Here is a 144,179-nt window from a genome sequence, read left to right as displayed (position 1 = left end):
GGTTGTCTGGGGGTGACTGCCATGGTTCATTATAAGTAGGCTTGGCTTCTCCTTTGCAGGAATAAGTTTCATAAGGGCAAACCTCAAGGGCCTGGCCCATCAATGGGCAGTCCCCAGTGCTTGCAAGAATGTCAGGTCTTCCCCAGGAGGGGAGCTTTAATATTTTCACTTTTTCCTCAGTCCCTCAGGAGGAGTTTGCAAATACTTTTTCACCTTCTGCTCAGATTACTCTGGGATATATCAGGGCATCACACCAACCTGTACACACCAACAGTATCTCACTCCCTATTCAATGTTGCATGTACTCATAGTGTTCGAATAAGCTGACCATAGAAGTTAAATTAGACATTGTGCTAACAAAAATATAAATTTGCACCAAATAAGTATCTTTTCCTTTAGTCTCACACAGAAGTTGAAGTTTTAATATATAGCCAAGTCATCCATAAACATTTAGTCTGATTTACCTTTGTCTTGACTGGATCAGCTTCATTCATATCTTTAATGGAAGTCTGATCACTTTTTCACTATTTTTAACTGTTGCATATGGGGTAATGCTGACATTCATAGCTGCAGAACTCTAGCTCTGAGTAGCAGGTGTCACACAGATACCTGAAGTTCCAAGGAACGACCAGGTTTTACACAAGGAGTATGAATTCAGCCTCTCAGAATTCAGAAGTGACAGTTACAACTTCAGAATAGATGTGCCTGCTGTAACAGCTCACAATCTAGAAGCATTTACAATAAGCCTTCCCCTGAGTTCTCAGAGTTTGCACATATTAGTGAGGCATTATAATATTTGCCTTTTTGTTTCTGGCTTTGCCCCCAGTCCTCCTTCCTCAACCATACTCACACTCAGCTTCACTCAGTGTACTTACAATAATGTGCTACCATCAGATAGTACTGGGCTATCCATTTCTGGGTCTTTATAATCAGTCTTGTTGAGCATTCTGTGCTCCTTCAGCATCAAACGCCCATTCTCAACCCTCTTTCTATCTCCTGATGGTGTATGGTCTCAACTTTAACTTCCACAATTCACTCATGAGTGTTAGTTCATTTTAGTCAAAACTTTACAGTATTTGTCCTTTTATATCTAGCTAATTTCACTCAGCATAATATACTCAAGGTTCATCCACACTGTTGCATATGCCGTGACTTTATTCTTTCTTAGCTGTACAATATTCCATCCTATGTACATGCCACAGTTTAGCCATTGACCATTGATGGACACTTGGGCTACTTCCATCTCTTGGCAATAGTGAATAATGCCAGTATAAATATTAGTGTGCAAATGTCTGTTTGTGACCTTCCCTTCAGTTCCTCTAAATATATACCTAGTAGTGGAACTGCTGGATCATATGGCAATTCTACACTTAACTTCCTCAGAAACCATCAAACTACTTTACAAAGAGGTTGCACTATTCTACATTCCCACCAAGAGTGAATGTGTGCCTCTTTCTCCATATCCTCTCCAGCACTTACAGCTTTTTTGTTTGTGGTTTTTTTTTTATAATGGCCACTCTAGTAGGGATGAGATAATAGCTCACTGTAGTGAGCTGTTAGGGATTTGCATTTCCCTAATAGACAGTGAGGTTGAGCATCTTTTCATATGTTTTTGAACATATGAAATTTGGATTTCTTCTTCAGAAAAGTGTCTGTCCATGTCTTTTGCCCATTTTTTAATTAAGTTGTTTGACTTTTCATTGTTGAGTTGTGGAATCTTTTTATATATTCTGGCTATTAAACCCTTATCTGATGTGTGATTGCCAAATATTGTCTCACATTGTGCAGGCTGCCTTTTCACTTTCCTGACAATGTCCTTTGATGCACAAAAGTGTATAATTTTGAGGAAATCCCATTTATCTATTTCTTTTTTCATTGCTTGTGCTTTTAGAAAGGTCTAGGAAACCACCTCCTATTACAAAGTCAGCAGGATATTTCCCTACATTTTCTTCAAAAGGTGTTATGCTCTAATATTTAGGTCTTTGATTGATTTTGAGTTAATTTTTGGATGAGGTGTGAAATACAGGTCTTTTTTCATTCTTTCGCTATGGTTATACAGTTCTACAAGCATGATTTATTAAAGAGGCTGCTTTTTCCCAGTTGAGTTTGCTTCACTGCTTTATCAAAGATCAACTGTCCACAGATAAGAGGGTCTATTTATGAACATTCAGTTAGATTCCATTGGTCAGTAGATCTACCTTTATCCTATTACTATGCTGTTTTTACCACTGTAGCTTTGTGATATGCTTTAAAAGTCAGGTAGTGTAAATTCTTCCACTGCCCTCTTTCTCAAGATATTTTTATCTATTCTGGGCACCCTGCCTTTCCAAATAAATTTGTTCATTGATTTTTCTATTTCTGCAAAGTAAGTTGTTGGATTTTAATTGCTATTGCATTGAATCTCTATAGAAATTAATTTCAACAGACTTAACGTCTTAACTATATTTAGTCTTCCAATCCATGAACATGATATGTACTTCCATTTATTTAGGACTTCTCTGATTTCTTGTACTTTTCTATGTGTAGGTCTTTTGTGTCCTTAGTTAAATTTGTTCCAAATATTTTATTTTTGGGTTGCTATTGTAAATGCAATTTTTTCTTGAATTCCTTCTCAGATTGCTCATTACTAATGTATAGAAACACTTCTAATTTAGGGGTATTGATCTTCTAGCTGCCACATTGCTGAACTCATTTATAAGCTCTAGAAGCTTTGTTATAGATTTTTTGGAATTTTCAACAGATATCATTGTGTCATCTGCAAACAGTGAAAGTTTTGTCTTTTTCCTTTCCAATTTGGATACCTTTTATTGCTTTTTCTTGCCTAATTGCTCTAGCTAGAATTTTCAGCACAATGTTGAATAACAGTGATGACAGTGGACTTCCTTGTCTTGTTTGTTATCTTAGAGGGAAAGCTTTCAGTCTTTCTCAATTGAGCATGATGTTAGCTGTGGGGTTTTTCATATATTCCTTTTATAGTGTTGAGGAAGTTCCCTTCTATTCCTGTCCTTTGAAGTGTTTTCATCAAGAAAGAATGTTGAATTTTGTCAAATGCCTTGTCTGACTCAATCGAGATGATCATGTAGTTTTTCTGCTTTTATCTAACGATGTGGTATATTAAATTAATTGATTTTCTTGTGATGAGCCAGCCTTGCATACCTGGAATAAATCCCATTTGGTCATGGTATATAATTCTTTTAATGTGCTGCTGGATTTGATTTGTGAGTATTTTGTTGAGGATTTTTGCATCTGTATTCATTAGAGAGATAGTTTGTAATTTTCTCTTCTTGTAGTATCTTTGCCTGGCTTTGGTGTTAGGCTAATGTTGACTTCATAGAATGCATTAAGTAGCTTTCCCTCCTCTTCAATTTTTAAAGAGTTTGAGCAGGACTGGTACTAATTCTTTCTTGAATGATTGGTAAAATTCACATGTGAAGCCATCTGGTCCAGGACTTTTCTTTTGGGGGATCTTCTTCATAGCAGATCTGATCTCTTTTCTTTGATTGGTTTGTTAAGGTCATCTATTTCTTCTCAAGTCAATTTGTTTGTTCATGCTTTTCTAGGAAGTTATCCATTTCATCCACGTTGTCTAGTTTATTAGCATGTAGTTGCTCATGGTAGCCTCTCATTATTTCCTTTATTTCTGTGGATTCAGTAATTATGCCCCCTCTCCCATTTCTGATTTTATTTATTTGCATCCTCTCTCTCTCTCGGTTTGTGTTTGTTGGTTTGGTTTGGTTTGGTTTTTGTCAGCCTAGTTAAGAGTCCATTGAATTTGTTGATTTTTCTCAAAGAACCAACTTCTGGTTTTGTTCTCTCTGTAATTTTCATGTTCTTAATTTCATTTTTTCTGTTTTAATCTTTATTTCATTCCTTCTGTTTGCTTTTGGATTAATTTGCTGTTCTTTCTCTAGTTCCTCTAGGTGAGCAGGTAAGTCCTTGATTTTTGCTCTTTCTTCATTTTAATTATAAGCATTTAGGGCAATAAATTCCCCTTTCACACTGCCTTTGCTGCAACCCATAAGTTTTGATATGTTATGTTTTCATTTTCATTTGTCTCAAGATATTTACGAATTCTCTTGTAATTTCTTCCTTGGTCCACTGGTTGTTGAAGAGTGTGTTGTTTAGCTTACATATATTTGTGAATTTTCCAGCTTTCCACCTGTTATTGATTTCCAACTTCATGTCATTATGATTCTGGGAAGACCTTTGTATAACTTCAGTTATTTTTAATTTATTCAGATTTGATTTGTGAACCAACATGTGGTCTGTCCTGGGGAATGATCCTTGAGCAATTGAGAAAAATGTGTATCCTGCTGTTGTGAGGTGTCATGTTCTATAAATGTCTATTAAATATAGTTTATTAATTGTACTGTTCAAAATCTGTTTCCTTATTGATCTTCTGTCTAGTTGTTGTATCCATTGATGAGAGTGGTGTATTGAAGTTTCCAACTATTACTGTAGAAATGTTTACTCTCCCTTCAGAGTTGTCAGTGCATGCCTCATGTGTTTTTGGACATTCTGGCTAGGTGCATAAATATTTATGATTGTTATGTCTTATTGATGAATTGTTCGTTTTATTAATACATATTGACTTTCTTTGTCTTTTTAAATTGTTTTACATTTGAAATATAATTTTACAAATATTAGTATAGCTACTCCCATGCTTTTCTGGTTGTTATCTGTGTGAAATATCTTTTCCTAACCTTTCACTTTCAACCTATATTTGTCTATGAGTCTAGAGTGAATCTCCTGGAGATAGTATATAGGATGGATCCTGTTTTTTAATCTATTCTGCCAGTCTATATATTTTTATTGGGAAGTTTAATCCATTAGCATTGAATATTCTTGCTGTTATTACTTCTACCATTTTATTTTTTTAATTTTGTATGTAACATTTTATTTATTTTCTTTTTTTACCCTTACTGATAGTCTCCATTTCTATACTTTTCTCCAGACTTCTCTCTCTACTGTCTTTTCCTACCTGCCTGTAGTACTCCCTTTAGTATTTCTTGTAGAACAGTTTTCTTATTCGCAAACTTTCTCAGTGACTGTTTGTCTGAAAGTATTTTAAACTTGCCTTCTTTTTTTTTCTTTTTTTTTTTTACATGGGCAGGCACCAGGAATCGAACCTGGGTCCTCTGGCATGGCAGGCAAGCATCCTTGCCTGCTGAGCCACCGTGGCCCGCCCTGCCTTCATTTTTGAAGGACAGTTTTTCCAGATACAGAATTCTTCATTGGCAGTTTTTCTCTTTCAATATTTTAAATATATCATACCACTACCTTCTCACCTCCATGGTTTCTTCTTAGAAATCCACATGTAGACTTGTTAAGCTTCTCCTATATGTGATGGATCACTTTTCTTTTGCTGCTCTCAGAATTCTCTCTTTGTCTTTGACATTTGACAATCTTATTAGTAAGTGTCTTGGAGTAGGTCCATGCAGATCTATTCTGTAGGGGTACGCTATGCTTCTTGGATCTGTGATTTTATGTCTTTCATAAGAGATGGGAAATTTTCAGTTATTACATCTTCCATTATGCTTTATGCCTCTTTTCCCTTTTCTTCTCCTTCTGGGACACCCACAACGTGTATATCTGTGTGCTTCATGTTGTCATTCAGTCCACTGAGATCCTGCTCATATTTTTTCATTCTTTTCTCTATCTGTTCTTTTGTGGGCAGAATTTCAGGTGTCCTATCCTCTAGTTCACTATCCTTTCTTCTGCCTCTTGAAATCTGCTGTTGTAAGTCTCCATTGTGTTTTTCATCTCGTCTAATGTGCCTTTCATTCCTGTAAATTCTGTCATTTGGTTTTCAAAGCTTTTGAGGTTTTATGTCTGCCCAATGTCTTCTTTCTGTCCTTCACATCTTTTGCCATATCTTCCCTCAACTCATTGGCTTGAATTTTGACTTGATTTAGCATGTTTGCTTGGACATTAATTAGTTGTTTCAATTCCTGTATCTCATTGGAAGTGTTACTTTGTCCCTTTGACTAGGCCATATCATTATTTTACCTATGTAATGCATAGTTTTTTTTGGTGTCTTGGCATCTGATTTTCTTGATTAGTTTATACTGGAGGTCATTTTCACTCTTTCCCCTATGGTTTCTTGCTGCTTAGCTTTGTTCTCTATCTGTTCTTTGGCATTCAGTCCAACTTATTCTAGACATATTGCATAGCTTCTATTTAACTAATCAGAATTATCAGCTCTTGTTTTTCTGGGTCTTGCCCTGCCTAAATGGAGACTTTTTTTGATGAGAGTCTCCCCAGATACAGTCAACTCCAATCAGATCTTCCCAGAGAAGACAGATCCAGATCTCAGGAAGAGGATGTAATCAGTATCAAGCTTCCCTGAAGATGAAACTCAGCAGATTGTCAAAGATTTCTGTGAAGTGTCTAGACTATGGTCTTGTCATAGCCTTCCCAGCAGTTTGGGCTTCTCAGCCTGAAGCTCCCCACCAGGGTAAATTGGTGTAATATCTTTAATTCTGAGCAGATCCTATACTTGCCAAAGGCATGGTAGAGACAGAGTTTGTTGTAGGAGGTGGACCTCAGCCTTAGCCTTTGGGCTCTGAATTTTCTGATTGAGGGCTGCCACTTGAGCTGGCTCCAACCCATCCCCCCTTTAATGGGGAAAATAAACCCTTTAGCTCACTTTCTCTAGTGAGCTACTTTAAAAAAGTATAATAAGAGGAAAAGAAAATCCATTTTCAGAGCCAGTCCCCAGCCCCCAAGGTTCATCTGTCAAGAACTGGAGCTGGTCACAGCTCAATTTGTCCTTTTCTTGGGGCACAGCCCTTTTCCAGTTTTCTGATCTCAGTTGACTCCAAAAGTCTCAGGGTTTTTTGTTTTTTGTTTTTCCATCAGCCTCACCTCTTCTTTGCTGGAGACACTTCAGGGTTCCTTTCCTGCTTGCTCTCAGTTTACCTGTACCTTGGACTTGTGTTCAGCAGTCCAACTTTGTTCATTAAAACCACAATTGGAACTTGGCTGAGCTGACCTCCCTTGCTCCCAGTAGACACTGCTTCTTTTTTCCCATGGAGAGGTGTCTCCAAATGAGCCTTCCATGCTGATGGAGAAGAGGTGCCAGCCTCTGGAGCTTGGGTTCTTTACTTACATATCTGTGCTTTCATCTTGGCTCTGCCACCCATTCCAAAATGGTGTATAATGTGTGTCCAGTCACAAAATGTCCCCCAAACAGTTGTTCCAGACACTTCTGGCTATACATTAGCTACTCTAAAGGAATAACTAAACTTCACACTTCCCTACATTGCCATCTTGTCCCTTTAATTAGTTTTTAAATTCAAATAATTGACTTCAACAAGTAAAAATATTTTGACATATGCATAAACCTGTGAACAAACCCCACAACCAAAAAAAAAAAAAATGAAATTATCAATTCCCCCCCCAATATTTTCTCATGTTCCTTTGTAGTCCTCCCTCCCTTTCTTCTCCATTCCCAGGCAACTACCGATATGGTTTATGTCACTATTGATTAATTTGTGCTTTCTAATTTTTATATCAATTGAATTCTACAGGCTGTACTTTGGCTGGCTTCTTTTGCTTAGCATGATTATTTTGAGATGCATCCATATTGTTGTGGTTATCAATAGCTTGTTCTGTGTTATTGTAGAATAATATCCCTTTGTTAGATATTCCACAATTTGTTTCTCCATTCAGATGCTGATATATATTTGCACCGTTTATGGTTAATGGCTATTACAAGCGAAGTTACTATGAACATTTGGCGTGGATATTAGTTTTGGTGTGGATGTGCAGTTTCCTTTCTCTTGGATAAATGCCCAGAAGAACAGTTACTTGTTTATGCAACAAATGTATGTTTAGTTGTTAAGAAACTGGCATACATTTTTCCAGAATGACTGCACCATTTTACATTCCCATCTGCATTCTGTAAGTAATTCATTTTATCTACATCCTTCCAGCATTTTGGTGCTATCACTATTTATTTTAATTTTAGTCTTTCTGATAAATATGTGTCATTGTAGTTTTAATTTACATTCCCCTACTGGCTGATGATGGTAAACATATTTTCATGTGCCTATTTGACATTTGTATATCCTCTTCAGTGAAATGTCTATTCATGTCTTGTACAACATTTCTAATTGGATTTTGCTTTTTATTGTTGATTTTTGAGAGTGCTTTACATTTTCTATATAGAAGTAATTGTCATATCAGTTATCTTTAAAAGAGAGTTAAATAATAAGAAAATATTATTCATGAGATAACCATTTATAATGCCCTTCATTTCCATCTGTCGTAGCTTTTTTCTTCTTTAATGGCTTCCTTTAGCATTTCTTATAGTACAGGTGTGTAGGTGAGAGACTTTTCCAGCTTTTGTGTGTCTGAAATGTGTTTATCTTTGAAAGTTATTTTTGCTTTGTATGGGATTCTAGGTTGACAGTTTTTTTGTCTTTTAGTGCTGCCAAGGAGCCTCTCCACTGTCTTCTCCCTTGAATTGTTTTCAGTGAAGAATCTGCTGTTATCCTTACAATTCTTCCTCTGAGAATAATATGTCTTTTTTTCCTCTGGCTGCATTTAATTTTTTCTTTTTAACATTGGTTTTGAACAATTTGATTACGACATGCCTTACTGAAGTTTTCTCATTTTTCTTGTGATTAAGACTCATTGAGGTCCTTGGATATGTAGGTTTACAGTTTTCATCATCTTAGAAAATATCCAGCACTTAGATTTTCAATTCTTTATTAACATCCGCCTTCCTTAGGGCCACTACATAGATTAAGTGTCTTAAAATGTCCCATAGATCATCAACTTTCTTTAAATATTTTAATTCATTTTTCACTGTATTTCATTTTGAATAGGTTCTATTGCCATGTGAAGGACATCAGTGTTGTCTTCTGTAATGTCTAATCTGCAATTAATCCCATCCAATATAGTTTTCATCCCAGACTTGTTGATTTTATATCTGTACGTTTGATTTGTTTTTGTTTCTTTGTTTGTTATCTTCTTATCACTCTTAACTTTTGGAATATCTGGAAAACAGTTATACCAGCTGTTTTAATGTCTTGTCTGCTGACCCTAACATCCCTGACAATTCTAGGTTGGTTTGAATTGGCTGACTTTCTCTTTGTTATGGATTGTATTTCTTGCTTTTGGCACACCTAGTAATTTTTTTATTCTATGAAAGCTATTATTAGTTTTCCTTTGTTGGGTGCTGGATATTTTTGTGTCCTGAAAATATCCTTCAACTTTGATCTGGAATGCAGTAAATGCCCTGGAAACAGTTTGACTCTTTTGGATCTTGTTTTTAAGACTTGTTACACAGGAACAGAGCAACATTTAGTCTTTGAGCTTTATTCTTAACTCCTGACAGAAGACCCTTCTGAGTGCTCAAATATCCATCAACCCAATATCCTATTAAAACTCTGCTGAATACTTGAGAAGAACACTGTGGATCTCCAGAGTTCTCTCTTGTGTATAATAGTATAGTTTCTCCTCCCTGGTATTCTATCTCATTGCACTCTACTGCCTTCATATCCCCAGTCTCTCACCTTCATCTCCTCAACACTGGGGGTCTGGACTTTGTCTCAGTTACTACTTCTTATGATGTGACCTGGAAACTATCCCAAGGCATTAAGGTGGGGCCATCATTGGATCCACCTCATCTAATTTTCTCCCATCTCTCAGGGATCTTTGATTTTCAATTCCTGACGTCCAGTGTCTTGAAAACTGTTGTTTCAAATATTTTAATGGGATTTTTTTTGTTTGTTTCAGGAAGGAGGATGATTCTAATTCTTGTTACTAAAACCTTGGCCACAGAAGAATCACTCTACCTCTTTATGGGAGAAATGTCACAGAATTTGTCAGCCATTTTCAAAGCAATATCATATAGTCATTATAAGAATGTATCTTTGAGACAAGGCAAAGGGAATTTATATTTTTTCAATATTATTATTCTTTATAAGCTTTTGGTCTCCCTCATATCAGTCCTACCAGGAACTCTGAGAAATAGCCCTTATTATACATTTCACTCCCATTTGACACATCCCTATAATGTAAACTCTTTGAAGGCTGTGAGCTTGTTGTATTAATAACTGTTAGCATACTCACAGCATAGATACATATGAGTAAATGCATGAAAAAGTGAAGGTGAGAGAACTAAGGCTCAGGCAGTTAAGTGAGTTATACAGTGTCACTGCTAACAATTGGCATATCTGGGGTTCAAACACAAGTAGTTTAACTCCAAAGTCTATTCTGTTGTCGCTAGTAGCCCTGTACTCAGCAAACGCACTAGGGACATTAAAATAAACAGAGCTGTCTTATGAGTTTAAACTCTGTTCAACTCTGTTGATGGTAGTGGCTTCTGGAAGAGTTGCTACAATAACTGTCTCGAGAAATTGCTGCTCAATATACCTCACATTAAAATAACAAAATCAGTGTTATGCAGGGACTGTGAGCCCAGAGCACAAAGAAATGATCCAGGACCTGCTTGGCCTTATAGACCAAGGGATAAAGAGCAGCACATCACTTCCTCTCTTCCTTATCACAGTTCTACCTCATTGCTCACCACTCTTTGAACATGACACAGAGCTTGTGTGATCTAGGAATCAGTGCTGTGTTTCCCGCTTTTGGAAAAGGTGCTATGGATATATTTGAGCAACTCATGTCTCATGTGCATCTTGTGCAGATATTAGGTTTGAATATATTCTTAGCAAATTGTATATATTTTATATACCTAAAATTAGGACTTTTTGAACTCAATATACAAATTGCACAAAAAGATGTGGATTTTATTAAACAAATTTTGAAGTAAGAAATCTTAATTCCTGGAAAAGTATGACATATGATCTTCCTAAGAGGCCAAGAAAATCTCCTGTGTTGATAAAGTCTCCTTGACAGATTGTGTGTGTGTTAGCTTTACCCATCTTTTTGTAGAAAGGTTCATCTATGTACTTTAAATGCAAAATAAGCAGTGCATTTATTTTTAACAGACTACTGCTGGAGTGAGAGGGTGCGATACAGTAGGGGAGTTGGACAAAATAGTAGTGGAGAAAAGACTTAACTGGAATTCATATTAACGAAATTCTAATTTATTTCTGCCATGAGTTATCTGTGTGGCCTTAGGTCACTATTGCTTTTCGAGCCTCAGTTTCTCCAACTGTCAATTAAATAAATTAGATTAGGTAATCTCTACAGTCCTTTCCAGCTACAAAAGTCTGAACCCTATTATCTTATAAAGCTGATTGAAAGGAGCTAGAGAGATTGTGCACCAAGAAAAGAAAAACTGGAAAAAAATAAAGGTGAGAATTCAGTTAACGTGCCTTGGGCTGCAAGTAACAGGACTCCCAACTAAGAAAGACACAAACAACAGGGACTTATTTTCATGGAAGAAGTCCAGGTGTGGGCAGTTTCCAGGTTGGTTAATTCACATCTCAGCAATATAATGGCTCTGGGTCAGCTTTTCTGAGATTCTCCTTGCTTTCTTGTCATTGCTATCACAAGTCCTAGCCCCAATCATTATAAAATAACATTAAAAACAGGGAGAAGGATGGGCTTCTCATCATGAGTCTTCTTTTATTGAGGAAAAACTTCCTTTCCCTGTATGTTTCAATGGCTGAAATGAGTTACATGTCTATCCTTAAACTAATCCTTGGCAAAGAGAATGGAATTATCATGGAAAGACTAGACCAATTGTGTCCCATCTCCCAGGAATATGCTCACCTACTTTTGTATGTCACCAGGATTTTGTTTAACAAGTAAAATAGGAAAGAAAAACATGGAAAACTTTAATATGTCAAAGAACAAACTAGAAGCCAATTAAGAAATCTTGTACTTCTAAATGTAATCACCATGTAATAAGAAATAAACTCCTGGGGTAAGAAATACTTATTTAGTTGCCTTGAGACTAGGGTCAGGATAGCGTATGTAGATAAAATAAATGTCTTGGGCATCCAGGCAGAATTAGGCCTGAGAAGGAAAGGAGTTAACTCCGCCTGCATAACTATTGTGGGCCTCAGTTTACATGGTTTGTATAAAGAGATTTTTCTACTCTAGGGAAGGGAAGTTGTTGTTTTGTCTGTTTTTTTTGTTTGTTTGTTTGTTTTTTGTTTTTGGCATTCTAAAGATGATAGAGGGTGATGAAGTGGGTAAGAGGGAATATGATAGAGCAAAGCAAGGGGCAGAATTTTAATCTCAAACCAGAGACTAAAGTGGCACTCTGACCCTCTTCGGCTCCTCAAATGGTGCCAGTGGACAAGATGAGGTCAGTATATTCATGGATGTCTCCTTCTGTGTGTCCCTAGGAATTCATTAAAGAGCCTCAGGGTTGAAGAGACAGCCAATCTGAGAGTCCCAAGGGCCAGTGTATTGAAATATCCTGTTCATAGCCAGTAAAAAGCAGAGTCCTTCACAAATATGGTCGTTTAATAGCCAGATCCATCACCATAACATAAGAAAACTGATGTCACCACAGCATTCTTTCAATTAGAATGACTCACCTTGGTCTTAATTACACTTCTTCATTGTAATAATATTACATGAATGAGAATGTAAGCGTTCATCAGATTGTGAGCCATTGATTGCACACCATGTATGGAATGTTTGTATGTTAAGAATGTTTGTGCTTGTATGTTGTTTTGTCAATAAAAATATTTTTTTAAAAAAAGGGTATATCAGAAGACATCTTTCATGGAATCATCAGATTCCACTCTGATTTCATTTCTGGAAGAGTCATCTAAAAAGGGATAAAATACATGAGTAAAGATTAAGCCTAGATGTGGTAGTTTCACCAAAGGACTTCTGTGTTCCTCTACGAAAATATTAAGGTAGAATCACAATTCTAATGTGCTTATCCTTCTGGTCCTTGAAAATGGACTAAAAACAGATTTTATGGTCTTGCTATAGTTATTTCAAAGCTGGTAAATCAGAAGTCCATTTATTCCATATGTTTTCTGGAATAAACAACATCTCCTCAATGGTCCAATCAGTAGAGAGTTCTCTGCCTACGGATATTACACATCTTTCAGTTAACTCAGTTAACCCAATGCAAAATGCATCCCCTAGAAACACTTCCTATAGATTTTTAACGGTCTCTGAGACACTTTGGTTCTATAACCCAAGGATGGATTACACTCACCTGTGTGAGAGTTTGGATGAAGAATGCAATCTAGATATAGGATGCCGCTTCCACATGTTACCTTCTGTATTAAGAAGATCAAAACACTAGAATGAACATGATGAACGGAATACCTCCTATCAATTTAGCATATTCTTCACTTAACCATTTGAAAACATCAAAGCAACAGAAAGGACGTTATTTCAAAGATGGCACGGAATTTTCAGCTGTCCAATGAAGTTTGTTGCTGTGGTTCATGGTGAGAACCATCGCCCAGCTGAAGGAGCATGTCGCAGTTAAAATCTGGTTTGCAATGTGTCTTTCATTTCAGCAAATAACCTCCTTCCTGCCACTGTCAAAGAAGCTGTATAGAGTCAACTGACCTCTTAAAAGCGGGCAAGACAAAAGACAAGGCTAAAAAATAAAATAAAAAGGGTGGTGAGACAGTGAGTCAGTGGCAGAATTCTTGCCTGTCATGCCGGAGACCCGGGTTCGATTCCCGGTGCCTGCCCATGCAAAAATAAAAATCAGTACTGATACACTGGCAGCAAGGTTTCCAAGTTTGAGTCTTTCTACTAGACTGGAATGGTGTAAATCAATCTTCAGCCACCTGGCTAAGGGACAGCCCACCCTTTGATTTGTCTATGTCAATTTAGGCAGTTTAAATAGCAAAAAAAATATGGGCTTAGTAAATTGCTCATTGAATTTTTTTGTCAGATCAGGACTTTTAAGAATGAAAGAGAGCACTATTAATAATTATGGAAAGACAAGAAGCATAAATGAGACCTGTGCTGAGCAAACAGACACTAGGTCACTCTACTCAAATTAAAAATACAGACAGGATTGTAAGAAACACAAACAAATATACAAAGCGAATGTACTAAAACTCTGCATTTTATGGCCATTATGTCCTCTTGGAAACACAAATGAGCTAGCATGTGGAAATCCCCTTTCGGGCAGCAGTGGTTCATGTCACGTGCGTCCTTTCCACAGGAGGTGGAAAGTGTAGATGGGAGACAGCACTTCTCCAAATTATAGCTACAGCTAATAATTATAATCTAAGTACTGCTCTGGGGTAGAATGATACTTAGAAAGGATAGGACAGGTTAGGAGGTTTTGACTTGCAGCCTTCTATTTTGGTCACTCGTTCCTTCTTTGATGAGTGCGAGTACCGACGAGAAAAGACAACCTGTTCAGAACAAGTTGGGGCCCCCCCTTGTTCCAGCTGTGAGTCTGTCGTGGGAATGAAAGCTTCTCAGACTCCCCCAGCCGAACAGGGCATCTTTGTGGGGTTCCCACCAGAGTTGTTTGAGTGAGCTCACGCTTTTTTATAACTAAAACCATTTCCAAAGAGGAGAAATCCAGGAGCTCGTTCTGTTTTAAACCCTTTCAATGTAAAGCACAAGCTGACGCTAATTGAGAAATCTATTTAGCAAATATTTGGGGAAGAAAAAAACACAATGTTTTGTTGTTGTTGTTGTTTTGTTGTTGTTGAAATGTTTCCCACTCCTCAATTCCTCAAAAAAAAAAAAAAAAGGTGGGCGGGGGGTAGGTGCGGGCGTGGAGACAGAGCAGAGAAAAGGAGAAAAGTGGCTGCAGCTCAGTGAAACACCAAAAAATGCACATGAATCAATTATGAAAAAGAGAGGGTCCCTTTGAATGAGGAAAAGCTGATTGGAATTAAGATAGGCTTTGTTCCTATCTGCAAGGTACAAGGAGGGGACTTTTCAGCAGAACAGAAAAGGGGGATTTGGGACTGTTTGGCTGCTAATGCCATAGTGCTTCAGAGCCCATGTGAAAATTTGCTTCTGGCTATTAATCATCATTGTGCCCCTGCAAAGAAGCTGTTACAATGATGACTATATGTCGTTCTATTCCCACTGTAAGTAACGAATCAGAGAGCTGGGAAAGTTGGCTAAGAGCGGCTGGCGAACTTTTAAGCGGTCGAATCTATTTAAATAAATTTACATCACATTTGCTACTTTCTCTGGTATGGGAATCATACTTTAAAATGAAACAATATGCTGTGTTCATGGGGCCTGGTCTTTTATTCCCCTGTCTCTGAGCCTACTTTCCAGGTCAGCCTTTGCCAGTGCTGACAGCACGCTTTTCTCATAGCCTCTCCTTCTCATAGCCTTTGGTTGCTTTCAAGTTCAATTTAGCACAATAAAGTTGTTATGCATGACAGTTTGGAGAGCAGAATAGGTGGTGTCTGAGCCCGCTGTGTCGCTACAAAGTGGGTCCATTCTCTGTGGGCCGGCTCAGTTACTGGAGCCTTGCTGGTGGGATACAGCCTGGACTTCCAGACATTCCCATCCTGACGAAAACAATTAGCTTCAAACTGCACGAAGCGGTGGGGTCAGCCTCTTTTTGACTGAGACTGCGCCATTTAATATGCCGCAGTGGATTTCAAATTTCTGTTGATTTATCCTGTTGTGCTCCTCTTTTATGCGCTTTATTTACAGATGTGTAAAGAACAGGGAAAGTTGGAGTCCCACACGATTCAAGAGTTTTATTAGAAATCGAAACCATTGTTTTATGTTTATTTTTAAAAGAAATAGAGTTGAAACATGTCAGACTTAATTCCATTAGGCTGAACTGCCCAGAACAGAGCCCTGGGGTTTGGAAGACAGAATCTGAAAGGAAGTGTCTCCTTGGCTAAGCATCATCAACAAGCCAAACAACAAACAACCCTAAAACACCACTGCTGTCAAGCTAGTTTGCTATTGTGGTAGATTACCTAACCAAAAATTCCGCTCGGACTTAAAAGCGGCAGACCGTTTCATAGAAACGAAATGTAAGTTTTCAACCATTGCAGGCCACCATGCGTATTTGTGTATGTGTGTGTGCATATAGATGGATCAGATCAATTAGTGTTTAGTATTCACTGTTGTCCATCCAAGTGCTTACTGTCTTTAGAAATATCGTACAAAATTGTGTTGCCGCAAAACGCATATTTTTGTGATTTTGATACTACGGATGTGTCCTAATGCACAGACTATAACAACTTCTCTCATCCTTCCAAAGAGAATCCATGTAACAAAACGAATGTACATGTATTTTGAATTTTGCATCAGTCATCTGTGCCAGATTTATTCAATCTCTTAGTAAAATAAATCACAGTTGTCTTGTTTACTGATCTTGCTAATTATAGGGAGCAACCATCAAAGAAGCTTCCTCCTAGATTAGAAATTATCTGAAAGGCTATCTCAAAAGCATATTCCACTTCCCAAAAAGAGTTTATTATTTTACTGTAAGTTATTTGCAACATTTAAAATATTTTTTCACCAAAAAGGGTAAAATGCAAATTGTAGCCATGTCACATAATGTTTGTTCTGTGTGCCACTAGAGAAAGGTAAAAAATAAAAATCACACATAGAGAGAGTTTCTCAAAGTCCATTTTGTTTTCTAGCATACAGTTTAAAATAATTCTGAAATGTTTTTGACTAAGTAATATCATTAAAAGTGGAAATCTGTATGTAGCTTCAGAAGAAAAGTCAATTGTTCGCCCTGGTCATCTCTCTGCTTCTGCTATTACTTGGATATTATTTGGTATCATTAATAGAAAGACATTTTAAAAGACCCCATTTAGGGTAGTTTTTGGAAATAGAGCTGGACAGACAAGGAAAAATTGTGTCGGCAACGAAAGCATTACTACCCTTCTTAATTTTCAAATGGGAGTAATTTCTTTGCCATTCAAATGAATGAATACTCCAAAAATTGACCAGACTATTTAAGCAATAGCATGCATTTAAACAGTCTTTTGTTTTTCTTGAAGAAAGATTTCATAAGCACATAAAACAGTTTCTCCATATGAAAGCAGTGAGGACAGAGAGTGGTTAAATGTTGGGCAAGGAGGGTATGCCTAGAATTCACACACATGCACACACAGACACATGTGTGCCGAAGGGCCGCTGGAGTACAGGCTATAAAACTTAGCATATTATCTCCTCACTGGAATCTCCAGTGCAACTGACCCTAAAAATGGTTGTTTCCTCACCTCAGAAGAAATTCCCTAGAAAAAATTGCCAATTAATAAAGGAAATCAATGCTGGCTTGGGAGGGAAGTTTGAAGGATCGTAAAATGTTAAAATGATTTTATATAACTTTTACACAGAACCTGCATTTTGGACCGATGTATTTACATTTGTAGTCTCTACTTGAGAAATAAAATCACAGAAGCAGTTGTGAATAGGTTGATCATCTTCACTTGTTTGGCATTGAAAGCTGCTTTTCCCAAGTCAGATATGGAAGCCGATCTATGTTCAATTGCCCTAAGAGCAAAGGAAAAGAGAGAAGAGAAAAAAAGGCAGAATGGAAAGCTCACTATAGGAAGTGAAGTTGAAAAAAAGAAACAATACAACATAAAGGAGAAAGAAAAAAAACATTACTTTGTATAAAATAAGGCTATCATTAAGAATTCAATTAGGCAAGAGAATGCTTGAAAATGTAATTTTGGCAAATCGTTTGGTCAAGATTTGGTGCTGTTGCACCAAAAATAGCAACAGCAACATTAGCCAAATTTTACTAAAATTTTTGCTTTAACATGTCTTTTAAGTGTTTTTGTAAAAATACTTAATAAAATAAAATTTGTGATAGAATAAGCTTGGGATAACATGAGTTTATATCATAGCTTTTGCCATTTGCCTGCTTTATAGTCTCAGTTTTTAAAGGTCTTGAGGCTTCTTTCTTCCCATCCGTAAAATGGAATAATCCTCCCAAATACATGAGATTGCTGCGCAGCATCGGTGGAATGTTCAGTACAGGAATGTAGTATTCTATAAATATTCATTCTCTTTACCTCCGCAACCCTTTGATATAGCACTTGCAATTCTCATCCTCAGATCCCTCTGTTGGTTAATTATGAGTCAAATTTCCCGAAATTAAATTTCATGGAAATAGAGACATTCTTGGTAACAAATTTTTATCATAATGGATTCCTGTGTTTTAGACTTGAAGAAAACTGAGCCCATATAACTAGCTTTTATTTGGTTGTGTTTGGCCTTTACTCATGCTAGTTTGCTCACTGAAGCAAAGGAAAAAAGAGCTGACCAGAGGTTGCTCCATACCATTGCAGTGTTAGCTTCCCTTACGTAGACATGTGAAAAAAGAGAAAAAGTCTCCTCGGGCCTTAGTTAGAAACTTGAGATGTCAAAGCTAAAAAGACTCTTGGCATTATACAAAAGGAGAATTCTGCATCACAGTTAGTCTTGTTGCCCCAGGAGAGTGTGCTTTGGGGGAATAATGCTTTAGTGCATATGAAAAATACGAGAGAATGTGTTGAAGTACACACTCATTTCTTTACAAAACATGTTATCAGAGGCAGAGAAATCATGCTTCTCAAGTAAGAGACTTCATTCTAGTTAAAAAGTCTTGGGCCCTGGGTGAGCTGGCAGTGGGGGAAGGGGTGGGCAGGGTGCATCTCTTCTCACGCCTTGTTTGAACTTTGCTTCACCGATGTAACACTTGAACGTATTTGGGCAAACTTAGGGCAAAATTTTCAAAAGCATCTGTTCTCTTTCTACTTATTATACTTCATAAGTTTTCCAGGTACTAACAAAGAACTTGACCAAATGATTTGCCAAAATTACATTTTCTAGCATTCTCCTGCCTAATTGAATTCTTAATGATAGCCTTATTTTATACAGAGTAATGTTTTTAGTAGAATCAAATAGGCATATGTAAATCAGTACTATCAAACTGCAAAAACAGAAGCTTTTCTGTTGGAAATGCCACATATGATAGAAACATGGTGAACACTTTTTACTATATACGGTACATGGGGCATATTATCCTTTTTTCCAAAGTCCATTATTTTTAATGTCAGTTGATTATACGCCTTAATGAAGTGATTTTTGCATATTTTAAATATACAAGTCATGAAACAGCCTTTTAACTTGACTTTTAAACTCACTCTTCTTCCCAAATATTGGTATTAACCAAAAGAGATAAGCTACATTATATTCTGCTGATTTTCTTGTTTGTTTTTTTAAGAATAAAAGAGGACATATTTTCTTATATCTCCTCATCATTTAGCTGATTTTTTTCAAGACCTGTGAATATTGAATTAAACATATACATGTTAAATAAGCTATTCGTACAATATACAATCTTTAAACATTTTTTTTTTGTTTTTATGGGCAAGCTGTTAATACAGAGACATATGTGATGTTTTATATAGCCACATGCTTTACTACCATTTTTTAGATACGCACCATAACTTAAGTTGTCTTCCACACGAAGTTCTGGCAAGCTTCAATAGATTCATTAGTGGGTTTTTCTATACAACCAACGAAGCTCAAAGAGCTCCTAACAATGGAGCTAATCACTACCTCTTCCCTGACCCAAGCTGAGGTTTTCCCTCCTTTCACTCCAGACTCTTATTTCATTTCTGAGCAATTGGATTTCCGTGGCACTCCCAGAACAAATAAATATCTCCCTTTTCCCCTGCTTACATCTTTTGTGTATATTTTTTCTATACGACTGCCCGTATTTAAACTGGTGTGGTAATGGCAGGGTTCTTCAGGTAATCTTTCATTGGACATAAATGGTGCAGCATTAAAATGCAGATAATGTTACCTCAATTAGAGAATGCTGTGCAAAACTTGAAAAAGACGTAGCCAAATGTTTGGACTAAACAAGTAAGCCCATGTTGTTAAGAGTGGGGCTGGGCCAGTTGCATTGACAATAGATCCCTTAATGAATAAATGTTAGACTGTATCAACAGCCCTGAACAGACTTGTGGTTTGTGTGTGCATGAAGTGTAATGGTATCAATTGACTGGCTCTTTGTGGTTGCTATAAAGTACTCTTGAATGTGTCAATGAAGAGAAGGCCTGCAGACAATGAAGCCATGACAGCTGAATGTCAGCAGTGACCTTGAACCTAAACTGGTTTCGCCATTCCAGTGACTCCAGCTACAGTGAAGACATGCACTGGAGCCGGACCTTCGGCATTGCCTGTCATTTTCTGTGTTCAGATTCCAAGCACTTAAGTGACAATTTCACCACATTGCTAGACCCTGCTAATATGCATCAGTGAACGTTCACTTATTAGTGATGGGGCAAACAATACGTTCAGCATTTTAATCAGACATGCACTGGCATTTAAAAATACAAAACACAAAGCAAAACAAAGCTTCATTCTCGAACAAATGTTTCATATAAGCAAACGCATACAGAGAAGACACCCAAAGCATGTCTCTTCTGTCGCAATGGATTCTTTGATATCGATCTTGCACTATATGGCATTACTGCACATACATTAGTGCACTCTTTATTGCTGCAAATAGCACATGATTAGGTAATTAAAATATGGCATCAAGGAATAATTAATATTTGTAATGCAGGGGTTCTTTAATGAAAAACAAAAGAATTCTTCTAAAGGTCACATTTACAGAATAAATGTGTCTTTAACATAAATGGAATGTTATTAAGCTAGGCTCAATATTCAGGAGAGAACTACAAAGCCTTTTGTGGCAAAACACTATTAATGAATTCAAGAAACTGAATCCCTTTGCTAATGCTGGAGTTGAGCAAGGTTAGAGCCCAACCACAACTGAATGCTCTGAATATATTCACTGTACTCTGCAGTGAAGACCTGAGGGCGGAGAGGAAGGGAACTGGCTAGGGGGAGGGAAAGATCGGAGGAAATAAAGGGGGGAAAGGAAGAGGGAAATGGTAGAGAAAGAAGAAGAGAAAAGATTTTGGTTGGTGAGAAACAGGTTCACAGCAGAGAGCAGAAATCCTGGCAGTTGGCATGCATTAATGTAGGAAGGGTGGCTGATAGAGTTTTTGGTGTTAAAATATGTTCTTAATATATAACACTGTAAGTTGATCACAATTCATTCTAAAGAAAATGTAATATTTGCTAAAAGTGGTCAACGTAAAGACAAACATTAACTTTGAGATTATGAAGGTTGGCAAATGCAAATTTCAGAAGTCATTGTGGATTGATGTGAGATATAATATAAGCACATATTAGAAGAATTCCATCTAAATAGCACATCTTGGAGTCCTATTCATCAATAAAATTGCTTTATGATTCATTATTTTTCATAGTAAATAAAAGTTTGTCACAACTATCCTCTTGTTTCTCTGGGGGTATCTCAAATCTTTATATCCTTTAAATAGTGGACTGCCTGACTGAATTTGTTCTTGTAAGTCCTTTTTACAGCATCAAGGGGGAAGAGAAGGATATATCTGAGTCTTTTATTTGGAAAAGCTGAATGTTGGCAAGGTTTTTTCAATAAATTTCCAAAAAGATAAGGTCACATATGTTGTAAATAAAATAAGAAGGTATCTTGGAAATAAACATGCTACTCTGAAAAATGTTTGTTTTCCAAAACACTGGACATAAGGTTTACTGTTTATTTATTTAGTAGAATAATTAGTAAAAGTGAATTTTGTCATATGATACAGTAGCACAGAACCAAAGATAAGCACATCATCCTGATTTCATATTTCAGTTATAACATTCATTATGTGAAAAATAACTGTAGAAAGATTATTAAACCACCCAAAATAATCAACTGAGCATCAAATATACATTCAAATATGACCAGGGATGATCAACATAAATTTTCCTAGGATAAAAAACGGACAGCAAAAAAATTTGGTAGGCAGGGAGGTTCTCTTTTGGCCTTAAAATCAAAGCACAATAAGGAAAATCAATACTGACATTGAAACATTTTCTTGCACTAACTTTTATGTACATGTGTCCTAGAAAGAAAATCCTTTGATGGATAGATTCAAAGATAATTTCCTGTCTACTCCTTATGTATTTGCAAAGGTGAGCATTCAATGTACACCTTTTTATATTAGTATTATCATTGATAGTTGATGTCATTAGCTGGAACCTGTAACAAGATCCTCTGCTTCATATGTTTATTTTTAATTGCAGGTGGCTCTGTAGTTTCATAGTTTTTCCAAGCGATAAGTTTTATACCAGGAAAAATAAATCAGTATCATCCAGTTTCATTTTGAATCATAGAGATTTGTATGAACTATATCCACTAGGAAAACACTGTTTAAAAAGTTTTATATTTCTATTGGCACTTAAAATGTATATAGATTCATAATTTTTCTGAATGCCAGAGAAATAAAGGAACTCTGCCAAGATGTTACATTCATCATGAAGCTACATCTCTGCAAACTTCTCCTATTGATATCAAAGCTTGACTTGCCTATTCACTTCCCTATAAGGCGGAGCTTTCAAAGATCTTGAAAAAGTTGAGGGTTAGAATGAACACCTATTTTTACTGCTACAGATATTTAAAGTAGGATGGCAATTCTCAAATGAGAATTAATATCCCATGCATGTAGGTTATGGAATTTAAGTTTAAATACGAAAGTAGTCAGAAATGAAATTCAGGTTAACAGGTCAACACAATGCCTACAGCTGAGACCCTCATTTTGTTGGCCTACATACATCAGCAAACCTGATTAAGCCAAATGTATGTGGTGATGTCTGAAAATATATCCTTCTTCATGAAATAGCTAAAGGGCTTATTTAGTAAACATCTGACTAGATTATTTAAGAAAATATTCTAAATAAATGTTTGTACTGATGAAGAAACGATATGTGAATATGATAGGATTTGTGATTTAAAAAATGTGCAGAAAGCATGTATTAATATGAATTAATCTTGTACTTAAAGGTGCACCCCATAAAGATGTATATCAAGTAGATTCTTCTCCAAAATATATGACATAAAGATGGATCATTTTACAGTATTCGTCACTCCCTTAAAGTCCCCTTAGCTTTTTGTTTTCCAAAAGATAAAGGGCAGGTGGAGAATTTGGAATTATTTGTTTTCAAATTTCAGCGGCCTGCATATTTAAAATTATCTTGACTTATTTAGCAAATATTTACTGAGTTTGTTATATGTCAGGTTCCATATCAAAAAGAAAAGAAAAAAGAACACTTTGCATTTCTATGGCAACTTTCATTCTTTCTGCTTGTTTTTAAACATCTGGTTTTGAACTCCTGCCTGAGTTGTAGCTCTGGGGAAAGCCTTAGAATGTGGATGAGTTCAATGTGGACCCCCGACCTGAGAGTCAAGCAGAAGCCTCTCACCCAGACACGGGGTCTCATCATTTTCCACAGATGGTAAAAGGCTCTGTGCCCCCTCCGTGCTCTTCTGAGGATGAAACAACCAATCTTAAGAACTATGTTCGCCCAGCTTTGAATTGATCTTGGACTCTGTCTATATATTCGAATTTAGATTCAAACGCTGGTCTAGGGCACCTCATGTTGCAGACACAGTCCTAGTTACTTTGTCATATGATGTTTTATGACACCTGTAGAACCGCTGTGTCAGGAAATGACTGACGCTCTGTCAGACCATCTCATTGTCTCCACGTGGAGAAAGCTGCAGTTCTAATACAGATGTCCTCACTCCATCCAGCCTTCGCACGGATTCTGCTGTGCCCAAATAACCTTCTGATTCTCAGTCAGCCCAAGCAGTGCCCAAATTCGATGAAAATATTTGTCAAACTAGAGTTTGGCTGAATGCATCGGGTGTGGGTTTGAGTCTTTGTTCTTCTCTTTTGAAGGCTCCTAGATGTAGAAGCCTGGAGAGAGTGGGTAAGGCAAGCTACACACAGCCTTGCACACAAGCAAAGGCTCCAACTCCCCCCTTTGGTTAATTCCCCTTCTAAGAAAATGGTACTTTTCTTCTCTGCAACAGAGGTGGAGGCTGGAAGGGACTCTTAGTGGGATTGAGCCCCTAATTTTAGTAAAGGCTTTGGTTAGGATGGCCGAGCAGAATTCGGGTTGGAACTGGGCTCAGCCAAGACCCAGTTCCCAGACACACCCGCTTCCCTCTGCATCCTCACCTCATGCGACGTCAGAGGGCAGGGGAAAGCAGTGCAGCAATTCCCGCCATGACACTTCCCGTCGAGGAGCCTATCTTTCTAAAAAGAGAATAAGTCAGAATAAAAGTTGAGCCAGTGCCCCGATATTCAATATGCTTATATGTTTAATTCGCTAGTTAACATTTGAATTGTTCTATCCTTCTTACTAAACAAAAGTTTTCAACATTTTAGAAAGGTAAGTTGGTTTCTCATATTGTAGCTCATGTTTCCCGCGAAATCAATCCACTTTAAAGGCAAGTTGGATTAAATTCATGGTGGATATTTTCCAGTATAACTGAAAGAATATTTACTCTTTTATTTTTGTTTATCTTAGTGCTGAATTACACAAGTTAATATTAAGCTTTATAAAAGTATATGCTTCTCTAAGTAATGTTTGGTACTTAGAGATGGAGGCAGATCGCTATCAATTAAATGTACATAATAGCAATATTCATAACACTACCTATTCTCACCTAAACTACACATTTTCAATCTGGCTTCATACATTTTCAAACAGAAAACTTACCTGCATTCCCTTTTGTTAGCAGAATATCTAAATCTAGCTTATATTTATATGTGATGGTTGCAGTATAATAAATATAAGTATTTTAGTCAAATTTTGATTTTGAGATTTTTATTCTGCAGGTGAACTTCTTTTATCATATTCTATCATGCTGTTCTTTAAAAATAATCCAAATAAACACATATATCTTCTATAAAATTCTACTTAAGATGCAATGAATTCCAAAGATAAAGATTCTCTTGAAAATGCTCTACCTGCATGTTTTGTCCAGTTAGTACCTAATTGATTGCATCAGCTAAAATTGGATACACAGTTTTAGAAATGGAGGTCATAGCATAACCACATAATGCTGAAGAGTAATTATTAGCAAAATCCTAAAGAGGGTTCTATTGTTCAGAAAGAAAAATGTAGTCTCATTTTACTTGCTATCACAAAAGTTGTATTAACACCATTGTATAGCAAAACACATTTGGAGACATCATGCAAATCTATGTGTCAGGTTTAATTATAAGCTACTGAGGAGACGTCTAATAAATTAATAAATAAAAATAGCAAAATTTAGCATTTAACTGCTTTTGGTCTAAACACACATGAGAATCACTGCTTATAAATATCAAGTGCCACTTAAATTATTAATCAATGAATTTATTGTAACAAGTTCTCTGAGAAGTATATGTGATGAGGTCAACTCCCTACAACGTGACCCCACCTTGAGGCATTCATCTGAAAACAGTGACACCCGTGATTTCAAAGTACTGAGAAATATGTGCATTAGGAAATATGAGATACTTTTGAGTAATTCAGGACACACTGTCGCTTGGGTGAGTATATACCATAGACCAAATCATGTCACCCAAACATAATGACAGCATACAGTAAAAGTTCAGTGAGACTCATCACATTAACACTAAGTCAGTGATGGCTCAGCCATAACAGAGTAGCAGGGGCTGCTGTGCTTCTGCCTTACTGGAACCACTGTTTTCCTTTGGGGCATAAAAAGGGGAAAAGGAAGGTCTCATGCCGATCAGGTCAATATAAATTCAAATAAATCGTCCCTCAGAAACTAAGAGAAGATGGGGCTTTAATGGTTGAGACATGGAGTCTTACTTTAACTGCAATTATAAAGTTTTCTACTTGTACAGTACCAAACCTAACTTACAACATTTTTGTTTGTCATGTTTACATGAGTATACGTACAAATGTATCTCAGGCAAACTCAATTTAAAAAAAAAAAAACCTTCTTGGCCTTTGGGCTATTTCTATAGTGTGTTTTCTTTGAATTGTTCTTCTCATAAAATAGCTTATTTATTAATTAGGCTGCATTGTGTTTGGGTATAAATATATATATTTATATATATATATATCTTTTCAAATGTCTGCGGAAAGTTTCTTTCTAAAATAGTACCTCGCTGCCCTCATTGCTGTGTTCTCTATCATAGGTAAGGCAAAATATATGAAAGGTCTCCTCATTGAGCTTGCATCTATAATGTGTGAAAATTTGCAAAACTCAAATATTTCAGACCCCGCACAGGTATTGCAGATTCTTCTTCTCCAGAGTCCGCAATAAATAGCGTCTTTTTCAATGTGTATGAAGTTTAAGAGCCAGAGGTACCTTACGAGCCTTTCCTGGGTAGGGCCTACACACGAAGTGGAGAGTAGAAAAGTACATCATTCCATCAAAGGGTTCTTGTTTCCTTTGGAATACTGTCATTTGGCATGCACCTTAGCCACATTAAGTCACTGACAGATAGCATAAACAAAAGTAGGTTTTACATTGCAGCCATACACAATACAGCTTTGTACAGCCGACTGAATGCATACAACAAACAAAAAATAATTGCAGCATTCTGTTGTCAAACTTTCTGGCTAGTTTATGGTGAACTCCAAACATATGGTTCCTTTTTCTCAAATGCAATTAACTTGAAGATAAAAGTAATGTGGTGCCATGAAACATACATGTTTCACCCCAAAAAGGAGATTGTGTGTTATCCAATAACAATGGATAAAGTCTCACATCCCAATTTTTCAAAAGAATGCAGTGATACCACTCAAGTATGCAAGGAAATGCTTGATGTGGCAAGAAGTACAATATTATTAATATAAAAAATGAAAAGTATTTATTTACCAATTTTGACAGTTGTCATGGACATCAATGTTTCAAGTGGCACTTTTGCAAAACAATTTGCTGACAGGGAACAGAAAGATTTCTTCCCCCTGTGCATTTACAATTTTTAAAAAAAGCATCTTCAATGTAACTTTTCTGCTTAAGAGAAAAAGAATGAGTTCTATAAAACAGCCCATCCAGTGCAGTTTCTATAAGAACAAATGAATGCAAGTGTTAACAAGGCTTAATCTTCCCTTTTGTATTTGTTTCTTCATTAAGCTCTAACTATGCTCTCGCTCTTGTACCCTGAAGATTTGATGTGAAGATGGTATGACAGGCTTGGCTTCTCCCGATGCAGCTGGCACTTCTGATGCCAAAAGCCAGAGCTTGTGGTAGTGGGACCGGGACAGAGTCGCTTAGAGCACAGTTTGCCCGTCAGTTTCCCATCCGCCTTGCAGTACAGGGCTCCCTCCCCGAATCCCCTTAATGAGAAGTGGAGGACAATACCAGTATTGTTGTTTCTACTTGCAATCTTGTGGAAAGAACAATCGCTGTTTACCCAAGCATTTGTATTGCCCAAATTCTGTCGATAATTACTTCTAGGGTCCCTGATTAACTCTGCTCTCTGCCTCAGCACAAAAAAGCTATTGAGATAGACACCAGACAACTTCTCTATCTCTTAGAGCCTCCTGAGCCTTTTAACAGTTTACCGAATATGTCTCAGTCTTCATATTTATCAGAAGAGAAGAATTGTATCTACATGATTTGCACTCAACTCATCTAGGGCTTGCGAACCATTTAAGACACCCGTGTACTTTGCAAGGCTTGAAAATCCTCCATCTACCCCATCTTCTCCCCTCTCTCCCCACCTCAAAATGAAGTTAAAAAGCACTCTCTCTTTTCAACTAATCGAGCCCTGAACGCAGGAGTCTGCCATAAATGAAAGCACATTTCAAGCATCAGTGTTTTTTCTAGTCAGTTTACCGCTGTTAACTTTTTATGGTGAAATACGTAGGAGAAAAATTTCTAGTTATTTAATTATTATGTGATTTTATGATATGCTTTTGTTTTTCAAGACCTAACAAAATGGAACTGTTGCCATGTCTATTTCCATGATACTGGTAATGATTTTAATCTGTCACTTCACTCCTGCCCCCCCTTCACGTCCCACCCCACACGCAGTCTGCTGTTAGCACTATGCAAAACACCATCATGAATATGCGTAATTATGGAGATTCATGGTAATTTTTCAGGGTTATCCGATGTGACGTTTATAGGACAGCAGCATACATCAATTTAAACGAGAGTGACAAATATCTTATCCTTTATATTTCTACAGTATTTTTAATATTGTCTTGGTCCCTCTCCAGGGAGTAGTGTGAAATGGGAGGAACTTGAAAAATAAAAAAATAAAAAATATTAAATCATCAAATGCTTTCCTAGAATACTTTTTAAAGACAAGTTTAAAAATGATTCCCTACCTGTTGAAGTTTAACAAGTATACTGCACGGAAATTTTTCTTAAACGGTACTTTATCAAGCATCTTACACATTTCCAAACTCACAACAGCAAAGACATGTGCCTGTGCCATCCTAAGATGAGACGGAATTGCCTAATTACTTTTAAACTGTGACTGCTTGCCTGACAGAATTCTTTGGCAAACATGGCCCACCAACTTTATCAAGCACAGGCATTTGAAACAATAATTTAATTGTGGCATATCTGAATTTTGTTCTAAGTCTGTTGCACTTCTTAGGGACTTGTATATTATCTTTATCCTAGAGACTAATTAGGACTAGCTTGACAATTTCATATTTACAATGTTTACCAAATAGGACCCCTTTTCCTTGTTCGGCATATTTGTGGTGAGCTCTGTACCATACTAATTACATTGAAGAAATAAAAAGCTCCACAATTTGATTGAGAGACGTCTTGAGTTTAAAAGTGAGTGAATGTGAATTGTATCAAGAATTTTAAATGGAGGGGCAATTAATACTTATTTCATATGCAGTCACTAAAAAAGACGAAATAACTGTGTGAGCTCAAGTCATTACAGCAGCCATATTTTTAAGAGTATTAACAATAAAGCCATTAAAAATTAGTTTGATTGAAAATGACCCACCCCATGCCGACCAACTGGATTCAGAATTCCTTTTTCTCAAGCATATACTTTCCAGATTTCGGGTTGGGGGTCAAACCTTCACAATTAAATGTTCCCCACCACTGCATTCATTGGTAGCACACCATCCTGAATACTCTCGGTACAATTAACAGGACCAACTGTGGAAATATACTGCTAATAGAAATAATAATGAAGGGTACTGGGGCATTAGTATGCCAGAGTAGGTTGGAGAAACCTAGTTTGCATGATGCATATATAATTGTATGTTACATCTAAATATCACTGTATGTTGCTTTAGAAATGATTACTTAGGAAAATACATTTAACCTCTCCCTTTTTTAAGGTTTCCATTTGATTAATAAATATGCTCAGTGGTGTATTAAGCTTGCAAGGTAGTGTCGTAAATGAATTTGTGTATTTGCATGTTTTTTAAAGGGGCACCTTTGAAGACACACAATTGCTATGTCTATATACACATAGAAAGCGAAGTGACGAATTGACTCAATCATCCAGATAATTCAAGGGAAAAACACTTTTGTCTCAATTATCTATTGCGAGCAAAAGTGAGGGGTTTAGCCTGAATTGTTCAAATAATTGCCTTGAGTCTCTTCGCTTTGCATGTGTAGACACATTTTACAATAATATTTATGTTAATATTTGCAGTTTCATACATATAAAGCAGAAATATTTCTACACGCGAGATGACCAAAATCTTTGCACAAGAACAATTTTTACTCCTTGGTTTTACCTGATTTTTGGTGAAGAGTCTGATTATTCATGTGCATGTTTAAATGTATGGTAATTGAATCAAGGCAAAAACTAGTTGGACATGTTGTGTTCATTTATTAAATGCTTGGTTAATAATCTGATTTGTATATATGAAACTGATATCTCACTATGAAAAGTTCATTGATAGAATCTGTCTAAAACTTCCATAATATATATTTCTAACCTGGGCATAGTCGTAAATTTATTTGGATAAGTAAATGCAATTCATATGTACACATAGAATAAAATGCAACATTAAAGCAAACAAACAAAAATTTCCAAGGAATGTATCCTAGACTGTCCATGTTTAAGATGTGTCATGGATAAGTTAATATTCATAAAGAAATCAAGTATGGGAGCACGTTTTCAGAAGTTCCATTGACACATTAAAATTTCAAATATGCAGCAGATTTTACAATGTTTTCTCCATCTGCACTGCCAGAAACAATAATAGATCTAATCACTGACATTTGTATTATTTTACCTTAATGTATAAAGGTAAAATAAACTTATAAACTTTAAATGTATAAAGTCTATTTTGAATGCATTTGGAAAATCTGTTGTGTTTATTAATACATGAAGGGTCCTAAATTTCTTCTGGGTCTGCTTAATCACTATTTGCTTGTCCTTATTCTGGTCCACAGAGGAAATGCATTCAAGAAAATGTAAAGCACTCTACTGTGTGTCTTCATATTGGCACTGTGTCAAAATATGTTTTGTTTGAACATTAGAAACTAAATCTGGGTTTAGTTTGAAAATTGTGAAAGTATTGGATTATGAGTGTCTGTCTGTAAAAACAATTAATACCTAAATGTTAAAAGACACTGGAATATTTTATGGATCTATTTGTCAATGAAAATGAAGTATCTATGTTATAAATTTAGTAGATGGGGCTCAGGTATAGCACTCATCTATAATTTCCATGTTTTATATAAAAGTACGTAATTGATGCTTACAGTTAAACCAAAATCTTCTCTGTCCTCATAAAAACACCTGGAGCAGATATAAAATCAAGCCTCTCAGAGTATTTTAATGCTCCAATATTGTTTTAATTTGTTCTAAAAAATCATGTGTCCGCCTCTAAATTTTACTGATGAAAAAAATCAACTTCCAGAATTAAATGGATCCATTTTATAAATACTGAGCGGGACCTTAATAGATATTTTTCTTTAGAATTGCTAAAGAGCACAATATAACAATTTGGTGGCAAACATCTGTCTGGTAATCATAGAAGATAAATTCATAAGAAATACAGGAAAGATATTTATTTACTGTTACTGCTAAGCCAGTCTTTATTTATTTTAGGAGATTTTTCATCTATGAGTGGAAAACAAACTTTCCTTCAAGAGGTCTGTGAACCGAATAATAAATGTCAGGTCTAAATCCTGTATGAAAATCAGACCGGTTTAATCCTGGATATTCTTCAGCATGCAAATGAAAACTAGAGGCTTCCCCGGGCTGGTTGTCGTACAGGCAGCCAATTTACAGACCCTGGCACAGTGAGTGTGTTATGGGGTTGCCGGCTGCCCCTCCCCCCTATCCTAAGTCTTGGTCTCAGCTGCCTGCCTTTCACAGAAAACCACAAACCAAGGAAACATATCAGTAATAGCACCCTGTAAATTAACTTGACATTTGATGCAGAAAAAACCTTAAAAGCTTACAAAAGACATTGAAAACAAAAGCACTCAGAACCCACACTACATATATTGTGGATTTAAGAGATCTAGAAGATGGTTATTCTATTGTAACCAACACATACAGCCTTCATCGTCTTTGTTAAGACACAATTCAGTTATTCTTTGTTACAGGCGTAATATCCACCTACCAAGAAAACAGTATTTTCCACCAAAAAAAAAAAAAAAAAAATCCTAAAAGTCCAACTGGTATTATAATAACAATTCAATCAATGGGTCTTCTTTACATTAAAAAAATAACATTATACATGCCTAGTGTTAAAAAAAAAAACACTAATAATATGACTGTATGCTTTCTTGGTAAATAAGGCATGTTGACATTCCTAAGATGTAAATACTGTAAGGTACGCTGGAGAATGGTGTGAATCTTGCTGAACATGAGATATTTACAAATACTGGTGTGTCTTAAAATTTTGCCATTCAAGAAATTTAATTTTTCTCCTGCTTGGAAGCCTCTGAATCCCTTTTATGGGGAAAAAAATGGTTCAAAGGGGGACTATTGATAAAATATTAAATGGTTCTTTGACATCAGCTGCACTGTGGGGCTAAAGTGAGGCACATGGCATATTTAAGCCATTAGACATGCAGGAATGCTAACATTATTATGCGTTATTGTGTCTGCCTCTGTGTAGCCCACCCCTCCTTTCCTCTCTCTCCTCTCTCTCTCTCTCTCTCTCTCTCTCTGCCTCTCGCTCACTTTCCCTCCCTTCTTCCCTCCTCCCCACCTTTCTCCATGTCTCTCCTTCTCCCTCCCTCTTCAGGGCCTGCTACACTGCAGCTTACAAATGTCTGGCCTTATAGTTTACAAGCACAGAACTGTACTGGTAAAAATGCATAATCTTAGCATCTGTGCTTCTTGATATTCATGGATTTATTTACAAGTCCCTGTGTTCTACTTTTTTTTGCCTGTTTCTATGGTTTATATTACTGTCATGCCCATATTCTTGTGGGAATTTCAAATAAGAATCAAGATATAACTGGCGAATATTCTGTAATGCAGTCTGCATTTCCATAATTTAGCTGTTTTTTAAAAGAGACCATTTAAAGAGGTTTATGGACTTAAGGATATATGAAGAGTATTTTGATTGGCTTTTTTAGTACTTCAACTGCTTAAGGTTCAGTTTGTGTAAAATGGATGTAATAAAATAAATTTATGTACATATATGTTCTTGTGTATATGTAAATGCCTTTAGAATGAAAAGTTCATAAATCTCAATCAAATTTACTGATTAAGCTCACTATATTCATATTTGGCAACATTAAGATATTTTACAAAAGGGTTCAAAGGTAAAAGGCTAGCATTTTATTTCTTCTTTTTTGCCTGCCAAACATAAATATTTACAAAGCAAGTACTCAGACTCCTGACTCCCCCACCCTCCACATACATACCCCTCCCGTAAGTAAAATTAGTTTAGCAGATGCCTTTTAGTATACATTACCAGTGCCAAAGAAATGGTCTTCTCTTTTAAGCTGTGAAGACACAAATTCTTTTGAATCATTTAATTAACATTAAAGCTAGGAATTTAACTTACATTACAATCATTTTCAATTCATTTCTCACCTATCTACCCCCTGCCCCCCAAAACAGAATTCCACCTTCAGATTATCAATGCATTTGTTTTTCAGGATTAATATTCACTGTTTCAACTTACTATTAAAACCACAGAAATCCATGTATATGCTTTGCTATTTGTAGCTCCCATTTTAATTAGTGCGTGTTAAACTGCCTAGACAGTGAAAGGAATGTATGAAAATCTTTCAAGACAGCTCATGGGAGAAATGGAATGGCGGAGGGACACTGCCTTAAATGGCCTTTTTTTACCAGTGTTCTTGAAAATTCTCCCTCTATGTAGGAAAATGTTAAATATGGGAACATTTTGATAAAGGCTTGTTATAGCCATAAAGTGTAGGGTAGGTGAAATACTCAGATTTTCATATGTACAGTTATAACACATGCTAAGCAGCATAGATTATTAAGCAAGATTCACTCCTTCATTGGAGCGGGAGGGGAGAAATTCACAGACAAGAGCTAAGCAATTCTGTTTAACACAACTCTGTCTAGTTGATTGTAAGGCACGTGTAGTATTTTTCCAAAGCTAGTCATCAATAGTAAAGCAATTTACAGCTCAGGATATTTTTTGGAAGATGCTCAGTTTATTAAGAGTCAATAAGATAGGTTGTGCAGAAAGATATACATGTATTTGCAATTCATATTTTCGCTGTGTTCCTATTGTGTTCTGAGCTTCGATCATGTCTGGGAGATGGGAAGCTGGCATGCTGTACAGGAGGGTAAGAGAGAAAGCCTCACATAAATACTTTTAGCATTTTCTAATTATCTCTATTTATGACCACATTTCTTTCCTTCTTTCTTCCTGTTCTTTTTTTTAACCCCAAGGAGGGGGGAGTGTGATTATAAGCGCAGATCATATACGTGCTATTAAACGATATTAATAATTCTTTTGGTCCAGAGGATGATGTTTTCATCCTGGACTTTTTAACACCTCAGTCCACCCATTCAAAGCAATAACAGAAAAATGAATCTGAATGTGTAGGCATTAAACATTTACATTCTCTACTCCCTGGTCATTATATACAGACTGCCATATTTTACACCTTCCCCTCCCCCACTAGGCTTTTGCTGATTTGACTTCATTTACATTAGCTCATTATGCATCAGGTCTTTGTTCTACTGAACGGAATACAGTACAGTGACAAAGCAAAACTTACAGGTCGGCTGGGACATTTTTCAGATTTAAGAATTAGGTTTCCCTACTTTAATTTACATTTAACTTCCCAACATTGTTTAAATTGGAGGCAAGGCTTTTCTTATACGATAACTATAGTCTATATGCAATTATTTTAAAAGTGGTTAAAATCACCTCAAAATGTCATTGGGAAATGACATTTAAGACCTTTTATAACAAATATTCTACTGCTACCTTGGCAATATTATCAGATTAGAAGTATTAAGGTGTTCTTTCCATGCCTCTGTCTGAATTTCTATGCAAGCCCAAGGAGGAAGCTTTTATCTATTTTATATGAAGTTCATTGTTTAGAGCTGTCCCTTATGGGTCTTTTTTTAAGGCATCAAACAACAAAGGTAATGTCAGTCTTTAAAAAAAAAAAGATTCCTTCTTTGCATTTTTTGCAATTAACAGGATTTTCTGATTTACAAACCAAATTTTCATTAAATTAGAAGAAAGTCCTAGCTGACCGATCACATGGAAAAATATGAAAGTTATATTGCGCTTTAAATGTCTAGCCCCATGGCAGTGCACAGTATCTTTTCATTTGTTGCAACCAATGGAGACATGAGATTAATCTAATAGAGCCTAAACACCCATTCACACATGAGAGTTTTTAACGGTACTAGTGGCTTAAATGCTACTTTGTATCACAGTTATATTTGCATTTATTTGAATTTACACAGTAGATATTCTTTTGAATACACAGAAAATGGGGAAAAATAAAATATTGGGGAACAAGCTTTTGAAAGTGGAAGCAATTTCTTGTTTCCTACTAAGATAATTGCCGTGTATGTTCAATTTAAGTTTCATTCCAGAGATTTTGACCAATTCACTTTTCTAATTTGTGTTACTTATCAAAATCTATAATCATGGATCCAGTGGCTACATGTCTGGACCAGTCTGTGGAAGAAAACCGCCTCATCTCATCATCTAGGTTCTGTTAAAGACTCATTATGTGACCTCTGGCTTCTCCCTTCACCTATTTGTGCCTTGGTTTTTGCATCTATGAAAAGGGAGCAGTTGTCCCTTACCTATTCCATTGGGCTATTGCAAAGCTTAATTACAATAAAATATTGCTCCTAGGGAAAAAGTGTTCTTTGACTGCAAGCTCTTATCTGTTTTTCATTGATTACTTTTTACTATACTGTGGGAAAATGTGAGGTTGTTTATTTGTCTATATTCAATCTCTTTAACTTAACTTTGGGACTTTTGGTTCTAAAGTTAATGAAAATAAAACATAAATGTTTAATTGGATTTCTTAGAGCTGGGATGAATCATCCAGATTTTGGCAATTTATATTATGTAACTTTGTTATCATCTACAAGATACTCTCTATGAGAAAAATTAGTTTCAGAAAATGGCTCCTGCAAAAGAGGTAGTACACAATAGCATTCAAAATGAGCCCAAGCCTTTAGGAGATTCAGCAAAGAATTATTACCCCAGTGGTACCTCAAGGGAAGCTAAATAAATAAAAACTTTATAGATTTCGCTGCTTTGAGAGTATCTTAATTTTTTCTTTTGAGTGGCCAGAAGTTGTACATAAGTAGTATAGGACAAAATACAACTCTGTTGCAAAAACCTGTAAGACGATGTATGAATGTTTACCCAAACTCAGTACCACTTCCAAAAAACATGCTGGACGCAATGAAGTCTATTTCCATTATAGGACTAGAATAATGTTTAATTTTTTTACATTCCCACTGAAACATCAGTTAAATTTCAGATTGATCAAAATTACCTGCAGACTCCCCGGATACAAAGTTAATCTACGCAATATTTGGACATACAGTGCTTGGAAATTTAGGCACATGAATATCATGCTCAAATCTAAATTACATTTTTTCAGACGTTCCCTTTTGTTTATTTGGTGAATGTTTATCGGACACTGAATATATGGCAGATATTTTTTAAGTTCTTGAAGCCTGGAAAAGGAGTGGATTCGAAAGCAAAGACAGTGATTACTTAAAAGTCCAACCAAGATCAAAGTCTATAGGTATTTAATGACTTGACACAACAGAACAGGATGAGCTTAAAAAATGTTCATGCATATGGTAAGCAGGATAACTGTTAACTAATATCCTGTCTCTCCCCAAGAGAGGCCATACCCCCTTGCCTTGCAGTAGGCTAGGCTATGTGAATGGCTTTGGCTAATGAAATATGAGCAGAAGTAATGGTATCATTTCCAGGGGGGAGCTTTAATAACCCATCCATATTTCACCATGCTTTCTTTGCCCTTTGCCAGTGTTCTAGATAGTTTCCGCTCCACCAGCCCGAGTCTCAGAATGAGGGCTACAGTGATAAGAGCAGAATATCCAAATGATCCACGAAGGATATTAGGATGAGAGAGAGAAAAAAGGAACTTTGCTGTTTAAGCCACTGGAATTTGAGGATTGTGTATTATCATAGTATAACTTAGGCTGGTAGTTCCCAGAGTATAGTTTGGGGACCCCTAGGGTTCCCGAAACTTTTTCAAGAGGTCCATGAGGTTGCCATTATTGTCATAATAATACAAAGACATTTTTTCCCCTTTTTTTTTACTCTGATTCCCTCCCAAATGTAAAGTGGAGTTTTCCAAAGACTATGTGGTGTGTGCTATTGTAAGAGATTGAAGCAAAATTGATCTAGGAATTCATCATCAAAAATATTTAGGAAATGAGGTCACTCATTATACATTTTTTTTGTTTCAGGAAATATAGTCATTTTATATAAAATTGTGTTATTTATGTTAACATGTGATAGATGTATCTTTATTTTAATTTAATACATATGTTAATTTTTTCTTAGTTTTAGCCCTTCATATGAAAAAAAAGCCAATAGATATAAACCACATCAAAATCTCTTTGGGAGTCCTAATAAATTCTAAAAGTATACAGGAACCAAAGACAAAAGTTGTACAATCACCAGCCTGCCCTGTCTACACTGACTGATACAGTAAGTCCCACCAGGAGTGTCTTATTATAACTAATTAAACCCTGTCGTTTGTGGAGCAATTTGGATAGACAAGCGATATATATAACCTTAAAAGTCAGTGACATTATTTAGTTATTTAACAGAATCAAATGGAATTTTTTCATGCAGTGTTAAAAAACCCAAAACAGTCCCTGCCATGCATCTGCCATAATAATTAGTCTTAATATAATTATCCATCTCAATTTCAGGAATTTTGTTAGCATTTGACAAAGTGAATTTTCCTCTTCATTCTTAAGAAGAGAGCGGATGTAATTTTTTGCAATAAAAATGAAAATAGATGAGCAAAACTGCAAGCCACCTTACAGATGGACAATTCGTTCAATTTATACAACAAAGAGAACGGAAGGGAGGTGAGCTGTGAGATGCTGCGAAAGAGTTTTTGGTGGCAACTCAGACGCATCCTGACTGACTACAGGCCATACCAGTGCAGAAAAATAATCTGAATTTAAAATGTTTGGGCTCGTCACGACTTTGTTGGGTCAGAAGATTTCCTATATCAGTCTACTGTTACTTACGTTTTCATCCATTAATGGGTTTCCCATCGTTTCAAGTGTTGATGTGCCTTTCTTCACAATAAGCTCTTGAGAGTAGTTTTATCTTCTATAGAATTTGCCTCCACCCCATCCCGGTGCCTCTGCCTAGTGCCCCGTGCAAGCCTGGGACTGCAGAGATGGGACTCTATAAATGCTGACATGGTAAATAAAACAAGATAACATCTCTAATTTCATAGCTATTGGCAGGCAATAAAATAATGAAAAAACTGGTAGGTGTAAAAAAAAAAGGTTGACTATCATTTCCTATTAAATTAAACATACCTATCGTTACATAATCTGTATTTTATGAAGTTTTAAATGGTTATCCAAGATAAGAATGAGCAGATCAAATCTGGCACCCATTTCCCTTTAATCTTGCTGAGCAGTAAAATTCCTTAAGCTGTGTTTTATTGTGACTGTTACACAGCGGTATTTTCAGTTGACTATGTCCCCCTCCCTGTATTACTGAGTTGAAGAAACTCAAAAAAAGGAGTCTATTCTCTCAAAGCATAAGATATCTTTTCTTCTGTAATTATCAACTCACTGGATTTTTCCTACAAATTCACTTCACTGGTCTCAAAAAAAAAAGCAGTTATCAGTGGGTATAAAGTTTGTATAGGAGTTCCTAGTTTATATATGTTATCTATGCTGTTTACATAATCTTGTCTGATCTTCTCAATAGACTTGTAAGATTATTATTATGCTTACCCCCATTTTATCAATGAGAGAGCTAAGCTTTGCTAGGTGAAGAGATGTGTTCAAGAACATATGTTTCGTAAGGGATGGAGAGAGAATTCAAACCCTGAATCAAATCTAGGGTCACACTGCTTTTTAAGCTAAGATATAAACATAACTGAAATTTCCTTTTAATTCTTCTATTAAGGAAGACAGTACTGTTTCCGTCAAGTGATTTCTAAATTGTATATACAGACAAACTAATCGTTATCCCACTGCTTGAATGAACGTGGACATAGGTGAATATTTTTAGGGTAAATATAGACAAGTAGAATTTTTGCATGACATTCCTGAGACGAATCACCTTTTTTAAAGTTCAAAATATTTATTTTTCATTTGATTCTTTATCCCATCTCTTCATTGAATTTCTTCTTTTTAAAAATGATTCCAATTATAAATTTGAACAAGAATAAATGTTAACTCAAATAGCTTGCCCTGGAAATAACCTGCACCTACTTACACTCGTACAAATAAAAAGAAAGGAAGAGTGTGGAAGCTCTTACCTTAAGATTTCTAGAAGGTTTACTGATGGCGATTCTTAACACAATAGTTAATCCTTTTGTATTTTCAGCAGGTATTACCATAAAAATAATTAATGGACCTTCCATTCAGATATTCTAGAAAATTATTTTAAAAATATTTTGTATATCATGATAATTCTCTAGGAAATCAGTTAAAACCCTGATGCCAAATCTAGAGCACAGAGTAATTTAAAGTTATAAGAAATGATAAATTCTATACCATGATTAATAAAAAGCAATAGATAAGAAAATGATAGATTATCTGATTACTAAAGGTAGTATGATAAAAGCAGAAGTTTCCATTCTTCTTTATTCCCAAAGAATTGGATATTTAAAAAGTGAAACCCAAACTCTCCAGATGATTTAGAGGCCATTTTGGAAGGTTTGAATGGTTTTAGAAGACAAGCATAGATGAGGTCAATGGAATCAACACCTTAGAATGAATTGCTATTCCTCTCCCTTTTTCTCTGAGAGTTTGAAATTATACCTCAGGTTTCTAAAGAAGTGTTCAAAAATTGTCAGTGTACTCTACCTCTTACCTTATAGGAGAATACAAACTGAGGACACTTAGTCATTTGATATTATTTCCTTACTATCTAAAAATTCATAGCATAACATTTCTTGGCATGATTTCTTTTTCTTCCAACTAACATGTCCTCGTGGTGCTTCCATCTGGTTAGGACGGCTGCTCTCAGGCATTCCAGCCTTTCCAAAATGAAATCCCTTAGTCTTTAGTAATGTCCTACATTAACTTCTTCTCCCAGTTTAAAAGATGCCTTATTAGTTTGAATGGCCGCTATACCCTTATCACCTTTGCATGTATATGAAGACCACATAGCAACCTACCACGAACTCTTGATATTATAAATTTATCATTCCTGGTTTACCCCCATGAGACTGTAGACTCTGTGAAGACAAGGACCTTGTCTTTGTCATCAGTAAATCTTCAGGTGCTCAATATTTGACAAATAAATTAAACAGATGACAACTAAGGAACTCAATGGTCTATAATGTGCAATCTGTAATGTTGTTAGGTATGGATTTGAATTTGGTGGGTGATGAGGTTAATCTGTAGGAGAATCAGCAAGCTCTTGAGTAAGTTTAGGAAACTACCTGCTGTTCACAGGGTAAATGGTTTCCTGTGGTGGGATTGTGAATCTTAGCTCTAGATGCAATAGATTTGCTCTAGAGCAAATGTGCTCTAGATTTGGCATCAGGGTTTTAACTGATTTCCTAGAGAATTATCATGATATACAAAATATTTTTAAAATAATTTTCTAGAATATCTGAATGGAAGGTCCATTAATTATTTTTATGGTAATACCTGCTGAAAATACAAAAGGATTAACTATTGTGTTAAGAATCACCATCAGTAAACCTTCTAGAAATCTTAAGGTAAGAGCTTCCACACTATTCCTTTCTTTTTATTTGTACGAGTGTAAGTAGGTGCAGGTTATTTCCAGGGCCTCATTATACTTAGTATTCTCAAGGCCTCAAAGGCCTCTGTGAAATGCAAGGGTTTATTATATACAGTTCTTCTCTCAGGAGACTGTGTGGTGCAGGAGTGAGGGCAGGGCTCTATAGCCAGACTGCTTGGGTTCCAGTTGCAGTTTGGGAGCTTTCTACCAATTTGACCTTGGGGATATAACTGTCCCTCACTTTCCGAGATCATGAGGCTTAAAGGAGTAATGCACAGAGAATTTAACACAATGCCACACAAAGTAGGTGCTCACAAAATTTCTAATTGATAGCCATCCTGCTGAATTTGGGCCTCTAATTTAAGAGAAATGCATTAGTTGATGAAAGAATGGAAGAGTGGCTGATGGAGAGTTACTTATATTTAGAAATCAACTTAGAAAAAATACTTTTTGTTACTAGAGAAAAATCAGAACTATTAGAAGTTACAATATAGATATCTATAATCAAGGGTAAGTTAAGTGAAGATTTTAATACTTTTTTACTATGCAACTCTGTGCTGTGTGACTCAACCCCACTAAAAGCCAGCAGAAAGAAAGTACATACATTTCTGTTTGCGAAAATGTCGAACAGAAAAGGTTATCACCATCAGTGCCTGAATAATCAGTGTAACTTCAAAGCAGGAACTGTTTATTTTTATTTTCAAGGCATTAAATACTTCAAAACAATGAATTACCCACCTCCAGCTTCAACTAGAATGTGAGCAATTTGCTTGCCTACATTTAAAAATAGGCACAGAGTATGTCTAAAATTTTAGTTCGATTCTTCCCTTCAAGTTCAATTACAGTGGGTCATAAAATCCTCAATGTAAAGGGACTATTGCTTGAGCAGGAATTTATTGAGTTAAGTAAAATAATCTTTTCACATTAAAAGAGTCAAATCCTAGAGCATATCTGTGAATTTGTAAGAAATTTAGGCAAGTCTGCCATGGGTGATTTAAATTCACTTCCAGTGAAAAGAAATACAGAGATATGACCTTCCCAAAGAAGTAAACAGCTTCTATGAGACAGAGGACTGTGAAAATGGACGTATCTCTGGGCCTCATTCCACAAAGCACATCCAGAAGTAGGAGCTCTCCTTAAGTGGGAATCACAGTTGTGGAAGGAAAGATCGCAACCTTAAACCTTATCAGTGAACTAATGACCATATCCAATGAGTACTTTCTTGTCCTTATCTAACCTGTCTTGCCTTTGCATGTCATATTACTGTCTTCTCCAATTTTTCTCCTCTTCCATGATAGCACTCTTTTGAAGTTTACCTCCAACTTCTCCAGCCATTTCTTTTCACTCATTTTCATAGGTTTCTGCTCTATGCTTCCTTCTTCAGATCTTTTTTCTTTCTATTCTCAAGTTAATCAAAATAGGCTTATTAGCTGCAACACAGCAATATCCTTAATGTGAAAAATTCAAATTCCTAATCCCAACTTGCAGTCTCCCGTTTAAAAATTTCTGGGTCTGGGAGAAGGGCAGATGGTTTCCTGTGGTGGTGTTGTGAATCTCAAAGACCTCATTATTCTCCTCTGTGAAATTCAAGGGCCTATTATATGCCTCTATCTAGAGGCAACATGGTGGAGGAGTAAGGGCAGGGCTTTACAGCCAGACTGCTTGGGTTCAAGTCTCAGTTTTGGCAAGTGAGAGTTATGTGACCTGGAGGATAAAAATACCACTACTCACTTTCTGAGACCGTGAGCTTAAGAGTTAATATATATAAAGGAGATAATATATGGAAAGATTTTAGCACAATGCTACATACTGTATGTGCATTTTAAGAAGTTTCTTGGGTGATTCTGATGTAGATCACAGCTTGAGAACCACTGCTGTGTTCTCTCCCTGGATGGGCTCATCCACTCCAAGGTCTCCAATCCACTTGTAGTTTGATTATTTAAATTCTCCAGTGGCTTCCCTTTGCAGAAGGTGCTGCATCATCTCACCCTTGTTTGCTTCTCCAGCCTTCTGCTTCTCTTCATTATCACTAGGAACCAGTCCTATTGAAATTCCTACAGGTATTCTCTTTGGGCTCCCAGCTTTCCAACTCCTCACTCTTCCTAAACCATCCTTTTTCTTCATGCCTCTTTGTCGGACTCAGCCAGTGTCAGCCTGGATGTCAGTTCCTTACCTGATCGTGCATGCTTCTCCTCTAAGTCCCCATAGCACTCTGAATATCCCACATCTTTGTACTTATCATACTTTAGTGTAGTTGTTTGTTAATTTATTTCTATCCTCTATCAGATATCCCCAGTACCATGTTCTGACATATATTAAGAAAGTGCTTAATACATGTAAATTGATGAATAAACAAACAAATGATAAATAAACTCACAGAAATGTGCTTCCACTTCAGACCTCTTCCCTAGGCCTTCATACCAAACTGGACATGTAAAAATGAATTCATTATCTTTCCCCAGCAAAATTGTTTCCTCTCCCTCTATTCTTTTCAGCAATACACATAAAAATCTGCCCAACTGCTACTCCCAGAGAGCTGGTTATCTAAGACTGCTGGATTTCCTTTATCCGCATTTGCAGTGTGTCCACAGACTTTGCACATTAGGGATAGCCTAACCCAGGAGATTTTTCCAAAGTGTGATTATTGAGGTTTGATTCAAAGATGCTATTTTGAGTGCACATGTTTACTTTCCCTCCTTACTTAAACGCTATTGCAAAACCAGTAAATAAGCACAAAAAGGATTGAACTCATAACAGTCCTGAAAATTGGTAGTCCAAGTGACTATCTGAACTATGGGAAGCAGGTGGAATCTCTTACATTAATAGGCAAGCAAAAGTCAGGGGCTCCATCTTAAACAAACACAGGAGAAAGCTGTAGGAGAAGGAGAAAGGGAGAACTGCTGATACTCACTATGGAACTGCAGAAAGAATCCAAGGGAGCAGGTTCAGAGAGCGGAAGTGAGAAGTAGGATGGGTGGGTGGATGGCAAAAGTGATTGATTGAAAGATTGTCTTGGGGCAGTATGAGCAATCTCGACTGATCATAAGTTTAACTTGGATTTCTTGTTAAACTTAGAGACTCTAAGTCCCTTCCCTGGACACTCTGGCTCAGTAAATATGGCAACATAACCCAGGAATCTGGATTTTTAACAAAGGTCCCAGGTGATTTGTATGTAAACAAGTTTGGGTAATATTGGAATATGGGCAGCTCTTTGTTCAGGAACCCCACCCCCACACGGATCTATATGGCTACAGGATCAGCATTTACCACCAGGCGTGAAATCAGATAATTTCTAAAGAAATTTAAAAATTATCCAGGTGCCTAGCAGAGATAGTAATGCCGCAGAAGAAGGATATCTTCATTCAGGCATTTCTGGAATGCCAGATAGTCTCCTACCTGAGCATCTTAAAATGAGTCCTGCCCGACTACCTGCTCCAACCACACACATAGAGATCTCTATTAATCTCCCATTCAGGGAGATCCATTCATGTAACATTCATTCCCATTCATGTAACATAAAATCCCATTCATGTAACAGGGAAGATATTTATAGAGAAATAGATAGGGACTTAGTCATATCAATGCCTAGACCTTCAATCTCACATATAAATGAAAACAGAAACTCACCAAGCATTCGAGGAAAAAATGGACAGCATATAAGAGCAAGGCAAAGATGAATAAGTACAGTAAAACCAAACAAATCACCCTGAAAAAAAAAACTAACAGAAATGTGGTAGATGCCGAAATGAGTCACCTAGATCCCCCTTCAGGAATGAATGATTGCTCCTCAGCTGCTGGGAGAACAGTCAGCACAAAGCCCAAAGGAAATTGAAAAAAAGCCACCTCCCCTAAGGTCAAGCCCCCTCCTAATGAAGACCACATCCAGTGACTGTCAGCATGGAGGTGTACAGTCCTGGCCTCCCCACTCTACCTTGGGTATCTCTGGAGGGTCATCCCAGCCTCAGAACTCTCTGAAAAGTCAGCTGAGATTTTCTTTGCGATTTCACTGCAGCTCAACTTATTGCTCCGGTCAATTTTGCTTCCTTCTCTTCTCTTCCATCAGTGTTGGGCCCAAGGACATTCCCTAGTAAAACTTCATCATGCTAATCTGCAATGAGAGATTATTTAGTGAATTTAAGAGAAGTATTAAAAACTAGTAATTGACATCCTCGGGAAGATTTATTAAATGCATGTATAAAACAAAAACAGTCAGCTAGGGAAAGGATGAGAAGGAAAATAAAGCATTATTGGAAATTAAAAATATGATATTTGACGCAAAAAATTCAGTAAAAAAGCTAAAACCAAGTTGAGAACACATCATACAAAGAGAGGAACTATAGATGACAAAATAAGAAAAACTTATGAGACACAAAGCATTACTTTAGGAGGTCTATTATTCATATAAATACACCTGAAAGATAAAAAAGTGGTTTTTCTAAATGAGCGGAGTATAAACAATCAATAAATAAAATGATTTTAGAATAAAATGCAAGAGCTGGAGAAAGGCTGTCTACAAATCACAAGCACCACCATATGCTAAGCAGAATGAATACAAAACACCTGTAACATATATATCTTATAGAATTTTCTGAACACCAAAATTCAAGATACATTCTTAAAAGTTTCCAATATGAAACAGCATGAGTTTAAAAAGTGTTTGAATGAGAATGGCATCTCAATACTGGATGTTAGGAAAAAATCACATAGCGCCTTCGAAATTTTGGAGTTAAATATTATTGAATTAAAAATTTTTATACCCAGCCAAACTATAAATCAAATGCAATGGGGGATAAAAGGTAATTTCAGTATGCAAAGATCCGGAAAAAGGTCCTGATAGTCTTTCTGAAGAAAACATACTTGAAGATATACTCCAGTAAAATTAGGGAAAAATAAAAAATAAAAAAATAGAGGGTTATAGGATCTAAAAAGTTGATGCCATAACCCCAAGTGCAATGAAAAGAAATGTAGGATGACAGGCATGCAGCACGTGCAGAAGGCAATAATGTACCTATCTAAGTACAAACACGTGTGGGTATAGGATAAGGTAAGGAAGAGGAAAGAGAACCAAAAGACCTAGGCCAACATAGCAGCAGTCTTGGTCCACCACCAAGTGGTCAGTCAGTATAGATTCCCAGGAGGCATTCAGAGATCAGTTTACAGCATTCCCTGAGAAGAATCAGGTGTGAACCCTCTGTGCCTCCCAAACTACAAGGGAAGTGTTTCTAAGTTCTCCAAGTAATGCTCTTGATGCGCTCCTCACTAGGCTGTGGTTAGAAAGTAGTCCCTCCCGAGGGCCATGTCTCTAATTATCTATCTATAGAAGTTGGGAGATGGTGTCTTACCCTCACTTTTTTTTAATTTTTTTTTAAATGCCGAAAAACACCAAGCAAACGCTTTTGATCATTCCCTTCTACATATATAATCAGTAATTCACAATGTCATCACATAGTTGCATATTCATCATCATGATCATTTCTTGGAACATTTGCATCTAATCAGGAAAAGAAATAAAATGAAAACAGAAAAAAATATTATACATACCATACCCTTACCCTTCCCTTTCACTGATCACTAGCATTTCAAACTAAATTTATTTTAACATTTGTTCCCCTATTATTTATTTTTATTCCATATGTTCTACTCATCTGTTGACAAGGTAGATAAAAGGAGAATCAGACACAAGGTTTTCACAATCACACAGTCACACTGTGAAAGCTATATCATTATACAATCATCATCAAGAAACATGGCTACCGGAACACAGCTCTACATTTTCAGGCAATTCCCTCCAGCCTCTCCATTACATCTTGACTAACAAGGTGATATCTACTTAATGCGTAAGAATAACCTCCCAGATAACTTTTTGACTCTGTTTGGAATCTCTCAGTCACTGACACTGTCTCATTTCACTCTTCCCCTTTTTGGTCGAGAAGGTTTTCTCAATCCCTTGATGCTGAGTCTCAGCTCATTCTAGGATTTCTGTCCCACATTGCCAGGAAGGTCCACAACCCTGGGAGTCATGTCCCACGTAGATAGGGCGAGGGTGGTGAGTTTGCTTGTTGTGTTGGCTGGAGAGAGAGACCACATCTGAGCAACAAAAGAGGTTCTCTTGGAGATGACTTTTAGGCCTAATTTTAAGTAGGCTTGACCCATCCTTTCACACTCACTTTTGTACTCTGGTATCTAGTCGACCTGCCTCTCCCTTGATTCTGTGGCAGGAAAAGCTGCTGTTTTAGCTTTCTATTGCCACTGTAACACATTACCACAAATTTAGAGGCTCCAAACAACAGAAATTTATTCTCTTGGAGTTCTAGAGATCAGTAGTCTAGAATCAAGTTGTTGACAGGGCTTTTCTCCTTCCAGAGGCCTCAAGAGAGACTATACTTCCTTGCCTTTTTTGGCATCTAGAGGCTACCTGATTCTTTGGCTTATGGTCCCTTTTTGTATCACTCTTGCTTCTATCAGCGCACCTCCTACCGCTCTCTCTGATCTTCCTGCCTCCCTCTTATAAGAACCCTTGTGATGGACTACTTGGGCAGACCCAGATAATCTAGAATAATCTCCCCATTTCAAGATCATTAACTTAATCACATCTGCAAAGCCCTTTTAACCATTTAAGGTCACATACGCTCAGATTCCAAGGATTACGACATGGACATCTTTGGGAGACTATTATTCTGTGTCCCAAGTCCCATTTTAACATCCTGTTACTCATGTGTTGGTTTTGTAAGGGAAAAATATGTTTACTCTGTCTGTGATGAGCCTGTTGCTGATTATTTTGATCCTACTCTCCTAAATGGCTCAGTCTGTTAAACTACCCCTTCTTCCTACTGCAATTCTCCTTAATTCAGCCCCTTATCATTTTTTGCCTGGACCACATCAATGGTAAACTGTTTTGGTCTCTCACTATGTAGTCCATCTCCCTCCACCCCCCACGGTTACTGGAAAGAGTCTACCAAAAAGTACATAAAATGAAATGCATCCCCATGGCCTTTAGAATAAATTACAAGTGACTTGTTTTTGGCCCCTGGCTATTGTCTCCCAGCCTCAGCCACTACCAACTTTCAAAATGCACCCTAATGTACAGTCACTAAAATGACATACACTTTCCTAAATAGGCCATGTTCTCTCACTTCTCAACCTCCACTTTTCCCTCTACCTGGAAGACTGTCCCCTCTTCCTCCAGCTAACCTATTTCTATGTGTTCCTGAAGACTCAGGTCATACCTTCCATCTTTTCACATGCCTACCTGACTTCCCCATGCCCTTCACTTTTCTCCTACAAACTTCTTCAGAATGACTGAAAAATCTTCAGTTACAGCATTCATGCCTCTGTATTATAAGTGTTGGTTTGCTTGTCTGTCATTGTTAATAGCTTGTGAATTCCTTGAGGGTGTATCCATTTCTATGTCTTGGCAGAAGCAAAGCACACATTTATTGCTCAAAAGAATATTTGCTGGATGAGTGAATAAACTGTGACATGCTTTGTTTGGCCAATCGCCTTCTTATATCTGTTTCTCACTACTTAAATCTGCCAAGAGAATTTTCCCCACATATCTCAGCGGACAAACTTGTACACATGCACGTGCACAAATCACAGTGTCCCACATTCTGTTCTTACTGTTCAGTTGACACAAGCCAATTAACAATGCTCAAGGGCACAGCATATACTCAAGTAAAAATAGACTGAAATTTTGTCAAGGAACCAATCTAGAAAGGAAAATGGAAATGTATGAGAAGGGGGTGCAATTTTCCCAGGAAAATTTCTTTAAATTTTACTCTTTTAAATTATGAGAAAGCTAATGTCATCATCATCATCATCATCATCATGTCTCACAACTGTATGGCATGTTATAGTGTTCACAAGTTTTAAAATCCTCACTCCATTTGATCCTTACACCCGGGTGTGATAAACAGGTTAGAAACTTGTTGCCCCAATTTTAGAGACAAGAATACAGAAACCTGGGATGAAGGGGACAGGACATGGGGGATGCAGGAGTATGTGTTGAGTTCTGGAAAGGACTTCACACGGGGTCTCTGAAAAAATGGTCTCTGAAAAAAATGAGACCATTGCTAGCTTAATGTAAAAACTACATGTTGTAAAAATGGAACAGTGGGCTCATCTGAGAGTTTGTAAAAGAACTGATGCCCAAACTTCACTATATACCAATTAAATTAGAATATTCACAGTGTTGGGATGTACCTCTAGCATCTGTATTTTTTCAAAGCTCTTCAGATGTTTCTAATGGGCAGCCTGAGTTGGGAAGCGGAGAGTAAGAACCCAGGTGTTCCAACTTTAGCTCAATGGTTTTTACACTACCTAATGCCAAATCACAATAGGTTGTCTGTATTATATCACACCACCAATATTGGCTTTGATTTGTTATTTCTGTTATGTTGCTTCAGGGGGAGACGAGGGTGAAGGTTTGTATTTGGTTCCACTGAACTAATTAATATTTTTTTATGGTTTTTAAGGGAAAGGGTGGGCTAGTCAACATTTAAATAGAATTCAAAATTGAAGTTAAAGATTCCTGAGTTCTAAGCATATTTTCTTGGCACTTTGCTAACTAGACAGGGAAAATGCAAGAAATAGAGATAACAAGGATGATTGTGGAGGGAAGGGGAGTAAGGTGGAAGGATGGGGAGGCAGGTGTGGTATTTGACAACAAATGTGCTCCACGTCTCTGAGACAACACGATAGAGTGATTCCTTATGAAATCCAATCCAGATGCTGCCACTCAAGTTATTTGACTAAAGTTCTTAATCCTCCCCCCTTAAGCTTCAGCTCTCTCATTTGCACAAGGGTATACCCATGTAGCTTAGTTGATCACTTAAAATATTAGATCCTAGAAACTGAGTGATGAATGTGTTTCCAGGTCACTGCCTTAACAGACTGATTGGTAGGAAATGTGCAGCTCACAAGGACAGTCCGGGGGATAAGCAATCGTTACACAGCTCTTTGAAATATTAATAGCACTCGTAAAAAATGTTGCCATGCACATGCTTTCTGCCAAGGTAAACTGTAATTTACACTTTTACCCTAGGCATAATTGTTAGTTTATCCTTTTTTCTGTCCACACCCATCTATTCCTCCTTTGGGCCTCAAAGCCACAAGAGTTTCCACAAAAGTAATCTTTAAAACATATATTTACCCTCTTATTGACCCCTTAAACTAGCTCTTTATTACTCCAGGGCATTTTAAATTGTTCTAAACTTGTTTTGGTGAGTGTGTTCCTCCCTCTGTAGGTATTCATAACCCCCATTAACTTCCACAGGAATCAGTGCACATATATCAAAGTTGAAACCAGGCCCTCATAGGTTTAAAGCATGATGAAAATCTGTGTATGATAAAATAGAAAGTAAGAACTGAATTCTGGGAAAAAGTATATGAAAAAATGAGACCATCTCTAGCTTAGTTAAAGAAGTTTGCGCTTATGGATAACTAAAATGGCATACCAGCCTCGTGGCACTATGTCCAATATATCTTTGGTCTCAGGTTATTTAGTGTGAAGTGCCCACGTTATGAAATGTGTGTGGGTAACTGTCTCACAGACTATGCTTGGCCCATATTTCTTGGCTCTGTGTTATAGATCCAGAGGCACAGTCACTCTTTTGACCAATATTCTACCTCTGGGTAGAATCTGATCTTACCTGTTTATTGTCAGGTTTTTAAGCTATGTCATAAACACTTGCAAAATTTGCATATATAAGTCTTCCGACAAATATGCCCGTGAAAATTGGGTAACAGAGTTCCAAACAGCCCAATTTTTTTCTTATAAACCCAGATCTGTGTAGTGCATATCCTCTCTATGAATATCACTAGCAGGCAAATACAAGCTCTACATACATATTTCGGTGATCCTTTGAAATGCTTGCTTTGAAATACCAATATATCATACATACAAATAAATACACTAATTCATGCATGCATTTAATGATATGAAGTCAACTCTAAACCCCACAGCAGTAAGAAGGGCGGTATTAAAATTCATTTCCTTTTTAAAAAATAAGTGTTGTGCACTTCTCAGATAAAACGTGAGAAAATATGAACCTAGGTGATCTTCAAACATAGTTTTAAATAAATGGATTTTTACTGAAACATAGATCAGAATGGTCATTCTGAGGAAATTTGGTAAGGTATTTCTTTAATTGCACTAAGGTAGTGTTTAGTCATTAGCTAAGAGAAGAATATGGTATGAATAAGACATTCTTGATGGCAAAGTTTCAAATGTAGCTATCAGAATCACCCAAGGAGCCTCTAGAAAGTTGATAATTTGGGAGAATATTTATTTCCTTTATGTAGGAAATTACACTGAAACTAGATTTGAAATAAGAATTGTAAAATTTATCAGCTATGTATGATAGCACATAGATGCTTTAATAATATGATTTTAAGCACATGTGATTTGATTTTCCATCCCTCAGCCTGTTCAAATGGAGCAGAATTGGGCTATTTGAAAATCTTAAAGTGTGTCACCTTTCTGCATTCTCTTGAATTTCCACCGCACATTCTCCTTTCGAGCAGCTACAACCTCTCTCTCCTCCAATGAGCGGAGCCACCCAGCCCCAAGTACAGAGCGTTTAATTAAAGTGGCTAGTCAGTGGCAACTGCTTAATGAAAATTTAAGATGCCTTTCTTAATATTTTGCAATAACCATAATATTTGATACCATTTATTCTGCTCCTATCATAATCCAAGACCTATGCCAAATCTTTTTAAAGCAATATGGCTAATCTTCAAAAGGATTTTGCAAAATCATGAATTTTACAAGTTAAAAAAAAGTTTAAACAAGCAGATGGTCAGATGGAGAGTATGTGTGTGAAGGAGTCAAATTCACACTCAGGACCACTAGCCTCTGGCAGTGGCTCTGTTTTTCACCCCCTCCTAGACCCACAAACCTCACAAAGAGGATACCTGCATCCAGGCCTTGCCTTTGATTGGGAAAAGTCCCATGGCAAAGGACTAAGTCATCAAATTCTCTAATTTAGCCCAAACTATAGAGCCAGTTGAAAGCTACGCAGTCAGCAGGTGCTGGGATGCAACTGAGTGAAATGAGGTCACATGAGTTGTACCAGAAACCAAACTCAGATACCTAAAAATGAAATTTAGTGTGCACAACTCCTCTCTTTCTTCAAAATGTGAATATAGACACTTCGGTGAAAAGAAGATAAAACTCTATAGTGAAGAGCATGACGGCATCCCAGGGGAAGGGTTGATTGTGATATAGGAGCCATCTATGAAAAACAGGAAAAATCACATCTTCTCTAAGTAACAATCTATTTATAAACTGTTCAGTGTCCTTAAATTATACTTAATAGACTCCTAAACCAATATCGTGGCATTGAACGTCATAACATGTTTTTGTTTTTGAGCTAAAAGAGACTTTGGGGAATCGTTTAGCCCAATCTCTCGTTGAATACAAGGAGAAAACAGTTATTTGTATTTTGTGTAGATAGGACAGGATTACCATGACACCTAATTGTAAATTTTTCCATTTCACCCAACATAAGAAGATTGTGTTGGGAATTACCTTTTAAAAAAAGCAATTATTGTGAAAAGGTACCTCCTTTGTCACCCCACATCTTCTGGTCTGTGTCTGGCATACATACAGTATAATGACTACTCTGGGTCCAATGTAAAATAAGTAAATCTTCTTTTTACTAATTTCTTCTATTTTGTGGCATTCAATTTAGAATGCAAATTGCACTTACAAATTACAATTTGTCCTCATTTCCCTGCTAAGTATAATTTCTGAAAAGAAACAACCCTGTCTTACTTGCCACTGTCACCAGAACTTAGGAGAGTGCCTAACACATACTGGATGGTCAATGAATACCAACGCTTCTGCAAAAAACAAGAAAAGATGAATCTTGAAACTGAGACCTGCTTCTCCTCACTATCTTGGTAAATAGTCCATTCCCTAGTCTTCTCAATTTTACCTCCTAAATGGCCCTTCAATCCATTTCCACACCATCCCCTGGTCCAAGCAATCTACTGTTAACTCTTGCCAGAAATAAAGTGAAAACCTCCTCCTGGGCCCAGCCCATGCACTCTGACTTGACTCGGAGGAACTCTCCATGTATCTGCAGCTGAGGCATCCATGCCAAAGTAAGAATCAGATTAGGTCACCCGTTTTCTCAAAACACTTGCACTTGCTCTTGGGATAAAGACCAAAGTTTAGAAAAATCCCTGGGTAGTTTGCCTCCTAATTCATCGTGTGTTTCTCTCCCACTTGCTCTCTGAACATCTACAATACTGGCTTTCATTCAATCCCTCCTACTCCAGCTTCCTCCCTCCAGGGTCTTTTCTAAATGCTTTTCCTTCTCCAAAGTTCTCCAGAGGGGAACTTCCTCATAGTCCATCCTACTCAGCCTTGTTCTGTCCATTCTTGTCACCCCTACCTCACCCCAGACAAAACTTGGTGGCTTTGTTATGCTGAGTATTGAGTTGCTGCCCATAAAATAACATAGCTGTTTTAATCATACATTTGTTAGTACAATGATTTAAGTAATGCCTGCCTCCTCCACTTTTTCTGAAACTTTGTGAGAGGAGGGAATCACAGCAGTTTATTTAGATTTTTTCAATTGGTTTTTAGTTTCTCACTCCCCAGTATGTTTTAGAAGCTAGCACAAGTCCTAGCACATATTAGGAAGGCAGCAAAGATTTTTTAATGAATGAAAAGAAAAATGATTTGATGAATGACTGTGTTTAAAATCAACCCTCCTCTGACCTCTGGGGGTCATCCTAGTAGAATTAATGAATTAATATTGATGGAATATTGCTATAAATCTAATAAAAATCAATAAGTTTACATGTACACTGATATATTGACAATTTAAGCGGAGAACTGAATCATTAACTCTGAATAAAACTGCACTTGTATTGACCAAATCTCCAAATAACCTAAAATATCTATTCTTCAACTTATTGTTTTTTTAAAATGTGGATAGCCCACAGTTCAAGTGAAGACTTAGAGACTCCCAGGCACCAGACTTGCATTGATAGGACTGAATAGGCTCCACTCTCTCGAAATCTGCTATGAAGTAGCAAACCATTTTCTCAATTGCAGAATAGTGACAGATTTCATATAAAATATAGCTCTCAGCTTTTCTGAGTCAGGGAACTCTATTTTAACAATGGTTTTAGTGGGAAAAACTGACTCATGTTAAATCCAAAGCCATGCAATATCTGTGCTATAGCAGGGGTACATTTTATTTTATGATTTAAATAAAAACATTTCTAAAATCACGTATCCTATGATAACAAGATTCAAGAAAGAGCCTGGGGTTATTGGAACACGTGAAATTCAAGCTCAAAAAGAATTTAGTTGATTTAAAATTATTTGAAGACTATATGAAAGTAAGGAATCTCCTTCTAGCTTCAGTTTAATACCCGCTGTTACTATGGGGATACAAGGAGCTCATGAAAAATCTTTGTATGAGATGATTCATATTCTTATATAGAATTCTGCCTAAACTCTATGTTCACTGCATGAATGACTGTGACTAAAGGATACTTAGTTATTCATTAGTTCTTGTATAACAAACATCACAAAGATTTTTCAAAGTTATGCTAAAGCAAAGCTGTGCGTATTATGGTTCATCTTAAAATGAGGAAATGAAACTACTAGTGTAACATATATAATCACATTTACATCTCCCAAATAATTAAAACACTATATCCAGCCACTATGTATAGACCACCAGTTATTATACACAGTTAATTTTGGATACTTCTTAAATGAAAATAATTTTAAATGCTAAAATCAAGGGAATAGTTAGTGAAAGTTATTTTCATGTTAAATGATCTTTGGAAGTTCCAATTTATTTAAAGACTGGACACAATTTTACAACCATAATCAAATAATCTAAATGATGCAAAATGTTTCACTATATTTTCAGATGCTATGCATGTAAAGGATGTTATGGTGATCTTGAAATGAATTTTTTACATCTGGACCTCCATTTTACTGATCACTAAACTAACACTGTTAGGAATTAGCTTTTGAAAACAGCAAGGTTTCTAGATCTAAATGATATAATCAATGGAAAAGAGTACATGCCCCAACAATATAGCATAATAAGTATGAATTTTCTGTTATTTTATTTCCTTCACCTCATCAGGGAGATATTCTCAGTGTGACAGTCTCCAGGTTCGAGCGTCAATAAATTCCATTTGTTACTGGAGGCCATGAGGAAGGTCAGAAATTTTGATATCACATCTGACCCCATTGACTCAAAGTCCTTTAAATGCCATGCTCCATAGAGAGGTGACATCCCCAGACTTGCTGATCCTCTGACTTTCTGGGCTTCAGCTTTGGCTCTTTTACCGGATGGACGTTGTCCATTTAGAGTGACCCGGCCGTATCTACTAGGCAGTTTCTGCCTTTCAGCAATGTTGCCATAACCTGGCAGATAGGACGTCCTGCTGGTCTAATTTCTAGCATTATTCCCAATAGCCATTTTGGTAGTAAGTCAATAAGTTCTCTTCTTTCTAAAATGCGCATTTTAATAGTATTATAGAAGAGTTTTCTACTGTCAGATGAACAGGCTCATTGGTGGATCACCAAACAGTTTTACAGGAGAAGCTTCTTTTGGTTCGCACAGCAAACCTCTAATGCAAAGCGATCCATGCAGATGGAGGGATATCTGTATTTCTCTATTTGTAAAAGACGTGATAAAATGAATAGTCTAATTTTAGCATTGTTGTTTCCAAATGGGTTTGGAGTGAATTCTACTTAAACCTTTACTGTTGATTCAAATATTCTTCAGTGCCTTTACTGAGCAAAGATTCAAGTATCCTTGTCCCGAGAGTATAGTGGCTTAAATAAATAGATACTAACAAGGAAAAGGACTCTAAAGAGATGGGATATACTGCAAAATTATTATTTAATAAGAAGAATACCTTAATTATTCTAGTTCAAACCACCCTAGCTTTTAAAAAAGAAATTGAGGGAGGGAGGAGGGATGAAATAGAGCTTCATCTTTATATAAGGAAAACTTACTTTAAATCTGGAGCCTTGTCATCAACATTATTATGTAAAGAAGATGTAGGTTTTAAGAAAAAATAAATAAAACTAAAGAGGCAGTATGTGTAGTGGTTTAAACACCTGACTCAGGAGTTTAACTGCCTGGATCTGAACCTTCCTGGATCTACGCCACCTGTTTGCTGTGTGACCTTGGGCAAGTTACTTAACCTCTCTGTTTTTGGTTTTCTCATATAAAATAGAGATAAGAAGAGTGCCTACATTGTAGGATTCTTATAAGAATTAAATTAGCTAAAACATGAACTACACTCTAACTGACAGTACTGACATAGAATAAGCACTATGTATTAACTATTATTGTTAACAATTTCTTAATTATAGATGTGGCTCCTCAGGATATGGGGGTGGGGGCAGGAATATAAGAAAATATTATAGATAAGTGCCTTTCTCCACTGGCCAAATTCTCCTCAGTGTCACAGTTCAGGGTTTTAAAAGACAGCAAAAAGGGAATCACAACATAGTAGGAGAAAAAACAAAATTTCTAGTGCTTGGGTAATAGTTACAAACTCTGACTGTAAATTCAGAGATGCACATTTAAATCCTGCTCTGCCGCTTACTAACTGTGCTACCTTGGAAAAGTAATATAGCCTCTCTATGCCTGTTTCTTAATTGGCAAACTAAGGATAAGGATACCCAATGGTACCTACCTCATAATGGTGTTGTGAGAATCAAAGGAGAGAATACACGTAAGGCACTTGGGACATAGTAGCAACTCCATATGATACCTATTATTAGGTCACAATATAGCACATTAGAGAAGACATGGCCTATGTAACAAATATTTATATTATCATTAATTTTTTAAGTGGAAGTAACCAAGTACATACTTAATAAAATTGTTATGCAGTACATATAAAATTACAGCCACAAAAAAATTACAACCACATTTTATATCATCTTCATTTATATGTCTTGCAGATAAGCAGGTATGTACATGTATTTTCTGCACAATTGTCCTCAAATGATTTATAAGTGGGAGAGGAAATCAGTGGTATAATGGAACAATGCAACAAACGGCATATCTAATTTCAATTTTTAACTGAATTCCTAGCCTCCATATTTTTCTCTGAAAGCAGAGAACTGAATAAAAATAATACATTCTGTATTACGACATTTATTTAAATGTTTCGGTTTCTATTTCTTTGGCTAAATTGTGAGCGGTCTCCATGGCATGGGCCACAGTTTGGAGCCAAGCATTGTCTCCAATAGGATGGCTCATGCAACTTATATGAGCCATCTCAGGCCTACCTTGGTAATTCAGCAAAACAAAGCAGTGGTTTTAAAAATATAAACGTTTTTAAGTGGAAAAACTTCCTTACACCTCCTCAGTGAATTCCTGAAAGTAATTCCTCTGTCAACAGTTCTCATTTATGTATGTATTGGATTCTTAGAAAACTATTCATTGTCTCTGGAAATTGCCTTTATGATGTCAGTCAACACTAAGAAAATATTTCTGTCCTAAATTTTTAATCTTCTGTGCTTGTGCTGATCCGACCTTAATATGAAGTCCTTTTGATAAGAACAAAGTTGATTCACCATTTAAGGCCAGTGTGCTGGTTTGAAAGGAAGTATGCCCCCTAAGAAAAGCCATGTTTTAATATAAATCCCATTTCAAAAAGGTAGAATAATCTCTATTCAATACTGTATGTTTGAAACTGTGATTGGATCATCTCCCTGGTTGATGTGATTTAATCAAGAATGGTTGTTAAACTGGATTAAGGGACGACATGTCTCCACCCATTTGGGTGGGTCTTGATTAGTTTCTGAAGGCCTATAAAAGAGGAAATATTTTGGAGAATGAGAGATTCAGAGAGACCAGAGGAGAACGATGTAGCCATGAGATGCAGAGTCCACAAGCCAGCAACCTTTGGAGATGAAGAAGGAAAACGCCTCCCAGGGAGCTTCATGAAGCCAGAAGCCAGGAGAGAAAACTAGCAGATGACGACGCCATGTTCGCCATGTGCCCTTCCAGCTGAGAGAGATGCCCTGACTGTGTTCACCATGTGCCTTCCCACTTGAGAGAGAGACCCTGAACTTCATCGGCCTTCTTGAATCAAGGTATCTTTCCCTGGACGCCTGTGACTGGACATTTCTATGGACTTGTTGTAATTGGGACATTTTCTCGGCCTTAGAACTGTAAACTTGCAATTCATTAAACTCTCCCTTTTAAAAGCCATTTTGTTTCTGGTATATTGCATTCCAGCAGCTAGCAAACTAGAGCCAGTTTTTGTATTATTTTGTTAATGTTTCCAAAATCAGGCTAGTATGTAGAAAGATTAACAGATAGAGAGAAACTTAATTGTGCCAGGCTGTATCATTAATATTAGTTTTCATACAATGACACTACCTTCTTGAGAACCCTAAGGAAGTCTCAAAGATAATAGCTATTACTACTAAATACACAGTTTAAGGTCAGTAACTTAAAGCACTGCAGCTGTTCTGCCAATGCCAGCAGACAACAGACAAAGCAGAAGATGGCTGAGTCCAACTCAGATGGTACAAGAAAAGCTGTTATTGTTTTAAACCACAATATGTTGGGCTGGTTATTATAAAGCAATACATAACCTGAACAATGTTTTATGAAATCCATCCTTGAAAATACCAGTTCCACAGGGCTCTTTCTTTCCACTGAATGCTTACTGCACCACCTGTGTATTATTTGTTGTCTCTTCATCACAATTATCGCCTTGAATCATGAGACTTTCTATGGGTGCATGTTTCCTTCTCCAGCCTGACTATAGGTATTTTACTTTAGATTTCTGGAAGTCTCCGAATCTAGAACATCATAAGACCCAAGAATTATTTGTTGAAAAAAGAAAGGGAAAAAAAAGGGGAGCGAGGTAAGCAGGAAAGTGAGGGACAGGAAAGAAAAGAAATGAGTTAAGTCAAGCTGAATGAAAATGAACATGAGGCCACACAGGTAAGCATTCTGACATTTTTGCACATTGGGCAAAGACAAAAGAAAAATTCTGCATAGCTAACTATGACTATGATATATAGGTCAAGGTAAATGCTTGGAACGTTTTCTATTCTGCCTATAAGATGATGGGCAATAAAACAGAAATAACTCTCTTATAGAAACCTTGCTCTTATGTGCTGACATCACTTCTTTTTTTCAGTGTATGCTTTTATAAGTGACGAGAATGCCATCAATGTAAGCACTATCAATATATTTCCATACACATTTCACATACCCGCTGATTAAAGGAGACTGAGTTTGAGACGAAGAGAAGTTACCCACGAAGTCTCGCGTTAGGGAGTTGGCGCGTGATTATAATTGATGACAGTTTTAGCGCTGTAGTAATGAGAACAAGGTAGGTTTTTACTATTTCCCACTCCTATCTTTATCACTAAAATAGATCCAGGGTGTGCCATTTTCTCTTCTTATTAGTCTTTGTCATAAGACTATGGCATGAGAATATTAATGCCTGAAAGAACTTGAGGAGAACAAAGTTTTGTAACGTCAACTCTCTGGTGTATACAGGGTTGCTATATAGGAAAAAAATATTCAATGATTTCTTCCGAAATTTTAGTGGAAATTGTCTCATGTGTACAATTTGTTTAAAAACCCTCCAAGTACAAGTCTCTTAAAAAGGACTGCGCGATAAATGTAAGGATATTTTAATTTTTAAATAAATACTCTTGAATTTCTCCTTTTGTTTTGTGAGAAAGGGTCTTTCACAGTTGCATGGACCAGGTAAATCTCACTTGAAACGCTTTTGCATGCCTCTAGTTGTTTTAAACAAGAAGGGAAAATATCTGGATCTTATTTATGGCATGTCTAAATTAGACTACAAATAAACTTCCATCAAGTTGGCTCCTCTAGAAACCATCTTAGCCACTCTAATTAAGTTTAAACAGAGTTGAAGATTTAAGTTCCTTCCGTTCCCACCGCGTTCCTTTGTTTACCTGCTAAATTCATGAAGTCTTTACAGTTTATTTACTGGAGCAACATCTTAAAAAATTCAGTACCGTAGAGGCCTCTTAGTGCAGTGCCGAGAGCACCTGATTTAGCACCAGCGGACTTGGGTTCAAGCAGCCCTCCCATCCCCTCCGTGATTGTGAAAAAGTCAACTTTTCTGAGCCTCTGGTTGCTCATTTATAAATTGGACATAACAATCAATTATGCAAATGTGAGTATTAAAATAAATCATGGGAGCAAATGCTTTGTGAACTCTATTGCATTTGGTTTCCAAAGGGTGGTCCCTCAAACTATGTATTTAGTAATAATAGCTAATATCTCTGAGACTTCCTTAGGGTTCTCAAGAAGGTGGTGCCATTGCATGAGAACTAATGTTAACCACATCGCCTGGCAGAATAAAGTTTCTCTATGTCTATTAATCTTTCTACATGCTAACCTGATTTTGGAAACATTAACAAAATGCTACATCAGCATACTTTGGGAACTTGTTAGAAAGGAAAATTCTTGGGTCCCACCCCAGATTTAGTGAATCAGAAACGCTGAGGTTGGGGCCCGTGAGCGCTGTTAGTACAAGCTCCCCCCAGGTGATTCTGATGGACGCCTGAGTTTGAGAAGCAGTGCTCGAACGCATTGCCATGCAGTGGCTTAGGCTAGAGCCTTAATAACCTAACTCAGTGCCTCAGTTTCCACACCTGTAAATGGAGGTTTTAATTGTGTCTACCTCTAAGAGTTGATGTGAGGCTCAAATTTTACAGGGTTATCTATAAAATACTTAGATCAGGGCTGGCAAGTGGCAAGTGTAACACAAGCATCAGCTATTATTTTACATGCCAAACACCTACCCTAGGTCCTGGAAATGCTGGGCTGAGCAGAGATGCCTGGTGTGGTTCTTGAGAAGGCGCTAGACAATGTGGTTAAACAAATCAGCGATACAATGACAAAAAGTGGTAAGTGCCATATATATATATATATATTTTGGGGTATGGGCAGGCACCGGGAATCGAACCCGGGTCTCCAGCACAGCAGGCGAAAACTCTACCTGCCAAGCCACTGTGGCCCACCCATAGAAGTGCCATATATTTTGTGGTCACGAAGCCTGAGCGGAAGCAGGAGGACTTCTTTAGACGGGATGGAAAAGGAGGCCTTCCTAAAGAGGTGACGTTTGAATAGCCACCTGAATGAGTAGAAGGCGCCAGCCACGTGAAAATCTGGGGAAAGAGTGTTCAGGAAAGGCTGCAAAAGCACAATGGCTATGAGGCATGGATGTGTTGCCTTGTTGAAGGAAGAGAAAAAAAGGTCCAGCTCTGGAACAATAAGGAGGCAGAAAGTGGTAGATGACACAGTCCAAAATGTTGACAACAGCTACAGTACATGAGACCTTCTAGCACGGTTTAGAAGTTTGGAGTCCATCCTCAGTTTATGCGAAGGTTTTTGGAAAGTTTTAAGGCAGAGAGTGACATGATCTGATTTTTAAGGAGAAGTTTGGCTGCTTCTCCAAAGCAGAATGTAGGAGAATGAACTACAATGGGACAAAAGTGGAAATATAGAGACAAGTTAGGAGGCTATTGCAGTAACAAGCAAGAAATGATGGTAGAGGGATAGGATCTCGGTGGTAGAAATGGAGAGTGGTAGCATACAAAAGAAGGAGATGTATTTTGGAAAAAGGTTCAACAGGTTGCTGATGAATTGAATGTGACCGAGGGAAGGAAAGGAAAGACCCAAAGATAGTACTGTTACTAAATCTATTAGGCCTGGTTTCACTGGGATCTTTTGAACATCTATAATAGCAGTGTAACAGCAAGGAATGAGACAGAAAGCATTTTTTTTTTTTTAACATGGGCAGGCACCAGAAATCAAACCCTGGTCCTCTGTCTTGGCAGGCGAGCATTCTTGTCTGCTGACCACCGTGGCCTGTCCAACAGAGAACATTTTTAACTCAACTTTCCTTTAGCTCAACTGTACCATAAACTGACTGTGTGGTCCTGTGCAAGCACTGGAATATTCTGCTCCTTCAGGCCTTAAGGAGAGATGTCTGGTGTGCTTTAGGGATGGCAAGGAGGCCAGTAGAGCTGGAGTGGTGTGTCCAAGAGAGATAATAGTATAAGATGAGATCAAGAGGTATTTGGGGGAAGAAAAAACAGAAGGGAGGGAAGGAGGGAAGGAGGGAAAGGGACCAAGATGACTACTCTGCTTCCTCCGAGACTAAATAGCTCTCTGCCCTGGGTTTAATTTGAACTGATTTTAGTCTGAGCTTTCATCTCAGACAAGCACACCCTGGAAGAAACAATTAATTTTGCCATATCAAAAATGGGATAATAATTACACATGCAAAGTGAGGTAAGGGGAACTGAAATAGTGTATGTGAAATTGCTTTAGAGATATAAAATATTATTTATTCGATCACTTAAAATCCATTTATGGAGCACCTACTACGCATCAGGCAAATTCTGATGTTACAAAGTGAGCAATACATTGATGAATAATTGCTAACCATTTGTCGTTTGATTGTTTGAGTCTAGAAGCAAAATGATTTAACAAACTCAAAATGAAATAGATGACCTCAACAAACCAATCACAAGTAAAGAAATTGAATCAGTCATTAAAAAGCTTCCCAAAAAGAAAAGTCCAGGACCAGACAGCTTCACATGTGAATTCTACCAAACATTCCAGAAAGAATTAGTACCAATCCTGCTCAAACTCTTCAAAAAATTTGAAGTGGAGGGAAAGCTACCTAATTCATTCTATGAAGCCAACATCACCCTCATACCAAAATCAGGCAAAGATATTACAAAAAAAGAAAACTATAGACCAATCTCTCTAATGAATATAGATGCAAAAATCCTCAACAAAATTCTAGCAAATCGAATCCAGCAACACATTAAAAGAATTATACATCATGACCAAGTAGGATTCATCCCAAGTATGCAAGGATGGTTCAACATAAGAAAATCAATTAATGTAATACACAATATCAACAAATCAAAGCAGAAAAATCACATGATCATCTCAACTGATGCAGAAAAGGCATTTGACAAAATTTAACATCCTTTCCTGTTGAAAACACTTCAAAGGATAGGAATGCAAGGGAATTTCCTTAAAATTATAAAGGGAATATATGAAAAACCCACAGTTAATATCATCCTCAAAGGGGAAAAACTGAAAACTTTCCCCCTAAGATCAGGAACAAGGCAAGGATGTCCACTATCACCATTGTTATTCAACATTGTGTTGGAAGTTCTAGCCAGAGCAATTAGACAAGAAAAAGAAATACAAGGCATCAAAATTGGAAAGGAAGAAGTAAAACTATCACTGTTTGCAGATGATATGATACTATATGTCGAAAACCCTGAAAAATCCACAGTAAAACTACTAGAGCTAATAAACGAGTACAGCGAAGTGGCAGGTTACAAGATCAAAATTCAAAAATCTGTAGTGTTTCTATACACTAGTAATGAACAATCTGAGGGGGAAATCAAGAAACGAATTCCATTTACAATTGCAAGTAAAAGAATAAAATGCTTAGGAATAAATTTAACTAAAGAGACAAAAGACCTATACAAAGAAAACTACAAGAAACTGTTAAAAGAAATCACAGAAGACCTAAATAGATGGAAGGGCATACCATGTTCATGGATTAGAAGACTAAATATAGTTAAGATGTCAATTCCACCTAAATTGATTTACAGATTCAATGCAATACCAATCAAAATCCCAACAACTTACTTTTCAGAAATAGAAAAACCAATAAGCAAATTTATCTGGAAGGGCAGCATTCCCCAAATTGCTAAAAGTATCTTGAGGAAAAAAAAACGAAGCTGGAGGTCTCACGCTGCCTGTCTTTAAGGCATATTATGAAGCCACAGTGGTCAAAACAGCATGGTACTGGCATAAAGATAGATACATTGAACAATGGAATTGAATAGAGTGTTCAGATATAGATTCTCTCATCTATGGACATTTGATCTTTGATAAGGCAGTCAAGCCAACTCACCTGGGACAGAACAGTCTCTTCAATAAATGGTGCCTAGAGAACTGGATATTCATATGCAAAAGAATGAAAGAGGACCCGTATCTCACACCCTATACAAAAGTTAACTCAAAATGGATCAAAAATCTAAACATTAGGTCTAAGACCATAAAACAATTAGAGGAAAATGTAGGGAAATATCTTATAAATCTTATAATTGGAGGCGGTTTAATAGACCTTACATCTAAACAAGAGCACTGAAGAAAGAAATAAATAAATGGGAACTCCTCAAAATTAAACACTTTTGTGCATCAAAGAACTTCATCAAGAAAGTAAAAAGACAGCCTACACAATGGGAGACAATATTTGGAAATGACATATCAGATAAAGGTCTAGTATCCAGAATTTATAAAGAGATTGTTCAATTCAACAACAAAAAGACAGCCAATCCAATTACAAAATGGGAAAAAGACTTGAACAGACAACACTCAGAAGAGGAAATACAAATGGCCAAAAGGCACATGAAGTGATGTTCAACGTCCCTGGCCATTACAGAAATGCAAATCAAAACCACAATGAGATATCATCTCACACCCACCAGAATGGCCATTATCAACAAAACAGAAAATGACAAGTGCTGGAGAGGATGTGGAGAAAGAGGCACACTTATTCACTGTTCGTGGGAATGTCAAATGGTGCAACCACTGTGGAAGGCAGTTTGGCGGTTCCTCAAAAAGCTGAATATAGAATTGCCATATGACCCAGCAATACCACTGCTAGGTATCTACTCAGAGGACATAAGGGCAAAGACACAAACGGATATTTGCACACCAGTGTTTATAGCAGCATTATTTACAATTGCAAGGAGATGGAAACAGCCAAAATGTCCATCAACAGACGAGTGGCTAAACAAACTGTGGTATATACATATGATGGAATACTATGCAGCTTTAAGACAGAATAAACTTATGAAGTATGTAACAACATGGATGGACCTTGAGAACATTATGCTGAGTGAGACTAGCCAAAAACTAAAGGACAAATACTGTATGGTCTCATTGATATAAACTGACATTAGTGAATAAACTTGGACTATTTCGTTGGTAACAGAGACCAGGAGATAGAAATAGGGTAAGATAATGGGTAATTGGAGCTGAAGGGATACAGACTGTGCAACAAGACTGGATACAAAAACTCAGAAATGGACAGCACAATACTACCTAACTGTTATATAATTATGTTAAAACACTGAACGAAGCTGCATGTGAGAATGATAGAGGGAGGAGGGCTGGAGACATAAATGAAATCAGAAAGAAAGATAGCTGTTAAAGATTGAGATGGTATAATCTAGGAATGCCTAGAGTGTATAATAATAGTGAAATGTACAAGGTACAATTTTAAAAATGTTTTTGCATGAGGAAAAACACAGGAATGTCATTATTGCAGGGTACTGAAACTAGATGGTAATTAATATTTTAAAATGTCACCTTCTGTGTGAGACTAAAGCAAAATATGTTTATTAGCTACAAAATTTATATTTTGACTAGTGCATTTTCTAACATAACTTATGTAGATAGTTTGATTGAATGCCATAAGTTCTTAGAATCTCAGGTAGGACATGAGATTTTGCTGGTTTGTCCAGAGTGATGCCCCGCTGAATCCCAGAGTGATTCAATCAGTGAGTGGAAAAGTATCTGCAAAGCCCCCTTCGGGGAGTGGTGAGAACGGGGAGAAATTCAACTTCCCCAAGTTGAATTCTTGATATTCTCACAAGCAGTGTGGACAGCCAAAGCTATAGGCTGAGCCCTCAGTCTGGGGGTTTGTTCATACGAAACTTAACCCCACAAAGGGTAGGTCAAGTCTACTTAAAATTTAGGCCTAAGAGTCACCCCCAAGAGAGCCTCTTTTGTTGCTCAGATGTGGCCCCTCTCTCCAGACAACACAACGAGCAGTCTCACCACCCTACCCCTCTCTACGTGGGACATGACTCCCAGGGGTGTGGACCTTCCTGGCAAAATGGGACAGAGATCTTGGAATGAGCGGAGACTCAGCATCAAGGGATTGAGAAAAACCCTAGAATGGGCTAAGACTTAGCATCAAGGGATTGAGAAAACCTTCTCGACCAAAAGGGGGAAGATGGAAACGAGGCAAAGTGTCAATGGCTGAGAGATTCCAAACAGAGTCAAGAGGTTATCCTGGAGGTTATTCTTATGCATCAAGTAGATATCATCTTGTTATTCAAGATGTAATGGAGAGGCTGGAGGGAACTGCCTGAAAATGTAGAGCTGTGTTCCAGTAGCCATGTTTCTTGAGGATGCTTGCATAATGATACAACTGTCACAATGTGACTGTGTGATTGTGAAAACCTTGTGTCTGATGCTCCTTTTTATCCACCTTGTCAACAAAGGAGTAGAACAGATGGAATAAAAATAAATAATAGGGGGAAAAAATGCTAAAATAAATTTAGTTTGAAATGCTAGTGATCAATGAAAGCGAGGGGTAAGGGGCATGGTAGGTATAATCTTTTTTTTTCTTTCCTGTGTTTGTTTTATTTCTTTTTCTATTGTCTTTTTATTTCTTTTTCTGAATTAATGCAAATGTTTTTAAGAAATGGTGAATATGCAACTAAGTGATGATATTGTGAATTACTGATTATGTATGTTGTTTTATTTTGTTTATTTTTTTAATTAATAAATAAATTTTAAAAAAGAAAAAACTGGAAAAAGAAAAATGATTAAAAAAAATGATTTAACAAGACAATGAGCTACAGTGCAATAAAAGACATGACAATACTGAAATAAGCAACTTTTCCTAGATCTCACCTAGGAGTAGAAAATTTCCCTGAGTGATTCTTTCTACTTTTCCACTTTCCTTTAATTTCTCCAAATCATGTATTTCTAATATTATTTGTATAACATCTATTTTTAAAATTATTTTTTATTGTGAAAAATAACATACATACAAAAAAGCAATACATTTCAAAGCACACCACAACAATTAGTTATAGAACAGATTTCAGAGTTTGGTATGGGTTACAGGTCCATAATTTTAGGTTTTCCTTCTAGTTGCTCCAAGATACTGTAGACTAAAAGAAATATCAATAATGAATGATTCAACTGTCATGCTCCTTTGTTAAATCCTGTCTTCTCTGTTATAACTCCACCTTCTCCTTTGATCTCTCCTCCAATCTTTAGGGGTATTTAGGCTATGTCCATTCTAACTTGTTCATGTTGGAAAAGGATATTGATAATGTGGGATGGGGGATGGAACTAGTTGATGTTCTTAGAGAGGCTGGTCCCTCTGGGTTTCAGGACTTATCTGGCCTAGGAACCCAACTGGAGGTTGTAGGTTTCTGGAAAGTAATCTTAATGCATGGAACTTTTGTAGAATCTCAGATAAAGCCCTAAGTGTATCTAGGTGTTTCTTTAGGGTTGTCAGGAATGATTTTCATTGGAGTTGGCAAACCATGATAAATAACATTATCTAGCTGAAGCTTGCATAAGAGTAGTCTCCAGAGCAACCTCTGGACTCTATTTGAACTCTCTCAGCCACTGATACCTTATTTGTAACAATTAGCCTTACTTTTGAGGAGGTTAAACCTAAATGGATCTATTGGAAAACATAGCATAAAGCTTACAGCATTTATGAACTAGCTAGGAGGACATATTTACAGATAAAGAAACTATTTCTTGACAAAATAGCAAAGACTGAGGCTCAGGTTCACTGATTCTGTATTTGTATTTAGCATCATTTCATCTTGTGATCTTTTCCCCCTGGAACTGCCTTGTGTACTGAGATTTAATTAATATCTTTTCCATGATAGTCTATGATTTCTCAAAATTAGCTATTTCCAAAATATGTGTTGAAGATCAGTGTTAGGAAACATTGTGAATTTTGCAGTGCATAAATAATAAAACATAATAATGATAGAAAGTAGTGCTTCTGGAAGGTCATGAAAGGCAAACTGGATTTATATCAAATCCCATTCATTTACATACCCTTTAACAAGTACATTATATAAGTGTGATATATGGGTCTATTTAACATCCTTCTTTAATTATATAGTCCCTTTTCTGAAAGCGAAAACAACAAAATATACACTAGTAGGAAAATCACTTGGTATATCAGATTTCACCCTAGTCTTCCATGAATGGCCTTGGAAGGGAATCTATGGTAAGAGTTGCCTCCAAATGTACTGGTTCACATTATTACTTAAAAGATGAGGTGTTGGTAAAGCCACCCTTTTGTTAATTTTGGATGTCTTCCTAATCTAATGATTTGTACTTCGAAATGGCTCAGTTTACAACATAAATTTCCTTTGGAATCTGTATACATTCATTTTTAAAAACTTTCCAATTCCTTTCTTGGGGGTTGATCATAAGGGCATCTCAGGGTGTCGTTGGCTTCTGCCCTCACTGCCAATCCTTCTGTGCCTCAAGGTCATTTTTCAATCTGCCTGTAAAATGCTCCTCTCCCATCCCACCTGCCCTCCAAGCCCAACTCGTGAACCTGACTCTTCAGAGTCAGACGACAGATCATGAGATATCTTCTTGAGATGGTTATTGTTAAAATGCCCCAAGTGCGTGCCCCAAAGGCATACTGATTATAACAAGACTGGATTATTGCATTACTCAGTTGTCATCTTAAAAAGCACAGAAAGACACAAGTTGAAGTACTGAATTCTGGTGCTATAGGTGGTGCCTCTAATACTTAGAAGAAAAGAATCCTTTGCATTTACGTAGTTTCTCAGCATTCACAGATATTGTCGTCTGCTTTATGTATTTGATCTCCATTACCATCTGGATCTATTTTCCACCTTTAAAAATGAGGAAACTATAACTCACATAATTGAAGTACTTCCCAACCCATGCTATCTGCTAAGCCAAAGGACGACTAAAATAAGACCCTTTCAAGGGGAAACAAAGGGAAAGGAGGTTTAGGTAAAGGATGGAGAGGGAAATAGGGAGGGAGAAGCAGAGCCAAGAAGTGGTTGCCAAAATACAAATGTCACCATTTGGTTCCAGGCTCTTCTGTGCTATCTGGTTGGTGGAAAACATTTTCAAATTCATCTTACTTACAGGGCAGCTACTTTTCCTCTGATTACCAACATCTACTAAGAAGAAAGAAATGATATTGCAAATAAATTAGAAATCAAATGCCTGTGTTTATAACAAGTCTTAATAAAGCAAATCAAATGATTTGGTCATTCCCTTGACCAACACTGATCTTTGCCTTTTTGTAGCAATTCAGTCGGGATTTGTCAGTGTAGACAAATATAAAAGAAGTTCTCCTAGTAGTTTACTAATGCATGGATTATTCAAGTTGAATTTAAGGGGGAAATTAAGAATTATGGCTACTTATTTAGATTGAAGACTAAATTCCCACTTAATAAATGTAAAAGCGCAGTAACCATGAAAACAAACAAAAATAAATGCAATAAGTACAAGCAAGAAATTGTTTGGCCAAGAAACAACAGAAGTACACAAGACCATCCTTTTATTTATCCATTCATTAATTCTTTTATTCTTCCAACAAATGTTTATTGAATATTTGCCAAAGGTCAGGAACTGTATTAGAGAGAAAGATATATAAGTCAGGGCCTCTGCTACTGAAAAACTCATTTTAGTGTGGTAGACACCAGGAAGTAAATAAATTACTAGAGAACACAGCAAATGCTTTACTAAAGTTATAAAGCAAGTTTCATGATCGTTCAAGAGAATGGAGCAGTTAACTCCATCTGAGGAGTTTGAAGAAGACTTCTGGAAGACAGGGACATTTTAGCTGCATCTGAATGTTTGCAGAAGTGAACATTTCGAGTGAATATAGATGTTCACAGTCAAAGGTAGAGTGGGAGTTATCTTTTCCTCTAGGAATAGGTGTGCATTGGAAGAAGTTTGTTGTAAAATTCCTGTTGAGATAAGACCCAAAACCAACAAAAAGGAAGTTTAGGCAGTGAGTGGATTAGGACAGAAAAATATTCTGGATTAGGATTCACCAAAAATGGAAATTTATCTTGAGGAAGGTAAGTGTCAATATCACACATCTACCAAAGCAAAAATGCATAAAGCAAGTACCTTGAGCAGTGGAAATGTGGAGTCAAAAGCTACTAAATGAATGTCTCAGAGTCTGTTATAAACTTAAGCTAAATGGCATTCCTCCTTTTTGAAAAAGTCTTCTTGAGTGAAAGAGGGAAGAGAAATGAATCAAAATGAAGTTTCAGTGGCTGAGAGATTTCAAATAGAGTCTAGAAGTCAATCTGGAAGTTATTCTTATGTAGCATATATATCTCCCTTTTCAGTTTTTGGTGTATTGGAGTAGCCAGAGGGATATGCCTGAAACTGTTGAACTATAATCCTATGGATTTGAGTCTTTTTTTTTTTTTTTTTTTTTTTTTAACTTTTTACATGGGCAGGCACCGGGAATCAAACCCGGGTCCTCTGGCAAGCATTCCCGCCTGCTGAGCCACCGTGGCCTACCCCTATGGCTTTGATTCTTGAGCTCATTGCATAAGTACAATAAGGTTTAAGGTTTGACCATGTGATTATAAAAATCTTGTGACTGACACTTCCTTTATCCAGTGTGTGGACAGATGAGTAGGAAAAAAAAGACCACAAATAAATAAATAATAGTGGAGAAGGGGATCTGGGATGTTTTGGGTATTCTTTTTTACTTTTATTTATACTTTTATTCTTATTTTTTTTTTAGAGTAATGAAAATGTTCAAAAATTGATTATGATGATGGATGCGCAACTATACGATGATACTGTGAACCACGGCTTGCACAATTTGGATCATTATATGGTATGTGACTATATAATATATCTAAATAAAATTACATTTATTTTTTAAAAACGCATTCTTTTCTAAGGAGTTCTTGAGGTATTTTTGAGAAGGCACCAAGAATCTAGGAATGACGAAGGCCTTTGGGGAGTCTAGTTTCATTGGCTGAAAATACCAGTGGAATCATCACTTCCCACCATTGGCCCTTTGCTCTAACAAAACAACAACAGTTGATTCTTTCATTTAAAAATAGCACACCTTATTTTTTACTTAAGTACATCACTAATAGGAATGTTATTTAATAAGTTTCTAAATGCTCCAGATTTTGATCTTGTATAACCCTGTGACCCCAGCACAGACAGTGTGAAAATTGTGACAGCTATTAATTGCATCTGGAATCAAGTTTTTCCATATTTGGTAGAAAGTGACAGAAAGGTATTTTAAATTTCTGAAATTTAAAAATAGGATAATTTTAGTGTTTTGGATATTCAAAGTAATTAGACAGATGCTGACAGAGTTCCTCGACAGAGAAAGTTGGTATGAAGTAAACCAAAAAAAAAAATGCTAGGTAGTCTCAAAACTGACGAACAAGGCTGGAATAATCGAGGCTATGTTGGCAATTATGATATCGTAAAAGCTAGTTCTTCATAGTGGTTGTATTTTAATACTTCGGAAATGGATCAAAAGCAGAGGTCATAGTTGAAAGATCAGAGGTGAAGTAACAGCCAAAACATAGTAATGAGCTTTTACTTTAATCATTTAATACACAAGTTTAAGTCTGATTTTCTTTAAACAAGGGACTATTATTTGAAGAACACCAGAAGACCTTGACAGGGAAGATTATTTGAAGTTTCAGTTCTAAACTCTTTTAAGGGTTTAAAGTATTTTGAGGGGACCCATTAACAGACCACCACTGTTGGGGTCTCAGCACAAGAGAAATGAGGAGGAACCCTATTTTTAATATCTTTGAAAAGGAGATTCTGCCTTTAGAAAAGTTCTCCAGAGTTCGCAGGTCAGAAAACTGGCCTATTATAATTGAAGCTACATCTGGCAATTTAAATAATTCTTAGAATGACATGATGAACTAAATGAATCCTTCTGGGAACTTCCAGACCCGCAAGTCTATGATGTTCTTTCCAAAATAGATCCTCGTTGTACCACAAAGATCAGTTTGAAGTATTTGAGAATTAAGCTGAAATCTATGCTCCTTTCAATGTCATTTGGAGCACCCTTGGCTAAAATTAGATTTCTACTATCAGCTTTATAAATGTGATGATACTCTGGGTAAGTGAATTCTGGGAGAGAAATATATATTAATCAATCTATTATGTAAAATATTTCTTAGGTGATCTCCTAATATGCCAAACTTATACAATGGCTAGAAGTTCATTTTCATATAGGTACTTTGAAAATATTGTGGACTAGAAATTTCTCTTTGAATCATTCAAAATCTCTTGCTCTCTTAAACAGAATATTAAAATATTTTTAATCTCCTAGTAAAAGCCCTCAGCTCAGTTCATTTGCAGAGATAGGTTGAGCTGCATTCCAAATAGATGTGCAGTAGCTTTACTTTCTCAGATAGATATACTTAACTTGTATTTACGCAAATATTCCTATAAAAAATCAAGTACTTCACATGAGATTGAATGAGGAAAAGGAAGTATTTTATTTTAATAGATGTAGTGGAATCTCACTGAAGAATTTCTATTTAACTTAATTATTGTCACTTAATTTAGAGCAATTTCTAAGGAATATTTACACCATAGATTTATAAGGTCTTCCTCATGGTGGGTATATCAATTGTAATTGCAATCTATAGCTAGATATGTAAGTGGATAAAACATATTCTTCAGACATAAATATTTTTACCGAAGTTTTTATGAGTGAAAAGATGTGCTATTTGGGAATTGCTTTAAAGTCATATAGTAAAAATGAATCTGTCCTTAAGCCCATTACCCTTGGCTTTAGTTTCCTGGACTCTCAAGAAAATACCCTACAATGAGTCAACTTCAACAAGGGGACTTTTTTAGATTATGGCTTTAAGGCTGAAAGAAAGTCCAAAACAAAGCATGATCAAAGCCATGTTTTCTTTCCAAAGACTGTGGCATCCGGCTGACTGCTGGCAATCCTTGGCTCCTCTGTCACATGACAAGCCACCTGGTGGCACCTCCTGATCTGTTCCAGGTTCCATTGATGTCCAACATCTTGCTTCTTGTGGCTTTCTCTCCCTCTGACTGAATTGCATTCCATTCATAAAAGATTATACTTTTATAATACTAATGGTAAAATAGAGAGGAAAGCAGATTTGGAAGATAAAGTGCAAGGTCTTATGTGAGCCCCTGGATCTAGTCATGCCTAAAGCCAATTTCTTAGGATGTTTGTGTTATATGAGCAAATAGATTATTTCTTTTCAATTGAGCCAATGTGACTTGTACGTTGGTTGCTGGCAACCAACAGAGACCTAGTTAATATACTAAAATTCATAATTAAGCAACATGGGTACCTTTGAGATAAGACATTCAGGAAGACAGTAAGTATGCTGAGTATTTTGATTCATAAAATGACAGTGCACAAATATATATATGTACGAATGCTTTATTTATCTATAGTCATTTTATTCTACAAGTATTGAATGTGGCTTTCTTTGCATGATATTTCACGCATTTAGACTATGATGCATAGAGGAACTTGTGTTAAACCTTATCCCTAGAACTAGGGTTTTTATCTTATTATTTATTTTTAACATGGGCAGGCACCGGGAATCAAACCTGGACCTCCATCTTGGCAGGCGAGAATTCTGCCACTGAGCCACTGTCCACCACCCAGAACGAGGGCTTTAAGAGAATTATTTGTAATGCTTTTATATGCTTAAACCTAGATATCCCAACCTATACTTCTACTCCATAGCAAAAATTGGAAAATCATAACCAAATGCTTAACCCACATTCATAATGTGAATTATACCTAATTGGTCAGTTTTAAAACTGCTTCAAAACTGACTGCAATTGTGAGGTATGCTATTAGATGAATAAACCTTAAGGACAATATGTCGAATGAAATGTCAGAAACAAAAAGACAAATATTATCATGCCCCACTCATATGGACTAACTACAATATACAAACTCGAAAAATGAAGCCAAGATCATAGGTTATCAGGTTGGGTCCCCTAGATTGTAAGCTCTTACAATAGTCACATATATTCAGGAGTTGTAACTGTTATTTCTAAATTCTGAGATGCTGAGCTATTTTTGTATAACCTGGTCTTTCCCTGAAACTTCACGTATTTGTGTGACACTTGAGACTCAGAGTTACAGCACTAAAGCTGTGAAGGTCAGCATTACCCCATACAGCAACTATTTAAAAAGCTGAAAACGTGATCAGATTTCTACTAGAGATATGAATGGAGCTGATCTGGATAGTATTAAGGTAAATCAGAACACAGGGTAAAGGGTGATAAGGTCCATATTTTAAAACTTCAACTTCTGTGTAACACCAAAGGAAGAGATGTTTATTTGGTGCAAAAATGTATATTTTGGGTAGCGCATTATCTAATTTAACTGATATGGTCAGTTTTTTCGAACACCATAAGTACATGGAATCTTTTTTTTCTCAGTAGCTTTTATTGGGAATTTTCAGTAATCATTAAAAGTAATGTATATTATAGAAAATTTGGAAAATACACAAAACTGTATTTTTAAAAAATCACTTATTCTGAACACCCAGAGGTTCTATTTGCAATAGGCCTTTTTTTTTTCTTCCTTCTCTGTCAAACACACTTTTTGAATTTCACAAAGATGAAATTGAGCAAAATAAAGATATAAGCATACATGCTGTATGATTCTACCTATATAAAGTTCACGATAGAGGCAAAAGTCAACTATATTTTTCAAGAATGCATATGTAGGTAGTAAATTACAAGCAAGTGCATGGAAAAAAACATTCAAGAGTCAAGTGATTCCTGGCCCACGCACATCCCCCTGCCCCCCAAAAAAGAAGAGTCAGATAGTCAACTTCTGTGAGGGGAAAAAGAAGAGTGATGATTATAGAGGCACACCCAGAGGGCTTCTGGGGTGCTGGCAATGATCTATTTTTTTTAACTTTTTTTATTGTATAGTATAATTTATATACAAAGCAAAGAAATAAAAAAGCAATAGTTTTCAAAGCACTCTTCAACAAGTCATTACAGGACAGATCCCAGAGTTTGTCATGCACTACCATATGATCCTGTCAGATTTTTCCTTCTGGCTGCTCCAGAATATAGGAAACTAGAGGGCTTAAATATTTTTTTAATCACCACAATCGACTTTTTTCCTTCTTTTTTGTGAAAACTAACATATATACAAAAAAGCTATAAATATCAAAGCACAGCACCACAATTAGTTATAGAACATATTTCAGACTTTGGCATGAATTACAATTCCACGGTTTTAGGTTGTTATTTCTAGCTGCTCTAAAATACAGGAGATAAAAGAGATTTCGATTTAATGATTCAGCATTCATATTCTGTATAATTCCATCACCACCTTTGATCTTTCTTTCCGTCCCTCTCTTTAGGGATGTTTGGGCTATGGCAATTCTAAATTTTCCATATTGGAAGGGTTTTCACTAATATGAAGTAAGGAGATGGAATTATCTGATGTTGTGGAGAGGCTGGGCTTGGTTTCAGGGCTTATCTGGACCAGGGACCCATCTGGAGGTTGTAGGCTTCTGGAAAGGTACTCTAGTGCCTGGAACCCTTGTGGAATCTTATATATTGCCCTAAGTGTTCTTTAGGATTGACTAGAATGGTCCTGGTTGGAGGCTGGTAAGTTATGATTGGTAGCAAGGTCTAACTGAAGCTTGCATAAGAGCAATCCACAGAGTAGCCTATCCACTCAATTTGAAATCTCTCTGCCTCTGATCCTTTATTAGTTACACTTCTTTTCCCCCTTTTGGTCAGGATGGAACTGTTGATCCCATGGTGTCAGGTCTGGATTCATCCCTGGGAGTCATCTCCCATGTTGCCCGGGAGACTTTCACCCCTGGATGTCATGTCCCATGTAGAGGGGAGGGCAATGGTTTCACTTGCAGAGTTGGGCTTAGAGAGAATGAGGCTGCATCTGAACAACAAAAGAGGTCTTCCAGAAGTAACTCTTAGGCATGACTATAGGTAGTTTAAGCTTCTCTGCTGCCTACATAAGCTTCACAAGAGTAAGCCTCATGATTGAGGGCATGGCCTATTGATTTGGTTGTCCCTAAAGTTTGACACAGTATCAGGGGATTCCCTAATGGTTAGGTTTAATAGTTTCATATTCTTTCTCCCCTCCCTCAGGGGATTTTGCAATAATTTTTGATTATCTGCTTAATATACTCTAAGATGTACCCAGGCATTATGACAATCTATACAGGATTAAAGGACCTCTTTCTTATTCTGTGCTCTCTATGTTTCAGTTGTTCAAATGAGCTATACAGATAGGTTGAATTAGATTATGCACTACAGAAAATTTCAGTTCCAGACCAAATAAACCTTTCTTCCAATGGACTCAAAAAGGTATGTGTGGTTCTAAAATATAAACACTGTCTTCCTTACCCCTATACCCTGAATTACTTTAACTCCAACCTGTTTGGCTTTATTCTTATCTCTAAATATCAGCTTCTCAAAATCCAGAAATAATAATCACCACTCCGGACTTAATGTGTCTGTTCTAAAAGCTTACAATCTAGGCCCCTGTTTTCTTTATAAATATTTTCTAAAAGTGACCATACCATTCATGTTCTTCTTCTTTTTTTTTTTTTTTTTTTAGTCTGGCTTGTTTTGTCTCAACAAATGTCCCACATGTTCATTCATGGCATTGCATGCCTCAAGACATTTTTGTTTTTGTAGCAGCACAACCTTCGTTGATAAGTATACAACCGTCAGGCGCCAATCTACTTCTCTGTCAGTGCATCCTTCAGCCACCTGCATTCATAGGGCATCATATAGAGGGGCCCAAAGTCCACAGTCATCAACATCCTAAATTTTAGATAATTTCCTTGTTCCAAGAGAAAGAAAACCAATAAACACACCCTCACCAAATGGGAAATCTAAATCTCCTCTTAATTTTTGTCCCTCCCCCTATTATTTACCTCTGCTGTTGCTGTGGTAGTGCTGATGGTTTCCTCTTGAACATAGCTCATAACATGCAATGGCAGTTTTCCCCCTGTACCCTGGACTTAAACACTGTTTGTACAAGAATCATATCTTTGAAGTAATTCTTGCGAGAACTAATTCATATTTCTAGTGTTAATCAGTGGGACACGTAGGTCTAATCAATCCCTTTCAATCTTGTTCATCTCCAATATGGCAATATTACATGTAGACCCACTAGAGAACCATCTTCACTCCTATCTATTCACTTACATTGGAGTTTAACCTCATTAACTAACGGTTCACCCATCTCTAGCCTCTCTGTATCTCTAAATCCCCTATATTCTCTATTATAAGCCTCTGATTACACCTTTATGCTGGTCATAAAACTGGAATCATACAGTATCTATCCTTTTGTGTCTGGGGGTTGATTTCACTCATTATTATGTCCTCAAGTCTCATCCATCTTGTCATGTGCTTCAGGACGTCATTATGTCTTACTGATGCATAATATTGCATCGTATGTATATACCACATTTTGTTGATCCGTTCATCTGTTGATGGGCATTTGGTTTGTTTCCATCCTTTGGCGATTGTGAATAATGCTGCCATGAAAATCACTGTCCAAATGTCTGTTTCTGTTATTGCTTTCAGCTCTTCTGGGTATACACCAAGTAGTGCTATTGCTGGGTCATAGGGGAACTCGATATTTAGTTTCCTAAAGAACCACCAAACAGTCTCCCATAGTGGCTGCACCATTATACATTCCCACCAGTAGTGCATGAGTGTCCTAGTTTCTCCACATGCTCTCCAACATTTATAGTTTCCTGTTTGTTTAATAGCAGCCATTCGTAAAGGTGTAAGGTGGTATCTCAATGTCATCTTTATCTGCATTTCCTTTATAGAGAATGAAAATGAGCATCTCTTCATGTGCTTTTGAGCCATGTCTATTTGCTTTTCAGAAAAATGCCTATTCATATCTTTAGCCCATTTTATAATTGAGTTGTTTGTTCTTTCGTTGTTGAGCTGTATGATTTCTTTGTATATAGAGGAAATCAAACCTTTGTCCAATATGTGATTTCCAAATTTTCTCCCATTGAGTTGGCCGCATCTTCACCTTTTTGACAAAGTCTTTTGAGGTACAAAAGCATTTGATTTTGAGGTGCTCCCATTTATCTATTTTTTTCATTTTGTTGCTTGTGCTTTGGGTGTAAAGTTTAGGAAGCTACCTCCTATTACTAGGTCTTGAAGATATTTCCCTACATTTTCTTCTAGAAGCTTTATGGTGCTACTTCTTATATTTAGGTGTTTGATCCATTTGGGGTTAATTTTTGTATAGGGTGTAAGATAGTGGTCCTCTTTCATTCTTTTGGCTACTGATATCTAGTTCTTCCATGCCCAATTATTGAAAAGACTATTTTGTCCAAGTGCAGAGGATTTGGGGACCTTGTCAAAAATCAGTTGACCAAAGATTTGGTGGTCGAATGCACCCTCGATTCCATTCCATTGGTCAATGCTTCTATCTTCATGCTAGATCCATGCTGTTTGACCACTGTGGCTTCATAATAGGTTTTAAAGTCAGGGAGTGTGAATCCTCCCACTTTGTTCTTCTTTTTTTAGGATACTTTTGGCTATTTGAAATCTCTTTCCATTCCAGATGAATTTGGTAATAAGGTTTTCCAAATCTTCAAAGTAGGATGTTGAAATTTTGATTGGTACATGTTGAATCTGTAGATCAATTTGGAGAGAATTGAAACCTAATTATATTTAGCCTTCTATCCATGAACAAGGAATGTCTTTCCACCTATTTAGATCTCCTTTGATTTCTTTTAGCAATGTTATGTAGTTTTCTGTGTACAAGTCCGTTACATCCCCAGTTAAGTTCATTCCTAAGTACTTGATTCTTTTAGTTGCCATTTTGAATGGAATTTTTTCCTCAGCTAGGTCATTGTTTGTGTATAGAAATGTTACTGATTTTTGCACATTAATTTTATATCCTGCCATCTTGCTGAATTTGTTTATTAGCTCAAGTAACTTTGCTGTAGATTTCTCAGGATCTTCCAAGTATAGTATCATATCATCTGCAAATAATGAGAGTTTTACTTCTTCCTTTCCAATTTGGATGCCTTTTATTTCTTTGTCCTGCCTGATTGCTCTAGCTAGAACTTCTAGCACAGTGTTGAATAATAGTGGTGACACTGGGCATCCTTGTCTCATTCCTGATGTAAGAGGGGGAGAGTTTTCAGTCTCTCTCCATTGAGTATGATGGTGGCCATCAGTTTTTCATATTTTCCCTTTATCATGTTGAGGTAGTTATCTTTGATTCCTATCTTTTGGAGTGTTTTCATTAGAAAAGGATGCTGAATTTTGTGAAATGCTTTCTCAGCATCAATCAAGATGATCATGTGATTTTCCCTTTTGGTTTGTTATTGTGCTGTGTTACATTAATTGATTTACTTGTGTTGAACCATCCTTGCATTCCTGGTATAAACCCCACTTGGTCATGTTGTATAATTCTTTTTTTTTTAATTTGTTTATTAATTTAAAAATAAAGAAACAAAATAAAACAACATACATAATCAGTAATTCACAATATCATCACTTAGTTGCATATTCATCATTTCTTAAAACATTTGCATTAATTCAGAAAAAGAAATAAAAGGACAATAGAAAAAGAAATAAAATGAACACAGGAAAGAAAAAAAAAGATTATACTTACCATACCCCTTACCCCTCGCTTTTATTGATCACTAGCATTTCAAACTAAATTTATTTTAGCATTTGTTCCCCTATTATTTATTTTTATTCCATATGTTCTACTCCTTTGTTGACAAGGTAGATAAAAGGAGCATCAGACACAAGGTTTTCACAATCACACAGTCACATTGTGACAGTTGTATCATTATGCAAGCATCCTCAAGAAACATGGCTACTGGAACACAGCTCTACATTTTCAGGCAGTTCCCTCCAGCCTCTCCATTACATCTTGAATAACAAGATGATATCTACTTGATGCATAAGAATAACCTCCAGGATAACCTCTCGACTCTGTTTGGAATCTCTCAGCCATTGACACTTTGTCTCATTTTCCTCTTCCCCCTTTTGGTCGAGAAGGTTTTCTCAATCCCTTGATGCTAAGTCTCAGCCCATTCTAGGGTTTTTCTCAATCCCTTGATGCTGAGTCTCCGCTCATTCCAAGATCTCTTTCCCATGTTGCCAAGAAGGTCCACACCACTGGGAGTCATGTCCCACGTAGAGAGGGGTAGGGTGGTGAGACTGCTCGTTGTGTTGTCTGGAGAGAGGGGCCACATCTGAGCAACAAAAGAGGCTCTCTTGGGGGTGACTCTTAGGCCTATATTTTAAGTACACTTGACCTATCCTTTGCAGGGCTAAGTTTCTTATGAACAAACCCCCAGACTGGGGGCTCAGCCTATAGCTTTGGTTGTCCACACTGCTTGTGAGAATATCAAGAATTCAACTTGGGGAAGTTGAATTTCTCCCCGTTCTCACCACTCCCCAAAGGGGGCTTTGCAGATACTTTTCCACTCACTGATTGAATCACTCTGGGATTCAGTGGGGCATCACTCTGGACAAACCAGCAAAATCTCATGTCCTACCTGAGATTCCAAGAACTTATGGCATTCAATCAAACTATCTACATAAGTTATATTAGGAAATGCACTAGTCAAACTATAAATTTTGTAGCTAATAAACATTTTTTTGCTTTAGTCTCACACAGAAGGTGACATTTTAAAATATTAATTACCATCTATTTTCAGTACCCTGCAATAATGACATTCCTGTGTTCAAAACATTTTTAAAATTGTACCTTGTACATTTCACTATTATTATACACTCTACGCATTCCTAGGTTATACCATCTTGATCTTTAACAGCTGTCTTTCTTTCTGATTTCATTTATGTCCCCAGCCCTCCCCCCTCTATCATTCTCACATGCAGCTTCATTCAGTGTTTTAACATAATTATATTACAGTTAGGTAGTATTGTGCTGTCCATTTCTGAGTTTTTGTATCCAGTCCTGTTGCACAGTCTGTATCCTTTCAGCTCCAATTACCCAATGTCTTACCCTATTTCTATCTCCTGATGGTCTCTGTTACCAACGAAATATTCCAAGTTTATTCACTAATGTCAGTTCATATCAATGCTGATATGAACATTATGCTGAGTGAGACTAGCCAAAAACTAAAGGACAAATACTGTTTGGTCTCATTGTATAATTCTTTTAATGTGTGGTTGGATTTGATTTGCTGATATTTTACTGAGATTTTTTCATCTATGTTCATTAGGGAGATTGGTCTGCACTTTTCCTTTGTTACATCATCTTTACCCGGTTTTGGTATTAGAATGATATTAGCTTCATAAAATGAGTTAGGTAGAGTTCCTTTTTCCTCAATTTGGAAAAGTTTGAGCAGGATTGGTGTTAGTTCTTTTTGGAATGTTTGATAAAATTCCCCTGTGAAGCCATCTGGTCCTGGGTTTTTCTTTGTAGGAAGACTTTTGATGACTGATTGAATCTCTTTACTTTTGATTGGTTTGTTGAGATATTCTATTTTTTCCTGAGTCAGTATAGTTTGCTGTGTGTCTCCAGGATAGTTTGCTGTGTGTCTCCAGGAATTTTTCCACTTCATCTGAGTTGTATAGTTTGATGGCATATGGTTGTTCATAGTATCCTCCTATGATTTCTTTTATTTCTTCAAGGTCTGTGGTAACAAACCTCTTCTCATTTCTGATTTTGTTTATTTGCATCCTCTCTCTTTTTTTCTTTGTCAGTCTTGCTAGTGGCCCACCAATTTTATTGATTTTTCTCAAAGAACCAACTTCTGGTTCTATTGATTCTTTCTATTGTTCTTTTGTTCTTCCCTTCATTTATCTCTGCTTTAATCTTTGTTATGTCTCTTATTTTATCTGCTTTGGGGTTAGTTTGCTGTTCTTTCTCAAATTCCTCCAGTGCTGTTAAGTCCTCGATTTTTGCTCTTTTGTTTTTAATTTTTTTATTTATAACTTTTTTTGTTTTATAGTATAACATAAATACAAAGCAAAGAAATAAAAAAACAATAGTTTTCAAAGCACTCTTCAACAAGTGGTTACAGGACAGATCCCAGAGTGTGTTATGGGCTACCATACAATCTTCTCATATTTTTCCTTGTAGCTGCTTCAAAATACAGGCAGCTAGAGGGCTTAAATATTTTTTTATCATCACAATTGACTTTTTTTTCCTTCTTTTCTTGTGAAAAATAATATATATACTAAAAAGCTATAAATTTCAAAGCACAGAACCACAATTAGTTGTAAAGCATATTTCAAGTTTGATGTGGGTTACCATTACCCAGTTTTAGGTTTTTACTTCTAGCTGCTCTAAAATACTGGAGACGAAAAGAGATACCAATTTAATGATTCAGCATTCATATTCATTTGTTAAATCCTGTCTTCTCTGTATAACTCCACCATCTCTCTTGTTTTTTAATATAGGCATTTAAGTCAATAAATTTCTCTCTCAGCACAGCCTTTGCCTTATCCCATAAGTTCTGATATGTTGCATTCTCTTTTTCATTCATCTCCAAATAGCTACTCATTTCTCTAGCAATTTCTTCTTTGACCCACTGGTTCTTTAAGACTGTGTTATTTAATCTCCATATATTTGTGAATGTTCTCATTCTTTGTTGCTTATTGAGATCCAACTTTATGCCATTTTGATCAAAGAATGTATTTGGAAGCATTTCAATATTTTTAAATTTATAAAGACCTGTTTTGTGCCCCAGCATATGATCTGTCCTAGAGAATGTTCCATGAGCACTAGAGAAGAATGTATAATCTTGTGCTTTCAGGTGCAATGACCTATGTGTGTCTGTTAGGTCTAATTCATTTATCAAGTTATTTAACTACTCTATTTCCTTGTTGATCTTCTGTCTGGTTGGTCTATCTATAGAGGAGATTGGTGTACTTATGTCTCCTACTATTATTGTTGAAACATTTATTGCTCCCTTTGCCAATGTCTGTCTCATGAACTTTGGAGCTCCTTGATTGGGAGCATAAATGTTTATGCTTATGATTGTTATATCTTCTTGGTGCATTGACCCTTTAATTAGTATATAGTGTCCTTCTTTGCCTCTTACGATGTCTTTACATTTAAAGTCTATCTTGTCCGATATTTGTACAGCTACTCATACTTTCTTTTGCTTACAACTTGTGTGGAAAATCTTTTTCCATCCTTTAACTTTCAATCTATTTGTGTCCTAGTGTCTAAGATGAGTCTCTAGTAAGCAGCATATTGCTGGATTATGTTTCTTAATCCATTCTACCAATCTGTATCTTTTAATTGGTAAGTTTAGTCCTTTAACATTCAAAGTTTTTACTGAAAAGGTGTTTCTTGAATACACCATTTTATCTTTTTTTATTTTATTTTTCAAGTCTATTTATTATTTTCCATCTTTCTCTTTGTATTCTTTAAATTCCCCTTAGTGGTACTCTTCAAATCTGTGCCCTCCTCCAGACCTCCCTCTCCAGTCTTTATTTTTCATCTGGCAAAACTCCTTTTACTATTTCTTGTAGGACTGGTGTCTTGTTGACAAATTCTTTCAGGAATTCTTTGTCTGTGAAAACTTTAATTTCTCCCTCAGTTTTGAAAGACAGTTTGGCTGGGTACAGAATTCTTGGCTGGAAGTCTTTCTCTTTCAGGATCTTGAATATATCATACCACTGCCTTTTTGCCTCCAGGGTGCTAGTTGAATAGCCTGAACTCAGTCTTATTTGGTTTCCCTTGTATGTAATAGATTGTTTTTCTCTTGCTGCTTTCAGGACTTTCTGCTTCTCTTCAACATTTGACAAACTGATTAGTATGTATATTGGGGAAGTTCTATTTGGATTTATTCTGTTCGGAGTTCGTTGGGCTTCTTTGACTTGTATATTTATGTCCTTAATGAGGGTTGGGAAGTTTTCCCCCATAATATCCTCAACTACTCTCCCTAGCCATTTACTACCCCCTTCTCCTTCTGGGACACCAATGATTCTTATATTTGTGCACTTTGCTTTGTCTATCATATCTCTGAGATCCAAATCAAAAGTTTCCATCTTTTTTGCTATTTGCTGTTTTGAGTCTTCGAAGTCAGTTATCCTGTCCTCTATATCACTTATTCTTTCTTCTGTCCCTTCAAATATAGTGTTGTGTGCCTCTAGTATGTTTTTTATTTGGCCAACAGAGTCTTTAATCTCTGTGATATCCACTATTTTTCTATCTATTCTTTCAAATTCTTCTTTATGCTCTTCTACTGTCTTCTTGATTTCCTTTATGCCATTTTCTATCCCACTCATTTTATTAAGTATGAACATCTTTGATTAGTTGTTCCAATGTCTGTGTCTCCTCTGATGTTTTAATTTGGGCATTAGGCAGGGCTAATACCTGTCTGCATTGTGATAAGCTTAGTGATCTTCTGCTGTCTTTGTGGCATGTAAATATCTTGATTGATTTACTTTGGGAGTTGGTTTCTTTCAGTTGTCTAAGGCCTTGTGTTTGTAGGACAGTTGTACAGCAGGGACCAGGGTATGGGGTGGAGCACTCAGTATGGTGATTTGTTTCAGGGCAGGTATAGACACAGGTTAAGGAATGTTCCACTGATACTTGTGGATGTGGGCACCCAGCAGCCAGGGAGGATGTAGCTGTGCAGGTACACTAATCTGGGGGCATAACCCCCATAAGGTATGGGGCCCTTTGTGTGCATGCGAAGAGCTGTGGAAGCAGGTTGGGTTATGCCTTTGTGGATTGGGAGCAGATGTGACCTGGCTGTGTAGGTCAGCACTTCCTCAGAGCTAGGAAGGGTGGCTGAGGGCTATGTGCATGCACAGTTCTAGGACTGCTTAAACTGAGGTTTCCAGAGCTGAATGACGTGATTGGGGGCCCATGCATATGCATGGGTCTAGGAGTGCCATAGCTGATGCGCAGAGGTCAAAGGGGGGCGGGGTGAGGCTGTGTGACACTATGGGCAAGGGGTCAGGAGTAGCCTAGGTGTGGAGGTTAGTGCCCACAGACTTTATGCGCTGGCAACAGCCTGCAGGGAACAGGGAGGGGAAAGTAGTGCTCAGGAGGGGTGCAGGAGAGGTGAGTTGGGCTGCACTTGAGGTGGGGGTGTGCGGTTTGAGCGTCTGGAGCACGGGAAATGAGAAGGGTGACAGGGTTCGGTTACCTGGCATATAGGATGAGTTGCTGGATAACAGGCTGCACTGGTGAGGGTAGCGCACCCAAGGAATGTGGCCTGGCTTACTTTCTAGTCCCTGGCTCCCATCTGTGCACTCACGCGGGCTCTGTGCCTCTGTGCCAGGCTCCAGCTTTCTGCCTCTCAGTTCGTTGGCCTCTGCAACTAGTGCTGCCCTATGTAGTGTGGCAGGCTCTCCCAAGTTAGCCACACTCCCTAACTGCTGCTTCAGTTGCCCTCCTGTCACTTCTCTAAGTTTCCCTGGAGCAGGGCTAATCTTGAGCTACTCTATTCAGCCATCTTCCCGGAAGTTTCTACATGGAATCTTGAATAGGGCATGAGATCTTGTTGGTTTTTAGATTAATGTGATGCCCCAATATATCCCAGAGAAATCTAGACAGAGAATAAAAAGGTATTTGCGAAGTACCCTGAGGGACTGGGGAAAAAGAAGGAAATATTAAACTTCCCCATTTAGGGAACTACTGATATTCTCATAAGCAATGAGGACAAACAATTCAAAAGGCTGAGCTTCAATCTTGGAATTCTCCCTTATAACACTTTTTCCACCTGCAAAGGAGATGCTAATTATGCCTAAGAGGCACCCCCAAAGAACCTTTTTTGCTCAGATGTGACTCTTTCTAAACTAACTTGGCAGGGGAACTCACTACCCTCCCCCCCTATGTGGGACATGACTTCCAGGGGAATAAATCTCCCTGGCAAGGTGGGACAGGTCTCCCAGGATGAGCCAGGACCTGGTATCTTGGGACTAATAAAGCCTTCTTGACCAAAAGGGGGAAGAGAGAAATGAGACAAAGTTTCAGTGGCTGAGAGATTTCAAACAGAGCTGAGAGGTTATCCTAGTGATTATTCTTATGCATTAAACATCTCTTCTTAGTTTATGGTGTATTGGAGTAGCAAGAGGGAAGTACCTGAGACTGCTTGTGGTAGTTAAAGTCAGTTGTCAACTTGGCCAGGTGAACGTGCTTAGTTTTGTTGCTGTGGACATGAGCCAATTGTACGTGAACCTCATCTGTTGCTCATTACATCTGCAGTCGGCTAGGAGGTGTGCCTGCTGCAATGAATGACGTTGGACTCAATTGGCTGGTGCTTAAATGAGAGACTCAGTGTAGCACAGCCCAAGCAGCTCAACATACCTCATTTCAGCACTCTCAGCTCAGCCCAGGCCTTTGGAGATGCAGAAAGGAATCACCCTGGGGAAAGTTGTTGGAACCCAGAGGCCTGGAGAGAAGGCCAGCAGAGACCATCCTGTGCCTTCCCACATAAGAAAGAACCTCAGATGAAAGTTAGCTGCATATCCTCTGAAGAACTAATAAAATAAATCCCTTTTTATTAAAAGCCAATCTGTCTCTGGTGTGTTGCATTCCGGCAGCTATTAAACTAAGACACTGCTGAACTGTATTCCAGTAGCCTTGATTCTTGTAGACAATTGTATAACTATATAACATTTACAATGTAACTGTGTGATTATGAAAACCTTGTGTCTGATGCTCCTTTTATCCAGTGTATGGATGGATGAGTAAAAAGATATGGATAAATAAATAAATAAATAATAGGGTGGATAAGAGGTAAAAAAAAAATTGAGTAGACTTGAAATACTAGTGGTCAATGAGAGGGAGGGGAAAGGGGTGTGGGATGTATGAGCCTTTTCTTTTTTTCTATTTATTTCTTTTTCTGGAGTGATGCAAATGTTCTAAAAAGGATTACAGTGATGAATATACAACTATGTGATGATATTTTGAGCCAATGCTTGTGTACTTGTATGGACTGTATGTATGTGAAGATACTCAATAAAAACGATTTTTTTTTAATTGACTACAACGTGGCAGAAACAAATGGAAGAGTTAGACCTGAGTGTATCTATCTGTCATGGTCAGGTTCATGTGTCAACTTGGCCAAGTGGTGGTACCTGTTTGTCTGGTTGGGCAAGTGCTGGCCTGTCTGTTGCAGTGAGGACATTTCATAGATTTAAATCATGATCATGTCAGCTGCATCCACAGCTGATTCCATTTGCAGTCATCCAAAGGGGCGTGTCTTCTGCAATAAGTGATGCTTAATCTGATCACTGGAAGCCTTTTAAGGAAGATTCAGAAGAGACAGGCTCTTCCTGCTTCAGCTGGCGAGCCTCTCCTGTGGAGTTCATCCAGACCCTCCATCGAAATCGTTGGCTTTACAGCCTGCCCTGTGGATTTTGGACTCTGCATTCCCATGGTCACGTGAGACACTTTTATAAATTTTATATTTGTGAGTGTTCCCTGTTGATTCTGTTTCTCCAGAGAACCCTAACTAATACAGTATCCATATGAAAAATCCAGGTATATCCCATTGGCATTTATCATGTAATAATAGCTAACACTAACCACTTACCAAAGGTCAGGAACTGTTCTAAGTACATGACATGTATTAACTCATTGAATCTTCACAATAATCTTTTGAGATAGGTGCTATCATTATATCAATTTTATAAAAGAGGTAACAGATTCAGAGCAGTGAATAATTTGCCCAATGTCGTGGTTATTAAGTGGTACAGGTATACTTCAGAGATATCGTGGATTTGGTTCCAGATCAGTGAAATAAAGCCAGTATTGCAATAAAGTCACATGAATTTTTTGGTTTCCCAGTGCCTATAAAAGTTATATTTACACTATTTGGAGGTTTTATCTATTAAGTGTGCAAAAGCTTTATATCTTTAAAAAAAAAAAACAATGTACATACCTGAATTTAAAATACTGTATTGCTTTAAAAAATGCTAACTATCATCTTAGCTTTCAGCAAGTCATAATCTTCTTGCTGTGGAAGGTCTTGCCTTGATGTTAATGGCTGCTGACTATTCTGAGTAGTGGTTGCTGAAGGTTGGGTAATTTCTTATAATAAGACACCAATGAAGTTTGCTGCAGTGACTAACTCATTCTTTTGTGAAAGATTTCTCTCTTCCATGTGATGCTTTTTTATGGCATTTTAACACAGTAGAATTTCTTTCAAACTTGGAAGCAATCCTCTCAAACACTGCTGCTGCTTCATCAACCAAGTTTATGCAATATTCTAAGTGCCCTGGTGTCATCTCAACAATGTTCACAGCGCCTTCACCAGGGGTAGATTACATCCAAGAAACCAATTTCTTTGCTCATCCAGAAGAAGCAACTCCTCATCCATTCAAGTTTTATCATGAGATTGCAGCAATTCAGTCGTATATTCATGGTGTACTTCTCGTTCTTGTTCTGTTGCTATTTCCATCATATCTGCGGTTACATCCTCTGCTGAAGACTTGAAATTCTAAAAGTCATCCATGAGGGTTGGCATCAATTCTTCCATACTCCTGTTAATGTTGATGTTTTGATCTTTTTCCATGAATCACAAATGTTTTTTAATGACATCTGGCATGGCGAATCTTTTCCAGAAGGTTTTCGATTAATTTTGTCCAGATGCATCTGAGGAATCATTGCTATTGCAGCTATAGCCTTACAAAATGCTTTTCTTAAATAATGAGATTTAAAAGTCAAAATTAATTCCTTGATTCATGGGCTGCAAAATGGATGTTGTGTTAGCCGGCATGAAAATAACATTAATCTCAGTGTCCATCTCCATCAGAGCTCTTGGGTGACCAGGTAAATTGTCAATGAGCAGCAACTTTTTGAAAGGAGTCTTTTTTTTTCTGAACAGTACTTCTCAATAGTGGGCTTCAAATAATCAGTAACCATGTTGCAAACATGTGCTGTCATTCAGGCTTTAGTATTCCATTTGTATAGCACAGACAGTAGATTTAGCATAATTCTTAAGGGCCCTAAGATTTTCAGAATGGTATGTGATCATTGGCTTAAACTTAAAGTCACCAGCTTGTTACTCCATAACAAGAGTCAGTGTGTCCTTTGAAACTTAAAGCCAGCATTGATTTCTCCTCTCTAGCTGTGAAAGTCCTAGATGACGTCGTCTTCCAGTAGAAGGCTGTTTCTTCTACATTACAAATCTGTTGTCTAGTGTAGCCACCTAACAGATCTTCTAGATAGAAATCTTCTGGATAGCTAGCTTATTTAGCAAGATTTAGATAGCTTCCTACAGCTTCTACATCAGCACTTGCAGCTTCACCTTGCATTGGGATTTAATGGAGATGGCTTCTCTCCTTAAACCTCATCCAGCAACCTCCAGTAGTTTCAGACTTATCTTTTGCAATTTCCTGACTTCATTCAGCCTTCACAGAATTGGAGAGTTAGAGCCTTGCTCTGGATCAGGCTTTGGTTTAAGGGAAAATTGTGGCTGTTTTGATCTTCTACGCAAACTGCTAAAACTTTCTCCATATCAGCAATAAGTCTCTTTTGTTTTCTTATTATTCCTATGTTCACTGGAGAAGCACTTTCAATTTCCTTCAAGAACTTTTCCTTTGTATTCACAGCTTGGCTAATTTTTTAACACCAGAGGCCTAGATTTCTGTGTATCTTGGCTTTCAACATGCTTTCATCACTAATCATTTTAGCTTTTGATTGAAAGTGAGAAATGTGCACGGCTTCCTTTCACTATAACATTTAGAGACCATTGTACGATTCTTAATTGACTTAATTTCAATATTATTGTGCAATATTGTTATGACTAGAGGGGCCTGGGGAGAGAGGGAGAGAGGTGGATGAAGGAATGGCCAGTTGCTGGAGCAGTCAAAACACACACGTTTATTAAGTTCAGCTCTTACATGGGTGCCGTTTGTGGTGCCCCCATACAATTATAATAGTGACATCAAAGATCACTGATTACAGATTACCATTATAGACAAAATAATGAAAAAGTTTGAAAAATTCTGAGCATTACAAAAAAAATGTGACACAGGGACATGAAGTGAACACATGTTGTTGGAAAAGTGGTACCAATTGACCTGCTCAATGAAGTGTTACCACAAACCTTCAATTTGTATAACATACAATATCTGTGAAGTGCAATAAAATGATGTATGCTTGCATATCCCACATGCAAATCCAGACAGTCAGAGCCCAAAACCAGAACTTTGAACTCCCACTGACTTTGAGAATTCATTATGATTTCTAGAGTTAAGTTCCCAATTTCTTTATGCCAATGTAGTTATTTTATCACATGTGAACCTGTTATAACAAAAAGTCAGCCTGGCTTGCCAATGTGGGGCACTCCAATACCAATGTCTATAGATATCATGGGTGAGATTTAAGGTAGTAGAATTCCCTCTCCCACCAATAATAATATGGTATCAGTGCATTATTTTTCAGGAAGACTCCTCAAAAATAAAAATCAGTTTCCTGTGTATGTGATACAAGCATCAACATTTGAGAATCACTTAATTACCTAGCTGGTTTCCTGGCAAGTTTTATGAGAACAAACATATAAGAAGGGAAAGGGAAATTTCTGAGTTCTACAAAAGACCAAGAAGATAGATAACATAAAAAGTTTTATAATAAAATCTCATTTATGTTTGAAAGGTTATATCTCCTGTTTTATGAATTCTAAACTTTCAAATCATTAATGAAACCGCATTGTGAAGGAATCATAAGCATTGGATTAATAGTTACTGAATGCAAGACTGGGGTATACTTGGCGACTCATGCATACATTACCTGCCCTCGTGGCTCCTTTCTCAAAATATTTTCTAGCTTCTGAGCTCAACCTTTTGAGAGTATCACCAAAATTTTTCTTTATATCAGCCTAAAACATGCATAATGCTATGATAAAAATATTATTATATATTTCTCACATTACCAATAAACAAAGGGAAGTGTTTTTTTAGCCGCTGATGTTAAAAAGTCTTTTAATAAACTTTAAATTACAGGTAAGTATGAAAGAGTGGCAAAGTGTTATTAAATGCCTCCAAAACCTGCTTTGTTCAATTATGGTATTTACTAAATAATGAACACTGGAAAAAAGTAATGGTCAAAATCTTAATTTAGGGGGAGGAGAGAAATAAGTTAAGAAAAATTAACTGAAGTTCCATGACCCCATTTATTTATAGCACTTCTTTTTATTTCATGTCACGTGCTTTATTAGTCCATGGCTCAATAGGTTTTTTTAATTTTAATTTTAATTTTTTCAACAGATTTTTAAACCTAAAGAGAAAGCAAAATAAACAAAACAGAACAAAACAAATGATTACAATATGTAGGGTAAAAAGTGGAAAGATTAAGAAATGTTGGGGTAAACTAGAGTAGTCAAGTGGGGAAAGAGAGTTAAGACAGACTTGGACATTTACAGGCATTTTTATAGTCCTAAAGCACTCATTACAACTATGTAAAGGCTCATTTTCCACTGTTCTTCTCAAAAATCTAACCATAGCTCAGTACATTTTCCATTGTTCTCCCTCCTGCTGCCCTTCCCAAATTACAGCTGGGTTTCTCAGCAGATCAAATTATACAAACAGTTATATAGTTTTAATTTTAGTAACATCATTCACTTATCCAACTAAGGTTTCTGGGTGTACTGTGTGCCAAGCACTATGCTGGCCACTGTTGATTGTCATGAACAAAATAGGAATATAATGCAAGTCACATATATAATTTTAAATTTTCTAAAAGTCACATTAGGAAAAGTAAAGCAAAACAAGTGAAATTAATTTTAATAAAATATTTTATAGAACTCAATATATCCTAATTTAACATTTCACCATTTCATCAATATCAAAAATTATTGATGAGACACTTTACATTTTTTCCATACTAAATCTTCAAATCCAGTGTGTTTTTTACGCCTAGAGAATATTGCAATTCGGACTGGTCAGTTCGATAGCCACATATGGGCTGGTTTCTACGATACTGCGCAGAGTAGAGCCAGGACGTGGATCAGTTTCAGGTCTCCTGTCTCGCATCATATCAGGATGCGCATACTGTCTGATTGTCTCTCATTTTACAATATTAAACTGTTTAGTGGATACAGGTGTTGTCAGCATGATCTTTTAATAGATATGCATTATCATTGCTTAAATCCGTAATGCTTTGTAAAATGGTTATGTTCTCTTATTCCTTCTGCATTTATTAGGTTGGATTTTTTTCTATAAAGAACTTCCCACTTCAACTCTTTGGGTGCCCTGAGGTACAGTTTGTATATGAAAGACACAATAAATACTTCACTCTTTTCTTTCATATGCCACTTTTCAGAATATTGAGTTGATTTCTTAGCCTCCTTGAAAGGAAACCCGTTTTGGGGGGTACTATCATCAAGACATGGATTTTAATATATATGATGTGTTTTAATCCATTGTAATTATTATTCTTTTAGATGCTAAATTTGTCCCAAATCTGGCCAGCGAGTGCTCTTTCCAGCCGGCTCTTGTGTTCTTTTGACATAACTGCAGTGGACATCAGAAGCTTCCTTAATTATCAGCATGGAAGGTATTCCAGGTTTGTATTACGTATTTTCCAGTCATTTCTCCAAGAAGCCCAGAGGAAAATGATATTTAGAGACCACAGTCTGAACCTTAGGAGAAAAAAAAATTTCTAAGAGATAGGTAGAGGAGAGAAAGCCTACCAATAAGACTTAAAAGGTCTGGCCCAATGGACTGGAGAAAAACCAAGAAAACTTGTGATATCAAAGAACCCAGGAAAGAAAATATTTCAGGACAAGGGAATGATGAATTATAGCAAATTCCACTGAGACATCAGTGCAGATGTTAGGGAGCACCAGGTGTTATTATTTATAGCTTTTCTCCTTTCTGTTTATGCTCACTCTCATGACTCTTGCTTTACAAGGCTGTATGTGCTGGGCAGGCCATGAAAGTTCAGCTTTGGGAAGCCATTGGAGACGCTCTTGGCACCCTTTCTGATCCCCTCCTCGGGGCACTTTGGAGCCAGTCTGTGTCCCCTTCATGAGTCCTTGGCCATATATAGGTTAAGAAAGACTGGCTTGGGGAAGTCTATGATTTGCCTTCCTCCCAGAATTTGCCCTCCAGGCAAAAGCCGCTTGAGATAATGAAAAGAGTGTAAAAAATTTTATAGGCAGACAGTCTAGGACAAAGGCCCAGGAGCTTCAGACAACTGGGAGAAGGAGTTCTGTCCCTGGGAAAAAGAGGCTATGACCAAATTCCTACAGAGAGGAAACTCCAGAAGAACTAACGAGCAAGAGCCCAGGACAAGACAGAGGCTCAGAAGCACCAGGGAGGCCCTCCACACTGCATTCACCTTGAGCAGAACCTCATGATGGATGGGCCGATGCTATGAAAATGTACAGTGGGCAATATAAGAGTATAAAACAGGCAAAGAAACAGGAAACGATGGCCATCCAATGGAAGAAGATAAAAATACAGAAAATACTATCAAAGTAGATGAAAATGTGGACATATTGAACAAAGCCGTTTTTCAAAATGCTCTTGAAAATGCTCAAGTAGATAAAGGAAAATACAAAGAAAGAACTCAGTGATATGAGAAAAACAATGAACAGTATGAGCATCTAAGTAAAGACATAGAAATTTTTAAAAGTGAATCAAACCTCCTAGGCCAGATAAGCCCTGAAACCCAGAAGTATCAGTCTCTCCAAGAGCATCAACCAGTTGTATCTTCCTACCCCATAACATCTACACCCCTTTTCGACATGAAGAAGTTAGAATAGCCATTGCCCAAATATCCCTAAAGAGTGGGAGAAGGACCAAAGGAAAAAGAGGAGTTATATCAAAGAAGATAAACTGAGTGTAACTACTGAATCATTATATTGTTACTTCTTTTTAGTTTCTAGTGTCTTAGATCAGCTAGAAGAAATCACCAAGAATGGTGGAACTATAACACATATTCAGGAGTTGTAATTAATATTCCTAAATTCTGAGATACTGAGCTGTTAGTTTATAACCTGGTGGTTCCCAGAAACTTCAGGTATTTATATTGACACCTGAGTTAGAGCTCAGAAGCTATGAAAGTCAGCAGTACCCCATACAGCAACTGTTTAAAAAGTTGAAAAAGGAATATGAGTGAAGCTGATCTGGAGAGGACTAAGGTAAATCAGAATACAAGGTAAAGAATGATATGGTCCGTATTTTAATACTTCAACTTCCATCTGAGACCAAAAGAAGAGATGTTTATTTGGTGCAAAATTTATATTTTGGGTAATGCATTTTCTAATTTCACTTGTATGGTCAGTTTAATTGAACACCATAAGTTCATGGAATCTTGAATAGGGAATGAGATTTTGTTGGTTAGTCCAAGTTAGTGTGATGCCCCAATATATCCCAGAATAATTTGGGCAGTGAATAAAGTATTTGCAAGGTCCCCTTGAGGGACTAAGGAGAAAGGAGAAAATATTCAACTTCCCCATTTGGGGAATTTCTGATATTCTCACAGGCAGTGGGGACAACCAAATCAATAGGCTGAGCCCTCGATCTTGGGGCTCACCCCTATGAAACTTAAGCCTGTGAAAGACAGGCCAAGCCTACGTAAAATTAGGCCTAAAAGTCACCCCCAGAGAACCTTTTTTGTTGCTTAGATGTGGCCTCTCTCTTTAGTCAACTCAGCAGTTGAACTCACTGCCTCCCCTCTGCATGGAACATGACCCCCAGGGGTAAAACTCTCCCTGGCAGTGTGGGACAAAAATCCCAGGATGAGCCAGGACCCAGCATCAAGAAATTGAGAAAGTCTTCTTGACCTAAAGTGGGAAGAGAGAGATGAGGCAAAACAAAAATTCAGTGGTTAAGAGATTTCAAAAAGAGTCAAGAGGTTATACTAGATGTTATTCTTATGCATTATACAGATATCCCTTTTTAGTTTATGGCATAGTGAAGCGGCTCTGGAGGGAAGTACCTGCAACTGTTGAGCTGTGTTCTAGTAGCCTTGATTCTTGGGGACAATTGTATAAAGATATAACTTTTATAATATGACTATGGGATTGTGAAAACCTTGTGTCTGTTTAGCTCCTTTTATCCAGAGTATGGATAAATGAGTAAAAAAAAAATGGATAAAAATTAAATAAATAATAGGGGGGACAAAGGGTAAAATAAATTGGGTAGATGGAAATACTAGTCATAAATGAGAGTAAGGGGTAAGGGGTATGATATGTATGAGTTTTTCCTTTTTTATTTCCTTTTCTGGAGTGATGCAAATGTTCTAAAAAATGTTCATGGTGATGAATACACAACTATGTGATGACATTGTGAGCCATTGATTGTACACCATGTATGGAATGTTTGCGTGTGAAGATTAATCAATGAAAATTTTTTCAAAGCCTCTGGGACACCATTAATTGCATCGATATATGCATATGGGAGTAGCAGAAGGAGATGAAAAAGAGAAAGCGTCAGAATAAATATTCAAAGAAATAAGTAATGATGACAGAGGACTTCCGAAACTTAGCCAAAGGTGTGAATATGCACATCCACAGAGCACAGAGACCAAACAGTATAAACTTGAAGAAAAATATACTCCATCGTATATTGATCATACTATTGAATGCAAAAGACAATGAGAGAGTTCTGAAAGCTGCAAGAGAAAAGAAACATGTTATGTACAAGGGAGTCCCAATTAGATTGAATGCCAGTCTCTCTTCAGAAACCATGGAGGCAAGAAGGCAGTAGATTGAAACACTCAAAATGTTGAAAGAAAACAATTGCTAGCAAGAGATTTTATATCCAGTGAAACTTTCTTCAAGGATGAGGGAGATATGAAGACATTCTCAGATAAACAAAAGCTGAGGGAGTTCAGCACCACAAGACCTCCTTACAAGCAATGCTAAAGGGAGTTCTCCAGACTGAAAGGAAAGGACACTAGGCAGTGGTTCAAAGCAGCATAAAGAAATACTGTGGTTGAAAGGGGAAGCTTTGAGTCATGTATGTACCTAGAATGAATGTTAAAAGAAGGGACTGCATAACACAGTGAACTCTGTTGTGGAAAATGGACTGGGGTTAATAGTACAAGTATAAGAAGGTTCTTTCATGAATAATAACAAATATATGACACTAATACAAGGTGTTAATAATAGGGTGGTATGTGGGAAAACACACCTAATGTAAACTATGGCCTATATTTAATAGTACTATTTTAATATTCTTTCATCAGTTGTAACAAAAGTATCACACTAATGCAAAATGTCAATGATAGGGGGGTATATGGGAACTCTGTATTTTTCAGATTACTTTTTTGTTAACCTACAACGTCTCTAAATAAAAAGCAATATATTTTAAACCCCAGACACAAAGTACTACAAATTGCATGATTCCATTTACATAAAATGTAAATATAAATAATCTATAGGGCAGAAATAGATTATTGGTTAGGTAGGGCTGGGAAGGACAGAGGCTTTGAGAGGTGGCTGCTGAAGGGTATGGAGCTTTTCTTTTTGGAGCAATGAAGATGCTCTAAGACTGACTGTGGTGATGGATGCAGATCTCCATGAACATATTGAAGTCACCGAAGGCACACTTTGGAAGAATTTTATGATATGTGAATAATCTCAATAAAACTGCTTATAAAAACAAACACACACACACAGAAAAGATAATATCACAGAAAGAAAGAAAGAAAGACCACTAGTAAAGGAAACCATCTGGGTAATTATAAATGCCAGTATTATCGTAGTATATTGTTTGGTATGTAATAACAGTTCTTACTTCCTACAGGTGCTAAAATGTAAATGCATAAAAAGTAATAATAAATCTATGTTTTTGGGCATACAATGTGCAAAGATATAAGGAAGAAGTACAAAAAATGGTATCGTGGGAGAGAGGGATATAGGAAAAGTATATGTGCATGTTACTGATGTTAAGTTGGTACCAAACCAGATATGATTGTCATATATTTAGGATGTTAAATTTTAACCCTGTGGTAACCACGAAGAAAATACGTGATAAATATTTCCAGATGGAAATGAGAAGTCACTCAATAGTGCACAACACAAAAAAATCAAATAAATATAAAAGAAGGCATTAACAGAAATGAGGGATAGAAAAGGAATAAAACTTACAAGGGCTAAATTACAAAATGGCAGAAGAAAGTCCTGTATTATCGGCAGTGACTTTAAATGTAAATGGAGTGAACTATCCAGTCAAAAGACAGACACTGGCAGAATGGATAAAAAAAAGCATGACCCAATTATATGCTGTCTGCAAATGATGTAACTCAAATTCAAAAATTTAAGTAGGTTGAGGTTGAAAGGATAGAAAAAAAATATACCATGCAAACTGTAACCAAAAGAGAGAGGATAGCTATATTAATATCAGATAAAATAGACTTTAACTCAGAAACAGTGATGAGGGACAAACAACATCACTATATATTGATAAAGGGGGATAAAATGTAAGGGATGCAGTGAAGGCAGTGCTGACATGGAAAATTATAGCTCCAAAAAGCTTACACTAAAAAAGGAGACCCTATATACAGAAAATCCTGGAAAAAAAATCCCCCAACAAAGCTCTTAGTGCTAATATATGAGTTCATTGAAGTACAAGATCAACATCCAAAAATTACCAGTGTTTCTATATGCAAGCAATTAACATTCAGAAGAAAAAAACAAGAAAAAAATTCCATTCACAGTAGCAATCAAAAGAAGCAAATATCTAGAAATAAATTTAACCAAGGATGAAAAGGACTCGTACACAGAAAACTGCAAAACATTACTACAAGAAATTTAAAAAGAAATAAATAAATGGAAGGATATTCCATGTTATGGATTGGAAGACTAAATATTGTTAAGATGTCAATAATACACAAAACAATTTATAGACTCAATGAAATCCTAAGCAAAATTCCAACAACTTTCTTTGCAGAAACAGAAATCAAACCATCAAATTTATATGCAAGGGTAAAGGAGAGAGAATAGCTGTCTTGAAAAAGAAAAGATTTGGAGGACTTGCATTTCCTGATCTTAAAACTTATTACAAAGCCACAGTAATCAAAACAGCATGGTACTGGCACAAGTATGGACATATAGACCAATGGAATAGAACTGAGAGTTCAGAAATCACCCCTCATGTTTACAGCCAACTGATTTTTGCAAAGTGATTGCAAAGACTACTCATTTAGGAAAGAATAGTCTTTTCAACAAATGATACTGGGGAAACTGGATCTCCATTTGCAAAAAAAAAAAAAAAAGGAGGACCCATCTTGCACACCATATACAAAAATCAACTCAATATTAATCAAAGACCTTAATATATAAGCTAAAACTATCAAACTTCTAGAAGGAAACATAGAAAAGCATCTTCAGTATCTTGTGTTAGGTAATAGTTTCTTAGATTTTACACCCAAAGCACTAGTAACAAAAGAAAAAATAGATAAATAGGACCCCATCAAAATAAAAAAGTTTTGTTACTCAAAGGATTTTATCATGGAAGTAAAATGACAACCTGCACAATGGGAGAAAATATTTGGCAACTATATATATGTGGTAAAGGATTAATATCCAGAATATATAAAGAAGCCCTTCAACTTAACAGCAAAAAGGCAAACAACCCAGTTAAAACAATGGGAAAAAGACTTGAACAGACATCTCTCCAAATTAGATACACAAATGGCCAGAAAGCATGTGAAAAGATGCTCAGCATCAATAGCCATCAGGGAGATGTAAATCAAAACTATGATAAGATATGATTTCACACCCATTAGAATAGCTGCTATTAAAAAAACAAAAAATAGAGAATGTTGGAGAGGATGCATAACAATAGGAACACTCACTCACTGCTTGTAGCAGTCACTGTGGTAGGCAGTTTGGTGGTTTGCACAGAAAGCTCAGTACAGAACAACCATATGACCTGGCAATCTCACTTCTAGGTATGTGCCCAAAATAATTGAAAGCAGGGAATCAAACTGATGTTCATGGTGGAATTATTCAAAGTTGCCAAAAAAATGGAAGCAAGCCAAATGTCCATCACCTGATGAATGGATAAATTGTGGCATATACATACAATGGAATATTATTCAGCTGTGAAAAGGAATGAAGTCCTGATATATGCAAAAATATGGATGCGGTGGTTCAGTGAGAATGCTCGCCTTCTATACGGGAGACATGGTTTTGATTCCTGGACCATGCACCTAAAAAAAAATATATATGGATGAACCTAGAAGACATCTTGTGGAGTGAAATAAGTCAGACACAAAAGGACAAATATTGTATGATCTCACTGATTTGAAACAATTAGAATAAATAAACTCATAGAGTCAGAATCTAGAATATGGTTTACCAGGGGATGGGGTATAAGGAATGGAATGTGTGGGCTTATAATGTACAGGGTTCCTATTTGGAATTATGGAAATGTTTTGGCAAAGATGGTGGTGATGATACCACAACATTGTGATCCAATTAGCAGCAATAAAATACATATCTGAACATGATTGAAAGGGGAAATGTCAGTTTGTATATTTGGTAACAGAATAAAAATTAACAAAAAATCCATTTAAAAAATCATCCAAATGAATCTCATTAGACTAAGAATAAAATCTAAAATCCTTTGAACTTCTAGTACTGGATAATATGAAGTAGGCACAGTCCACCCTACTTTTCCTGCTATTTACCTCTCCTCCAAAAAACAAAAAAAAAAACTGGACAAAATTGATAGAGCAACTAGAAGAAGAAAGAAACAGCAGGAAAAAAGAAATCAGACTGGCTAGGGATCAGGACACAGTCAGCAACCTGGGTTTTGTTTTTGGTTTTATTTCCTGTATGTATCAACCCAAGTTCAGGAAAAGAACCCAACCAATTTAATGAACATAGATAGAAATTAAAGAAATAAAGCCCAAAAAACAATCCATTCTCTTAAGCTGAAGGACTAGGGAAAGGGTGGCCCAGCAGGACAGAATCATTTCAACTATTCCTGCCCTATTCCAAATGAATGCTATATGAAAAGCCAGGCAGCCATGCCCTTTCCCCTCCTCAGCAGGCATTGCAGCCCAGAGACTGTGAGCAGAAACCTACCTTCTCTTTCTATCCTACAATAACATGATGGTGCTCCTCCTCTTCCCAAATAAAGGCAGGAACCAGAGATAACTAGAGAAAGGGCTTTTTAAAATCTGTATATGAAATCCAGGCAGACCTCTGAGCTGTCCATGCTTATAACTAACAAGAAACAACACAGCAAAAGGTTTGAAAATTGGACACTCTTCAGGAAAAATGCCCAGAATTCAGATTGGTTTCTGAGAAGCATGCAAGAGGAGCAGACAGGAATAGCAATGCAAAATCTTTGACAATCAAATTGAATTTGAACCACAATCCATGATATTGGGCTAGGATGTGCATTCTTAACATAAACAGGTTTAAATAGGAATCAGAAGCTCAAATATGTACTCATAATGTTCAGGGTAAAATATACAATTACTCACCAGACCAAAAAATATGAAAGTCTCAACAATCAAGACAATCAACAGACACCAACAAAGATGTTGGAATTTTCAGCAAGAATTTTGAAGCAGTCATCCAAAAATGCTACAACAAGCAATTACTAATACTCTTGAAACAAGTGATAAAATACAAGATCTCAGCAAGGAAATAGATGATATTTCAGACTGAAAACTGCAATAAATCAAGTTAAAAACTGTCTCAATTGACTCAATGGCAGAATGGAATTGACAGAGGAAAAAAATCAGTGAATCTGAAGACAGATCAATAGAAATTATCCAATCTGAACAGTAGAAAGAAAACATTGAAAAAAGTGAAGAAAGCCTCAGAGACCTATGGAACAATAACAAAAGATCTAATATTTGTGTAATCAGAGTCCCAAAGGAGAGGAAAAGACTCCAGGACTAAAAAAAAATTGTAGAAATGATGGCTAAAAAAATCCCAAATTTAGCAAAATATATAAGCCTACAGATTAAAAAACTGGCCAAGCCCCTAACATAATAAACTCCAAGAAATCCAGGCCCAGATACATCATAATCAAATTTTTAGAAACTAATGACTAGGAAAATATCTTGAAAGCAGCCAGAAAGAAATAATATATCATCTGTTGGGGAAAAAATATATTAGAATTACAGAGGATTTCTCTTCAGAAACTATGAAGGCCAGAAGGAAGTGGTACAGCATTTTTTAAGAGCTGAAAGAAAAGAACTGTCAACCCACAACTTCATATCCAGTTAAAATATTCATCAGGAATGAGGATGAAAGAACTCAGATGAAGGAGAACTAAAAGAACTTGTTGTCAAAAGAAATTATCTAAAAGAGTGGCTAAAAGTTTTTTTACACAGAAAAGAAATTATAGGATGAAAATCCAAGGGCATCATCATGGTAGGAAGGCTATAAAGGATGCAGCCCCTGGCCCTTGCCTCATTCCACTGTACTGTCTCTCAGTTCTCCAGATACACCAACCTCCTTGCTGTTCTTCCACCTTACCAAGCCTGCTCCTGCCTCAGGGCCTTTACACTTGCTGTTTCTTCTCCCAAGAAAGTTTCTGTCCCAGATTTCTGTGAAGCTAGCTTTCTGTCTTTATTCAGGTTCCTACATAAACCTTAATTTCTCAGAGAGCATTTCTCTGACCATTCCATCTGAAATGGTATTCCCATCATTTTCCCTTTCCTAAGTTTTATTTTTCTTTATAACACTGATCATTACCTGACAGTATATATTTATTTGTTTATAGGTTATATTCTGTCTCCCCACTGGAATAAAAATTCCATAAAGGCAAGAACTTTGTCTTATTTTTCACTAATATATCTCCAGTACCTTAGGCAGTAGTTGACCAATAGTAAATACTCAATAAATACTTTCTGAATTAATAAAGGAAAGAAGGAAGGAAGGAAAATCTTGATTGGATTCAGTGATATTTAGGTCTTTGGTATGAAGGACACAATATCATCACCTGGATAGAATTTTTTTTTAAACCCTGCTATTAAGATCATGTGCCTTCGACATTGTAAATGTAATTAACAGCACTGAAATATATATCTGAATGTGGTTAAAAGAGGAAGTGTTATATCATACATATGGGAATAGGATAAAAATTATTTAAAAATCCATGAAACTGCTCTATACAAACAGTGAACCCTAAGTTAAATCATGGACTATAGTTAAAGTACAATTATAAAAATGTGCTTTCGCCTATTGTAATAAATGTACCACACCAATGCAAGGTGTTGATAATAAGGTGGTATATGGGAATCCTGTATTTTATGCATGATTTTTCTGTAAGCCAACCATTTTTCTAATGAAAAGTTTCTTAAAAGACCCTACCCTACTTCTTCCTCAACTCTCCTTTCCAACATGGGTAAGGAATGGGGGGAAAAATAGCAATAATGCACACCACTCCCCTCTTGCCCAGTGCAGGTTTTCAAATTTGGGTGAGCCCTGTGCTGGGTATGGTGCAGTAGGAAAGAGGGCTACAGCTTTGAAATGGATGTAAAATTAAAATTCTGATTTGGATTGGGAGAAAAAAATTACCAAATAAGTAAATTTTCTAATCCCCAGTTTAAAAAAAAAAAAAAAAGGTCATGGGCTTGATGAAGTCTCAAATAAAGACATTAATATATCATTTATAGGGGTGACACACCTAGCATATCTAGGAAATTTTTTTAATTAACTAACTAGTCCCCTAGCACAGCTTGAAGGTAGAGTCTTATTACAGTTAAAATGGTAAGGAGAATAAAGGAAAGTTCTACAATGTGAGATAATTCTCAGGAAGTATAGGTACAAGTTAACGAGCTGAAGTGGGAAATTCAGAAGAGACAAATTTTAATTTCAAAAGTAGGTGCCTAGAACCATAGGGTGCTACAGGGTTAAATGAAGGTATTAATTCTGAAATGGGAAATAAGGAAGCCAGTAAAAAACTATTTACCTCATTAATAATTTGCATATCAACCGACATTCTATACACAGAGATATCCCTATATGCAAGGTACTCTGGGAGATGTCAAATTTTAAGATTTTGTGCCTTTATGAACCTTACAAATAGCTGGGGAAATTGGGTGGATGACATGACAAGATCATAACAAAGGACTTGGTTTGCGTTTTTGATTATGTGAATTTTAAGTTGTGTTCATTCCTTAATCCTTTCATCAATATTTACCAAGTGCCTACTGTGTGCCAGACCAGGCACTGAGTTGCTCTGGCGGTCCCAAATATTTACAGTTCCCAAAACATAAAGTGTCAGTGCATACGTCCATGCTTTTCCATATTCTAAACCTGCTTCCTGGAATGCCTGACTTCCCTATGTTCTCCTCTCAAATTTCTACTCATTCTTCAAAACCCCAATGGAAGAGGAGTTTGGGTTTTAACTAACTCCATATAATCCCTATTGCAAACTCCTCCAAACCAACCACTACAATGTAAATGAATTAACAAGGGGAAAAAATGAAAACTCATTCTATCACCAAAAATTAGCGCTGAAAGTCAAGCTCTGTAATTACAAATCTGGGAAGATTTTCCACAGTTAAACACTTGAAAATTAATTGAGTAGTATTTTTAGAGGCCACTGTGACTTGCCTTCCTTAATTAGATAAAGAAACCTTCTCCACTACCCAACCTAGCAGTCAGAAATCAAGGTCTATATGTGGATAGCCATTCTTCTGTCAGAATCACAAGAGCTGACTTTTTTAAACCACTAACTGTGAAATTTCAGGGAGGTACAGGCTACTTTTTAAAGACCCGTCATATACATCCCATACCTAATTCCTACCTGTATATTTACTAGGTATTGATGGTCTACCTGCCTTTTGGCAGAAAGAAAGAAGGTAGTGTGTAGGCACAAAGAGTAAAAACAGTATAGCTTAATATAGCTACAGATGGATAGCTATAGGAATATTTATAGATATATGCATATACAGGAGTTAGCATAAACATATACATTTCCTTCCTTTTTTTTTCAGGTGAGAGAGTCTAGAAGTAATGATATCCTAGTATCAATAAGCACACCTAGCACCCAAATTTTGGTTTCTAATACCATCCCCCATTAAAAGGAATCAGAGTTCCTTGAAGAAATGACTGATTCTCAGACTAGGGCAGGAAATATACAGTATGAGTCTAGAGTATCTTGCAGTGCTGGAAAATGAGAAAATATTGGAACATACAAACACAAAATGATAGGGGTATGTAAAAGGAAGACATGTACCAAATGAAAGAGCTCCCAATGGCCAAAACTGGAACAATTTGAGCAACAAAAAAAATATGATTGGATTAAAACTCCAAACTGACATAAATTATTAAATGGATAACCAAATACATGGGGGAGTATGGTCAAATCTTCCATTCTGAATAATTCCAAATTATTTATGTAGGCCCTCTACCCTCAAAGAGGTGGAGCATAACAACCTACTCCTTAGATATGGTGTGTGCACATGGGGATTTTCTTGCAAACAGTATGATATGGAAAGGGGAAAGGGATGTTAACCTTGATCACCAAGTCATAACGTCTACAGGATGCCATGCTGATGGTATGTACACTGATGTGATGTGCTTGGAATAGCAGTTTATCACTGTGATCATCCTCCCAAAAATCCGTTACCCTCATCTAATCGTGAGAAAAACATTAAACCAGTCCCAACAGGGAGACATTCAACAAAAGACCGGATCTGTACTTTTCAAAACTGTCAAAGTTCATCAAAAACAACAAACATCTGAAAAACTGTCACAGCCAAGAGGAACTTCAGGAAACAAAATAAAAAGTGGTGTCCTGGATGGGACTCTGGAACAAAATAAGGACATAAGGTAAAAACTACAGAAATCTGAAAAAAGCATGGACTTCAGTCAATAACAGTGTAGCAACATTGGTTCATTACATGTTACAAATGTGCCATACTGTAAGATGCTAATAATAAGATAAACATGTATGGAGTGTATGCTAATAATAGGAGAAAATATACTATCTTCACAGTTTTTCTATAAGTCAGTAACTGTCCTAAAATTAAAAGTTCACGTTACAAAAACAAGATCGAAAGCATCATGAAGAAAGGGGCTGGTTTCTGTTTTGATCACACTGGTGTTCCCAGGTCATAGCACAGCACCTGGCACTTATTAGATATTGAATTAGTACTTGTGACATGAACAATGAATGATGTTAATGTTTTTTAACCATCCTTGGACAAAAGAGGAACTGGACAATGATAATTCTCCAAAACCAAGACACCTGGACAGAAGCAGCCAAATGGTTATATCCACCAAACCAGAGAGCCCTGATACTAGTACCACTGTCAATCCAATCAAAACTCACAATTATTTTGGAAACTGGCTCTTTATAAGACAGTGTATTTAATAAGGTTATAAATTTATTTTCACTTTTTTATGAAGGTAGGAAAATTGAGAGAAGACATTGAGACGCAAAATACAATCAGCAAAGCCCCGGCCCTAGCCATGAGCTCTACCAGTTGTGTCTGCACAAGCTTTACTGGAGGACCGTACATAAAGTAATGTTTTCCATGTGAAAAATATAGGCTGTTAGGAAGAGAACAGATTTATTGTTTAGTTGTGGATTGAGGGCAAACAGGCTGATGGGAGAAATGTACAAGAGGTTTGGAGAAGTAAAGAGAAAAGTAACTGGAAGAGCAAGAGAAAAGAAAATATTTATGTTTTATTCCAAATATTTCACTAAATCTGTTTTAGATTTTGGCTGCTAGAATTGTCCTTCCAGTGCAAGACCTGGACCAACATTTTGCATCAGAATGACAAGAGAAGGCTGAGAAAAATAAAGATTCTTGAACTCTACCCGCATCTAGTGAATCAGAATCACAGGGAAAGGGGCCCAGAAGTCTCAGTTCTTAACAAGCTCCCCACACGATTCTTGTGATTCTTTTGTAGAACACTGGAGAACTGCCACTACGGTGAGTTGTGACAACCTCTCCAGGGGAAAAAAAAATGCTGACCTACATCAGATTCATAACTATTTCAGATGATCAGGATGTAATTCAACATACTGGAGGAGGTAAATAGCCAAATGACTTTTCTATAGTTCTGTGAGCATTTTTTTTTTAAATAAAGGTTAATGTAAGCACACAGAGATCAAGAAAGCCATTTTACTGATGGAGAAAACATCTCACTCACCCAAGCTCACAATGAAACTAAGCCACTTTAATGAAGAAAAAGTAATTTTTGCTAGGTCTGGCACGTACATCTGAAAATATTTAGTTCTAGTTTCAACACAATGAAATTAAGCCCCAAACTTGATTTGAATTCAGCTATTGTTTCCTAGTGATTAAACAAATATTTATGCCTCAGATGGCTTATAAATCCACAGTCCAAAAGTTTGGTTTGGGCTTGTCTATTTGAGGGTATAGTGTCATGCTGAGAAAAAGTACGACCTGGAGCGATGTGTGTGTACATTTTTATTGAGCATAGCACTCACGAGACACACTTATAAAGAGAAATTGTTTCTAGAGAAAGTTTGAGTTACTCAAACTTTGTTCTAGCTTATTTTTGCTATATACTTTTAGCAAACAATGACATCATACAAACAGCACTTGGGACTCATGGAACTATATTAAATTCATAAAGCTTATTCTCCGACCATGGGATGGCTGAGTATATTTTCAACTAGAGTTAAGGATTTAAGTTTGTCTAAAGTCACCAATTTTAGAAGCTTGTGTTTTCTTCATTTGTGTTTTTTTTTAGGGGTGGTAAACATTTTTTATTGTGAGATATAACATATATAAAAAAGCAATAACTTTTAAAGTACATTGTGACAAGTGGTTATAGAACAAATTTCAGGGTTTTGCATGGGTTACAGTTCCACAATTTCAGGTTTTTCCTTCTAGCTGCCCAAAGATAGTGGATATTAAAAGAAATATCAGTATAATGATTCAGAAGTCATACTCATTTGTTAAATCCTTTCTTCTCTGTTACACCTCCTTCTCCTTTGATGCTTCTCCCAATCTTGTGGGCTATTTCTAACTTCTTCATGTTGAAAAGGGGTGTGAAAATTATGGGGTAGGGGTTGGAACTTGTTGATGTTCTAAAGAGGCTAACCCCTCTGTGGTTCAGACCTTATCTGGACTGGGAAGCATCTGGAGGTTGTAGGTTTCTGGAAATTAATGTTAGTGTGTGAAACTTTTGTAGAATCTCAGAGAGCCCTGTCTTCATTTGTTGTTATGTTGAAAGCAATCCTCACACAGTTCCTGTAAGTAGGGGAGGATGAATATACTTGTTCTAACAAGAGTCTGGAAATCATAAACCCTGTGTTTCATAGGGGTTGATTCAATCAACTCTCGGATAATTCACCATAATATGCATTAATCTCCATTCCAGAGCTTCTTCTCAGTTTTGAATGCACCTTCCTCCTAGTCAGAAGGATTAATACCAATACGGGGACAGAGCTGCTCAGCGAACAGCAAGTCTTGGTCTCCACCTCTAGCCTCCCTGAAAGAAGAGCTTCTGAGTCTTACCATTTCGGTTAAAAGCTGCCACTGGAAAAACAGAATGCGACAGAAGTTAGATTTTGTTTTCGTCACCTATTAGGCATCAGTTTAATCAGCTTTAGAACTCTTCATTGCAGTGGGGGAAGTAAAGAGAACTTCTAACTACCATCTACCTGGAATAGAGACTTAAGTCAATCGTTTCACACGACATGAAAGCTCCTGGCATGTAGGGACATGTTTCCTTTATCTTTGAACTCCACAGTCCATAACCGTGCCACACACTCGATAAATGCTTGTTGACTTCAATTCATAAATCTATTTTATAAATTAGTAGCCTTTCTATTTTCCTTGAAAATATTTCAAGATACACTTTAAATTAAGTCCTCTATAATTAGGATCCTTAATTTTTTTTCGGTGGGGTCGGGGTGGGGGGTCGGGGGGTTGTAGTGCATGGGCCCGGAATCAAACTGGGTTCCTGCATGGCAGGTGAGAATTCTACCACTGAACTACCTTCACAACCCCCAGGGCCCTTAATTTTAAAAGACTCCTAGGGTCCTTAAACAAATCTATGACACTAAAGAGTTGAGTTATTTTTGTTTTACGTATTTTCATATCATAGTAAAAGAATAATATAGACTTAATTTTTAGACTAGTCCTCAATAAGAAAAATTTATTTTAAGATTCAGTAGAAATATTTTATTCTAATATGCTGAATTTGAAATGTAGGTTTGTAACATTGATTAAATTCAACATTTCTAACTGATTGGATAAAGGAAAGAGAAGCCGAGTTGCTGGAAAAAGAATTATGACCAAGGAAAAGATTTTTCATTCGGTTCTTTAAGGTGAAAGACAATATTGGAATTATCCCAGTTCTAATAGTTCAAGAAAGGATCCTGGATTGATACCTCTTGTGTTGGTGGTAATGCCTAATAAAAATATTTCCGACAGTGGATACCCAGCAGTAGGTGCAAACAGAGAATGCAAACACAAACCATTGGTAGCAAACCTTTGGAATCAAGTTTATTTGTTCTTTGCATAAATACATTTATCTTTATAAAGAACGAAATGAACATATAAGCAAGCAGACACCAACCTGAGGTAATGACAGACAGAAAATAAAAACTAAAATAATTTTGTAGTTCTGAGTTTGATTAAATAATTTTAAAGATTTCATTTTTCTAAAATTGTGCTTGAGGATAACTTCTTTTTTAACTTTTTTATTGTATAGTATAATGTATATACAAAGCAAAGAAATAAAAAAGCAATAGTTTTCAAAGCACTCTTCCACGAGTGGTTATAGGACAGATACCAAAGTTTGTCATGGGCTACCATACAATCCTCTCAGATTTTCTTTACTTCTAGTTGCTCCAGAATATAGGAGGCTAGAAGGCTTATATAAATTTTTTTTATCATCACAATCGACTTTTTTTCTCTTCTTTTTTTTGTGGAAAATAACATATATACAAGCAATAAATTTCAAAACACAGCACCACAATTAGTTGTCGAATATATTTCAGACTTTGACATGGGTTACAATTCCTCAATTTTAGGTTTTTACTTCTAGCTGCTCTAAGATACTGGAGACTAAAAGAGATATCAATTTAATGATTCAGCATTCATATTCATTTGTTAAGTCCTATCTTCTCTGTAACTCCATCATCATCTCTGATCTTTCCATCCCACTCTTTAGGTGTGTTTGGGCTGTGGCCATTCTAAATCTTGAGGATAACATTTGAGGTTGGGTTAGTTTTCATACATCTGACTCATAGATAATAATTTTAACCTGCTTGACATGAATCTCCTTAATGGCAGGATCTTGTCTTTATCATGCATTTACCTCCACCGATCTCAGGATCTAGGAAGTAGAAAGCTCTCAATACATCATTAAATGGATTTCTCCCTGCTACTTCAAGTTGAATTTTACACCTTCTCGTCACTTAATTTTTTGAAGGACTTTTGATCCAAAATCCTATAATATTCCATTGTAAGTGAACAATGATCTTGACTTGAATATTTTAAATTCTGAATCCCGAAGTTACATCTTTGTAGCCAAATTACTAGTACAGTTAATCCAGGATCAAGGACTTCATCTCATACCATTAATGCCACCGCCTTGCTCTCCATTCTCTGGCTGCACTCACCAAGTTCTTATCCACACTCACCAAACTCATTACCACTTGGGCCATTGCACTTGTTTTCCCTGCCCCAGATGTCCACATGGCTAATTCCTTCATATCCTTCAGGCCTGAACATAAATGTCTTCCTCAGAGAAATTGTTATCAGCCAATTTAAAGTAGTTCCTATCACTCCCCGCCTAGTTCCTCTTTTTAACATCACCCAGTATTATTGTTTTCAAAGCCTTTATCCATTGCCTGAAATCACCTTGTTCATTTATTTTTTCCCTTGTATTGACTGTCCTCCTCCCTGATTCAATGTATACTACCTTCCCGTATGGTTCACCCTTGCATCCTCCAGGCTTAAATAAAGTGTTCATATCTACTCATAGAAGATTATCAAAAAATGTGAGGATGCTTTATAGCAACCATGAAACAACAGGTGCACATCTGCACTGAGCCTTTCCTTAGTTCCTTGAGTTACTACTGTTTTGGTAGATGCTTGACATTTGCAAAGGAGACATCTGAGCTCCTCTACAATCACTAGCTTGACAATAGGATGACAGCATACAACCTCATCAGTTTCCTCATTGTAAAGCTGGTATATTACTATGTGGATTGTAAAGCTGGTATATTACTATGGAACTACTTCACAAGACTGTCATGAAAATTAAATAAGAATAGCAAACCCAAGTTGACGTGGATGAGGGGGCTCAGATGACTCCCTCAATAGCCAACTGCATGATTTAAATGTATACCCCTCAAACAGTACCAACTTCTACTACAAACTGCCTATCTTTGGGGGTGGCTGGGTATCAAACACTGTGCACCACTTAAAATAAGTGGTAGGCTTTCTTTATACCTCAAACTTTTTCACATACAACTGGTCTGGGAAATATTGTGTGTTTGAAGAATATCTGTGGCTCTCCTTGTGCAGGAAAACAGATGTTCACAAAGAATGAAACTGGAAGGGACCCAACATTACCTGAGTAATTCTACTTCCATCTGTGAAAAACGCATTAACGCATGTCATGGGCTGCTTTTACCCACAAGTGAAATAATGAATATTGAGCAAAGTCAATACTATTTACCTTTTAAGAAAACTAAATTTCCTGGCTAATTCAAATGAAAATATGATTAGAGAAGATCTTAGTTTATTTGCAATATGTAGGCAAATTTGTAACTTTTTAGCTTAAAACAATAAATCAAAAAAAGTTATGATCTTGGCTTTGACAAATCTTACATGACATCAAACTTACATGACAAGAAGGAAATGGTATTTAGAGTACTATGGCAGACCAAGTTAGAGAGGTGATTTGACATCCTATACCCTGGGCAAGAAGAATGTCAAAATAGTATGTCCTGGCAGTGTCTAGTAGAAAAAATTAATTCCCATGCTCTGAAGGCTCCACGGCCAGAATGGAGTAGTCCATTTTAATTTTCAGAGGAATTTGGTGAACAAATGACTAGATACCCACCAAACCTTGGTACTAATGAAAAACAGAGTGCATTCTGAGAAAATCAATATATAGTTTGCCTGAAGGTATCCCAAAGGAAACATTCAGTTATTGAGGTTTAAAATACGTTAGCCCCAGAATAATAAAATTCTTGAATTGCAAGCGTTTGCAAGAATAGCAAAGGGGTTAAAGACATTTTATATTTTATCAAAGCTCTAAAACTGCTGTGCAGTTTTTATGCATTTCATATTTTTTCCTTGCTGCTTCTTCATGCAAAGCCTTCCCCAATTCCTTAGAGCCCTGCTTCACTGTTTAGACCTTCTTAATTTGCTCTTCAAATAAAATAGCCTTGGTCCCACTCCTTCCTGGCCTCCACAGGTTCACAATGTCATTGAAGAGTGGGTTGGGCATATCTTGAGGAACAGATATTTGCCACCGTGTCTCAGTATTGTGGTTCGTCACCAAACTGATATTTCTCATGGAAAATGAGTACTTTGTTAGAACCAAGACATTGTTGGCTTTACTTTTACGTATTATGAATTTTCCTTTGTTGAATGTTATGAAGAAAAATGGGCAACTCTTTATTGGAAAAATAAATGCAACAAAAATGCTAAGACACAGATATAAAAGGGCTGCGACTGACTAGGCAGGAAAAGAAAATTGAAGTATAGGTGGGAAAAGCAGCAGCTCAATTTGGATGACACTATGAGGTCAATTCAGATAATAATCTTATTTGACCCTAGCAGTCCACAATCATTAGTTAAATGTTCAGCATTTGTTCAATTATCATGAATTTGAAGCCCTTTCTAGTGAAGAAAATAAATGTTTTGGCAATAAATCTGACAAGGTGGCTTCAGACATGCAACATCCTATGTTCCCCTGCTTTTACAGAGTTATAAAACTATCAGTACTCAAAGGGTACTTGAAGACAAGCATTGTTTGAAAAACTATCTTCATGAAGCAATACTAAATTCAGTAAGGCATATTTAAAAATAATACCAAATTAATAAAAGAGATGAGTTTTTTCTTCTATTTAAGAGTAATTTTTAGCATACTCACGAATGCATATTTGCCTTTTTCAAATACTACTGCACTGTTCTTGCACTGGACATGAGAAGGACTGTTTAAAAAGATATCAAGCTAGTTCACAATGTTTTTTATCTCTTCAGATTGTTCCAAAGTTAGATGGTGTTATGAAAATTCCTTATATTTTTCAAAACAAAATCTTAGCTCACTCTAGGTAAAAGTTAAAAAAAATTAAGTACATTTAACCATGGTTTGTGACCACAAAGATTGAGTATCGTAACTCTAAAGAGATTGAGTACAATTATTCCAAGTATTGTTTGCCCTGTAAGTGAACTGCACAGATGATGAGTTCTGAATATCAGTATTTTGTGTTGGTCATTTAGCTCTGACCTAAAGAGTTGAAAATACATCTAGTGATCTGTTCATCAAATTCCATTGAAAATGAAAATGTCGCTCTACCTAGGTACCATCAAGAAGACAAAGTTAAAGTACTCCAACTTACCCTCCAACGTGTCTATTGCACAATGTTACAGAGGCTGGTTTTCTAGTCCACAAGTTCATAGGAACTAGGTTGAAATGTTGAATGACTCTCAGCAAGTGTTCTGAGCTCTATTAGTAGGAAAATATCTGCCATTCCCTGGAAAGGTCTCATCTTTACATCAGTTATGGTTGGTGTTCTAGCTTGCTAGCTGCCAGAATGCAATATACCAGAAACAGAATGGCTTTTAAGAAGGGGAATTTAATAAGTTGCTAGTTTACAGTTCTAAGGCTAAGAAAATGTCCCACTTAAAGCAAGTCTATAGAAATGTCCAACTTAAGACATCAGGGGAAAGATACCTTGGTTCAAGAAGACCGATGAAGTTCAACATTTCTCTCTCAGCTGCAAGGGCACATGGCGAACATGGCGGCATCTGCTGGCTTTCTCGTGGCTCTACCAAAAGGGACTCTCTCCAAAATGTTTCCTCTTTTAAAGGATTCCAGCAAGCAACTCCACCTTCAGTGGGTGGAGACACACCTTCATGGAAATCATCTGATCAAATGTTACCACCCACAATTGGGTGGGTCACATCTTCATGGAAACAATCAAAATGCTCCCACCCAGCAATACTGAATGAGGATTAAAGGGCATGGCTTTTCTGGGGTCCACCACAGATTCAGACCAGGACAGTTGGCATGAGGAGCAAACTCGTAAGTCATAGATCCCTAATGTGAAATTTTAGAAGAACCTTAGGAGTTATGATAGTGAAAAAATAGCACAAGATTCCAGGTTTTCAGAATCATTGCAATCCATTTAATAACTTTACTTGTATTTGAGTCCAACCACTATGCTTAGTTTATTATCATTAGTATTATCAGTGAATAAAACAAAATATTTAGTATTATCAGTGAATAAAACAAAATATGACTATTTCTTTGGCATTTTCAAAAAGAATTTTCATAAGTATGAAGGAGAATAAAAAGACCTTTAACAAAAAACTATAATTACTATCAAAATAAGCAAGTTTCAACAGAGCATTTAGCTTCTAAATGATTTATTGCATAAGAACTTTTTACTTAATCATTTGGGCTATTTTAATCCCTTAAAAATACATAAATTGAACATCATCAATATTATGAAATATCAGCTCTGAAAACTATAAAAATGAAGCCAAAAATCATCTCTGAGACAGAAATGTGAATTTTTAAAACATGTGCAATACAGACATATTAAGAAACATAGTGAGAAACCTATATGTTTTTATAGGATATGTAAAGGTTAGAACTAAAGGTATCTAGTTTCATGACTTTTTTGGGGGGCGTGCGGTACATGGTTTGGAAATCAAACTTGATCCCCCACATGGAAGGCAAGCATTTTATGACTTTTTAATGTATTTTGTAGTATTAGATCGACTACTATTTGGTAAAAAAATTGTTACTTTCCACCAAATTTAGTGAATTAAAAGGACCTGGTATACATTTAAGAGGTAACTCTGTGCAGTGGAGAAAATGTGGGCTTTGGGAGAAAACACATCAGAGCTAGATGTCACCACTTTCTAGCTGTGATAAGGGGTAAATTGCTTTTTCTAGATGAGGGTATTGTGAGGATTAAATGAGGTAATATATGCAAAACAGTTGTTCAGAATCAGTTGTAGAAAGCAATAGTGCCTTTCCTTCTTGCAGTTCTCTTTATGTTGTACAGATATTTGTTCCGCTTGTTAGACATCAAGAACTGACCAACATTGTTTATTTTGGTAGCTATCTGGATTTTTTAGAGCACAATCCTGCAGTCCTCAGTGAATATTTGAATATTACACCTGGCCATATCTACCAAAGATAAGCCCATTTGTTTGCTTATTAGACAAATAAAAATGAAGTTGTAGACTTAATGCTTTGTTTTCTCTTATTTTAATTTCTATAAACAAAAAATCATTTATTTTTTAATATTCTATAAACAAAATTCAATGGGAAAAATAATAAAATTTTGAGATTTTAATACTTTCTAGAAAACATTTTTCACGCAATTTAACAAAATTTTTGAAGTTATGAAAGAATACACGAGTGGAATACATTGCCTTATGCAGTTATCTAAATTAAAGTCGTTTTAGAATTCAGTATTTGACTTAAAACTAAAATATAAATAATACCATTATTAAAAAGTAGGTAAAGTTTCAAGTAAACCAATCTAAAAGAAAGTAACACTCAGATCTGGTACCGTGAACTCAAGGTCAGTCTTATTTATTTACTACAGAAGTTCCTGGCTAGAACACTGAATTCAGAATGACTTTGTGGATGAAGTTTTCAGTGTCTGCTTATTTAAGAAAATATAATGATAGATTTCTTCTGATCTTTCAGAGCCTCAATCATTTTTTACCCCAACAATATTTTTCTAGTCTTTAAAATATTCTGTGAAATATAGACTAAGGTTAAAGGTAGCGCTGTGTCTTGGAGGCCCTCCTTGGGCAGAACAAGAAATAAAAAAAAAAAGTTAGCTTCATATATTATGGCCTGAAGAAAACCTAACAGCCAAAACATCACCTTTAACATGGTTTCTATTTCTGAGTCGTTTATCAACCAACCCTCCTTTATTCTTTGGTCTAAAAACTGGTATGGGAGTCCATTTCAGTATTTTAAATGCATTCTAGTTCCTTTGGGCCTCATTAGAAAGCCTCTTTAAATATCACTAACCTTCTTTCCTCCTCAGTGTGCAAGAGCAAATGAATGCGTAGTCAAGTTGAAGGAGAAACGGTGCAATTGGCTATCTTATATATGTCAGAACTGTAAGAAGCACTTTTAGGGTCTGTGCATTTTCAAACCATTAGCTGAAAATATTATTTCTCATTAAATAACAAGTTTGGTCATAACAATATAGATACTCATTAAAACCCCAGCACATCCTAAACCTGGGGTTCTCAAAAAACAAGGGGATGCACAGATTACAGTTGATTTAGAAGTACAAACTCTATGCTTTATGATCTCTCCACTCTGCTTCCTACTAGGATGCAAAACAAGACCTGACTCAAGGGACAAGACCCTAATGACAAGCAATTGTATACCCTTGAGGGACACAAAAATGTTATGCCCTCACTTTCTTTCACCATTTTTTTATTGTGAAATATAGCATATATATATAGATAAAGAAATTTCAAAGGACATTTTAACAAGTAGTTACACTACAGATTTCAAAGTTTGGTATGGGTTACAGTTTCACAATTTCAGCTTTTTCCTTCTAGTTGCTCCAAGACACTGGAGACTAAAAAGAAATATCAATATACTGATTCATCAGTCATACTCATTTATTAAATCCTAACTTCTGTGTTATAACTTCTCCTTCTCCTTTGATCCTTCTCCCAATCTTCAGGGATATTTGGGCCATGCCCATTCTAACTTTTTCATGTGAAAAGGGGTGTCAACAATATAGTACAGAGGGATAGAATTAGTTGATGTTCTAGGAAAGGCTGGTCCCTCTAGGTTTCAGAGCTTATTTGGCCTAGAAACCATCAGGAGGTTATAAGTTTTGGAGAAAAGTAAATTTAGTGCATGAAACTTTTGTAGAATCTCAGATAGAGCCCTAGGTGTTGTTTAGGATTAACAGGAATGATGTTGATTGGGGCTTGGCAAACCATTATGCCCTCACTTTTATTACTTATTCTGTCTATGTGATGTCCTAAAAATAAAATGAGTGAATAGGCCACCATGAAGGTATAAAATATTTAATTTTAGACCTAATCTTAATATACTGATTCTACTGTTTTGATTTTGGAGTTTGTTTATTTGTTAGTTGGTTTGTTTCAACCCACCCAAATTACCCATCCATTCAGCTTAAATACCTGGAATACTGGATATATATATATATATATATATATATATATATATATACCCCCAAAAAATGAACTTTGAGTCTTATCTTGTATCACACACAAAAATTACAACAAAATTTTACATTTTTAAAACTGAAAAAAATTCTAGAAAGAATATAATAGAAAAGATTTATGACATTGGGTTAGGCAAATATTTCTTAGACATAAAAGAGCAATCTATAAAAGAAAAAATCAATGTCAGATTTGATATAAATTAAGGACTCTTGCACTTCAAAATACACCATTAGGGGAATAAAAATAAAAGTCACAGACTGGGATTAAATATCTATAAATCATATATATGATAAAAGACTTGTATTCAGAATATACAAGTCAAAACTCAATAAAAAAAAACCCCAACAACCCAGTAAAAAAATGGCTGACAGCGAAAGATTTGAATAATCACTTCTCCAAATATATATGAAGGACAAACAACCATATGAAAAGGAAACTGTACAGGGTGATAGATATAATCATGATCTAGATTGTGATGATGGTTTCAGTAGTCATTAGGGAAATGCAAATTAAAACCACAATGCACCATTACACACTGTGTTGGTTTAAAGCTGCATGTACCCCAGAAAAGCATGCTCTTAAATTTAATTCATTCTTCTTGGTATAAACCCATGTAAGTAGGACCTTTTCATGAAGCTACGTCAGTTAAGATGTGACCCTTCAATCAGGATGGGTGTTAATCCTGTTACTGGAGTCCTTTATTAGAGAATGAAAATCAGTGAAGAGAGAAAGCCACAGAAGTAAAAAGTTGAAATCAATGAAACCCCTAGAAGAGAAGGGAGAGACCAGGAGACACCACTATGTGCCTTGCCATGTGACAGAAGAGCCAAGGATCTCTGGCAGTTTGTCTTTGGGAAGAAAGCATAGCCTTGATAATGCCTTGATTTGGACATTTTCTCAACCTCAAATATGAGCGCAAATAAATTCCCACTGTTTAACCCTACCCTTTTCATGGTATGTGCTTTGAGCAGTCTAGGAAACTAAAACACACCTATGAGAATACCTAAAATTTTAAAAGAGTGACCATACTAAGTATTGCTGAGAATATGAACCTAAAACTTCCATACACTGCTGGTGGAAATAAATGATATAGCTGGGGAGAAAAACTTGGCAGTTTCCTTAAGAGTTAAATAAAAATGGCCATATAATCCAGCCATTCCACTCCTAGGAATTTGCCCAGGAAAAAGGAAAGCATATGTCCATGCAAAAAGTTTAACACAAATGTTTTGGTTTACTAAAAGCTGATGAAATGCAATAAACCAGAAATAGGTTGGCTTTTACAATGGGGGTTTATTAACTTATAAATTTATAGTTCTGAGGCTGTGAAAAAAATGTCCGAATTAAGGCATCAATAGGATGATACCTTCTCCCTGAAGCCTGGCTGCCAGCAATCCTCAGCCACTCTGCCACATAGCAAGTGCATGGCAATGAAGCAGTCTCATCCAATCAAAGGCCTTAGAAAGAGAACTTGATTTGATTGTGCACAAAGTTTCTCATTTCCTATTCAAGTTAATTGACATCACGGACATGTAGATGCTTAGAGAGAGGATATAATACAAAATGCATAAACTCTGCAGGATATTTGAAATGAAGTAGACGCTAGATGGAATTTTTCTTCCTACTCCATGAGCTGTATTAGTTCTATCTTCACTAGGCCTAATGCTTCAAAAAACCTGATGTCTAACCAATAAATTATTTTCATCTCAGAAAAAAAAAGGACTGATAATTTCCACAGTCAGAAGAAAGAATTTTCATCTCTATTTCAGCCACCTCCTTCTCCTGGGGAGTTCATCAAAACTCTTCATTAGATTCCTGCTTGCAGCCTGCCCTGTGGAATTTGGACTTGCCCATCCCCACAGTTGCATGAGTCAATTCCTATTTAAAAATCTCATATTATTTACATTATATATATTATATATATATATATCCTATCAGTTATATTTCCCTGAAGAACCCCAACTAATACAGTACCCATATCAAGCAACATGGTCCAACCCAATGTTATATTACATTCTCCTTGGTCCAACATTCTTAGAATCTGCTCCCTCATGTATTCTCCAGATTTCAGCCAATATAAATTAGCAAAATGTTTCAATTCTTTTAGCACATAAGCTATGTATTTTGGGGAGAGACTTTGTAATTGTCCCTCTGGAACATGCTGAGATATGACCCCAGTAATGTGTCTAGTGACAACACAGAATGTTAAGAGTGGGTCCTGAGGAGAATAAGCATCTCTTTGGAGGTCAACTGTCTGGATGAGGTTTTTATAGGGTATTCAAGCAGAGGAAGGCTAGGTTCCTCAGGCATGGAAAGGTGAATCGTTTGTATGACAAAAGAGATCCAGAGATATTCAGTGGTTCAAGATTCTGAGCTTCCTTTGAGTACAATCCAATGCCACCATTCAAATTTTCAGAATCCTATATCTTTCAATTGATGCCCTAACTTTCATGGGACAGACATGACAAAAGTGTGACTTCAGCTTATGTTATCATTTTGTAATCTATGCAATTAAATTTTGAATTTAATTGACAGCAATACTGGTGTTGCAGCTACAAGAAATAATAGATTCTTTTAAGGCTATCGTAGAGGCGCTCAGGCTCTCTGAACATGCCTTAAACTAAGAGTTTAAAACTTGTGTTTCTCATTTTCTTTTTGTAAATTTTCCAGTGCATTCAGAAAAAAATCCATCTCATACCAAGGTCCTCCTAGTCATTAATACAGACATAAAGGTCAAGTGTAGTAACCACTTGGGTCCCCAAGATACTTGTTTCAGAAGGCACTTCACCACAATCTACCTAGATGATAACGTGATTAATTGTGGGCCATTATATGTCTTGGATTACTAGTATCTCATGTCCTATTGGTACAGAGCTTAGCTTCAAGTTCAAGGACATTCCCAAACCAATACCCATCTTTGTAAAACAACCTGATAATTATTCCCCTTTATTTAATAACTTTAGTATATCCAAAAATTATTTCCTAATTTGTCAAATGTGATTGGTACATATAATTATTTGGCAAAAGATGATACAGAATGAATTATAAAGATATTTTACAATATGGAAAACTCTCATGTGTTAAACTTAAAACTTCTATGCTGTGAAAAACACTGTTAAGGGAATCAAAAGATAAGCCACAAACTGGGAGAATATTATAAAGTACATATCTGATAAAGGACTGACATCCAAAATATACAAAGAACTCACAAAATTCAGCAAAAAAAAGAAACAAACAACCCAATTAAAAATGACTGAAATATTTGAACAAGATATCTCACCAGAGAAGATAAACCAGTGACAAATAAGCATTTAAAAAGATGCTCATAATCATGTCATTAGGAAACTGCAAAATAAAACAGCAAAGGTGCTACTTCACACCTATTAGAATGGCTAACTTCCAAAAAACTGGCAATTCCAAATGTTGACAAGGAGGTCGAACAGCAGGAACTCTCATTCATTGCTGAGTGGAATGCAAAATGGTACAACCACTACGGAAGACAGTCTGGCAGTTTCTTTCAAAGCTAACCATAGGTTTATCACACAATTCAGCAAGTGTGCTCTAGGTATTTACCCAAATGAGTTCAAAACTTATGTCTACACAAAAGCCTGTGCACAAATGTTTATAGTAGCTTTATTTGTAATCGTAAAAAACTGGAAGCAATAGAGAGGTCCTTTCAATAGATGAATGGATAAGCAAACTGTGGTACATCCATATAATAGAATATTATTCAACAACAAAAATAAATAAAACATAAAGCCAGGAAAAGACATGGAATAACCTTAAATATATATTGCTCAGTGAAAGAAATCAGTCTGAAAAGGTGATATTACTGTATGTTTCCAACTATATTATATTCTGGAAAAAGGAAAGCCACAGAGACAGTGAAAAGAGCCATGATTTCCAGGGTTTCAGGGGATAAGGAGGGATGAGTCGGTGGAGCATGGGGGGATATTTAGGACAGTAAAACTATTCTGCATGATACTGTAATGATGAGCTCATAACATTATGCACTTGTCAAAACTCATAGAACTGTGTAAAACAAGGAGTAAGCTGTATTGTAAACTATGGACTTCAGTTAATAATAAGTGTGTCAACATTAGTTCATCAATTGTAACAAATGTACCACACTAATGCAAGATGTTGATGATAAGGGGAAATGTGAACAATGAAGAGAGGGGGTATAGGGGATTCTCTATTATCTGCTTAATTTTCTGAAAGCCTAAAACTGCTCTAGAAAATGAAGTTCATTAATTAAAAAAAAAGGTCATGTGAATTATTGAAAAAATATCCTCCTTACATTGTAGTAACCTTATCATAGTGATTGGGAATTAACATTTAGGTGATAAATGTAATATTTCCTTTAAACCAGCAATTATAGTGCAATCTTTCAAAGACTTACAACTGAGCTACAGATGGATTCGTTTCTGATTTTAGATGTTTTAAGGGCACATTCTAAAAACTAAACTAACTTCTTTTGGACAAAAGAGAACTTCATTTCAACTTTGATTTTACATGAATTATTTTTGAATGCCCTAGTTTACAGTTGCTGGAAGAAAATAAAAAGGCCTATAATGTTTTCCCTAGTTATCATATTACTAGTAACAGGTTTTTGTTTTGTTTTGATTTTCCTTTTCCATAATTCCCTGTAGGAAATGGGGAAGAGAAAAGGAATTATCTAGAATTCAATTTCTATTAAATATTAAGTTGGCAAGCATCAGTATAGTAAAATCTATTCCAGAACTACATCTCTTGATCACAAAGTGAGTTTGCAAGATGAATACTTTGTGAATTTACACAATATTCATAAGAAAGGCTGAACCCTTATCCATGTTTAGAATTTTGTTCTACTCATTTTGCCAGAACAAAATTCTAGATACCTAGATACTGGGTAGGCCCAGTTCCCTAAGGGTCATTTAATGACACAGGCTCAACAGAATGCTTTGTGGATTGTACGACTCAGCTGTTTAAATGAGTTAATGATAAATTGAATTATACAAAGTTTTTTTGGTCTGGCTTAATTCAACCATCACCAGAGTGGAAAACAACAGATAGTTCCTATTTTAAAAACTGACTTTTTTATTATACCAGGTTATATGATATAGGAAGTTTATAAAACACATTTGATTGAACATTTAAATGTTAAGGACATTGAATCAAATCAACATTGACTAGAGTAGCAGAATGAAAATACTGTGAAATGTTTTCCTTCCCAATTTTAAGGGCAAAGGATCCATTTAGAAAACAGAATTATGTGGTCCAACAACAGTAAGGAATTTGTATCATCCAGTAGTTGATTCCTTGGTTGCACATTAGAATCACCTTGGGAATTATTTTAGAACAGTAAACAAACAAATAACCAGGACCCCCTAAATTAGAATCTATATGGTTTGAGAACAACACTGGTAGTTTTTTAAAAAAAAAATTTAAATCACTTACTATATGGAAGGTGTATGAGTCGTGGTTCTCTAGAGAAACAGAACCAACAGAAGATATCTGTAAATATGAGATTCATAAAGGTGTCTCATGCAACCGTGGGAATGGAAAAGTCCAAAATTTGTAGGGCTGGCTGTGAAGCTGGCAGCTCCAGTGAAGGGTACGAATGATCTCAAGACTCGCTGACTGAAGAAGCTGTGAAAAAGTCTCTCTCCTTCCTTAGAAGTTTTCAACTGATTGGATTATCTCATTGGTGAGAAACATGACTTAGTAGATAGCAGATGTAATCAGCTATAGATGCAGTCAACTAACCGATGATTTAGTACAACAGCCTTCTGGTTTATCCATTAGCCACAAAATATCCTTGCAGCAACAGTCAGGCCAGGGTTTGCGTGACCAGGCAACTGAATATCATCACTTGGCCAAGTGGATACCAGAACTTAATCATCACAATCTACCCCTTGTCACCTTGGCAGCTATACACGTCACCTTGAAACACAGTTAATTCCCAAATAGACTACAATAACAGAAGTATGTTTCACCTAATAATACTCAGCTTTCCTGCTTACAACTGGAAAGCCAGAAGCGCATGACTTCTCTAAAGAATAGGGTAGTTTTTATAACTTCTTCAATTAATTCTATAGTGCAGCCAGGTTTCAGAATTACTGTTTTAGGCCTATCTGTGCTGATCTGGTTTGAAAATAATTGACAGTTGCAATGATTGTATAATAATTAAACAATTAATGCAATTAAAACAAATTTGGTACATCTAAATTAAAAACAACTTCTCTTGTTAGTACTTTTTCCTTTTTGTTGTTTTTATTAGTTACATAATTTTTCTTGGTAATTCTTCCATATAGTCTAAAAAGTCAGGTATAATTTCAGTTGAAATGGGTATTGTAAGAATTATAACCCTGTAATTATTTCGTATACTTACAAGCTTTTAAAAATTGTTGATAGAGTATTATTCAGTACTTAAAATGACAATTTATTTCACATTTAAATATTGTTACACATTAAAGAGAATTAAATAACTATAAAATAAAAACAAATTATCCTTGAGATGTGTTTATACCAATGCAAAGCAATGTTACATAGAATTATTATAATCTATTTTCATTTTCATGAAGAAGGGATTCTCTAAGAACACGTGTTCTTTAAACTGAAACTACCTACTGTTTATGAACAACTCATTTTTAATATTGAAATCATACTAGGATACCCCAAAAGTAAAAACAAAAATAACTTCACAACATATTAAAATATAAGATACAAAGTTTGTGACACTATAACAAAAACTTAACTTACATTTCAATTATAGCAATAAACTTCAAAAATTAGCATTTAAACTTAAATGCGAACATTTCTACTTGTATTATGAATCAATAAAGCCCCTGCCATAAGTGTCTCACTGAATTTTGTCATTGGCTATATCATCATTGCCCCAGAGAGAATCACTGCCCACAATATTTTTGTGCTTGATTCACAGTGGCGCATGATTACTATGATGAGGGAACTGGTTGTACAAACAGAATTTCCTCTCATTATATGATTTTAAAGACAGCAAGGATCAATTGTTTCCCAATCTACCTCTTAGGTTATTTTGAAGATTAAAGAGTCAACTTTTATAAATCACACAAAACAGTAAGTGAATGTTGGCTAAATAAAACCATTTTCATTCCTTTCATCTGCATTGTCTTTAAAGAAATAAGACATTAATCCTTATCAGCCATTTTCGCCTCAGTAATTAGTTTCTTCCAATCCCGTTCCCAGAACAGGAAGTAATAGGGCAAAATCAGAGAAGATAAAAAGACATGAAGTATCTTCAAGGAGCAGGAACAACCGTGTGGGAAGAGAAAACAAGTGTGAAGGCAAAGACTCAGAAGGAAGGGGATTCATTACTAAGATACAGGATACAAACTTACCTTCCATCACAATTTCCCCCAACTTGTCAACTTGCCTTCCTGCAGTTAGGTAATGTCAAACTGCAGGAATACAGCCTACTCAACTCTTCTGCAGTGCATGCAGAACAAACCTATAATTCCTGTTTGTGCTTAAATTCAGAGGCTTAAGGGGAAAAAATGGTCGTATATATTTGATTGAAGCAACACTTGAGTGCCAAATGTGGGTTATGTTAATTTTAATTTTCTCTTCATCATCAAACACTTAGACATAAAGTGAAGTAAAATTGTCACTTATCTAACATTAGGGTTAATATATTTGTACGTCATAATATCACATAATGCTAAACATAATTTCAAAGCACAGTTTCTTTCTGTGAAATTAAAGATAAAATTTCACGCAACAAAATGGGTATCTTTAAAGGAATTCTCTAAATACTGAAATGATCATAAATGTAGAACTTAATTTCTAAATATGCAAGTGCGTGTGTTTATAAATTGTACCTGCAGGATATCATAACAACTGAAAGCAAAATGAAATATTCAATTCATTTGGTAGATGTTACTTTGATTTTTCCCCTCCATCAAAGTCTCTTTTTTTTCCCCCTAAATGATCCGCTGTTTTGATTTGATTTTGTAATTTATGAATTCAAAGTGCTGGGGTTTTACTGTCTTGAGGTTTTTAAAAATTATTGAGATAGACAAATACATCATAATATTCTCTAACTGGAGTGTTTGTTTAAATATAAGCTTTCCTGACCCTGAGTCTGGGAAGTTAGCAATAGCTATGCATTTTTCTTTTTGTCATTTCTCTTCTTTATTTGCTTTAAGTTACCTCCCCAGTCCTCAGTTTTTCCCTCTGAAAACCGAATCCGACATAAACTACAAAAGGATTTCTTGAGGATTAAATAAGATAATGTATGTAAAGCACTCAGCATAGGGCCTAGTACAATATGGTTTCAAAAATTGTTATTTTCGTTCTTCTCACCTCTTTCCTTGTCAGTCCTAGTGGAGTCCGAGTAATTATAACGGTGAGAAGAAACGTTTAATTGTAGCCTTGGCTCAGTCCCCATTTTAGGCACCAGTTAATAATCTATTTGATGCTCCAAGTTTTCTTGTATAAAATGCCATTGAAAAAACCAAGACATTTAGCAGCTTACCTGCAGATCCACCTCCATTCATTCTACCAGGCAATGCTTCTGGGTAGGTTTGGGCAAATTTTTCCTTTGGCCACCACAATCACTCCAAGATGCACCCCTACACGGAAGAACTCGCTTGGAACCAGAGAGAACTTACAGCATCAAAGAATGAATGATGGAAGGATAAACAGCAAAAATCAAGGGGATTTTGGCAGAATAAACACATCTGTTACTCATCTTTCTGCTAGTGGAAGGACCGGTGGGGCTCATGGGACCATCGTGGCTGTTTCCCTTGTGAAGGCAGGAGGCCACGGCAGGGCTTAGGATTCCAGCAGCCTCTTCTCTGAGTCCACAAGAACACTGTGCTGGAAATTTTTAATTGATCCTTAAACGTTTGGCAGTTGACAAGCAGGTTATTGTTGATGGTTCAAATTAAAGTTTAGAAACTAGTAACGCAAACTGAGGGAAAGAGTCACTAATTATCTTGGCATTACAAATGTTGGTCAAGTACATGCGTTGTGAGGGAAATAGTTTACAAACTAAACCATAATTCTATGTGTTCACCACAGCAGTCAAGAAAACCCTCGAGGCAAAAAAAAAAAACTTTTTTTTGAAAGAAATTACCCGTAACTTTCTTTTATGTCTATGGAATATGAATTTCAAAAAGACTAGACACTTGCTGAGGTTCATAGTGGCATTGCCAAAGATAGAAACAACCCAAGTGTCCATCAATCAATGAGTGGATAAACAAAAGAAAATGTGGTATATACATACAATGGAATATCATTCAGCAAGAAGAAGGAGCAAAACCCCGAAGCATGCGACAGCATGGATGAACCTTGAGGAAATTATGTTGAGTGACATAAGTCAAACAGCAAGGACAAATATTGTATGATCTCACTAATATAAACGAAATTATTTTATGTAAACTCACAGACATAGAATCTAGAATATAGGTTTCCAAGAGCTAGAATAAGGCTAGAGAATGGGGAGCGGTTGCTTAACACATGCAGGATTTGTAACTAACTTGAGTTTAAAAATGTGGAAATGGATAGAGGTGATGGTAGCACATTATTGTGAGTATAATTAACAGTGAGTTGTCTGTGAATGTGGTTGATAGAGGAAGTTTAGAGACACGTATATCACCACAAGGAAAGCCAGAGTTAAAATATGGGACCATATAGCACAGTAAATCTTGTGGTGGTACAATGATTGTGATCAACAATACAAATATAAAAGAATTTCTTCCGTGAACTAGAAAAAAAGTACAAAACCATTACAAGGAGTTAATAATAGAGTGGTATATGGGAAAGAGATGTTTCAAACTATGGAATATAGTTAACAAAAGTATCTTAATATTCTTTCATCAACAGTAAAAAATGTACCACACCAATGCTAGGGGTCAATGATAGGAAGGGATAATAGGTATGGGATGTTTGGGGTTCTCTCTCTCTCTCTCTCTCTCTCTTTTTTTTTTTTTTGAGTAATGGAAACTGTTCTAAAATTGATTGTGGTGATGCACAGCTGCATGATGATGCATGATGATACTATGAGGCAATGACTGTATACGTTGATGGATTGCATGATGTGTGAATATATCTCAATAAAATTGCATTTAAAAAAAAGAATAGACAATAATATCCACCAAAGCCTAATTTTCTCCAAAGATAACCTCAAATTATTAAATGAGTTACTTCATGGCTTATGTTTAAAGCCAATCTTTGCATTAATTTGACATTGTATTTTAGAGAAAGTCGTGAGTTAGTGGGAAATGTTCCCAAGTCCAATATAATTATAAGTCAGGGAACTTTCACATAAACAGAGTAATTTCAATTTTAATACTAAAAGTTTCCAAACCAAGAAACTGAGAGTTACCTCTGGGGTGGGGAACTGAGAAGAATGGGAGGCTTACATTTTACTATATGTGTCTGTTCAACTTTTAACTAAAAAAAAAAAAAAAGAAGAACTATGTGCATAAAAATTGATTATTTAAAATTTTTAAACAATAGTTTCAAGCCTAAGAGTGAATTTCAAAAACTATATCAAGGACATCTGATTAGAAAATACTAATATTTCTCAAAACTATACTGTAGACAATTAAGAAATATCATGAAAAGAAAATTTTGATTTGATCATTTTAAAAAGTGAAAAACTTGACAACGTATTGAAACAGCAACATCATTTGAGGTAGAAAAGAATGATTCTTCTCAGTCTTTATAAGTACATATATAGTCATTAGGATATTAAGAAATTAGAGTAGTGAATTGAAAGGTCTCAAGCCCTCCTTTTTTTTATTACTGTCCTAATAGTCCATCTAAAATTTCTTAGCCTCAGTTCTAATCTTGAATAACTCTATTTTCTAGTAAATAGTTGTGACAGTACTTCAAACATGTAAAATATTATATATATATGCTTGATATTATTGGTACTATTGTTTTATCAAATATTTTATCACAAGGCAACTCAGAAGTCTTCACCAAAATATCATGCCAATTTGTAAAAATCCTTTTAAAACATGGACTCTGAAGTTCAGAGGCAAAATACACAAATAAGAAACTATTGCCTGCAGCTTTTTCTTTAAACCTGGAAGCATAATTATGGAAGTGAAGCATGCAGTCAAAGAGTCACGTTCATGTCATAGTGTTTTGTTCTCTACCTATTTCTGTCTTTTATGGTCCAGAATGGAGACCCAAAAGAGACCAAGGCAAGGTTTTTGTTGCTATTAAACCCAGATAGGTTCATTGATCTTACATAAATTGAGAGACAAGTCTATGTACCTCTTTTATAGGTTTAAATAATGTAAGTACTATGTTTTCAAGCATTAGGGTGTCATTTTAAATGTCACTTCTCTTAAGCAAGTCTTGCCTGACCACCCAATCTAAAATATCCTCTACTATCTCATTTATCATATTCATCATAGCACTATAACTATCTGATAGTTTCCTTTATTTACTTGTTTATTGATTATCTCTCCTCTTTAAAATGCAAATTCCATAGCCAAAGCTAAAATCTATAAGGTCAAGAATAGTGCCAGGCACATAAGCTCTCGATAAATATTTACCAAATGAATTTGAATAAGCTTACATTTTTCTAAAAGGTGTTTCTATGAACTTGAGCCATAACTTGGCAATCATTTTTAATTAAATGTTTATGAAGCAGCACTTAAATTCCAATTATTTCTAGAATTACATGAACTCCTCCAGCTAGTCTCTCCTTCTCCTTTTATTTCTTTCTTTCAACATAACACATTCTTGAATATGTCAAACTACAGATGCTTTCAGGAGGACCCTACTTATGTCAATAATTGCACACACACTAAATAACTAAAATTTAAGTTGGCTTTCAAAAGGAATTACCAAGAGGGACTGTGTGTCCAGATGTAAATTAATCCCTGAGTGACACTGCTTATTCCTTCCACCAATTTCAAAATTGGTATCTTGGCTTGCTGGTCTCCTCTTTATATATGTAATCTGCTTATTCTGATTAAGTTAAAATGAACCCCACATATTCTGATCAATTTAATCCAATCAGAGTCCCATGGATTCCTTCAAAAGTAGAATCACTCTCCTATGTCTGGATTTTCTACAACCTGCCTCCCTAGCACTGCAAATTCAACACTTCTAAAATGAATTGGTTGTTTTCCCTCCCCACCCAATTTCTTCCTTCTAGGCGCTGGAGTCACAAAACTTTCTAAAACTTAAAACTTTTAAGCTAAAGAATCTATATAATCATTTGAAATGTTTCTAGCATCTGTCTTCTCTTCTCTATTCCCAATTTCAGGTTCCATCATCTTCTTAGATTATTGCAACAGTCTCCCACTGGTTTTCCTAATTCCGTACTAAGCCCATTTTGGTTCATCTGAATATTGATGATAGTGGACTAGTGTTAGTCAGTGTTCTCTAGAGAAACAGAGTCAACAGGAAAGATCTGTAAACATCAGATTATAAAGGGGTTTCACGCGATCATGGGAATGGAAGAGTCCAAAATCCACAGGGCAGGCTGTGAAGCTGGTGGCTTCAAAGAAGGGTCTGGACAAACTCCACAGGAGAGGCTCACTGACTGAAGAGGCAGTGAAAAAGTTTCTCTCCTTTCTTAAAAGCCTTCAACTATTGGATTATCTCATTGTGGAAGACATGCCTTAGTTGCAGATGTAATCAGTCACAGATGCAAGCAACTGACTGATGATTTAATACACCAGCCTTCCGGTTTATCATCCAGCCATGAAATATCCTTGTAGCAACAGTCAGACCAGTGCTTGCCTGACCAGACAACTGGGCATAATTATTTGGCCATGTTGATGCCAGAACCTAACCATCACAGGACCCTTATTTAAAAACTACTCTCCTCCCTGGCTTGCTTATCTGGTCATATTTTACTTCAAAAACACCTCTCAACTCTATCTGCCTTTCTCTGTTTTCACTACAACCATCTGAGTCCAAACCATCATCATTTCTTAACTCAACTACTACATAAGCTTCACAACTTGTCTTTCCTCACCCATTCTTGCATTGCTGGAATCCATACTGCGGCCATACTAATTCTTGTAAAATGTAAATCCAAGCATGCCACTCCCTGGCTTAAAATCATTCAGTGCCTTTCAACCAATTTACAAAGACTGCATGATCTGGTTCACCTACCTCTCTAACCTCATTTTAGATCATCCTACCCTGTTTTTTTGTGTGTGTGGATATCTGCACTCCATTCAACACTGATCTTGAAGTTCTTCAAAATAGCAGCCTTCCCCTGCCTAGGGGATTTAGCATGTATTATCACCTCTCTCTGTAAAGTTCTGCTACCTGTACTCCCCTTCCTTTGTTTAGTCAACTTTTCTTTTTCTTTATCAACTAAAATATCATATGTTAAGGTAAGCATTCCATAATCCTGCCCCATGTTCTAGACTACTTACTCCATCTCATGATATACCATACTTCTCTTTGCAGAACTTATCATAGCCATAATTAAATGGTCAAATGTGCAATTTAGTTACTTAAAATCTAGCTTCCCTGCTAGAAAACAGATTTCTTGAGGTTGGGCAAGAAGTGAATTTGGTTCACCATTGTACTCCCAATGCTTAGCACAGTACTTTGCACACAGTGGATTTCAATAAATATCTGTTGAACATATCAAATAAGAAACCCAGAATAGCTATCCATAATTTCCATCATCATATCATCTCCAATGGCCATGTTTCAAGAACATAAATAATCTGGCCCTATGCCTCTGTTTTAGTTTGCTAATACTGCCAGAATGCAATATATGAGAAATAGAATGGCTTTATAAAGGGGATTTATTAAATTACAAGGGCTTTAATTCTAAGGCCTTTAAAATGTCCAAACTAAAGCATCCAGAGACAGATACCTCAACTCCAAAGAAAGGCCTAATGACGTCTGGGATTTCTCTGTCAGCTGGGAAGGCATGTGACTGATGTCTGAGGCCCTTACTTAGCTTCTCTGGGGCAAAATTCTGGGTTCTGGCTTGCTTAGAATCTTATGGGAAGGCACATGGTGATGTCTGCTGGCCCTTTGCTCCAGGGTTTCATTGCTCTCAGCTCCAGTTCCAGTGGCCTCCTCTCTGGACTTCTGTCTCCAAGCATCTCTAAACATCTGCGTCTGAGCTTTCTCCAAAATGTCCCTCTCTTAAAAGGACTCCAGTATACTAATCAAGACCCACCTTGAATGGGCAGGGTCACATTTCCATCTAATCAAAGGTCACACACAATCTAATCAAGAGGTCCCACTCTCCAATATTGGATCAGGATTAAAACAACATGGCTACCTCCACAAGACTGGATTAGGGTCAAAAGAACTTGACTTTTCTGGAGTATGTAACAGTTTCAAAGAGCACACCCACCTACGTACAATCTCACTCTTAAAGACACACTTTGTTCCTTCATGCATCCAGGTCATCACCCATCTTTTTGGTTTTCTGGCCCAGAAGGCTCTCCCCTGTTTCCCTCTGCTTTGATTATACAACTCTTTCACATCTCAAATTCAAAGCTGCAAATATCACTTTCTCTACTAATCCCTCCTGACTTTTCACAGATTTATCTTTATTGTGAATTCCGATAATATTACTAATATGTATCCTGCAATTTAGCATCTCGTATTGTCTTATATTTATATTGCTCACTAATTGTTCATATTTATTAACCTAGTCTCCTCAATCAGATCTTAGGTTTCTTAAAGTTAGCATTATTTCTTATACTTTTTCTAAAGCTTTCTCTCTTTGGTTCCCAAACTTATACTCTCAAACACATAAATTAATATTCCTTAGCCTAGTATATTCTTATTAGGTACTCAATAAATACTTGCTGGTTAATAGATTTTCTATTAGCCCAGAAATTCTTAATTGATTCCTCATATTTAACTCTGCTTTTAATGTAGTAAAAAGTAGTGTGGCCACTTGTACAGTGGAAACTTCTTTTATAATTAAAAGCCAAAATCATGAAAATGAAAATGATGCAGATAAAATACTTAATCTGAATTCTCTGCTTTGCTTTACAATAACTGTAGACAGTATCAGTTTGGATTCAGATTTTACCACATTCCACAGTCAGTTATGACGTTCCAGGAAGATGACTTGCAAAGCCATTAAATCTCTCAGAGTGTCATTTGGTGCCTTTTTGCTATCCAAAATCCACTGTGGCTTCCCAGAATACATTAGCAGACCAAAATAATACCTTACTAGTCTGAAAGTGTTAATGGGATCAATCAAACCCTTAACCCAACTCCCAAATTAAGCACATTCTTTCTTACTGATACCTAAACAGGAAAGGACTACACTTTCTGATGATTCATTTTCCTTCTACCTGGACTTGTGAACATATTTGCTTTTTGTTTATTAACGCGGCAATCTACTCTTTGGTTATATTCTAAAAACCTTAGAACCTTATTTGGGGAATATAATAGGATTCTAATAAATACGCCATTAATTTGAGTTTCCCATCTAACATATGCTATTTTGAACCCATGTTTTGTGTAAATGGAAAACAAAACAACTCTACTGTTCATACAAAATCAGATATTATAAATTCTGCTTTAAAATATAATCAATCATTTACATTCTCCATGTACCTCTTAGGCTACATGCAGGTTACACTAAGAAAGGCTAATTTTTAAGTCATTGGAGTACTGTGTAGCATGTAAACCATATCTATTCATAATTCCCTAGTTTTCTAAAGGAACTAATGGAGCTTTCAAAAATGGTCCTGACTTAGTCAAGTTGAAATTTAGGCTCAGGGAGACTCTCACTCACATTTATTTCTTCTATCAGATAAAATTGTAAGCATTTCAGGCCATTTACAAACAGCATGCATCTATGAATTAAACTGTTTAATTAAACTGTTTAATCACAGTGAAATAAAAATATTAAAATTATTTGCAAAATTTTTGTTTGTAATACATTGCTAATAATTCTGTGTTCTAGAATTCAATTCCCATGTGTTCAATTAACTTGGCCTTGTTCCTAGGCCACTTACTGTTCCCTGTACACGGGGATGTCAAACATATATGTTATTTTCCTACAAATGGGCTTTGAAAGCTAGCTTGCAGTCACTCATCCACCCCCAAACCAAGAAAAAAAAAAGAAGGCCTTAGATAAAGAAGGGTAACCTCCTCAACAAAACTGGGCAGCTTCCAGAGCGTTCCAATATTGGGGGAAGCAGTCTGAATCAATCCCTTAGATCTATAAAGCAACATTATATTTTGGAGTGTGTGTGTGTGTGTGTGTGTGTGTGTGTGTGTGTGTGTGTGTGTGCAGAGGAAGGAGTCAGGGGGGACGATAAATAACATAATATTGGTTATGAGGAGGATAGAATAAGAAATCGAGTCAAAAGAACCATTTCAAATTAAAGAATGTGCCACACAAAAGACTCATCATCAGGGTTATACTTTTCTTACACAGTAGACAATATACAAATAATACACTGTTGAAGTAGTTAGCTACCTAGCTGAACTAGATAGATATTGATTCATATCTACACTTTTAATTGAAGCAATCATTCCAAGACCACACATCCCACAGTATATTCACTGGCCCAGAGTGAACAAAGGAAATAGTATCACATTTTCAAAATGATAGATTAACATAAAAGAAAAATTTTATATGTTTAATAATTAGGCAATTTTATTAAAGATGTGTTTATAAGCCAATTACTAAAGATAATTAACAGAAATAGTAACTGCTTTAAATGGACCTTTAAAGTATCTGTTTATCAGTTTCACTTAAGAATGCATATATATCACACATGTTCATCTGCCCTGAAGTGTAACTATGCAAATTCCAACTAAATTCCTCATGTAAATAAATACACATGAAGCAAAATAGTCCAATGAGTATAAATATTTATAATAAAGAGCAAATGCTACATAAATAGCCTATTTCTATTTTATATATGGCTTTTACCCTTCTAATAACCTGGGGTTTTTTTGACCAATTGTCTGCTCACATAAATGTCGTAGATGACATAAACTTCCCCTGAAAATAATTCATTATTTATGTTGCATGTTAATTAATACTCCAGAAAAGAATGTTGTATTTCAAAATGCATAAGTAAAGCCCAGTTTTACTTTAATGTATCTATATGCATGTGTCTATATGCTTTCATAAGTACTCCACTGTATTAGAAAATCATACCCTCTGAAAGTCATTTAAATTGGTAGAAACGCTTTTTCAGAACCATACCATTAATTTTTGATCATGACAGGTATGTGTAGATTAGAGAATTAATGAAAAGCAAAGCAAAGCATCTTAAACTAACAGGTTTTAATATTATCAATTTGATTTTTCAAGAAATACATGCCATTTATTTTCAAAATGGAATGATAGTAATACTTTCTAGAGACTATCAATAGTATTTAAAATAAGACACTCATAACTTTCAAATACTGCTTTTACTAGTCATCCCTTGTCATTAAATGTAACTGTATATTCAAGAGCTTTCTAATAATAACCTTTAATTAAACCAAGGGCTGTTAGAGGGTTTCCGTTGCCCTTTGAAGTTCTTAATTATTACTTGTATCCAGCCTTTTATGGCACACTTAAGGTTAAATTAAATAATTTAAATATACCTTGAAGAGAAATATGAAGACTTTTCCCTGTTTTAATTAAATCTCTGAATTTCAGGATTTGAAAATAATAACATATGTTGTGATTTTTTTCATGGCCGAATGGTAAAATGCTCGCTATGTTAAACAACAACAAAAAAAAATGGTAGCTTTTTATGGAACTAATCGCTAAGCAGATGCATGTAAATGAGCTATTTTCTATGCATGGCTTCCAAAAGTGCTAATTAAATAGTTGGTATTCAAGGCTATGCTCGCTCATTGTTTAGTGACACACAAATCCAGCGATGTGTGCCAGCAGACATTTTAAGTTGAATGTTTTCTCCTCTACGGCCTTTGTCATGAAATGGTGGCACCATGATGAGAACACTAGTGTAAGCAAAACATTGAAATATGCTTTAATAATGTTTTAACCATGTAGTGACACTAGTCTAGTTTTCTAATGAATTTTTAATTTCTTTTTTCTTATAAGGGTGGTATGAGTTATTGCTGATGCATATTAAATCATATACATGAGTCATTTTCTCCAAATTTGCATAAAATGGCTAAATGCTAATGCACCAAATGGGGCTTACTATATGTGGTACAGCAAATATCCCCTAGAAGATTTCCTGCAATCAATCTCCTATATTTCATTAACAACCAGATAAGGTGTGGTCTGCAGAATAAAAAAGAAAAGAACGTAGCTCTTGAACTTATGAGGCTGCAGATGATATTCTACGTGGTGATTAGAGTGGATTGTGCAATTAGAATTTATGCAGGTAAAACACACAAGCGCTTCCTTTAAAGGCGCAGTGCCACAAGAGTTCTGAATACAGCCCTGCAATGTTAAACAATGAAAAGGCACCATTCAGTTACTGTGAATTTCTATATCTATAATTAAATGAAGGAAAGCCATACTTTACATTTACTATCACTTGATGGGTATAACCCCTAGCCAAATTTAAAACTCAAGATTACAATTTCCCTCCTATGCTTATAAAAGAGCTTTAAAAGGTAACCATGAGTGAGATGTTTTTGTGTGGTAACTTTTCCTTTGTCAAGTAATGGTGAGGAATTTTCTGGATTAACATTTAACATTTGAACATGGTTTCCTCTATCACCAAAACCTCCTTACTGAACTGGGATTTAAGATCACATGCCATACAAATGGGGTCAGGATAATTTTTTTGTTGGGCTAAACCAGAGAGATTTGTTTGAAAGACAAAACTTGATGCTTATTCCACTCATCACCCATTTCTCACCTCCCCACATTTTCGCCATCTGGAAAATTTTCTAACCTGGTACAGAAAAAATGGGGGGTAGGGGGGCAGATAGCTATTTAAAAATAAATGTATGCTTTGCCCTACAGTTATTTTGAATTAGTCTTGATAAATAATTAAGTAATGCATAATATATTATTTAGATGCCATGGTCTTAAGAATTTGAGTGGTATTTCAAGTACAATTATAGTCATTTATTTATCAGTAGAAAATTTACATAATCACACTTCAAAATCCAGTGGACTGGAGAGATATCAGAAAGACACCCATGAATGTGGTAATGACTCTGAGCATTAGATTAAGTTAATAATGTAGTGATGCACATGATATTCTAATATCTAGCACTGCTTTATTTGATCACCTTAAATGATAAAAGCATAAATATTTTTCCCTTTTCAAATTGCATTTTATGTGGAAGGAAAATGCAATAAGATAGCATAAGATGCAATTTGAAAATTCAAAATTGAATTAGACAATCCCTAATAAAATGGAACTAGTTAAGTATAACTTTTAAATGAATCAAAATTTCTACTTCCAACTGCTAAGAAAATATTTTTGTCTTAATAAGTACTGGTTAACAAAGATGTTGTTCACTTCATGTTTTTTGAATTGACAGTTTAGACCTTAAGGCTGAAGTCCAGAAAAATGACAGAAATTCAAGTCCTCTCTCCTGTCGGTGAGTACAGCATTCAAAAGGAGGGATTACCTATTGGAGAGGTAACACACTTTCTGTTAGCTCACTCATGCCATGGATTTTTCCTTAGGAGCTAGTCCATCTGAGACAAATTTGGCAGAAATATATGCAGTATTTGTCACTGTTCTGGTTGAATCACTGGAATCCCTTGTCATATCTGCAAACTCAGATTTCAGACTATAATTGAGCATGGGTCTTCAGTGTGAAAATCTAAGCTACTCAGCAATTTCCAATTTTATTTGGAGACAGTTAAACTTTTTATTTTGTATATTAACTTAAGTATCTCCAGATTGTCTTAAGAGTTACTTTATAAAACAATGCAAATGTGAATTCATCAATTAATTCCTATTTCCTTGCTGTATTGGTATTTTACTGCCAGAACCACTCAAGAGGCATATACACAAACCCTAAAGGTGAAGACCTATCAAATTAATTTTTCTTTCATTCTTTCAAATGCACATGTCATGATTTAGTCATAGTGATGACCTCATATTTAAAGCTCCTTAAGTTTTCAAGCTATTCCAAAAAACTATTCAACACTCTCAACTTCAGATTCTTAAAGTCAACCAAAGCTAATTTAACTTTGTATGTATATCATACATTTTTAGGGTAATTCAATACATCAAAATGTTTTATATTGAGTAACTACTATCTACAAACTATGTGCTTTCTAAAAAGAAGGTCTAAAATCCATCATTTGAGTTCCTCCCAAGATTGTCAAATTCATGCAACAGTTTCAGGTAGCTTCCTAATCCTCACTGAATTAAAAATAAGGACTAAGTACACTTCTATTATTACTATATAAGAGACCTAGCCCTGACAGGACGTAAGTCTATGGATTCTGAATTTCAATGATATTAAATCTATTACTGTCTTCATGAAGGCATTACTTCCAAATAAATTATAGGGAGTTTTTTTATTAGACAAGCATTGATAAATACATAAATTAATTATATATGAAGTATTTATTCAGTGAAAATGTTTCTTAATTATTCTTGTTAGAAATTCCTTCATTTCAGTAAATTTCACTCATATCTATGTGTGTGGTATATATTTATGTAGTTGGATGGATAGATAGATTTTTTTTTCCCTTAAAGACAAAGATTTATGAGACACTCTGGATAATATTCTAGAAATAATTTTTTGTGGCCTGATTCAGACAAAGTGCTTATTGTTTTTTTAATACACATTCCTTTTTCCAAGTGATTCCTTAACCAACCATTTATACAAATTACTAATGTGATTAGCATCTATAATTATTTCTAATCTCCTCACTAGCTATTAATGATATAAGACATAAACATTTTACCCTTGTCACGTTTGAATTTAAAACCAAAACATAAAAAAGAAAAAATACCAGGAGCTAGTTTGCAGTTGAAATTCTCCTGATAGCTTGTTTTCCCAGGACCAGTGACTATTAGAGAAAGTCATAGTACACAAGAAATCCGTCAGGAAGCTACTTAGCGAGAGAACCAAATGAATATTGTTAGGTGAGTGTTTTAATAACGCAGCATTTTCGAAGCATTTTCCCAAGATTATTTCTAATTGGCCTTGTCATAAAGTAATCGCAAAATGCCTTAAAACAGTAATCAGTTTGAAACCAGCTAAGCAAGCCTATGACAGGAAGTTAGTAATATGCTTGGAACTTTACCTGTGAAGTACTGAGCTCGACTACTTTCTGTAAAAGAACTGAAAGCAAAATACCTTTGTAATGCAAACTGACCAGTAGCAAAAAGCCACCACCTATGAAACACCGCAATCTCACCTGAGCTTGCAACAGTCGTTGGTGCACCCTTTGGTTAATGGAAGCAAAACTATTTTACATGTAGGCAAGTGCCCTTCACGGTCACTAGAGCCCACCCTACCGGCTGTGGCACGTCCCAGTACACCCAGCAGCCTGGGTCGGGTGCTCGCTGCCCACCAGCGGCTGGGTCGCTCGCCGCCTCCCAGGCCAAGTGACCACCGCCTGAAGCAAGGACTAGGCCGGCTCCTCCTGTTTGCTCCCTCCCTCGGTTCCTTCAAGACCCTCTTCTTTTCCATCCTCAGCCGAGGGCCGCAGCGCCGGACCTGTGCTGGGCGAGGTGGATTTAGCCCGGTTAGAGTTAAGATGGTATCATTAGCTGTGCACAGCGTGACTTCTCGCTAATCCTCTCTGCAACTTACAACAAGTTTAAATGTCCATGCATGATGTTATTAACTGGCTTTAGTAAGTGCTTAAGACCCAGAGCTCTTTTTAAAGTAAGCTCTGAACAAGTTCTACTGTATCCACCCAACAAGGAGATTAATATTCCCAAGAAATCTGATGTGGGGGAAGATGCCCCACGAGCCCCTAATGGGCAAAGTAGATAGAAGTGGGGGTGGAAGTTACTCCAGACAAGGCAGGGCCCAGGGCGGCGTGGGCTCACTACCCCGGGTCCGGATTCACAAACCTTTCTCATCTAAGACCTTCCCCAAGGGACCACTTCCAGGAGCAACTTTTCGCCAGTTAAAAACTGGGCGGGGGTGGGGGCGGGGTGGAGTGGGCGGGTATCTTTATCAATAATATTGATCATATCCAGGGAAGAAACAAGAGCACAGCTAGAGAAACTGAGGGTCAGTAAAATTAAGTCCCTTAGTCACAAGTAGTCTGCCAGCCTCGGGAAGGGGCCTTGAGGCAGCGGGTGGCCACCGGGAGATGTCTGCTTTCCGCGCAGCTCCTTGCACGACTAACCCTAGACAGCATCCTCAATCCCCACGCCTAACGCAGGTATTCTGAAACCACCGCAGACCGAGCTGGCACAGAGGCAGGGGCGGAGGTCTCTGTGACCCGCCGAGCCGCAGGCAAATAAAAAACGCAGAACTCATCACCAGCCCTCGCGGACGCAACCCAGCGTGCCAGGGAGAGGGGAGGCAGGCTGCTCGACGCCGCGCAGGTCCCCGAGTCCAGCTGCCTCTTGGACGCCAAGGGCGGGTGCGGGGACTTGGATTCGCCCAAATTGGGGAGGCTCCATCAGCTACCCGGCCGCAGGGCGCCGCCCCCCTCAGCCCTCCCCCCACCCCCGACGATTCCCCCCACCCCCCCACTTCCACCCCGCAGCCGGGCGCCAGACCCCGAGCGCGCGCGCCGGCGCACCAGCTTGGGCAACTCGGCCGGCCCGTCTCCCGGGAAACACCAATCACACGCCTGCTTTCAAGCGAGGGCCGCGAGCGGCCGCTGGGGAGGGAGGACTCCGGCTGCTGGCGGTCACCCCGAGGCGCTGGGCTGCCTCGCCGCTGCCACTGCCTGGCCAGCCACTTCTGCAGCCAGTCAGGCTCTGCTGGCTCCCGGGCGCGCCGCCCACGAGAAGCACCTTGCATTGCCGCAGCCGAGCCTGGTTATTTTTAGATCGCCAGAATACTTTGTGCCGGCGTTGAGCTAAAACCGAGTCAAAACACCAAGCCTAGGGATGTCTTCTCTGAACAAATATGGCTCAGAACTCCATATGTCTCCCTAAGTAAAGTCGATTATCTACACTTTTTAAAGCCCTGCCCCCTGTGATCTGGCAGTTGGCTGCAAAGCGGAAAGCCGCGTGCTCCCACCTCAAAGATGGTCTTCACCTTTCTAAGGAAGTGCATTAACTCTCACGGGCCCTGATAGAAAGCAGGCAGATGCTCCTTACCAGCAATCACAACGACATACTTTTCATTCCCATGCACCATCTTTGGAATTAATTCCACAAGTCGAAGCATTCCCAGAAAAGGGGGGCGGGGGGGGCGGGGAATGGGTTCTCTAAGCAAATGGTAATGGAGGGCTCTGATTTCTCTACTTGGTTGTTTAACTTGTGCTGAGAAACCCATCAACGGAAAAACCGGATAACAAAGCCGTCCATTAAAATTCGGAGACACTAAAGAACTGCCTCACATGCTTAATTGCTGTAGGACTAGTTTAACTGTCTCGAAGCACTAACCTTAGGAAAAAAAAAAGTATTGCAGATATCTTTTTACTCAGTAACTTTGATTCTAATTTCTAATTAGTTGGTCCTTAGTCTCAAAGGACCCCTTTTCCCCTGTTAACCATTTCACCACCCCTACTCCCAATACCATGCAAATGCAACATCATATGTATGGTGTGTTTTACTAACTCTAGCTAATTAGGGAAAAGATAATTTGCGGCAAGACAGAGTGGGGAATGGGGTATTGATATTCCTAAGCCACAATGGCATTTCCAGAGGAACAGATCCATGGAGAAAAACTAGCACATAGTTGCACACTGTCTTTCGTTCATTTTCTGGCCACATTGGAAAATAAAACACTTGGTTTCATTTCTCTGTTTTCCAAAAGTCAAAACCATTAAAATGCTAAAATGTCCTGAAGCATCTATATGTAATCTGTGAATAGGAAGACTGTTCATGGACCTGAGATGCACTCATCCTTCTCTCTTTTTATTTAAGCTGTTTCTTTTTCATCAAAAACAAAATCAGGATTTCATGTTTTTCCAAATAGGAAAATCATTTTAATTTTAAATTAAACAAGGAGCACTAATGTTAGAAAATTTCTATTTAAGAAGAAGATTTAAAGAAAGCTACTATGGAAAAATATTCATTTTGAATATAAATAATACATTTGTCTCATTACACTATGCATATTAATGGTAACTTCAGTAGGGAGCTGATAGTGGTGAATACACTAATTCACATCCTGCAAGGATACTGCAAAAGTCTTCCTGTATATCTTTTTTATCTCTCCAATTTCCATTTTTGTTGTTGTTTGAATTTTTCTGTATGGTGTTTTTATGTTATACCCTTTTATAATTCCATTGTTGGGTGACATTTTAGAGTTAATTTTCTGGTATCATAAAGTAGGACAAGGAAAATAAGTTGGTTATATCTTTATATTTACTTTTACAGGTATCATTTTAACGGCCTATTTCTACGTATTTCATGAAAAGATTCTAGATGTCAAAACCTGCAGTTAATGCTCCTGTTTGGAAATACACAAAATAATACCTTTGACGTTGGCAACTCAGATGTATTATTCAGCAAAACAGCAATTACTCATTGTTTTGCACTTACATGTTAACTATGCGACACTTGGTGACACAATAACAAAATTGCAAAGTCAATTATATTAAAAATAGACATCCTAATAAAACATACACAACCAACCACTTTTGCTCTTTTTGAACTGTCTTCTTTTCTTTTTCTGTTTGCAGTCAAATAGATTTTGTGAATGTTAGACTTAAATAAAATAACTGATTTGCACTCATTATGAGGGGGGAAACAAGTTAGAAAATGGAGGGGAGCTCTAATATAAAGGAGAAGATGTATTTTTGAGTACACCAGCATGCACCAAGGGAGGTGCCAGAACCCTCTGGTATATTTTTGGAAATGTGCATTTACACTGTTCTTTTGCAATGTCAATCATAGTGGCAAACTTTGAAAGAGCAATGTCTGTCAAAATTTAAGCTAGATTCGCACTGACAATTCTAAGCAAAATTATAGCAATAAGTCCCAAGTAGACACTGTTTATATTTAAGAAAAGTGGGTTTGGGGTGAACCTAGGTGTTTTTGTTTTATTTTAATTGCACAAGAAGCGCTTTTGTAACTTGAACTTCCCAGAAATGAATTCCACTTCCCAGGCCAGCCTACAGCCTGAATTGAAATTCCCATCAGAATGTTAAAATGTTTGACTGGATAAAATAACTTCCAAATGAACTCTCTATTTTTGTTGTTGTTGTTGTTGTTGTTATTGTGTTTTGTATTTTCTGCAATGTAGCTCCTCGCAATGATATTAGTTCTAGTGTGGGAAAATATTATAATTGAGATCTGGTAAGTTATTTGCAGACTTCAAGTTTTTCTTTACACTGTGCTGACATTTAGTACAGCCCTGGTGAGGAAAACAATACTACCATTCATAGCTCTAGACGTAGATTTCAATCGACTTAAGAGGGCACAATGAAACTTGGTCATTCACTGGTTACCCATATTGTGTTCTCAAATTTTCTCTCAGCAAAAGTATAATGACTCAGTATTGTATGGTTGCATAGACAAGAGCTCCGAACAAGAGACACTAGTTTTGTCTGACGGTGTGAGAAAGTCGTGAAGGGATCTTTTCTTCCAGATGGTGTTAAATTCAGCTGCCTTTTTAACATTGGCCTTGCACAGCAATCTGCTGCTCCCCTTTCACAAAGACTGCGCTTGGTTCCCACTAGTTAACATGCATACTCACGCAACCTGCAACTTCAGTCCAACTGTTTTACAATGCAGTGGTATGCTAAATAAACTTGATCTGGTTTCTGCCAATGTTAAAACTAGCTTTCAAAGAACTACTTAACTGATATTTACACTTCTTTTGACTTAAATGTACATGCCTTTGGAATATTTCAGATTTCAAAGAAATATCACCTTATTATAAGGTCATTGTAGAGATTATCTCAGACACACCCTCAGACCCAAGCTCAGACGCAGTACCTCTCTTCAACACACACAAATAAAACAAAATGTCAGAAGTTTGATGTGTAATAGAAAAAAAAGAAAAATTGGGACATGTTGCAGCAAGAGCAGTGGAACAGCAAAAAATAAAATGAAAATAATAACATTGAAATGCATTTTTATTGATCGAGAAGTCATGTAACATTACTGTGATACAAAGCAAGTTTGATATGACAATGGCAAACACATAATTATAATATTGTTTATTTTCCTTAGATGTTATATTTAACACATTTACATAAAAGACCAAGATGTAGGCAAAAGCTTCAGTAATTTGACTCCATTGAGTGCTTTCAATAAACAATAGGTTTCCCCAGCAAACATCTTATTGCCTTAATTGAACCTCCTTGAGAAAGAAAACCACACACTTTGTAATGTAAATGTTAATTGTAGTAGACAATGATTCTAGGTAAATAGCACCCCTGGACATGAAGTAAATGAAAGGAACACAGGCACTTAACAATGAAAGGTTGTTTGCACAAACAGTGCTTCAAACGTAAATAAACAAGGTCCTTCTCAATGGTCACTGCAGCAGTAAAACTTTGGCACGTGTTCCTCGGCCAAATTGGAATTTTCGTTAATGAAGTCTCAGAGTTTCTAACTGAAACAGTGGCTTCACAGGCTTCTGCAGTCTTAAGTCTGATAATGAGTTGAAGCTACAAAGGAAAATACTCTGCTTTTGAAGAAATATTGTATATTTGGGATTGTAAGTAATCAAGGCCACGTGGAAAGTAGCAGGCCACTTGGGGACATTTTCTTATTGCAATGTTTGTATTTATTTTTAAATACCTATACAAATGTTTGCTTGGTGACCTGTGTAAAAATGTAAGGACTTTTACAAAAAGATTACAATGGAGACCTCCAGAACATGACAGTTTTCTGCTAAGCATAGTCATTTTTAGGTGTAATAAAAAGGGTCGTGTAGAATGGATCCAGCTGGGATTATTCCAAAATAATTTCTTATCATATCATTATTGCATCAACTTTCTACAGGTTCATGATTTTATAGATTTACTTCCAGTCTATGTATACTAGCATAATTGGGCCAAGTTCCTAGCTGGATCATGCTAAGAGGTAAACAACCTGAGGAAGGCATACTAATGACCGTTATATAGAGATATTTCTTTTAAAATATCATCCACCAAAAGCAAAACAAAACAAAACAAAAGCCGTGGTCACAGGCCATACGTTTGGACTGAGAATTTGACATAAGAGGCAGGCAGTCATGGGACTTTGTTAGAATCCCCTTCTATGAGCTTTCCTTAAAATATAGGCTATCTTAACCAGAGAAGAAAGCCAAACTTAATTATGGCCAGATTAAACAGCAGTTATAAAATTAACAGAAACAGACAGTATGCATGCAGCAGCTACGGACCAGTTGGTGTTGCCATTTGGAAGGCTGCAGATGGCTCTGGGTGGGAATGCCTCTACTTTCTTAAGCGATGGAGATGAGTATAGTGTGTGCACTTGATGTTTTTTTCATGCCCCCACCCCCCAACAGGGCTGGCTGTCATAGGCTGCCGGGCCCCGCTTTACCACTTGCCCCCGAGCGTGGGAATCGGAGCGTCCTGCCGTTCACATCTCCTGCATTCCGTTTAGCGGAATCAATTAGGCAAGACAGACCCTCAGATTCCCCACCCCCTTTCCATTTTTGTCAGGTCTATATACGTCCTAATTATTTCAGTTTGGGATGCCAGAGCTGTTTCCTGGATAGACCTGATCATCCTTAAACAAAAAGAGAGGAGGCGCGCACGTGGGTTGTGGCGTAAATGTCACTTTCATTTCCAATGCTAGGCGCAGAGTAAGACAGAACATTTTTTTAGCACTTTGACAAGAGGGGAGGCGATCTCGTCTCCATCATGTCTTTCTGCTTCAGTAGCTTCCTCAAGGAAACCTTCTTGGAACAGAGAAGCATCTGTCCTTGTATTTTGAATAGAAGAATAAAAATCAGCCTTTGCTTTTTTTTTTTTTTTTTGCATTTCCCCTGCTAGCTCTGAGTTCTCAGTAGATAGAAAAGTATTAACCTCTCAGTATAATTTTTGTAAGTCTGATTTCATATCATTTGAAACACAGCCCAAATAAATGTAAAGTAGTTTCCAAGCACCAATCTTCAAATTTTTCCGGGGGCGGGGGAGGGGGCGGGGAGAGGAAAGAGGGAGGGCCTCCGAAGGGAAGTGTCTGAGTCTACATATTATAGAATCATTTTTTAAACTAGGTACCAGACATCTCTACAACAGCTTAGTAAAAAAAAAAAAAAAGAAAAGAAAGAAAAGAAAAACACAACTTCCTTACATATAAACTTTTGCCTTAGAACAGACTGCACCTGCATCTTTGCACTATACAATTCTCCTTTGCAGTATTAACGACCCTTCTCAAAGCATCGCACCTTTATATTTCAGCATATATACGTCAATTTCCTCTTATCCCACTTTTAATCGTAAGGGAAAACAAACAAACAAAAACAAAGTTAGATTCAATAAGTATTCCTGACCTTTCTGGTTTTTACTGTCTCTTGGTTGTAGTCTTTCAATCTCACACGCTCCCCGGCGATCTTGAAGGAGTTTTTACTTTCGGTTATCTAGCTTTATGAAGGCCAATACACTCATACAGCTAGATAACCAAAGATAACAACTCGCTTCCCTCACACGCCTCTGTCTTCTTCCTGCCAGACTCCAGATCCGATCCTTTCTGGCTGCACCGAAGGTAGTCCTCAAGGAAACTTGGCCGCGCTCGAGATTCCTCCTTTTATGTAAATATGACCTGGTTTCTGTTTGTGTGTGAGAGGCTAAAAACATCCAGTAGAGATCTGTTGCCTCCAAAGTTTATTCCGAACTTTTTTTTTTCCTTTCAGCAAGTAATCTCCGGCAGCGTTAGCCAACAATTCATCTATTAATATCAGAAAATAAAACCGGCTATTAAGGTGCAGCAAGCTGTTACGATTGAGCAGCAGCATCCGTCCCTTCACAGGCCTCTATTTGCATTGTAAAT

At 36.6% G+C, this 144,179-nt stretch overlaps 1 long non-coding RNA gene across 2 annotated transcripts; it reads left to right on the top strand.

Annotated features, from left to right (window-relative positions):
• Window positions 1-58,328: 58,328 nt before the first annotated feature.
• Window positions 58,329-139,846, top strand: LOC143665349 (uncharacterized). Of its 2 annotated transcripts, none has more exons than XR_013166898.1 (5): window positions 58,329-58,437; window positions 69,718-69,813; window positions 91,343-91,464; window positions 134,665-134,724; window positions 139,608-139,846. It is a non-coding gene; the product is annotated as an uncharacterized LOC143665349 (long non-coding RNA). The 2 variants fall into 2 exon arrangements; XR_013166897.1 differs by lacking the exon at window positions 58,329-58,437 and adding an exon at window positions 59,891-59,992.
• Window positions 139,847-144,179: the final 4,333 nt, after the last annotated feature.

This window comes from Tamandua tetradactyla, chromosome 21 (assembly GCF_023851605.1).
Source record: "Tamandua tetradactyla isolate mTamTet1 chromosome 21, mTamTet1.pri, whole genome shotgun sequence".
Taxonomy (NCBI): Eukaryota; Metazoa; Chordata; class Mammalia; order Pilosa; family Myrmecophagidae; genus Tamandua; species Tamandua tetradactyla.
The sequence above is the reverse complement of the archived record's forward strand: the minus strand, read 5'-3'. Positions and strand labels throughout refer to the sequence as shown.